This window comes from Rhopalosiphum maidis, chromosome 1 (assembly GCF_003676215.2).
Source record: "Rhopalosiphum maidis isolate BTI-1 chromosome 1, ASM367621v3, whole genome shotgun sequence".
Classification (NCBI taxonomy): domain Eukaryota; kingdom Metazoa; phylum Arthropoda; class Insecta; order Hemiptera; family Aphididae; genus Rhopalosiphum; species Rhopalosiphum maidis.
The window spans coordinates 40,895,132-41,003,483 of NC_040877.1; the positions used below are offsets into that span (position 1 = coordinate 40,895,132).

Sequence of the window (108,352 nt, forward strand, 5' to 3'; positions counted from 1 at the left end):
AGAATTATTTTATTTATCAGATATTTCGTGGGGAGGTTATAATCCTTCGCGGTGAATAGAGCGACAGCGAAACGGTTGTGGCAAATTGAATTGAAACCTACCGGTTATTCCATATCATAATACACGTAACAACTAATTAACATCGTGAAGTCGTGAACGTGTTGATTAATATTGAATACAAAATCAAAGATGTCAAGATCTCTGATACAAGATATTTATCGATCTTTATATAAATATTATTACTTTTTATTATATTAAATATTTAATATAATGAGATTATGTATTTACTAAGAGATTATTATTTATTTTATTTATTTCATATACATATAACTATATAAGTATTTTGCTGAGAGGGCTTAAGCACTGAAAGGCCTCGGGTGGGGACTCGGATAAACCTACAAAAGTCTACAAATGAGAAATGTTTAGACAAACAATTTAGAGTTATTACGATTTGCAAGTAATAAATAATAATAATTTACAACGTGTTAAATAAATTAAATTGGGAAGTAAAAGCAATGATTTTGGTAATTTGATCTTCGTGGAGTGCTTTTTGCATGCTGCGATTATTATTGTTATTATCCATTATAATTTTGTAAATTTTATGCTTGTAATTTTACATTCACATTTTTCGTACAAAAAATAGCTGGTGACGTGTCTGTACTGCGTAGTAGCATTGGTTTTATAGTAGACAACGGTAGTAGGAACTTGAATATACAGGCATACTGTATAAAGTATTAAACCATATATCAACCATATATTTTTGAACAACAAATGACAGCTATCTAATATTATTATTTATTATTAGTTTATCAACTGTCTAATTACGGGCATCAACGTAGGGGAGATACATACATATGGTTATATATGAGGGCAATAACCAGTATTTAAATACCTAAAGCCATTTCGTTATATCGTGTGTCTACCGAATCCATTCACATTCGCAACGTTGTGAAGTAGGTAGGCACATGGTGCTCACGTTGTTAAGAGAGATTCTGCACGGGTACCAAGTAAGACAACTAATACAATAGGTACGTAGTATTATATTGTATAATAATGACGTTTTATCCAGTGTGTACTAAACCGTCTTAGCATTGCAATTAAGATTTAGTTAGTATACTTCAAAATTCTTCGTGTTTTCAAAATAATCGGGGAAAAAATGGACATTTTTATGCAAACTCGGTTTTTAGCAATATTATTGATTATTGAGTGGTTTTATTGTTGTTATTGTAATTTAAAAATAAACTATGGAGACATAAAATTCTTATTAAATATTCAACTTAGCATTTGTAATGATATGCACTCATACATTACACATTTTATACATGAAATAGTTTTTAAAATATTTTGTTTTTATTTGAGATACTTGAAATGTTCAATATCTTTAAATTGTTTTAGATGTATGTATGATAAAAATGTTTTATATAAAAAAGCTTAAAATTTTAATATAAGGTTTCTCATCAGTTTTTATAAATTTTTCATACTCAAAATAATGATTATCAAATATTTATAATCACAATTTTTTACAACACTTAAAATTAGAAAACCTAATACAACATTGGTTTATAAGTTTTTTTATTGAAAATTAAAAAAAAAAACTAATGTAAAGGCATACAATAGTAGAAATAAAATTGATATTTTCAAAAACTGATTTTACGTAAATTCCCGTTTTTTTTTATTTTTTATTTTTTTTTTACAATTATTGAGAAAAAAACTAGAAATTTTTTACTTTCTTGAAGTGTCGGGTATATTCATCGTCCATAATCCAAAATTATTTGACGAAATTTGGTATCTCTTGAATTCTCCCGTTTTTTATAATTTCATAATTTTTTTTTTTTGCTTGTCATCACAATTTGAAGCAGTAAAAATGCAATATTTTAAAATCCATATATTTTTATGTAATTCCAAATATTGCTTACAAATAACCCGTTAGCAAAAATTAGATTAATTTTTATTTATATGATACTTATAATATAGAGTATATTAATATATATTGCTATGGCGTTCTATATAGAGTTAATAAATATAGGAGAAAGCAACCTAATTTCCAAGAGTAGTCGGTAGTCAATATTCTACACTACTATCTATATAGAAACAAATAATTTCTAAAAAAACGTTGATATGTCAAATCAATTAAAAGTTTATGAAAAGGTTAGAAAAAATATTTTGCTTTAGTAATTATTATTTTAATTACCTAAATAATTTATTATAAAAACATATTAAATATTATTTATTATTCTTTTGAATTTTAAACTGAGGATTCTTCATTCTGTGAATTGAACTTTTTTTTGTTTTCACGTCATCACATTCACCATCGTTCAGTTGATTGTTCGATATATTTATGAACAAATTAATATTTATACGATAAAAAAAATATATATTTATAAAAACTCCTGATTACTTATTATTTTATAAAATAAAAACTATATTTTTAACTCAGCATTAATCAATTAATAGATAAAATAACATTTAATATAAATTTATTAATCGTCATTTATTATTATTTATTAATTATCATAATGTAAAAACGTTGTAATTAATTTTCGCTTTTTATCAAAAATAAGTTCAACACGTCACTGGTTAAACCCTGTGGCGTAATTTGTTCATGTTTTTTGTAGGGCCGGGTAAAGTGTTTTTACATACATATTGTATTTATCATAATTCATAAGTATCTTCTTTCAGTGCAATAAATGTATGTTTGTAGTATACATGGCATCGAAACAAATAATTAAAACATATTCAATGATATACAATAATATTTACTGTTAAATCGGTAAATAAATGTAGTTAACCAGTCTTAAAAAAAAAAAAGGTCAGCAAGGCGATACGACACCCAAAATCTCCCTCCCGTAATTACGCCACTACAGTTTAACCTACCGTATTGCTATTATTAATAATAAAATAAATTATCATAATAACAGTATAAATATATAATAAAATATCCTTAGATATATAAGCCAACAGACCATCTCCACTCATAATCATTTTTAATCATAGTCAATATAGGGTATATATTTCATGAAACTGTATAATATACAACTTTATTATACTCTCAAAGTAAGAACTAAGAAGTAACAATGTATGCTCTTAGCAATTACTATTATAATCGTCCAATCAGGGATAGGATGTCATAGTGCTTTAAAAATTACACATATGTAATAGAAATTACAAAATATCTATAAAAAGCCTGACTGTTATCGAATTTAACCAAAGATGTGGATATGTGGCATCAGTTTTAAACGAAAATTGTCGTTTGTGGTTAGTGATTCATATCCATCATATTTCATAATGAAATTATAACATATTAAAATATGTGTATACGCGTATTCATTGGAGCACAAACCGTATAGATAACGGATTATCAATAGCCGGCTTAATCTTTTGTCAAATTTAATTTAATTATACCCACTATTATTTTAATCAATGAAATATTATATAGCTGCTGTTATTAATTATTAAAGTGACTGAAGGCTATTGTAGCTTATACATTTGTAAGAATATGGACAATTGTAAAAATCATACTGTCATAATTCTATTAAATTTGTTTAACTTAGTTTATAGATAAAATATTATTTTTTTAACACATTTGTTTTTATGATACTTTATAATTTTTAAATCTAGAAGCATGTTTATTACAACTAAAATATTATAATATTACATTGAATTACTGATTACATTCACGACGTAATATGATCGCTTCCATTTGTGTATGATACAACTTAATGAGCTGTGAGTGTTGCGAGTAAGTAAAAATGTTATACGTTTTAAAGACGTATTATTTATGGACTTATGATAATAATTATAAAATGTAGGCACTTTTTTTTATTAGAAGAATATAAGCAATTACAATCTGTATTTAATATGATACAATAAGTAAAATTTGTTAATGTTATATATATAAGGTGCGATGATATGATAAAAGGAGGCATCCATTGATACTACTTCAAATACATTTTTTTGAATTAATGAATATGACGATATAAGTAAATCACGAAGCCAGTTTCGTTTAAGACGTCAAAGGGGGTTGTCGGGAATAGTGATAATGATAGAAGACAAATTAGAAATTAAGGGATTAGGGTAGCTGTAAGTGTGAGCATAGAAGTTTGAATAGTAGATTAGTAGATGTGGGCAAGAGTTGGTAGGATATAGATTGTAGTTGTTAAAGTCGTTGTGTAAGGTATAGTTGAAAATATAGGTACTTACGCGTGAATATGTAACAGTAAAAAATAGCATATATCTAAACTATTTAAGGTAATAAATTTGTCACAATTTACAAGTGAGTTATATATTTGTGTAAAGATAAATGTGTTATATCGAAAAATAACCGAATGAAATGGGAAATGTTGATTATTATTTATAAAATAGATTTTTAACGATCAATGATAATTCGGCCGCTGAACTAATTGCGGTACTTCTGGGTAAACTAATAAAAATTTATCGGCACAAATAAGGCATACCTACATATTATATGATAGTTGCCTAACATTGATGAAAGTTAGATTTAAATCATACCTAACAAAAAATTATATAGTTGATTATACCTTACCTTAGTAAGTGTACAACAGTGTCGTCGTATGTATCAATTTTAAATGATTATTGACAATTCTCCGTACAAGTTTTAACAAAAAATTGAAAATATCCTTTTAAACAAACGAGATGATGATAAACCTTTTTTGTCTATTAATGATTATAGTGATCTTATCGAACAAGTTAGAACATCAAAAATATGATTAAAATTAGCTAGTGATAGTTCTGTTGCGGGCCTAGAGGGTACCAGCGCTGTCATTTCAAGACTGGTTGCAACAATAAACGTTGTGCCTGTCGCAGAATCTAAAAGTTATGTAACAGTAAATGTTAAAATATCACGACTTTACAACTTTTAAAATTAAATAAATAATAATAATGCATTATTTCTTTTTTATTTTAATACCTACATCGTTTTATAAATTATAGAATTTGAATTTCTCGTGCATATTTGGTCCTAAATAATAATTTTACCCGCATATTTGGTCATTATAACGTTAATAACCGGCAAATTTCCATTTCATATGTTATATTTTATTTGTAAAAGTCAGTTGTTAGTAATTGATACATAAATCATTACTCCAAATTGTAGATAATTAAATCAGATCGATGTACAAATACATGTCTACTTAAATTTAGAACACAGTTGATGTAAGGAATTAACTGCAAACTTTACCCTACGGTTGAAACGGTTATAAGTTCTAACTCCTTGTTTTTTGTACATATTCAGTATAAAGACTAAAAAGTTAGTTTTTTTTTTAATAATTGTTCTTGAAAGTTCGCAATTTATTATTTTTAAGACTACAGTAATATAAATATTTAAAAATTGAATTATTTTATTTTTAAATAGTTTTAAATACATTTATTTTTATATAGATACCTATTGTAATACTGATTAATGCCTATGTAATTTGACTGTTTATAGAAATTTTTATGTTATTTTGATATTCTAGAAGTATCGAGTAAAGGAGATTAAAACCTGACCTACAAAAGTAGTTAGCAGTCACTAGTCAATATTGTATATTACTATCTAACGGAACAAATAGTTTCTAAAAAGGCAATATGATGTCAAGTCAATCAAAACCTTATGAAAAGGTTAGTAAAAATATTATTTTTTTGGTAGTTATTACTTTGATTAACTGAATTATTTGTTAGAATAATAACATATTAAATAGCTATTTATTGAAGTTCTCCAATCGGAAAATTCATGAATCATGTATTTTTTTTTGTTTTCGCGTTATCACTCATCACATTCACTTGTTATTGATATATTTATGAACATATTGTACAATAAAACATGTAAATTAACTACTTATAAAAACTCCTAATTACCTACTTATTTTATGATAAGATCCATTGCTTTCTATAACGTTTTGTTCAAGAAAATAAAATCTATATTTCTAACTCAGCATTAGTCAATTAATAGGTCAAATAGAATTTATTAACGATTTATTAATTAACATTTATGATTATTTATCGATTAAATTTTAGAGAAAAACGTTTTACGTTTTTAATTATTTGTTATTATTAAGAATTAGTTAATTGCCTGGCCCCGGGGCCAGATTAGTCTTAATCCGGGCATACAGGGCTTGCAGTAACACACGAAATGAAATTGTTATAGGTTTAGTTTACGTAATACGTACCCACTATTGTAATATTGATTTTACTAATATAAAGTATAATTTATAGAAACTAATAAACTGCTATAAATTATAAGCTGATAAAAATCCTTTGGCTCCCATAATATAACATTATAGTTTCATCATCATCACAATCATGATTGAGATTATAAAAAACATTATAAGCATCATAATTATTTTGTTTGATATATTAATATAATAAAAAACAACTTACCTGGATCGGTGTTCTACCTTTAGGTAGGTATATTATTTACATTTGATGAAATGTTCACGTGAATAAAAATGTATGCAACGTGATGTATGTATATAAAGATATGTATGTGTACAGGTCACGCCTTTCATCCACATATATGACCTCCGAAATTTGACGAAACATGGGTAAACGTGATATCAATAATATTGCGGTTTCTTTTATATACTGACTATTGTTTTTTTTTTCATTTTTGTTTATATATTAGTCATATTTTCTGTACTCACAATAAAATAATGATAATTTTTTTCAACTTTTTGGGATCAAACTCCTTATTCCCACCTGTTCTCATATAATATATTAACTTAATATTATTAAGCATATGTACGACCTGCGAAAAAGGTCTAGACACGCCTATAGATATATGATAACGAACACGTTTTTCGTTGTATATTCTTATAAATAAACAAGTTAACACAATACCTGACGCATTTTATGGTTTTAACTGAAAATAAAACGTACTGTACCACGAAATTGTAATTGTAATAATAATCAGAAAAAAACATGTACTCGTTCAAGACTTTAAAGCTTGTGCCGTCTGATAATAATTTGCAGAAAAGTGAAGTGATCGATTTGAGAAGCGACACAGTAACGAAACCAGATGTCCATATGCGCCAAGCAATGTTCGATGCCGAAGTCGGTGATGACGGTTATGGCGAGGATCCCACCATAAATCGTAAGTATCTTGTATGATAATATAGTAAAGTTGATTTATTTATAACTATTATCATTATTTTTTAATAAATTTCGTTAGTTAAATAGGCACATTAATTTGAATTATATTTCACAAATTAAATCTTCAAAATTACTTGATGACGTTAAAAATTTCTATACTTATAAAATAATCAAATAATCACTTTAAACGTTTTTCAAAATGAATAGCGAAATTGCTAAATATATATACCTACCTAAAAGAGTATTTTTAATTATTTTAGTTTTGGAAGAAAAATCTTCAAAATTATTTGAAAAGGAAGCGGCAATATTTTTACCAAGTGGACTCATGGGAAATTTGATTGCAAGTAAGAAAAAGAAATATATTTTTAAATTTAATTTTGTAGTATTCGATAATTTAAAAATCATAGTTGGATTACTTTTAGATTTAAAAATAATTTTATCAAGTGATGTATTTTACTTATCACTTAGTTTTTTTTAAGCGTACTAAATATTTAGATTTTAAAATAATTTAACAGTAGATTCACTATTATGCACATGTCAAAATTAATTAATTAAAAATATAGTTTATCTATATTTATATATTAATAAACAATGGTACTAACTACTGTATTTTTGTGGCTATATGCAATAGTGTATTAGAGCTTTGGAGGGCATTTACGAGTAAATATATATCCGAGTTCTTATTTTAATTACTCTAAGTTACAAAATGTGTATAATATGCTAATTAAAAATGAGTATACGTTGATTAAAGATCTTCAATCACAAAAAGTATGAACAATTTAAATCGTAAAAATATTTTAAAATACCTAAGCATATATTATTTCAAGAGAAACTCTAATTTCAATTTAACACGAAAATATCGTTCACCTTTTATATAATTTGCAGAACAGGCATTATTATTAAATTAAATTATTAAAGCCTCGTTGTTTTTTACAAACATTTAAATACAAATTATTTAATTATCTATATAGGTACGTTTGAACCTTTTATTATTTTTTTAATCGAATTAGTTTTTTAATTAGCTAATTAATCATTAATCAATATTAACTATAATATATAGGTAGCCTTATAATATTTATACTATATTATAAATTTTTCAATATGTATATCTATCATTAATATTTATTATGTAACGATTATATCAACTATTTTAAATCGTTAGTTATTTAAATTTATTACAACTATTAAACATTATTCTTCAGTATACATTATATTAATTCAAATTATTTAAATTTAAAAAGTAGCTTAATTTAATCTTATCTTTTAAATTCGAATTAATGAATTTTTATGCGTAATACTAAAATAAATATTCACTAATTTTGAAATTTCTGAGTAAATCGGAAGGGTTTATGAAATTTAATATTAAAATTGGATAAATGGAAGTTATCTATTTTTTTTCAATTTCTGAAGAAAATAGCTTAAAGTATTTATACTACTTTATAGTTTATTATTTGATTCATAATATTAAAATTAATATTAATTCCAATGTATTTTAAAATTCATGATCCAATTTTCAGTGATGATTCATTCAAAACAACGAGGAGGTGAAGTAATAGTCGGTCATAAAAGTCATATTTTGCTGTGGGAACAAGGTGGAGCTTCACAGGTTATAATAGTTTAATTAAAAAATATACCATATATACTATAGTCTACGAGTATATTATATTATAATAATAAAAAATATTATAAACCTATTAAAATAATAAATTGACAGGCATGAACATTTAATTGAAAAAACAATCTATTAGTGGTATTTATTAAGATGTTGGGAAGATATTGAGTATACCTATATCTATATATTATATATAATGTATATATTAAAGGCGGTCACAGTTTTATTTTCTACTCCCCTTTTAACTTTGGTGGGCATTCGTTAAAAAGGGTTGCAGTTAGTCATTTGTCTAGATGACGGAGAGTTGGGGATAAGTCCTAAATATATCTGACTGTTATAAATAAGAAAATTATATATTTATACATTTGGACATTAAGTAATGTAACAGTGTTTTAACGTGATGTTAAGAAGAATATATCCGAAACCTTTACAGCAAGTAAATTAATTGGAAAATCAGTTTAGCTATAATTCAAAAAATAATGCAGATATTCTAGTGCAGTTTTTTACTATAATAGCTTACCTTTTAAAACGATCAAAAATAAAAAAAAAACCACTTAAATTTTTTTTTGAAAATTGAAAACAGCCATTTTGTAGTTATTTATTTGTAATATAAAGCAAAAAACAATTTTTAAATCGATTGAATTTTGAATGAACGAAAGGATCTTCTATTTTAAAATCTAGCATATTATTATGGTCAAATTGTATGGATTTTACATTTTGATAACTAATTTGCTAATTCAATAGATTATAAAGAAAACACAACTTGTTGATATTTCATGTAAGATTTATTTATTTATTTTTATAATAAATAAATACCATTTCTGCGTACTCGAGAATAGTAACTTTATTTGATTAAATATGCACCTGCATTATGTACTCATAGAATTTTAACCTAATATAAGTAACATTAATGACACATATCACTATATCAATAACCTCACCAGAGTATAATTAATATTATTATTTAAGTACTTTTAAAAAGATTATTGTAAAAGGTAGGCTATTAGTCACATTGAAAAAAAACTGCACTCGAATATCTGAGTTATTTTTCGAATTATAGCTGCTGACTTTTCAATTAATTTACATACTAGTATTATACAGAGTCATATAATATAACTCTATCAAAGACTTAAGATAAATAAAAAAATCCTAGATGCTGAGGTGTAGTATCATTTTATTTTTGAAAATGACATCAACAGTTTTACGAACTAAGTAAATTGAGCTATAATTTAAAAAAAAAAAAAATTTAAATTGTAAGCTATAAAAAAATTTGTGATATTTACATTTGATATATTTTAGAATTAATTTTTCGCGTAATTTTGAGAAAAAGTTAACCTAGCATTAAGGCGCTATATTTAATATGTTTCTAGACCAAAAAAAAAATAAAAAAAAATATATTTAAATAGTTAATTTTAACAGATTGCTGGGCTGCAAATGCGTGAAGTTAAAAATTTGGACGATGGTACACTGGATATGACAGAGTTACTTGGAAAAATACGACCGGAGTTCCCAGACCCTCACGAACCATATACTACATTAGTGTGCATTGAAAACACTCACAACTATTGTGGTGGTACTGTATTGCCTATCGAATGGATTGATCAGGTAACAAATATTATATAATACAATCATAATTGATAGATATATGCTATGCCACATTATATATGTATATTTTACATATTCCTTCTTACTAACTTTTAAACTAAAATTATTTTTAGTAATTCAATTGTTTGACCCTACTATAAATATATTTTTTTTATATCGCTTAACTTAAATAGGTACCGATAATTTTGGTATAAATTACGTGTAAATTAAATGTTAACTATCATAATTATTAGTGTGTCAATATAATTATGATTATGATTTTCATTAATCTTCGTTATGTGCTTATAACTGATAATTACATAATTTATTGTTTATACAGCCTCTTAATATTTATTAAATAATAATTATAATGATAGCTAAAGAATATATAGTTTTGAAATAATGAAATAATTACATTTTCATAATTCCATGGTTAATGGTGTTTCATAATTAAGAAATAAAAACAAATCTTAAAAAGATTTAAAACAATACATTTTCTTATTTTTGTTATATTTACTTACAGGAAATTCTAATTCGTTATACCTTTACATTTATATACAGCTATATACAAATTACAATAGCTACGTCAACATATCGTATCTAAGTGCCTAAAGATTAATTATTTTCAATGCATTTCATAAGTATGTTCAAATTTAATAGCTACAGTTACATTTCTTTCTTTTAATATAAATACTGTACGCAATCTCGTAAGACAATTATATTCAGTTTGCTATATCATATTTTATTTATTGAAGAACATTGATAGCCGGATAAGTCCCCTACAATCATCAATATATATGAATAAAATATACCATAGTAATATATTATGCAAAATACCATAGAGTTAGATTGCAATAATGTAAAATTTAATACGTGTATAATTATTAAACTTTAAGTTGGGAAAACTCACCAAAGAACGAAATATACCTTTGCATATGGATGGAGCTAGAGTGTTTAACGCAGCTGTGAGTCTAGGAGTTCCAGTAAGCCGAATAGTGAAGCATTGCGATTCCGTGACATTTTGCTTGAGCAAAGGTCTCGGTGCACCAGTCGGTTCCATCTTAATTGGTGACAAATTGTTTATTGAAAAGTAATTATGTACAACACTTCTAATAAATATAATACTTAACTAATACACAGGTATACAAATAGTATACAAATAGACATATAGCAACATGAAATAAAAATTAAAATGGGTTTTCTACATCATGTTAAAAAAAATAACATATAAAGATATTCTACAGCTAAGGAAAAAAAATTTGATTTTTAGCAAAAGTTTAATTTTATTACTATAGTAGTAATAAGATACTTAACAAATTTAAATCTAAAGAAATGGAGATCTTATAGGCATATACTTTAGTAAATAACTTATGCATTCATAAAATTTTAACATGTAAGGTATAGGTACTTACCAAAGGTGAAATGGTAATGATAACAACTTCTAACATATTAATTTCGGCTTACAGGGCTAGAAGATTGAGGAAGGTTTTGGGCGGTGCTATGCGACAAGCCGGGATCGTGGCTGCGGCGGGACTATACGCGTTGGAAAATTGCGTGGAAAGGCTGGCCGACGATCATCAAAACGCAAAGAAAATTGCTTACGGTATTATATATTATATTATGATAATATGATAAAATCATAAATCACATCGATTAAAATGTCATAATATGTTACATATATTATAGGTATATACTTGATGGTAGAAATCAGGGGAATGTAGTTTTATATTATAATATGTATCCGGTCCAGCAAAAGAATACGCTACAGCTCGGCGATAATCGGTTCTTCTGCGTATACCCACGCGACACCCTGTCACCAAAGACGGATTTATTATGATGGCGGGATGTCGCGTGGAGATGCGCTGAATTGCCGTGGCCCATGTACTCTCGCTGAACAGAAAATAGAATATAGGCTGCGTGAGAGATGAAAACAAGTATTTAAATTAGTGTGTGTGAGAGAGTTGTGTAAAAGAAAAGGAATATTGTATTATTAAGATGACTGAGTAATTTGATAAAAACGTGGTTGTGAGCGTAGCAATCTGCAGTTTTTTTGAAGCTAACTATTTAAGCCGATCAAAACTTTTGTCCGCCTCTATTAAAAACTGAAATCACGCCACTGCAGTCGTGATTTATTGTGAATTATGATTATTCTATTGATGATTTATTTATTGTTTTATTATGCAGCAATTCAAAGGATGGCAAGTCCATACGTGACCGTCAACCCAGATGCACTCGACTCAAACATACTTTTGGTGAATATCAACTCAACTGTAGTTGACGCTAAATACTTCGTTTCCGAGCTCATAAAGGTAGTGAAATCAGTTTGTTTTTAAAAGTATCACCGCCGCAGCCTTTTACGATATATATTTATGCATGTATGTGTTAAGTACAACTTCACTCACGGTTCACAAATCAAGTACACTATATTGAACACAATTAAATAATTCAAATTATAAAATAATAAAAACGAAAACGAAAAAGTGTTGTCGGCTAAGTCATACATCTAACTCAAAATTAAAACTAAGGGTAAAAAATACTCTCTCCCTGTCGCTATAGTCTAGTCAATCTGAACATAATATATGGTATGTATATATGTATGCATCGCAGACTGAGGTATATATATAACTTGCCATCTTGGTTCGTGGTATATGCACGTAGAACGATATGAATATGATTAATGATTATGATATAACAATACTTAGCATAAATTAATTTAAATATTTTAAATGTTTTGAAAATATCGTTATTGCAGTAAAGTATAAAAATATAATAATTATAAATAATTATATAATTATATGAAACGTAAAAGTTTCAAGTCGTGAAAATTATTTTTGAATTATAACAAAATAATTAGAATGTTTATTCACTTATTCTACAATTAAATATTCAATTTGCTTATTCATTTTTAAGATTTTTGTGTTCGAGTAAAAACTAGGTACTTGTGGAAATTTTTACATTAAATTTTCAAGCCTATACAAATTGAATATTTTATAAATTTCAACAATAAAATAATTTGTATATTTTCGTGGTTTTAACAAATTTTCATTAACAATTGAACTTGAAATATCTATTAAAAAAAAATCGAGCCATCGTATTTTTATTATATTTAATTCCTATAAGAACCACTTATACACGTGGATTCTTGTATTAGATCAGCTACAGAAAAATTACTATTATGAAAATTATAAACATTTTTAATATGATAAAAGGAAAGATGACTGTACCCTCAGTCAGTAGTGGATCTAGGATTTTTTTATGGTGGGTGCTATTTTGTCAATAATAATAGTCGTAAAGTACTTATAATGTACAATTTGGTGAAAAAATTAATAATTTGATACTTAAACATAATTAAGCAATATAAAAATTGGAAACAATTTAACATATATTACTTTTTTTAAATTGGCGATTTATTAGTAATTTTTAATAAAAATACGCGGAATGGAGGGTGCTTCTGCTCCCAAGCACCCCCCTCCCTAAATCCGCCACTACCCTCAGTCACACTCTTAAAGACACTCCTGTCACAATGCCCAAAGGTCTAAAGCTATGAAGCGGCCGATCGTTAGTTAAAAGTCGATCTACCTATCTTAGAATTTATAAGTTATGACCATATAATAAATTAAATAAATAGTTCTTCAAAGCTCCCCTTAATCACAGTGACCGCTATCGACAACAGTTGAAAAACATGCGTATTAAACTAATATGGCTAATCTAAAGAAAATATAAAGTGACATACTAACACTACATAACATGTGTTACACAGATAGACCCTGATGAAAACGACAGTAAGTCGAACAACAAGATACGATCGACGGCAGTGAGGATAGCACAGATAAACGATGCAAGAGTGAGAATCGTGACACATAAGAACATCACCGACGAAGACGTGGACATGGCTATTGAAAAGATTAAGTACGTCATTGAAAAAATCAACACGTGCTGTTACTGATAATTCGTCCTCGATTATTAAAATGTATTTTGTATATACTTTTTTTTTTTATAAATAAATATATATATATATTTTAATACCCTAGACACTGCAGTGTGATGTCGATACTCAATTGTATAATCAACTAAACAAAAAACCTTAAGATGCCACAGTGGCGGCGCCAGGGACGGGCAAGGTAGGGCCATAGCCCTACTTGAAAATGCCTGCCCCTACCACTGGCTTAACCTTAGACATTATAATATACTCATTTTTAATTTTTTGTGACCCTACCTTATAATTGTTAGTCTCATTGGCACCACCAAGAAAAAAATCCTGGCGTCACCACTGAGACACCACACACCCACATGAGTTGCCTCCTTACAAAAGTACAACACAACACCGTTTTACGTGATAAACACCCAATAGGGCTAGGCTGTAGTGCAAGTTAAACAATCCAATTTTAACAGTTTCACACCATAAAAAGGAAAATATTGGCTGTGCAACATCATTTTTAATATCACTATTACGAGAAAAGTTCTTATTGTTTCAAAATCCATTATTTTTAATATTTTTGTGCTTTTCAAACTTGAATAATTTTTTTTTATAGTTCTGATATCAAAAAAATAAAAATAATGTTGCACAACCCAAAATTTTTTCTTGTGCAAAATGTTGGTTGCTTATTGCGTAATTTGGACTACAACCTAAGTGATTCCAATGATCCTTGGCAAGAATCCCTTGCTCGCGTAAAACGGTTTTTACTATATTGTATTACGTTTGTAACACTGAGACAACGTATGCAGGTAAAGCGTCCTCTTTAACAATACTTTTCAACAAAATTAGAATAAGACTGATAGTATAATAAAAAAAATCTGGGAAGTCGAAGTGCGATTAAGTGATTTTAAGCATACCACGCAATTGCATGTTCTTGTAAATTTTAATAGACGTGTTAAATTTGAATTCAATGATTGCGATAAATCATTGCAGCATACGAAAAATAATTATTTACTGGTGTGTCAGCGTCATTTCCAAAGATATTTTTCTATAACCTATATAGTAATACAGTATATTGAACTAATTTTAAAATTTATTAGTGTACGTTGTACAGTTTGCATAAAATAAAAATATCTAAAAATTGACAAAATATAAATTTAAGTCAATGGTAATTTTGTGAAAAACTTCAAGTTCTTACAATCAATATTTTTTAAATTACGACAAAATAACAAAAATTATTTGAGAATTTATTAAAATTTCTGTTAGAATACTCAATTTCGTTAAAATTTAATGATTACTTACCTATAACACTAAAAAACTTAAAAAGAAAAGTATATTAATTTTACTAGCCGTAAGTATTAAAATGAAATATGTTATACATTTTTATCTAGAATACAATTTTCAAATTTTATGAAATTAAAAAAACACTTACAAAAAAAAATGTGACTATAAAATTGAAAATGTTATATCTAGAACTCAAGACTACAGAATGGTAGAATATTTTATGAAGACTTCAAAAGACGTAATAAAAACTGGTTTTGCGTAAAAATCCCATTTTAACTAAATTGTTTTTAAAATTAATGGGTATTTTTACTTTTGTCCCTCAAATTACTAATTAGAATTAACTTATTACCTGAAAATTACACCAACACTCTTCAGTCTAAACAGAATCTTAAAATATTATGGTATTCCAGTACATCCAACACAATACAAGCCTTAATTTTTAAAAGTTATGAGCATATTATACAATATGATAATTTTTAAATTAAAAAAAATGCTTTTCAAAAGTTATAATAGTTTACATTGGGACTGGGAAAACTAGATACTTACTTGGTAATTTTAAAATTACATATCTATAAAGATACTATCTACATATCAAAAGATTTTTTTACAGAGTTATTTCTTTTTAATCTTTTAACTCAAATTTTGTCATACTAATGATACATTTAATTAATTAATATTCTTTAATTATGAGTGATTTTTAATTTAATATTTTAATTAAAAAAAAAATCAATAATTGAATAAATGTTTAACTATTGTTGAATGTAATATAAATCATAATTTAGCAATATATAAACATAATAAATATTGAATATGTTTGCAAATTAATATATTATTATTTAAACTAAAAAGAATATAAAACTGTATCTTAAATTTTTAATGAAATTAAAAAAAAAAATAATCAAATTTCAAATTTCTTTTAAGGATTTGGTGGAAGAAGTTCAGCTGGTATCGTAGATTTTTCACCTAAAATAAAAAACAAAATATATTTTAGTAAAATTTAAATATTTAACAATAAAATTATGTATTAAATATTTTGAATAAAATCATAAGATAAAAAAAATCATCAGTTTTTAGATTTTTTTTTATTAAGAGAGTGTAAAAGTAATGATATATATTTGTAAAATCAAGTCTTGATATTTATAGTTATTAAATTGAATAATGAAATATATAGCTTTATAAAGATTAGTAGTATTCTCAAACAGATCAAAAAAAAAAAAATATGGTCATTAATAATAAATGCAATCTATTCTTAATGTTCTAAGTTGAATAATTTATTATTCGACATCAGATTACAGCTTTCTATTTCTAAAAAATAATATTTATTTATACTAATAAACTGTTTAAGAACTATAATATCATTATAAAGATTAATGTTATTTGGTTTATAATTAATATAAAAACTTTACTCCACCATAATCACTAACATAAAATATAGAAAGGGATTCCAAATAATGTATTAAATTAAATTAATTGAATTACAATATATTTTTTAATTTAAAATCTTACTATATTTACAAGATAAATATATAAATATTATATTGTTTTTTGTTTATAAACATTTAATAAATATCTATTGTAGTATATTAATTAATTAAATATTAAATTACAATTATAAATTTAAAAAAAAACTATTCTTACCACTTTCTTCATCTTCATTTTCGTCATTGTCTGAATCAAAAGTGTTATCAGGAATATCATACAAACGAATGAGTGGCTGTTAATGAAACAATAATTATGAAATAATTAGTAATTACATTACAAGAGATTTAATATTAAACTTAAGAGTACAAACCTTGTTTGGGTCTTTCATAATGAGATATTTGCCATCCTTTTGCTTCATACACAAATCTATGATGCATCGTAGTATTCCCCATGCATTATCCATGTTCAGATTTATTTGAGTTGCAAATTCAGTAGGTTTGTATTGTTGTGTGCCTAATATAACATGTTTTGACGAATCACGCACTTGTACACGACTAACATATCCAAACTTTATGTAATCTGAACCAGCAAGCAAAGCTTGTACCGTCCATTTGGCTAATTTACAAGCGTTGTTACGCAATTCAGTAGCCAAAACTCCTCCACGTTGTACATCTAATTTATGACGCCAATCTACTCCACCAGATAACTATTTTAACAAATATAAAAACATATTATATAGTTATTTATTATTAAAAAAAAGTTACTATTATCTTACTTTTGAGTCCCATTCATTAAGTGCTTTAATAGTCAAAAATTGCAAATCTCCGTTTGGTACTTGTAGCACTGAGTCATGCTCACATCTAGCAACCAATACAATTCCATTATCCAAATCCCACTTACGGTATCGATAAGCAACAGATGCTACTTCTCCGTCAGTTTCATCATCTGACACAAATGGATTGGCTTCTTCAAACTTGTATCTTGCTTCTCCCTAAAATATTAAATAATTATATAAAAATATTTCTTCTCCAACTATATAAGTACCAAAGACAGTTTAAAACTTACAGTTTTCAATACTTGTTGTGAAAAGTTATGGTTGATAAATGTAGCTTCTAATGCCAAGTTTCTTGGCGAATTCAAGCTATTTGCTTCTTCTGATGGTGGTTCTACTGCTGTTTCATTGACAGTAAGTAAATCTAAGATACCAAGTAAATAATTATATTAAAACATCAGAAACACAATTGAGTATATTCAATATATTCATAAGAAGAATAAAAGTCTTACCAAATTCAGTATTATCTCTCTTGTCAAAGAACAATTTATCACCAACTTTTTCAATAACTATGTCCCAACTGTAGTTAGAACGAGTACAACACATTAGGCATGCTAATATAGCATCTGTAGCATAAACATTACCCACGGTTTTCACCAACTAAAAAAATAATTTTTATAACTATTAGTTTTAAATTTTGATACAAAAATACAAGTATGGTAATAGAATAAAATATTTTCTTATTTTAAAAGTATTTCTACACTGTAATTAAATTACAGTGTATACTGAACTACTATAATATTTAAAGAATATAAAACTAAATTTGTTAATGGTAATATGATAAAATACTTAAATTATTGATGCAGTAAAATAGTAATAAAATATTTAAATTTAATAAACATTGAACATTTTAGGAAGAAGAAATTACAGTTTATATAGACAGGCAAATGATACAGCAATGGACCTGAATGGACTCAGAAATCGATAAAAGAATATATTATGAATGATATACAAAAATATAATACAAAAGATATTATACTGACAAGCATTCAACAAACAAACTCATGAGATATATTAATGTATCTACTTACTTTTCTTATAATTGGATCATCAGTAGTAGTAACAGTATGGAAAAGTCTATCAACACGTTGTAATGGCTTTTCGTTTTTAACATTTATTCGGTCATATGATTTATCATAGTATTCCAAGGATCCACAACATACACTAAAATTCAGTTATAAAAATAATAATTTTGGAAATGATCAAATTTTGTTTTTAAATATGAAACTTACAGATCTTCTGGATCTTTAACAGTAGGCAAAGATAACTTTGAAAATCTAACAAAGTCCATCTCTTCAATAGTATTCCAATCAGCTCTTACAGTAACTGAAGCATCTCGACTCTTCATTTGCATATTATTTTTATTGGATCGACCACCTTGCTTATTATTCCAACCTCTACGTGCATTTGGATTTTTTCGATCTCTGAAAAACAATTTTTATTAATGAAAAAATGGATTGTAATTTATCATAGGTACAATTATTAAAATTATAAATTTAGAAAAATGTAAAAAATGTAAAAATTATTTTTTAATATTAAACTAATCTTAATGTAGTAGTTAATATCATATTATTTATATTCGTTATATGAATATACATTTTTTTAATATATAAAAAAATTATACTTTAATTGTATTAAATTTAGATTATTTGTTTACTTAAATTTGACATATCCAGCATAAAAATAGGTTACATCCTCTTTATAATATGAATGAAATTAAACTATTTTAATTTTTATAATATTGTAAGTGCTGCATAAGATACTAAACAATAATAATGCCTTATAGTGGTACTATTGAATCTTTTATCAAGTAACTAGATTTACATTTAATATATTTATACCTATTATTGTGTAATAAATTTATAATACCTTTGAAGTTTGTTCAATTTTCCAAGAGATTGGAATTGATTGGAACCACCAGGTAAACGTGAAATACCACCACGGCCGCCTTGACCGCGCATCATACGACCGCCTTGACGGAAATGACGACCCCGCTGGTAAGGGGGTTTTTGTACACGAGTCGTGTCCACCAAGTGGAATGTATTTTCATCTTCTTCGTGATAGTATGCATACTGAGTACCACCACCAAATTGAGACTGATATTTGTCTGAAAAATGATACAATAAATGGTTTTTAGTATGAAATAATACAGCACCTACTGTGGTATAAAACACAAATCTTTACTTACTCAAATATTTTTTGTCCTGTGACAAACCAGTCCAGTCAGAAATCTAGAATGAAAATTGGTATAGGTATTAATCACACAGATACACGCAGTAATTAAGACCATCAAACATCTTACTTTTCCAATACGATCTCCTTTTGAGAACGGCTGATATGGCATGTCCTTAAACTGGTCGGGCATTTCGCACGGTCCCCATCCGAACGGATTATTTTGTATTTCTGGGGGTATAAAATGAGGTACTTCTTCCGGCATCGCAAAAAGCTGTACTGAAAACACTAGTATGAAATATGAATGCAGACAACTGGTAAATATTTCCGACCACGAAAGCAGAAAACCGACAGAATAAACAACGAAAGTGTCGTGAGTAGATGATGATGATAATAGGCGTTAACCTACAATTCACCATCACGCTATATCCAGGGAGATTCGTTCGAACCGCGTTATGATTTTACACTAGCGTATATGGAATTGGGTAACAAATTGATAACGGCTATTTTGATAAATAATGCCGGGTTTTTTTTAAAATTGTAAACCTATACTAATTAGATTTATTAAAACACACGCATATATATTATACTATGTATGTGTAATTATAATAAATAATAGTATAATAATAATAATTTACATACATACATTTGTTTTCAAGACAATGGCTAGGTACCAATAATAACGTTTAACTGGTCATTAACCTGAAACGTTAAGCCTAAGTTTTCTTCTTTACATTTCGTATCATTAATTATTTGTATTCTATAGTCTATACTAAATAATAATAAGCAGTACAATTGTATATCATTCAAAATATATTATTTGAGATGCGTTATAAATGCAATAGTTCATGTTAGTTAATGTTTCAACATTTGAATAATAATTGGAATTTGAATACGTTCACCTGATTTTTTAATAATATAACATTAGCAGCTCGTATAGCAGCCTCATCACAAGTGAGTATCCTAGGTCAAAGATACAAGTTGCTCTCTCTGAGTCTCTCAGAGAAACTTTAGTATGTAGTCAAGACAAGTAGTCGCAAGTTTAGTTTTGTGAAAACGAGTTTTTCGACGTTGGTATCACTGATTTGGTAGCTCAATGGTTTGGCGTCTTCTTGAATACTTAAAAACTTATGAGAGCCCAGTTTGAATGTTTAGCAGTCTGTCGTCAACCGGTGTAAATCCGAAATCGATACCCAACAATGCAATATTTATAATATTTTTGTAAAATATAATTTTAGCCGTTTTAGGTAAGAATTATATACAAGAAAATTAATTCCAACTGAGAGAAGACAAATAATAAACATTACCTAATTTTGAGTTTAACGTGATATAATTTTTCACATAAACGTACATATTAAAATATTAAATGAAACGTTTATCTATTTCAAAAACCTAATATTTCGTTGAAATCAATATCAATTAAAAAATAAAATTGTTATAGATTAAATATTTGTTAAAATAAAATTTATTAAACACATTTATAAAAAATAACTGAACACCTATCACCTACGTATATTATTATTTAAATTTTAATTATATACTTCTAAATCATATTTATACTAATATAATACTTATATATTAAGTAATTGTTTTTAAATGCTTTTTAAATATTGATGATAAGTTCTATATAGAACAGATAGTAATAAATAATAAGAACAATTAATAAGTTTAAAGCAATTGAAAACTTTCGTCCCTTAAAACAAGCATAAGGAAAAAATATTAAAAATAAAAATCGCCTGCAAATTAGTCATATAGGTAACTCAACAGGCATTGTTTATAATTTATATCAATGACAACGATTTGTCCTACACTCTTATCTAATAACATATAAAAATAAAACAATATAATTATTATGTTCTATGACTCTATGTTAACATAAGCGTAACTAGTGCTTTAAGTTAAGGGAATTCCTAAAAATGTTTGATAGCAAATTTTTATTAATTTGATTATTATTTATTGTGTTTATCGGTGTTTACAACTGACTTGAATGATCATTCGTTTAAATGAAACATTATATTTTTTTTTATATTGTAGATAAAAATAAAGTTAATTAAATTATGTCTATAAGCACATACGTTGGTTATTTACCCAAAAATTCCAGTTAGAAGCCCACCCAAGCCCCCCTCCCAGTTACGCCTATGGTTAACAACAGTACATATCATTTTGAATTCAATCTGCCTGTTAAAAAATCGGATCACTGCATAATTTTATTTCATTTTACGATGGCAATAAACAAGAATCGTACATATTATAATAAATAATAATGTTCTATACTCTATAGTTTCAAAAATGATTTCCAAACCGATCGTATAAATTTGTGATGATGCGCACGTTATAAATTTGAAATATATAGTATGTAGCTTAATTTATAAAAAGACGCCGGCAGTCGCAAAATGCCAAATGTGAAATGAACCAATAATCCACAATGTTAGGATACCAGTATACATGGCTGTATAGTATAATATATATATATATTATTATGAGATAACTGAGATAAATAAATATTTTTTATTATAATATACTATTGATATAATATTGATATTTTTAAAAACATGCATTTCTTAAAATATCAATATTAGAATTAATAATGAAAATCAATAAATCAATTCTATCGAATAAAATAATTCTTAATATTATCAAGATTATAATGAAAAAGAAAATATGAAGTGTATTAATAATTGCCGCCTTTTCATTAGAATAATATTTTTTAAATATAAAATCGAATAACATTATTTTATAGATATTTCAACATCATCAGTACACAAGATTATTGTTTAAATGTGATTCTAATGAAATGATACGATGTGCATAATCAAATTTACTTGATTCTCAAAATCTTTAATCGTTATTTTTTGTATGACTTTAATGTAGTTTATAATATTATATAGAATTATTCCTATTGTTATTGATTAACCTAATAATCATTTTTATATGATGTACTGGTAATCTGTGTGTTCATTAAACTCACTCCATCTGATTAGTTTTAAATGTTTTAATCAATTGTTAAAGTCTGGGAAGTTTAAAACATTGTCAAACGCATTATACTTGGAACAGGGTTAGGCTATTGTAAAATGTAGCACAAACATAGATATTAATTGTGAACAATTTCTATCATACACCCGTTTTGTCATCTGTCCGTAAAATTATCACCTTGCATCACGATAATGATTTTGATTATGATTATTGTTAATAATAAATACGTGCAAGCAACTTCAAAGCAAAATTATGTTTGAAAAATTGACATTTTTTGTAAAAACCCTAGATTTCACATAAAATAGGTTATTTAGTGTGATTATTTTTATATACCTAATTTTAAATTTAAGAACATGTTAACCAATTAGACTTATACCTATTACATATACTTAGGGGGGTGTTTTGGGTGTTCAAACACCCCCCGAAATATTTGGTTTTTATATGGTTATTTACTTATTTTATTTTAATGTTAATTGTCATAATTATTATTATACTTTGATACACAGGTATGATACTACAGGGGCTAGGTAAATTGAGTCCGAAATATCGTTTTTTGTGGTAAACCGAGTCCCTGGTAATAATAGGTTTAGTTTCCAAAACAGCACATTTTCTTTCTCACTTTTACAGGTTTAATACTATCTGTTATATTAAAAATGTGCTTTTTTGCTTTTAATACCTAATAGCTAATATTATTTACAACGTTGTACATAAAAATCACAATTAATTTTATATATAACTGGCGAGATTAAAAATGAGCATTTTTTTGTTTTTAATATCTAATATTATTCACTACGTTATACATACAATCACAATTAATTAAATATATAATACACAAATTCAAGTCAATTTTTTTTTATTTATTACTATTTATTGTTATTATGTACCTGGTAAAAATTTATTTGATATGTTCTTAACGAATTCAAATCTTGAAATATTTTTATTTTCATATTTCAACATATCTTGTCACAAAAAAAAGTTCTACTTTTCTATAACTGATTTGTTTGATTTTCAAAAACACCTCTCAAAACTTTTTTTTAAATTTTCTTTTGTTTTACAATATCACGTCTTGGATGTATGAACAGTAAAATTGTTTAAGAAAAATAAATGTTTAAGAACATATGAATAATTAAAATGATTTCGGAATATTTTAGGAAAATATTGATAAAGGTAATATTGAGGAATCTTAATTTTTACGACAGGTAATTTGTCTAAATGTCTTCGTATAATTAAAAACAATTAAACTGATAATTTTACAGACAACTGTATAATATTCATTTATGTTATTAAATATTAATTACTATGATAACTGATAATTAATTTAAAATAATTGAATACTGAAAAAATGATTATAAAACAAAAACAAAATATGTTTGAAAATAAATAAATTACAAATTCAATATTTTTTAGTTAAATAAATGGGATTTGTATAGATAAACAAAAATTAAAGCCTCCACGAAAATATTGTTAATTGTGTTAATTATTTATACCGATTGAAAACATATTTTGAATTACATAATTAAAATAATATATTAGTTGTGGTATGCACGTCGCAATATGGTCACGACTTAAAATTATTGTGTAAACTAAAATGAAATGGTTATATGTATACAACATGTATTTATAATAAATATATGTAGATTTAGTAGGTTAGGTTAGGTTAGTAATACAAGTAGGTGGTAGAAATTAATTTGTATTGCGTTTGATTTTTAAGTAACATCCCAAGACTTCAACTATTAAGAGGTAACTGGCACATTTTGAAACTGTACATTTAAAAATGATCATAACTTACTTAAAAATAATAATATCAATAAGACGCTATGTGGGACCCTGGATGAATAGTATAATAATAAGTATAAATATATTATAAATCAATTGTTAAGTTAATTAAGTAAATATTAATAAAAATAAATCATAGATATCGAATAATACTTTATGAGTAACCTACAAATTACAATATAGATATTTCAATAAACATTCTTTCGTACATCCCCATGTTATATCGCCCCACCCCCAATAAAAAATATTATTCGCCATCTTAAGATATAAGACGATGTTTAAAATTCTATGCACCATAATGGAAAAGCAATTTATTTAAAATAATGTACAAACTATTCCAGATTGACATCATGTATTACACCGTCATTATACTTTTATAAAAGTATGGAAGACAGTACTAGAATTTATTATTCTTATTTTTTTTTTAAGAAATAACGAGCATTGCATATATTATATTTTTAGTATTTTAAATTCTCAAAGAAGCAAAGAAAGTTATATTACAATACAGGTTAACTATGGTGACGATGTTTATTTTTTCATAATATAATTATTAGGAGTGGAAAAATTCTACGAATGTATCTATACTAGCCCCTATAATCTTTATTGTTTGTTAATTTAATAATTCAGGAACAGGTGGAACTTTAAGTTTATTTAAGTTTCAAGTCTCAACGCTTTTTAAGAAATCTACGAATAACAAAAAAAAAACAATGCGATCTTCAGTAAAGTTATTAAAATACAGTTTGAAGTACCTAAAACTTACCGTTCCAAAAATAATCATTAATTTTTTATTTTTAATAAATCGATTTTCCATAAAAAAGAAACATTTGTATAATTATATACAGAAGTCATATGAAATAAAATATACTTTTATTTTAAGATTTATTGATTAAGTAAATATTTGATTACTTTAAATAATAAATTGTTATTACAAGGTATTTCAGCTTGTGAAGTCAGTGAAGAATTCGTATTTGAATATATTTTGAATTAATATCAATAGTCAATACAATATTACAATATAATATTAATATATATATATACTTAATAGAGTAGCGATTTCAATGGTATTATAAGTATTTTTTTGTTTTTTGTCTGTTTATTGACAAAATCTTCTAATTTACCTACAGCTTCAAATAAAATAGAATATAGAAGTATCCATGCCTTCGACAGATTCAATAAATTGCCTAACAGTTTGTAATGATGACATTGTTTGATTCACCGTAATCATGTTTAAAGTTCTTTGAGGCTTATCATTTTTATCATTTTCGTAATCACTATTGGATAATATATTTATACTTATGGTGGCATGGTTACGTTATTAGTTAACAGTCCACCGACTATAACATTAACATCGATTGTAGCATATAATTGAAATATAGTCTGTTGATTGATATTAAGTTTATCTTCTGCAATTTTCCAATCATATCCTCATAGGCAGAAATCGGAGGGAGGGGCTTAAGGGGACTAAGCCCCCCCCAGAAGTTAACATGTAGATATCTTCAATAATAAAACAAGATAATACATAATTTAGATAGTCTTAAGTACAATTTACTAAAAACTAAAAAGTAGGTACCTGAATTGTTTAATAATATATTTTTTTACTTTACACGTAATCAGTAATCACTTAAAAACAACCAAATTCTTATAAATTCATAAGCCATGAACATAATGTATTGTATGGAGATTAAATTAAATTTTCATTATAATACCACAATGGTACCTATTATAATTATTAAATTATATAATACGTATAAGTTAATACTTAATACTATAGGATAAGACGGATAAGTATTAACTTGTTTACAACGTTTATTTTATGTTCGAACAATATTAAAAAAATGTGATATATTATATTATTATGATGTATGGCAAATGGCAATAGCCAATAGATTATAGAAATAGTACGTACTCACATGATTACTTACGCGTTAGAAGATGTGATATTTTTTTTAACAGTGTTAGGACGGGAATTGGGGAGGAGTCTTAAGTGGACTAAGTCCCCTAAAACGTATAATATTAATATTATATTTATATTATAAAAAAATTGCCCTACTAAATACTAAAATATACTAAGTAGTAAATGATCATGTGTTCACTACTATAAATAATAAATATATGTATTATACTATTATGTATATAATAATTTTCAATTAGGACTTACGAGATCGTTGCAGGATTGCAAATAAAAAAGAAAAACATTTTTGAGTTTAAATCTCGGTTAAATTAATTAATGTCGTTTAAATTGCTTTGATAACTAATAAAACTTTAATCTACCTATATTATGTCTCACTTATCTCTTTAAAGTAATAGTTCACAAATGCTAATATAATATACATATATGTATGCATATTGCATATACTCATATAGTCATATAATTTGCGTATGATGTAGAACATCTAAGATAAATTATAATTAGACTTTACATGGTGTTTAAGGTAAGATGATTTTCGCAAGCGCAGAATTCAGCTTAAATATCAACCCCAAATTAGAAAACCCTCAAATATTAAGAATATGGGTAGATATAGAATATAGTATTTTTAAAACTAAATTTAAAAAATAAAATAATTATTCAACAAAAATGGAGATATAAATTTAATAAATGTTATTTTAATTATTCTCTCTCCTAAACAAAATGTAACCATTTTTAGTAAAATAAAGGTCAAAGATCGAAATTGTCATAAAAAATATTAATAATTAATAATTCGATACGGAAAATTTTATTAGCGTGACATAAAAAAAAAATTAAATGATTAGTTTTAATTACAGCTATAAGCCTAATGGCCATAGGTATGTATAAGTATTATCTTAAGCAAAAAGCATCAAATATTCAGTTTCGTTTAACTGGCAAACCCCAATGTCGGGTAGTAACGTAACGAAAGTAACGCGTTACGTAATTTCGTTAGAATTATTTTCATATAATGCGTTACTATTTTGACTTATTTTTAAAGAATTACGACAAAATAAGAAAATCGATTTTGTTTAAAACTGTTTTTGTTTCTTATAAATTCCTTTTCTGTTTTCCTATTATTTTAAAAAGTACATACTAGGAATTTTAAAAAATATCAAATAAATCCAAATTATTGGAAATAGCTCTCGAAGTTAAAGATCAAAGCATTTTTTCTACTATAAAACGATCACTAATACATGTTTTCTATTATAAGCCACATATACACAAAAAAAAAAACACATACCTATCATTGTAAAATCAATACATTCATCACTCAACTCTGAAATTTAAAAATCTGAGAAAATATTTTATTTTAATTAAACGAAGACTTGAAAGTTTATTTTTAAGTTTATAAATTATAATGTATGTGTTTTTAAAACATTTATAAACAGTAAAAAAATTATTATTATTATTTTGCTAGTTTCTAGTATCGAACTCTTTCCAACATCAATATTTAAAAATTTAATTTTTGTGTTTAGTGATCCTTCACCTCCTTAATCCTTAAAACCTTAGAGACACCTAATTTTACTCTACGTCAGTGTATCATAGTTTATTAAAGTTCACCACAATCAAATTATACAGTACAGTAAGTATAATTAATATAACACGATATAAAATGAGATTTTCAGACTTTTTTTCTCTGTATCTTCCTAACCGTTTTATTCTTGCAAGCTTATGCTTTCTATAAAACATTAGGATAAATTATTAGTTAATCGCCTAGTGCCTACATATTATTATATTATTATACCCTTCGAATATTTTGATATGACACGTCGGAATGCGACAACAGCGACCGCGGTATCAGCTGGTGTATGTACAAATAAGCGTAACACTGTAACAGCACAACACTTATAAAGTTATAATATAATATAATATATTAATTAATACAGTAGGTAGTCAAAAATCGTAGTGTATAAAATAAATGTGTAGTACCCGATTGGCCAATTCGGCAGTTTAGCACATGTACACGGTAGGTACAACTTTTGAAACGCGCAACAGGAAATCGCTAGTACGGTGAATAATTTATACGAACAAATAATACGCATAAACAATAAATATGTTATTCGAAAAAAAAAAATTATAAATCATTCAACTGTATACAGAATACAGCCATCAGGTATGAGTATTATTATACATTTATACGTGATAGGTACATCGAATAGGTGCGCCGCTTATTTATAACTTTTCCACACACACACACACACACACTGAAATAACATTGTGCGTAAATTATTAATTATAAGCCGAAGTGATTTAGTGGCACGTAAAGAGTGGTACGTAATTGACTTACCGGCTAAACCACCAAATTTACGCAATATTGCGTGTAAAATATTCAGACGTATGTTCGCGTATATGTGGTTTTAAATTTTAATATATCTTATAAAACCACACGTTAATAAATAAAATATTATAAATTGACGATTTCATTCTTGTTGTATAAATATAGTTTTTAAACACAACGTGACGTGTCTTCGAGGAGTGAGAAAGTGACGCTGAGACGCAGAAAAAAAAAAATCTTAAAGAACACGATACACACTCATATTAATTGTGCGTCGTACGCGGCTCGGTCGGACGGAGTTGGGCGCCGCGAATCGCGGCCGTTTATAGGCAGCAATACGAGAACGGCAGAACGGTGAAGGACTGTTGGCATCGTGACGCGCGCGTTGACAACTTAATTATAATATAAAACTTTAAGCGCGATGAAAAATATCGAATGGTAATAACAATAATTATTATTATCATCGCGTATGCCAGTCACCGCGCAATAACAATATTTTAATAATTATTTGGAAAACTATTAATATAACCGTCACAACATCGGTATATATTTTATAATTATTACGATTTACCAACAGCATAAAATACAATATGGCATAACGGTCATCGTATTATTATTACGGCCGCGGATGATATTATTATGCATTGATATTTCATTTATATCGTATCGAAACGTGGGCGGGTTATACGCTGCTCTTTCTGTATTCACTATAATATAGTTTTGATTACACATTATTACCAAGACATTTTAATCGAACTCTGCAGTGTGTGCGTGTAATATGTTTATTATAAAATGATGATGGCGATGATGATGTGTGAACGGATATCTAAGAAGAAGCCGAATTCACGGAAACCGTACGCATTATTATAATATAATTATCATCACTGGTGCCAAATATGTGTTTAGATAAGAAAATAACATTAATTACAAGCACACAGGCCCAATCGCATATCGGGTGTTTGACAACAAGCATTATAAACTCGTGTATTATGTACATTATGTATATTAGCCTCCTCACGCCGTATAATGATATCATCGTATTATTATAATAATTGTAATATCGTCATAATAATAATAATAATAATAATAATAATAATAATCATATAATTATAATCATTTATTAGACTCGTTAATTTTCACGAGCTCCGTTCGGTCGTGTAAATTAATACCTCTATTATATCGTCGATAAAGCCGTTTTCGTGGAAAGGAATTTTCTTTTTGCCATTTATATTATACGTGTGTGCGTGTGTTATCGTTTGTGTATGGAATATATTATGCACTAAATATAAAGCTTGGCATGAAATTATCATTAATTTTGTTTTCTATTATTACGACAGTAAGGAATTTGCTTTCTGAAAAATCCTGCACCTCGTAAAAATTTGAATTACAAATATTACGCGTAGCTAATTCGGGGAAAAAATAATCGACATAGTTTGATTGTCGGTCGAAGTATGCGCGTTTAAAAAATTGTTTTTGACCGGCCACAGACAAATTCCATCTGGTTTAATATTGTTATTGTATTCAAAACCCGAACCCGTCCCAGTTGTTACTGTAATAAATCGCAGTCGATTGCGTGCAGCAATATACCATTGCTGGAATAACGGCCGAAATGACAGCGCCCTTGGCTCTTACAATCTCGCCGTTATCGATCCTTTGAACAATGGTGTTTAAAACAAAATTCCCGTAGTAGGTCATGTATACACTATACTATACTATATACAGGGTGTCCCGCCGACGAGTTCGCCCCCGTCAATAACTTACTTTCTTCAAGTCGTTCTCTCATTTCCATATCTCACGAACCTGGCTTTTCAACAAATTCCGAAGCATATTTTTATTTCATAGAAGTTAAGAGTTTAAATTATTTGTTCCCGTTAAGTTATATAAGTTTTCGAATCGTAAACAACTTTATACCAGACATTTGCGGCGAAAAATACTTTTTTGCGACTTACTTTCTAAGGGAATAAGCTATGTTGGAGTACAAACGAATTACTATACTTATAAAAAAGAGAACACCTCCATGTAAAATAATAAATTATGTTATCTTAAAGCGTTCAATGATTTAGTTACTGTGGCTTGACTGCCTTATATTGTTAACAACTCTTATTTAGAAGGTAAATTTATAATTACTTGAAAAATATAGATAGCTATTTTTATTTTTTATTTTTGAAATAAACATTTTATAGAAAAAAAAATGCATAAATAATATATAATATAATATAAAAAATAATAATATACGTTTACACGAAAAGGGTTTGTTTAAGTCAAATATTGTGAACACATAACTTAATTAGGTAAATACATTTTTTTATCAAACATTTATTTATTTAAAACTTTAAATTGATCTATTGTATGATCGTTACGAGAATACCCATACTCGTAATAATTGTCATCTCATGTAGAAAATTTGAATCTGTTTCATACCGACTACTAATAACTTTAATGAAAATAAATGATTAACCTTAAAAATAAAAATGAACTATAATTATTATTAATTATATAATTAATTTAAAAATGTGATTACTGGCGGTGATGACCATCTCAAAAACGGTGGAACACTCTGTCGAAGTGACCTCAGATACTTGCACTACACTGTAATAAAATTTCTGAGAACGCTGATCGGTCTCACATTGGATTGAGGAGCTTGAGTCGAAGGTGAATGAAGTGAACATCAGTGTTTGTAGTAATAATTAATTGTTTATTATCATTAAATATAAAATATTTTTAAAATATTCATAAAATTTGTGGACCGAGTGAAACAACTCCGCCCGAGTAATTAGTAATATTACGACTGGGTTCTGGACTCAAATAGCAAACGGCGATGTTAGGGAGCAGTCCAACGACTCAATAAGTCCAGTGATTTGGGATTTTTGACTAATTCTAATCGTACAGCGTATCGAGACCCGTAGAATATATACTAAGTCTCGGCTGGATAAATGGCTCCGTAACGATTTTAGGCGGTGGATCAAAGAAATCGAAAATATATCGATGTATAGGAAATCCTCCCGTTCTTGTATTGCTTGTGAATTATAGTAAAACTATTACATATGTGATCTAGGTAATAAATCATCTAGTGGTATAAAACGTTTAAAAACATTATGTCGACATCTAGTTCGCCAACAACGCGCTTATGTAAAATCCATAATGAATGGTAATATTAAAATATAATAGTAAAGCGGCGGCATGAGTTTACTACACTGTATAGTGTATACAATACGAATACAGTATTAGTTATTAGTGATTAGTTTATTACATTTATTAAAAATAAAGATAACGTAGTAACGTACCTAATAGGCTCTTTCATTCCGCGGATATGTTTGTACTGTATGCGTGTATACCGGATAATTATTATAATCATTTGAGTGAAAATGAGTGAATAATTATAATTTTTCATCGTTTCTTTGACAACTTGTTATTTTAATGGCGATGTTACATATAAACCGGATACTTGTATTATAATTACCTAAAAATCGTATCAATCAAGTCTATATTTGAATTTTAAAGTACATTAACCTGAACACTTTTTCACGTGATCCATACAACACATTTCATACATACAGTTAGCCATTTTTTTTAATTCTATGTATTTTAATTTATAGACATTCATTTAGTTAAAATTAAGTTCATATATTATGTCTAATGTAATATTTTGATGTTTTTATACATTATATACTTAATAGAATAATGTTCTACTTACAAATCAATCATAATAAAAAAAAGTAAATACGGGATAGAATTAAAAAATGTATATACGTCATACGAATTAATATATATTTATGTATAAGCATATACTGTACCTACGTGTTATTTTTATCGTTATGATGTACAATGAATATTGTACATAATATGTTATTTTAATATAAAATACAACTTTTTTTTGGCATGCACTATTTATGTTTAAAAAGGTATTTAACTCAACTTTGTGATATGTTATACAATAGTATATACTTTGAACATAATACAGTTGTTTTTTAGCTTTTTTATTAAAATTGGATTTTATAAACATAATTAGAATTGGAATACCGCATTAAAAACTCATTTTCATTCAACATTTGATTGTATCGTTTTGTGTATTTTTGAAACAGAAATATTATTACAAATTAAAATTAACTAATAAATGTGGTATTACAAACAACAACACGATATAATAATAATTTACTATAAAAAAGATAACATATAAATTAAATATGCATTTAAAAAATATTTACATTAAGAAAATGCGTGCAAAATAAATAAAAAAAAAAATTATCGTTTGATAGCGAATTATTTCCTTTTTTTTTTATCTTGCGTAATAATTTAGTCATATTATATTATTATATCTGTATAACTATATAAAAAGTAACTCACCTACTTAAACATTTCATTATGCCATTAACACATAAATTGTACGGTAAGTGGTTTTACCTATATCATGGTTAAAACCCGAACCTATTGAAATACATTGTTTAATATTTATTACACGCATAATGCTCTATAGAACAAAAAAAAAAAATTCACGATGACAGTAAAAGTAAAATAATATATAATTATTTCTGTTTGTAAAAATAGTAGGCATGTGTATAGTAATGTATATATTATGGTATATCATCTATACATATATATATATATCTTTACCTATAGTACATACATCACAATATTTTTTTTCCTAGTTTCTATAATGTATATAATATCATAATACACATCTATATAAATACGTAATTATAATTTGTACACGATCGCGAGCTAACAACTAAAATATCGTAAACCTAAGAATAATAAATCAAGAATGACAGTAAAAATAATAATTAAAGTAATAATAGTAAAAATGTAACGTAGACACGACGTGGAAAATAATTATATCATATTATAATATTATAATCACAGGCTATACGGATATTGTAGTAAATATTCGATCAGTTCGTTTGGCAGAGACGTGGGAGTGATGGTGATGAGACGCTTGTGCCGGTTGATGACCAGCCGGGCCATGTGCTTCAGCGACGGGAACCCGGTGTCGGTGGTCTTGACCATCGGCCGGCGAAGGTTCATCCACGAGAAGAACTGGCCACACTGGTCGATCCACACGGGGTACACGAGCATCTGGCGGACGGCCCCGATCCGGGACAGCCGGACGTAGTAGTCGATCAGTTCGATCGGACACCGGAACTTCGGGACGCGGAGGGCGTCGGCGCGCCGCGGCATCGAGTCCAGCCCGAACACGCCGTCCGCGTACGTGAACCGGACGCTCATCAGCCGGGACTCGCCGGCGCGACCGGTCTGCACGTCCATCGTGAACAGGTGTTCCGAGTGTCTGGAATCGCGAACGCAAAACCGGCCGGCGGGCATGCAGACCAGCGCTTCCGCGGCCCGCGCTTGTGCCTCGGCGCCCTCGTAGTACCAACCGGACGCCCGGAGTCGGTCGACAGCCGTAGACAGCACGCGGAGGTCACGGGCGCCCGAGGCGTCCGACGCGGTGGGCGACGCGACCGAAGCGGCGGCGGTGACGTCGTCGTAGTCGTCGACGTCATTCGACAAACCGATGCACCTGCTGGCGAGATGCACCGCGGTGGACCCGACGGCGGTCGTACACGGCTGCAGCGTCGTCGCGGTCGTGCCACAACACAGGGAATCCGACGGTTCCGCCTGCTGCTGCTGCTGCTTAATACGCTTGCACGATACCACCCGGCCGCCGGCCAGCGTTAGCTTGGACCGTTCTCGAGACAGCGCGTGATTGATGTGCATCTGGTACAGAACCACGTTTCGTTGTTCGCACGCCCACCTGTCCCACAACCGGATCCAGCAGGCCTGCAATCGCATTGACTTGTCCGCGTCCTGGAGCACGGCCGCGGGCGATGCAACAACTGCAGCGCCGCCATTGTTCCCGTTATCCGGCCGGCCCGTTTTCCAGCACGGAGTGTTTAACATCTTCTGCCCATGGCCCATACACCGAACTGCGGCCGACGACAATGACTCGCGCACGGAAGTAGTGCCTGTACGATTGCCGCCACTGAAACAATATCGATAACAACCGTATAAATAATGATAGGTATAGGCAATAATGAATTATATAGATAAATGCCGAATTACGACACACACTACTAAATATTATATTGGTTCAAGGGTAGATACGGTGGTCCTAAACGGGGGAGGGGCAATTTGTTAGTTATCAACTAAAAAAATGTTATCTATTTAAAAAAAAAACTTTGTTGGAATGTACGAGTATGATACTTTTTTTTATGAAAGGGGGGAAGCAATTGTCCCCATTTCCCTCCCTTGTATCCACCCTTATTAATACGATTCGCGGCTCCAGTCGACAATATACGATAAGATGGTGTTATGTGCGATAAAATTTTAATAATAACGATAAAACGATCGTTATTTCCGTCGAGTCAAACTCGAATAATAACAATCACGAGCGCCGAGTAAAAACTATGAAACAACCAGAGGAAGTATCGTGCATTGTTTGTACCGAGAACGAAGCCCTTAAAATTTGGAAGCCTTATCACGTGCGGTCTACGGGCCCGGGTATTGATTTTGGCACGACACCGCAAAAGTCGCATGACACGCTCGGGTAATTATTATATGCGCATAGCAGCATTGACCAACAATTAAAATATTAAATACATGGTATATGAATTAGATTCATTCAGTTCCTATTATATTCATGTTTCGATTTTCTAAACGTATTACATTATAAAATATGAAATCCTTTTATTATATATATATAAAAGCAGAACAGGCGTTTTTTATTCTAATTTTGTGGCGACAGTACTTGACTTTTTCCAATTTTTTTTCACACATATGTTCCAAATACCCTCATCCCGAGTGTCACCACGTCGTCCGATTTTTATTTTTATTTTGTTTAAAGATTACGTGTTTTTAGCGTGTCATTTAAATTAAACGATTTTTTTCACAAAGTTGTTTCAATAAATACTCCTACGAGTAAAACACTCTTATTATTTACAATTTAATTTAACTTGTCATATCAGTTATAAATATCATAAATTAAGTTAAATTATAAAAAATATTATGTATTATATGGCTAGGCTTTAAATAGTTTAATTATAATAAAAAACCAATATTTATTACGAATCGATTATTTAACACACGAGCGAAGCCGGGTTATTCAGTTAATGTACGCATAATAACGACTATATATTAATACATAAAGTATACGGATTGCATTTTTAGTGACGGAAGTGCGTAGATAACGTAATTTATAAATAATTATTGACTATAGGTTACAACCATCACGAATCACGATAGACGTTTTTTTTTGTTTATTAATAAACAAAGTCACTGAAATTCACACGGTCACACGTACATTTTATTTTGTTAATTATCAATTATCATATCATAATATGTATTATGCACCTACCTATATGTATGAACTATAAGTTGTGTAACAGTTATTATTATTTATTATATATTTTTACGTAGGTATCGCAACATATTTAATAGTAAGTATTTGATTTGGATTGTGCTGTTAGTATCAGTTTTGCAGACAGCGCCGGAATAATATATTTTCGAACATTCTGTTCAGATTTCCGGTAAAACGTGGGTTTAACGTGATTACGCCGCCGCCGACGCGGAATATAATTTTTCATTTGAAGTGGAAAAGCACAAAAACAAATATTTGTATATATACGCGAGGATTTTATACATAGTAACACAATAATAATATATCTAAATATATAAATATGTAACACAACATGATTCCACCACACACGCTCGCCTCCTTTTTTTTTTTTATTTCAGTTATTCAAAATCTGATTTTTGGCATATTTAAATATACTTTGAAACCATATTTTCAGTTTTGAGATTTTTTGTAAAGTATAAGTAGGTAATATAGATTTACAAACTTTTGTTTTTCAAATGAAAACCCTTTTTTTCTACTGTAAATTAATTAGTGAATATTTTTTCTGAAAAATGTTATGTATCAAAAGCAAAATTCAAACGATTAACTTTTGAGTTATTTAGCTTTGTGTCTGCGGATAATAGGTCTACGATAATAGAGTTGGAAGATGAGAGCTATAGTGACTTGCATATTTTAATAATTATCTAATACTAATTTATCAACATTTATAATTTGTAAAATTGATTCAAGTATAATAACACTAGATCCAACCATCCAACATTACATCCGATTTATATTTTTGTAAAACCATTTATTAATTATTTTATTTATAGACTTTTTTTTTTGTATAAATATTTTAATAACTCTAAAATTAAGTACTCATTTGAGTTTTGATTTAGGTAAATCAAATTTTTTAGAAAAATCATCGACTAAACAATTCACAGTAAAAATTATTTTGTTTATTAAAACAAATTATCTTATTTGAAAACAGAAGTTTGTACCACCGTCCGCCACAGGACATTTTTTAAGTAGAAAACAAAACTTAAGAATTCATAAGAATATCGTAATTATAAGTACCTATTTTATACTGTATAGACAGTAATAAAATCAGAATTTTTAATAAATTCGTTATTAAAGGAAAAAAGGGGTAAGTATACTTGGTGAATCATTCTGTATATATACCAAATACCTATACTCTACACAATACGTATTATGTATAATTTAATGGAATACGTATACATACATACGCTTCCTTCCACCTTCGTATTATGCGTTATGTAAATTGAATATAGGCACATCAAATATTCACATGTGTACGGACGCGGAGACTTTCGCGTCTCCTCACGACGATATACGATGAATACAAAGAAAATCTGATAGACGTCAGACGTGTAATATATATGGTAGTACATCACGCGATTGGATTTAAAGCGACGACGTGCATGCGTATACGGAACATAATTTGTTGAAAAATCGTTTTCAGAACATTTCATCTGATATTTTTTATGTGCATCTACGCTGCACTATGCGTATTATCGCCGAGTATATTTTAGATAATGTGGATAGTGTATAGACAACCATCCAAACATTTTGCCAATATTATGATTCGTTATTATTAATTAGTTCACCGGAACTGTCAATAGACTATAGACGTTGTCGTGAATCATGCGATGAAAATAAATATAAAAAAAAAAAAATTATAAATATATTAAACAATTATAATTATGTTTGATTATGAAGTAGACACTTCTATCCTACGTAATTTACATTTTGTCACCATAGTATAATTATGCATTGCAATACAACGTTACCAAATTTAGTTATAAACTTATAAATGAATAAATGAACATTTTGCCATTTGTTCCAAAATTAAATGAAATTAAAATAATTTATATTCTGATTTATGGGTAGCGGTTGTGGCCTCCCAACGCTCACGTTGCGTGACGCATGCATTACCAATACAACGTTGTCTAATTTGGTCAAAAATAAACGTTGCCAAATGCAACCAAATTTTATAAAACTAAAATAATTTATTTTCTGATTTGTGATTAGCGCCGGCTGTCTGTAATTATTCTGATACATTGCGAGACAACTAATGGATGTCAGGAATTTAGTTGAGACAGGTATGGAGGTCTATGGAGGTTAATGGGTGCAGGGGTGGAGCCACAGCTTCTCAGACCTGAAAATTTTCCTACAATAAAGAAGAAGACGTGTTTTTTTTTGTAAGATGTTGACAAATGTCCCCTTCCTCTAAAAATAAAAAATATATTAAAGGACTACCCCTGTATTAATTAACAATGAGATTTTCTTTGTATTTTAATTTAATTTAATTTAGATCATGCTATATTGAATAATAAGGAATTTTTTATTTTTAACAGTTAAAATATGTATTTAAATATACTGTCAAATTATCTTTAATATAAATCTACCAACATTTTCTATTAATAAAATCTGTGAATCTAAAATATTATAATTCTTTTCTAATGTTTTTAACTTTTTAAGGGAGTCTAGGGACGAGCAACTAGGACACCCCATCCTGCACGATTTCCGTTAAGGAAGCCGTCTTTTACACTACAATTATTATTAGGTAGTATAATTATAAACTTTACTCAGTATACTATATTGTAACTATATTCTGTGTATAAAGTATTAGGATTTGATGGTTTAAAAGTAAAAAATTCCACGTATTATTTTTAATAAAAAAACTAAGAAAAAAAACCGAGAAACGGTTATGCAAAAAAAAAACGAATGACCGTAAATACTTTAATTGTTCACCTAATATTTATTTATTTTGAAATAATTCTTACAATATTTTTAAGCTATGTCTAGACATTAAAAGAAATCTTCGACTTCTTTTAGTTTTTTTTTTAAATTTTATTTACGTAACTTTAAATTAAAAAATATTAATTGTTCAAATTTTGAAACATACTATTTTTATTTATTATCATTGTAATTTATATACAATATAAAAAGTTCAAATTATTTAGAATTTCAACTAATTTATAATCGTTTAAAATGTTTTGACTAGTTTATTTCAATTTATGTCAATACATTTTTTGTTTCTTGACCAAAAAAAAATAAAAAAAATCGAAAACTTAATATGTTGAATTCTTCATGGATTTTCTTAAAAAATGTCGACAACAAAAAATATTCCTAAAATGAAATATAACGATTTTTTCCAGAGACAATTATTATATAGGCTACTAGCAATATTCTAATTTATTTAATTTTTTCCTATTTATGCTTGATAAGATTTTTAATTCTAGATATTAAGGTCTGAAAATGTAATATACATGGTTTCTTATAAGTAAAAATTATCGAAAATGTATAGTCATAATGGTACCTACATTTACGTAGTACTACATATTATGTTTACGTTAAAACAACGATGGTCGACGGGAGATTAATATTCTGCAAAATCGGGCGGATATTCATATGAATACAGATATATAAGGTATACATAAAATATGTAATATGCGCACGGGACGGGTGAATTATTATTATCATCAATACGAGACACCTATAGAAGCGCGTATTTCACCGAGATATCTGTAATCGCGTTTCAGCATACTGTAATCACGCATACTGTCCGCGTTTGTATCACAAACTAACTTGTATAATAATAAATAGTACATACATAATTCACACTATAATTCATTTTTGATCATACCTATAGACTAATGTACGTTGATATACACACTACGAACATAGTGCACAAATCATTAAACCGAATGATCCATTCAATATAAGACGCTCAGTATTTCAAAAACTATTAACGTTTCAATATGAAAATATTTTTTTCATAATTTTAAATGGTTTAAAAAAAATATATTTTTACTATTTTTGATAACTATCGTTTCTTAAGTTTTTACGTTTTTTAAAGACCACAAATTATATATTTTAATTTCTATTTACAAATCATATACATAAAAATTAAATTTTAGACAAATTTTATAGATCGAATTACTTCATATAATATTCTGCTTCGAGATAAGAAATTAAAAATGCATCATTCAAAAGGGAAAAAAACTTAAATTAATAACGATAAAAAATAGTAAAAATATAATTTTTTCCAAAAAGAGTTTGTCTTGGAACGACTTATAATTATCTAAAAGAAATATTTCCAAATACATTAGTGTTTTCTGGAATGAGTACATTATGTTAAATTGATCACTCTGTACAGTGCGTCACGCAGGTATGTTACATATATGTTCTGACCGGATTTTTTCAAATCTATATATTTTATGCTTGTCGGACTCGGTGAAATAATATATGATTTTATATACAACGACGTTTGACGTTTAACGACTCGAGGATTTCCAACGGCCAATATATTATTACTGTTAAGCAAATCTTATATTTTATTATACATAGTATTATATTAGTATTCATAATTGTACTCGATGAAGTGATATTTTTTCTTTAATGTATATTATATATATGCATATTTTTTATATTATAATACATACCCTGAAATGCAACGATGAAGACAACGATACGAATAAGATATGTTGTGTTGTTATTATTCTATAATTTATATCACTGCTTTATGAATAGGTACGCACATTGTATGATATAATATGCTTGTGTATTGGTATGAAGTATGGACACTGACTAAGTATAAATAATATGAGTGCGTTCGGATATCGAGAGGAAATTAACTATGAAGTCATTATTACGCCAGACGGGATTTAAAATGTCGAGAGACTTAACGGCGGCGTCATCAACACTGAACTGTGTAATGTAGAACACAAATTATGACACTATAACAACATAAATAAAATCTACTTAAACCACGCGTCGTCGATAATGAATCCCGAGTATTCCTCCTCCTCCTATTCTATTTTACTCAACTCTTTTGTCGCGTCCGCATACAAATATAATTATATCAAGTGGTAATCGTTCATACATACAAAAATCACTAATATTATTTGCGGTGTTATTTACTTATTTTAACAAGATTGATTGTATTTGACAACTATTTGAATAATGTCCTATTCGAAACTATTTGGTTCTACGGGTGATGGCAACTTTGGGTAATGCCAAAAAATAAAATGGAAATAAGATTCAAACTTTCTTGAATTTAGAATTGTACTAAATTTCTAAATAGACTTTCCTACACGTACTCTCCATTCTAATCTTAAAATAACGCCACAGCCGCCATGCGTTGTCTTCATCTTACATACGTATAACATAACAAATGTTCGTTAAGTAGAACGAATTTTGTGTGTAGCTAAAATATTAGAGTGAAATGATCTAAAATTAAACTTAAAGGTAAGAATATTAGGTATATCTATGTTTTCTAGTCAGTTTTTTACAATATTTAAATTCTTGAGTAAATTATGAATATTTTTAAATATTAATTAATATTTGTTTTTACAGACAACACATGCGGGTCAAACTTAAAAACCACACACAAAAAAATAAATATATTACAAAATGTTTCACAACAAACTAGCTTCCCATCTTGACAATCCCAGGAAACCTTAATTAAAATTTACTTAAGCGGAACAGATATGGTGATCTATTAAATTAGCCAAAACATAAAATATTAATAAAAAGAACTACATAACATAAAAAATTGTTCTCGGAATGACTTATAATTCAAAATTGTTCATATTTTTTCTTTGTGCTATCATTATAATATTGTGTTAAAATTTGATTGTGCAATGATGTACACATTTTATAATATTTTCTAATTAAAAAATTTTTAAAATATTCAATGCTTGTGGTTGCAAATTCGAGTGACCATTTCCGGTAAACAGCAATAACATTTAAGTTTAAAAGAACACGTCATATTAATACCTTTAATAAATTACTACTGCGGTGAGTAACTACTGTAATCATACAATATTCAGTGATTGCGTCTTTCAGCATTAGAAATACACATAGAGGTGTGCCGAATTACGCACGCACATTCATTGTTTATAAATAATAATAATTTAATATTAAGTATACTGTGGAAATTCACGAACCTTTTTATTTAACAGAAATAACTAATAAGTACATACTAATATATTATAGCTTATGATAGCTATTAATTGTTAAATATAATATTATTGTCTCGACCCTCGGGCGCAACAACGACCCGGAACAATACATGAATTATTTCGTTATCGAATCGTATTAAATTATATCGAAATGGTTGTTTTACAATTTACTGATGTGCGATTCGTAGAACATTATGTAGAAAATAACGTTATATTTACGTATGCGGTATGATATACATTGCAATGCATTCATATGTTGCGCAGGAATTTGTTTATCGTTATGCTTTTTTTTTTTTTACTTATCCGCGTGATAATCGACGTTAAATTGGCCTAATTACTAATTAGTAATTCTCGAGAGTCATTCTTGATTATTAATTATTATTATAGTTTATATATTTTTATAATCTATTCGTGGGAAACAGATATATACAATCAAGCTGTAAGAATAATAATGATAAGTTTCATTCATAATTCAACGCCGTTACGACAATTTTTCTCCTCAGTGAAAGTTTAATGTAATAATAATTAATGACTATAATACGACAGCCAAACGACGAACGCATATAATATACGCGGGAGAAAGCAATTTCGTAGAACTCTTAATGGAAATTAATGACTTGACTTTTGCTAGTGTAAAATTGCAAGTGCGCCTGCCTCAAATGATGCTTCTAATGCATTATAAAATTGTGATTACAATTTTAAGCACGTTTCGGCAAACAAGAAAAATATAATATTGAAAACATGCGAATACAGTTTTGAAAAGGAAAAAATAAATTAACATTGAAAGTAAAATTACCGTAACCAGGTGTTGTTTCCAGTGCATCGAATGTTGAAGACAAATTAATACAACATAATAATATTATCCATCAACTTAAATGTAACAATGGTATACGCGTGGGAAGTGGACTCGTATATATATACCTAAATACTGGTGGCGGACTTTTCATACATTATTCTTCGAACTCAGAAACCCTCGAGATTTGTGTCTGTCGTCCTGATGATTATATGTACGATTATAATGAAAAAAGTAATTTCAACTGCACTGAAAAATCACGACCTATAATATTTATTTAGAGAAAACACTTTTATATGCTATAATTTTATATTTTATAATCATACCACCACAGCCCACAGTCAGTTAAATAGACTATACAGTTATGATGTTCTTTTTAAATCCACGTACTTATAATACTTGATATAATTCAGATTTAGTTATATATTGTACAGGCGTTTTATAAGATAAATACCTTATAGTAAAGTTAAATAAAATATTTAATCACGGTTTAGAGCATTTATTTTTTTAGCTGACAAATTTTTTTAACCAAAACAAATTTGTATAGTTAATAACTCGTTAACAACTAATATTTATACACAACTATTTTGAATAATGATAGCCAAGATGATAAGATTTTTGATAGGTTAACTGCTAATAACCTATTAAGGTAAACAAATATAAGGTTTTTCAATAATTTTTTTTCCTTAATAGTATAATGTTTTAGATTTTTATAAATGTATTTGTTTTTACATTTTATGGATTCATTAACTATAGGTTTAGCTAACGATTTAAAAAACTGTGTTGTTTTTTAAACATTGAAAATAACTTGAAATAAACCAAACAATACATTTTATCGCAAAGCATTTTGTTTTTTAAAAAACCAAAATTAAATGTATGTAAGAGTGCCTAATTTTGTTTTTAACTTTGTTATAAATAGTTATTTTGAGAAAAGTAAAACCTAGAATTATTTTATACAAATTATTACATTTTAAGTGCATAAATAGTGTATTATATTGTAATTTTTTAATATTATAAATTATAATAACTTGGAAGCTTTTTAAAATTATAGAATTTGAAGATAAAAATACAATTTAATTAGAATAGTCTATTTGAGGATTAATTATAAGTTATGAAAAATCCATTGTCCGATATAAAAACATATAGATATAAATTATGTATAGATACATAATAAATTGTATTTTAATTTAAATTATAATATTCATGTTTAATTAGAAGTAGCATTAACAATGTTAAAGATAAAGCACAAATACACGTTCTGGGAATCACGATTCCGGAGGTATTAAAAAGAACGTGAACGTAATATATTATTCATATTAAGTAAACATACTAATATATATATATATATATATATATACTATGAAATATTTATAAGCCTATTCAGAGGTTAAAATGTAAATAAGAAGTTGTTTAAATAATTTTCTATCAGCATAAAATAGTTGTAATAACAACACTAGACTGCACCTGTTTTAAGGGAATCGTGATTCCGAGAATGTGTATTTAAGTTTTATCTTGAACACGTTAAGGCTACTTCAATTTAAACATAAATAATATAATTAAAATACAATAAATGTAACCATACCTAATCTATATCTGTATATTTATATATTGAACAATACATTTTTCACTGTTAAGGTTTCTTACAAAATAAACATAAGTAAAATAATTTAAATTTAAATTCATTAAATATTATATGTATATACACATCCTAATCTTTATTCTTTACATTTATAAAGTACCTACAACGTTTTATAACTTAAAATTAAGCATACTAATTAAATTAATTTTTGTCTACAAATTCTACGATTCCTACAAGTTATATTAAGTCACTATCAATTAATTTTATACTAGTATTTACAAATTACAATATAGTGTATTTTAAATTTAAACGTTATTGACTTTTTTCGAAAAATCTTACTTACATACAACTAAATCTACTGTTTTAGCCCGTGATAAAAAAAAATGAAAAAGTGTCATTTGTCTTGTCGTTTTGTATCTGTAATAGTTTCTACACTCTAACCATATACGAGGGAGATAGAGAGTTACACCATATTGTGGATACCTTGGGTTCATATTTCTCGGGAATTTTAATCAATATAATATTATACATAGTAGAGAAAAGTTAGGGTAAAACGATTCTGTGTAAAATAAACAGGTACAGGCGAGGACAATATTAGGGGCATTCACATTTCATTTACGTCATACATAAGTACGTCAACTGAAATTTCAATAATTAAAAATTTGAAAAACAAAGATGAGTTGTGGCAATTAAAAGTAAGGTTCTGAGACCTGTAAAGTAGAACACGGTGAACTATATTGTTTTTAGCATTTATAATATATTTTTTTTTAATTCGTTTATTTTAATGAAAATTTACAATCTATACAAGATTGTAGGCCCAGGTGAGTTTTTTGTCGGAACAGTAGACCGAGATATTTAACTTAATTTGCGTGTGGAATGGTTGCGTTCACGAATTTTATGTGAGGACAGTCACCAAGACAGAGGCAGAAAGTAACGTAAGATAATTTGGAGTCGTTAATCTATAGATTTTCAAATATTTGAAACAGTGGGGTTAAGGTGTTTAGATAATTTTGGAGTAGGTCACTCGCTTTAAAGGGGTCTTGACTGGATGAAAGGACTGCGGTACCGTCAGCATGTGTCCCGATTTAGGTGTTTTCAGTTGTAGGAATGTCAACTGCATATGTGATGTCGCTTCCTTAAGAGACACCGACTAAAAGGTTGGTTATATATTCTGGATAAAGAAGTTTTTAATTTTACTCTGAATGTTATATTATTTAGGTTGAATTTGACAAGTAGAAAATACAGTACTGGGCAAATTTTTTAAGCTTGAATAATAAGTCGTCATGCCAGACGGTGTCAAATGCTTGAACAACGTCAAGGAAAGCCCTAAGCAATATTTTTAGTATATTCTGTGATATTATTACTATTAACGTAATTTATGTATTATAATATAATATATTTATAATTTATTAGAAAGTAAAGTGTGATGCACTTATTTTCGAAAAACGGATACATTTGGGTATTTTGTCCGATTACCAGTATTAGCATGTTAACATTAGCAATGTGGACCACACATAGTGGAGTTTGTGGAAAGTAGCATGTTTGGCTTGAAAACTTAATTGGAAATTGGGAAGGGTTGTTAAAGTGCAATAACTACGAGTCTCTTGAGAAGACATTTTTCAAAATTTTTTCCAAACGCGGGCAGAAGACTGATTGGTCAGTAAGATTCAGGCACATCAGGTTGTTTTCCTGATTTGAGTATAGTTATATAAGTGCTGACTTCCAAGTGGTTGGGAAATAAGATAAACGAAATATGGCATTAAAGATGTAGGTGAGAAGAATGATAGGTTTTGATGGAAGTTTTTAACTGTTTTGTTGGTTATGAGATCTTGATCAAATGATTTATTATTTTTGAGTTTTTAAACAATTCTTAAAACTTCATCAGAAGTGGTGGATTTTCAATGTTTACATCTGAAAACTGAAGTTTTGATTTCGTATGACCTGTTTTAAACTACGTTCTTTAATATACTGATGTCATTTCTACAATAATAAAATTGTCAGTTTACAGCACTATTAATGTTTACTCTTATACTTCCTATATATTTATTTTTTAAATTGACAATTGTGATTAATAAATATGTTTTTGACAACGTGATTTGTATAACAACAATTTAATTTAAAATAAATAAAAATAATACTATGATATAATTAGTCCCAGCAATATAAAAAATCTCAAAAGTCCGAAACATATATTAAAATATATCAACTGAGACAATTATAATACATTCATTTCAAAGAATTAGAATAACTTTCGCAGTATTTAAAATTTAAAGGAACAACTATAAAAGTTTTCTCGATCTAATCATACGTTTTTGGAAAATAACGTAAGCCCGTGAAATATGAGTAAAACACCAAACAATGCCGGGAAGCGGCAACGTATTTTATAGTAAAATATCGCATAAAATTAAAAATTTATTACATGTAAAAAGTATAATATATAATAAATATTAGAAGTCATATAAAATACTTCAATTTTATGAGTACATTTTAGGTCGTGTAATTTAAATTTAATTCTATCAATAATTATAATAGAACAATTTTTAAAAATATTTATTTTGATTTTGTAATTAAAATAAAATATTTTTTTTTCACCTAATTTAACAAACATCAAAATGATATGTGAACAATAAATTATGCTTATTTAAATGGCAGTTTTAATAATTCTCTCATTATATTAAAATATAATTATTTATATTATTACGAGAACGTCTTACCCGCATGTGTTTTTCCGTTTTACTAATGCATACCATAACAAAATAAACGTTTAGTAGTTCCAATTTTGCGAGTTTAGCTTAAATATGAAAGTTAAATTAACTATTATCAAACTTAAAGATATGAATACCATTTATGTTATCTCGTCAGTTTATTACAATATTTTATTTTATATTTAAGTTATAAGCATTTTTAAATATTAATAAAATTACATACTCATAACTCGTTTAAAAATTAAAATATAATTTAAAAAAACTAACGAAAGAACACAGATAATATTCTTGCCTAAAAGTTTGATAATCGGTCAATTCACTCTAATATCAAAACTAAAAACATACTATTGAAACTGGTGAACGAAAATTTACTATGTCGTACGTGTGTAAGACGAAAACAACACGTGTGGGTGCAACATCTTCTTAAAGGGATTAGAAGCGGTGATTTTCTGTTTTGTCTAACTAACACGCAATATAGGATTATAGACGTGTTGTATACGTATTTCCAACGTACCGATTGAAAATAAATAATGAAGCGATAAGAATTCTGGAAACAGATTTGAATTTATCATCAAGTCTTCGTGAGATCGCTTTTCCACATTTTTGGTTTTAACTTCTGCAAAAATTGAAATATGTTAATTTTTCAATATTTTTTTTTTTTAATATACGTTTTGAGAATTGTGGGGGATAATATCAAAAATATGGGAAAAGCAATGTTAAGTAGACTTGATGACAAATCTGTTTTCAAAATTCTTATCGCTTCATTCTAACAATCGGTCAGTTGGAAATAGAAGACGTCAATTGCACATATGTTAAAAACAGAATATCACCGCTTATAATTCCCTTAATAAATACCGGAATAAATACCAAGATAGTTCGAGATAGTAATGCGGAAAATCATTTAATTTATTTCTGTAAGAATGTACTGCGATTAGCTAGTATTAATATTTGTTTTATTGAATATTGTTTTAAATACTTGAAATATTTCAGGTTTCAGTAATAACAACATAACCAACTTGGTAATATCTAACTTAACTAAGCTACGCCTATAATAATAATAATTAAATAAAATATAATTATTATTAAATGTTAGTCTTTTATACACGTTAGAAGTTGACTAAAATCTATAATATAATATTATATTATAGCCTATATGGTATATGGTATATGTATAAAATATAGGAAGTTTTTTTAAACAAAAATGTTAATGTATGTAGCCATGTAGGTTAAATAATTGTGAATTAAGACCTGATTTTCCTAAAATATTACATATTACAATAATTTTAAAGGATCATTATGGTTTTTTCGACAACTTTTATATTTTTCTCAAATTCTATCAATATTATAATATCTACCCTTACAACTTGCGGTTGCGTCATGTTTTGTGTACATTGTTTCTAGAACGGAAACGACGACTCAATGAGCAATTTTTAAATATTTTGACGATTTTTTTTTTATGCCAAGAATTATTTGTATAGTGTATATTATCATGATATATTAGTATTATATTAAAAACTACACTTCCACGAATGATACTGCAGTAAATAAATCAAAATAGTTGATTTGCATTCTTACTCGTTTTTCAAAACGATAAACGGACACTTTGAAAAATGAAAATAATTTGGTAATAACTGGTCGCCGATACTTTTGTACGGAAAAAAATAAACAGAAATATATTTTACAAGATGAGTAAGATTAAATTGTTCAGAAGCTAATCCTAAAAGAAATTCACAAATCCTAAACACAGCACGAAAATAAAGTAATAATAAAATTCATTAAAATTTATAAGTTAAGTCACAATTTATATACAAATTTTCATTTTTAAAAACCAATAATTGTAAGTATTTATAATATGTATATTTTACCTTATGATATTAAATATTAATGACTAATTATTTATTTATTTCTGTTAGAAATCTAAAATAAAACTATAGGATTACACAGATAAACTACCTATTTATTGTGTAATAATAAATCATGTAAAATGTATATATTTTATTGCCATTTGAAATACTACAAACTATCCGCCATATCAACTGTTGTTGTTACTATCTATAATAATATAAACTACAGTTTCGCGGTTTTTATTTTTTTGATATGACTGTACAGTAGTGTTCTACAACCATCCAAAACTAGTAAGACAGTCTTCCGCTGATTACAAAGATAAGGTTGCTCAATGAATCAAAAACATTTACTTCAAAACCTCATAAAATCATAATTAATATCCAGTTGTCACTATATAAAAATCCGATTCTAGTTAAACAAAATAGTAATATTATTTATTCCGTGTCAAATTTCATATACACTTACATATAGCTAGGAATATTATAAAAAGTTGCATAAGACCTACTCATCTGCAATCAAAATTTCTTTTATACTTAACTACATTTTTATAAAACATCATATTTTAAAGATATTTTTGATATTTTTGATACACTATAAAAATCATTCTACTGTTTTACAAATACCTTCATTATTTTTCTATCTTCTATGTACATAGTATTTATTTCCTTACTATTTTATCTTACACAAATTTGTCATTTGTATCAAAATGTATAAAATAAATAACAAAGTAACTGAAATAATGAATGATAACCGTAAAACGTAATTTTAAATTGTATAAACATTTCAAAAAAATTTTAAATATTGTATAATATGAATTTATCGATACTACTATGTGATAGACAAAATGTCGATAAAATAACGTACAAAAATGTTTAAAAAAAAATGAATTTAATTTGACCGACCTAAATCGTATACATTATGTTCATGTTCTATTTGATTTAAGTGAGTGATGTTTATAAAAAATGAATTAATACTGATACGTGATAAATGATAATAATAATATGGCTATCAACTATGTATTTTATTTATACATTTTTTAACCAAAATAATTTTGTCATAAATAAATAGTATTCTGTTCTATAATAGGTAGGTAAATCTACATAATTTATATAAAAATTAAAAGCCGTGTACAATTTTAAATTGCTGTGTAAAATGTAGATACTTAACTACCTAAGGTAGTAAGGTATTTGTATCAAAAAAGTAGACTATCAATAAATATTATATTATTGTAATAATGTACTCATTCAAAAATCATAATTAATCATACTAAAAAAACGGTAAGTACGATGAATCATGTTACATTTTATGTATATATTATATTTAACATCATATTAAAGCTTAATATTTAATATTGTAACACCAAATAATCTTGGATATTATATTATTTTGAACTTAAGCCTCCCTCTAAATCCACGATGGTGCACAAGGCACAACAGAATCTTAAAATAATATTTGTTTTTTAATAATCTTATAGTAAAATCACTCATAAATGATAATAAAATATAAAACCAAACCAATATCACAAGCCCTCTAACATTTTTATAACTATTTTACTCTAACATGACTTAAAAATCATGAAACGACATTACATGAATGCGTTTTATCAATGTTACGTGTGAGTCATGAGAGAACTCGGAGAACAAATTACACTAAATACTGACATCCTCTTAATGTATATAAAAAAAAAGTCATAATAGGTAATTTATGATATCTTCTATAAAATACGATACATATACAGAGAAACCTCTTAATATCGGACTCTCAGTCGCTGAAATCCTGTCCGCTATTCAGAAGATTTAATTTGTAAAAAGTTTTTAGTTAGTTTCTAAAAAAACCTCGAAAAAAACGTTCGCTATTTAGAGGTGTCTGTTAGGGAAGGTTTTACAGTATTTAATAATATTATAAATTATTAGGTTATTACTTAATTAAGTAATATAATATTTAAAATACTTAATTTGTTTATAAAATAAATATTTTTTTTTTTTTTGACCAGTTATCTAACCTAACCATAATTTTAGAAGTCTTACAGGTATATAGTACCTATAATACTATCTATATAGTATATAGATGCGTACGCATATACAATTAATAAGAATTAAGTAATAAAACAATTTTTAAATTTTCCTTCCTTGAATGGACGTAATTTCGGAATCTTTTTTGTGTATCAATGATAATAAAATATTATGCATAGTGAATAGTGGTTCTTAATAATTAGATAAGTCATGAGACGTGATAACACTTTTATTTATTATAATGTTGTCTTATTTACTTTGAACGCCTTGAACAGTATAATATTATAAATAACCTAAAGACCTGAGATTTAAAGCAAATATATACGTTATGTTTTTCTTAGAATTCTTAACTAGTGTTATTATGACGTTAAGATGGCTTAGTTGCACATTTCAATAATTACTCCACTTGATACATGCATTACCCAATGTAACTATTAGTTTTGTAACAAGTTAGTGGAAAACTGAAAAACATATTGCCTAATCTTATGCCATTAAAATGTAAAACAAACATCTTAATTCAAAATACTGACAAATCCAAGGCATGCTGAACAAAAACGATAAAATAAACAACGTAAGCCGTAACTAATGTTTGTTAAAGTGTATTTAGATTAAGCACCATAAATTGACACTTATTGAACTTCATGGTCATTTGACTCATATTATCTTCAATTGGGTACCATCAAGTTATTTTTTATTTTAGTTACACGAATTAAACGTGATTTATTAACGATATCTATGTTAATTATTAATACAATAGTTTCGTTATGACTATATAATATGATACAATTGTAACATTCAGGCATTCCGTATTAACTATTGTAACATTATGTAGACACAAATCACAAGTTTTAATCATAGTGGATGAATTCAGCAGGTGATGGTTAAAAATCATATAGGTGTATAGAATTATCAGCTATCCATTTATAATGTAGTAAATAAGATTTGATTTCTAACTGTATAGTAAAAAATAAATAATTGGCGAATATTAACAGGACCCTTAGTAATAAATGTATTTTTCGATTAAAACATGTAAAATATGTCGTGCAGTGCGATAACTGTGATATCGATATAATGAAAAAAAAATAACAACGAATAAAATCTTAATACCTGTAATGGGTGTTTGTAGTCCGTAAAAAAAAAAACACCGATAGATTTATAAGTCGTTGTCGAACCGAAGAGTGTGAAAAGATAAAAGAAGTGTATTCTTCGGCAGTATTATCGGATTAAGTCGAGTGCGCATCGAGTAGGCTACATTGTTAGACGGAAAAACGAAAAAAAAAAAAAAAATACTCAAAACGATTTAATAAATTTCAATTGATAACCGCCGTACTATTGTTATAATTTAAACAATAACAATAATAATTATTATTATTAAACATTTTTCACATAACACACAATGCAAACGCGTGGGCGGAAACGGAAACGTGCGCCGGCACAATGACGAAATGTATACGAAATAACATAATATTATTTTCGACGGACGGGCCGGTTCGAATAAACCACGCCGAGACGGTTCGCGTGCCGGTCCAGTACTGACTACAATATTATATAGTGGAGGTTCTTTACCACCGGCGTGGCGGTGTCTCCGCGATGTCGTCCGTCCGTCGACCGACCCGACAATCGCTCCTCCGCACGCACACGCGTCGTACGTACGACAAACGGCCGTCGCCGCAGCAGCTGCCTCGGGAACTGCGGCGGTGGTGGTAAACGAAGACGACACGGGCCGTAACTAAAATTATAGAAATACCGAGACTCGAGAGTGGTAAAATGGGACGGGTGTTTCGAACGCGACGGCGAAGCATGCGAACCACGAGGAGTCCACCGCGTCGTTGTCTGGTGGCCGAGGAATGTAAGGCAACACGGGCCGCGCGTACATAATATTGCCACCCCCTGACCACGCCGGGTGTGTGGGCGTCGCGACGGGGCGCACGAGTGTGTCGGCGCGGGTGGAGGAGCGGTCGCAGGCGGGGGCGAAGGGGGCAGAGAATTCGGCGCGTTTTAGTGGCTGGTTTTTATGGCTGGCGATGATGTTGTCGGTCCGTGAGGAAATAAACACAATATAATATAGTATAACGTTATATCGATACCTATATAATACGCATTATACGTCACCCCATACACCAATACAGAAATATGTTTTTGAAAATGTATAATGTAATACACTATAGTATATTATTAGTACGGAATTTGATTTTTTTCAGTCTATATTTTTCATGCTCGTTTTGTTCGGACACACGTTGCATTTTTTTTTTTTTGTGTGTGTGTGTTGAGCACTCCGTACAATTTGTAACCAAATGTTGTTAATGTAGTAAATACATTTTTCTTCTGCTCCTTCGAATAAAAAAACGAATTAGAACATAATTTTTTTTTTTTATTTAAGGAACAAATGTAAGCGTACAATACGTCCTTGGTTGTATTTAAAAACGTTAGTCCTTAATTTAGGCCCGACGTCAACGTGGTTATAGGTATTTGTGTTTACAGGTATTTAATAGTTGCCACCAGATTCGAAATAATATTATAATAACACGGTTGTTTATCTACAATCGTGGTGGTTACACAATGAATTGTGATATGGAGATGTCCAACCACGGATTTGATATAGTGATTTTTTAATTGCGGGTACAACATTACTGATAAAAAGTTAAAATTTTTAATTCTGAACTTCAGAAAGTATCTTTAAATTTCCAATAAACAAATCTTAAAATAGAAAATGTAATTGCATCGATTCACTAGCAAAGAAATAAAAACTTTTACTTTTATGGTAATGGGTACTGGTTAGACATTCTAGATAAATCTAATGACTAACGAGTTAAAAATAAGAGTACCTATACCAAATTTGAGAATAAAAAAAATTCCAAAGAAATTTATTTAAACTAGTAATCGACACTTATTTCCATCAGTTAAAGATAATTGTGTGTAGTAAATTAGCGAATCGTGCAAAAGTTCTTAGCAGTTTTATAAAAAAAAAAATTAATTATAAATATATGAAAAAGAAAAAAACACTCAAACTGGCTAATAAATAATAACAATGATTCGTAGATTACTATAATATTCTATGGCGCACTGCAGTTAAATGTTAAAAGCACATTATGCAGCTAAGTGTTAAACAAAAATACCAAATCAACCGTTAATTTTTTTAAATGTAAAAGAAGTTTTATCGCTGCACTACACAATTTCAATTTACATAATCATACAATATTTTTTTTAAACATATTACTTTAAATATTATGAGATATTGATTATTAAATGATATTATAAAGTATAGACCTTAAACGGCTTAAACATACAGCCAGATTTTGGCAGCCGGTTCTTGTGTCTAGTATATCTTTAAATATAGTAAATATTACTCTATTATATGATACGAGACAATAATAATTGTAATATCTAGACACACGTAGTATATGAGTCTATATAATTCCTGTGTGTGTGTGTGTGTGTGGTGGGATCCGAGAGGAGTGCATTTTCACTCTTCCAGATAAAATGTTTTCATATTTTATTGTTCTCTAGTACTTAAGTAATAATTATTATATTTTGATTAAGCTACCAAGTCTCTTGCAAATGTTTAATAAACGAAATAGCTTGAATCTTTCATGACATGACTAAGTTAATAACTGCTCCTGTTCACTCCTTACAGTAATTAAAAACTAAAATTCATAACAATCAGTAAATCAGTAAATACTACATTATAGTCTGCAACATTAACTATTAAAATATTTTATTTACCTACCATTTGTAACCCTCGCTGTGACACCAGTATAGTTTACATATACAAATACTTCACGCAGAGTCATTACTTGGTAATAACCTAACCCATTTGAATGGCACTGAATTAATATTATAAATTATAATGAGTAATAGTCGTTTTATTTTGGAATGGGAAAACGATGATGCGATAAATTAAATACAAAAACTACGTTAAATCACTTGGGAAATAGAGGAACTTTTAAACGGAGAACAACACCATTGATAATAGATGTATTACCCTGGTACCCCAATCTATTTTGACTTTACATCTGTTTTGCAATTTTCACCATCACTTGTCCTTAAATATTGCATACCTTTCCTTACAAGTCGTGTTCTTTGTCCCATTATGGGTTTATGTCCTGTTATATCATACAATGTTTGATAGATATGCGTGATGATCCTCACGTATTATCCGAGTATTCAGAGTACTCAAAAACACCAAGGAACTAGCTACTACTGTATAGCAGGTTTTAAGTGTACCACCGTTATTGAGTAAATCACTGTAGTCGATTATGAATGATATATTATGTTCAATACTTCAATTTGAAAAATCGATTCTGTACGAAGAAGACGGGTGAATTACTACAGTTTACCTACATTTCTAAAGATAATTAGATAATCTTATAATATTATACTTTATATTATTAAATGTGTTTTCCTAGTTCGGTATGTAGGTTAAACTAATTTTTACAGCACAAAAGAATACCAACGTACCGTAGTATAGTGAGTATAGTGAGATTAGCTAAGTTGTGATTTTGTGAATAGGAACCTTGTGTTAAAAATGTTAACTTTAGTACCATAAACTACAATTGTTACCAAGCATATACACTATACAGTGTACTCTCGATTATCCGCGGCGTTTTGTGGAACAAACATGTACATACATAAAAATAATGAGATAATATTTTGATGAAAAAATTTCAATCGTATGTTAAAAAGAAGTGTTTCCAAACAAAAAAAAAAAACTTGTTACTGATTTTTTTGTCAACAAGAAATACATAATATAAAATATTATACGTAAATATTTTACATTAAAATAAAAGATGTTCTCATTTAATTTTCTTTGAATTCTATACAACATTATACAAGATTTAATAATAATTTTTCAATAATATAATTATTGAATTTTTAATTCAATTTAAATTTAGCGGATTTTCCGCGGAATTCGTTTATCCGTAGATGCCACGCCATCCTATTACGCGGATAATCGAGAGTTTACTGTAAAATGAAAAAACAAACTATTACTATACTCGAATATTTAAATAACTTATATAAATACTAAATAGCTTACAAATAATGTAAAGGTTTTAAAGATTTCATCATGTATTGAAAATAATAATAATACATATTAAATAATATATTACTACTTTTTAAACTTTCAAGTCTGTATTATTAATATATTTTGAATAAACTACAATAAAATAACAACAATTGTTATGTTAAGTTTTAATATCCAATTTTATCAAAATTTGAACTTTAAATTCTTATAAAAAATGTACCATATAAACATATACTGTTTATTTAAATTGTTTTTTGATAGCTTTAAGAAAAAAATAATAATTTTTAAAGATTTTTGACTTAATAACTTAAATTTTATCTATTATACTTAATATAATCGCTACATAAATCTGAAGTAAACTAAAAAATAATCAAATATTTCAAGTATATTAATTGCTCAAATGTATCAAAATAATTAGAAAATTACGTTGTCATATTTATAAAACACTAATCTAAATATTCAGTGAAAATTACAAGTGTTTACAGTTATTCCCTTTTGAATTCCATTATTATTTTATATAGGTGATCACTGATTATATATTATAATAAATATCAATGACTAGCTGGTTTTGATAATTTGATATTTTGCTATTTAACAAAATCATAATAACTTTTGAGTCGTCAAAAATGAAATACCGATTATAAAATTCGATAAAGTTACACCCATCTACAAATGATGGTGGAATATTATAACCATTTTATTGTTTTTACTGTGGTTATCAAATTATAAACTTTCATTTTCGAATACAACACAATTATTATGATTTATAATTATAATTATATCTATTTTTTTTTTAATTGATTATACTTTATTTAATGTTTCAATACATTTCAATTTTAGCTTAAAATATAGTTACCTAAAAAATTATTTTATTATTATTATTATTAATTAGTCGTTTAAAATACAATAATGAAACGGTGGTGTCGCACAGTATCTTTTAGATTATCCGGAAGTTTTGGAAAACTAAGTTTTTTGATTTTGAATGGTTATTTTTATTAATAACTTTTCTTTGGGAAGTTCTTCAAAAATATTTTTTAAATGACCCGTTACAGCTTCTGGAAATTACTGTGCAGTCGTAGATTTAGATAATTTAGCTTGTGTTTTAATTTGAATTTTGATTTTTGCAGCAAGAATTTCATTTTAACACGGAAGGTGATTATGACGATTAATTTAAATTATTTGTTGTTCGTCCAATGAAGTTTTTAAAATACATGGACATTTGTAGGTATTTTTATTTTATAGTATTTCCATCGTATGAAATTTATACACATTTTATGTACAACATACATGTGCGACGTGCCCTTCAAAGTATAGCTTTTCTTTGGATTTTTGGCTTTCAAAAGTATTCATACTAATCATTAATCACTATTCAGACTGAAACGATACAAAGAAACGAATACGTCTCCACGAAAACACACCACTACTATTATAATACTGTAGAATACAGCACATAACAGAACAAGACAAATTCTACAAATTACCAATTCTATAATAATATTATCATAACATAAAGTTATAGAGGTACCTTTCTAATAATCCGTTATGTCTGTAGTTATTAATTACGTGGACTCCGTCTTACATACTCATAATATAGCAAATTGAACGTCGTATGTAACATTTATTTAGGTATTTATAAGTTTTTTTAAATTTCAATTTTAAATAAAGTTATGAGCATTTTAAAATGAACAAATGTTTTGAATTTTGACTGCATGCAGGTGTAGCGTACTCTTAAAAATAATGAATATATTATGTACGCTACTGGTAAAATCAGGTCATAAAACAATTTATTGTTCTTTATTTTTTTTTAAATATTTAATATTTTAATTTTTTTTTTTTTTTTGCGGTACCCGACAGACAACGCAGATCGCTCCAGTGAACCCAGATTTAATTACCACCGACCATTGGCGGAGTTCGTGGTGGGGGGCGCTGTCATCTCGTTTATCGCGGTTCGCGCACTCTTGCATATAGTCGAGTTCAGTCGCCCACTTTTCGTATAATTACATTACGTGTGTCCTGAAATGCGAATAAGGCGAATGCACTGAATGCAGGATGCGAAAATCAGAGGACAGAGCACTACGGCGGTGGCTAGGAAGGTGCGTGTGTACGTGCGTGAGTAAGTGCATGTGTGCTCGTCCGGAGCGCTTGCGCATTTGCGCGTGTGCCAGTATATTTTTACAACGCGACGCGCTTCTCGGAACTCCTACGCACGCTCAGGAGACCTTCAGCATCTATTCTCGGAACTCCCGACCGCCACTGCCGACGACGCCGCCTGTTATAATATAATAATATTATACTCTACGTCATATATATATATAAACATTCATGTAAATATATATATATATATATATTTATAAATATATTGTGTTAGCATGCGTTTGTGTACACAGCGCGTTCGCCTACGATTTTCTCGGCACTCAGTTCCCCCCCGGCCCCTTCCAGTGACACCGTTTCCCACTTACACCGCCGCCACCAACACTGGCCCAGGTCAACTGGCGTAGATGATTTTTTCGTTCGAGCCCAACCGACCGCAGCGACGGCAATGTGGAAAAATACAACAACTATTTTTTTTTCTCGAAAACGAGTCACGATTTCACGAGTATGTGTTTGTCATATAATAGTGACTATAGCGGACACTGAATAACCGAGTAAACAGGTACAGCACCTATCTACTTAAAATATGAATATCTCGTGTACGAGGAGCGCTAAGTAAACAGTAATAAATGGCGGGACGCATTCGTACCCATCACCTATGACACACCGTTTACACACACTGTAGAATAAAAAGGGAGAAAAGAAACCGTTCGCCTGTGACCGCGGTATCCCCCAGTCCACGGGTCAGTCCAAGTGCTGTAGCTCGCAGCCGCAAGGGCCAGTGACCACCGTGACCCCCGTTCCGCCACTCGCGCATTTCACAGTCTGCGACGGCGACAACTGTGCCCAGACGATGTTGCGAACGAATAATATTATTATCATATTAATGTATAATAGAATGTTAGTGTGTAACGGGGTGCTGCCTATACGGGGAAACGCGCTCATCGGACGTGTAATAATAATAATTATCATTACAATAGGTATGCCAGGCCGCACGACGGTGGTAACCGTAAACATCGGAGCATATAATTAAATATAAGATAATATTTACTTTTATTAATAAACAAATGAAAATAATTTAAAAGCGTATAATGAAAACTGCAAACCATGATGGAGTGTAATAAAACGCGGTCTATGAATGAGTACAACTGTTTTTTATATTTATGTTGAACAATTGTATTATTAAGAGGACATTATACCCGCATGTGTTGTCTCTGTTCTACAAATGTAGATCATAGCTAATCTGCGTTCAGCGGAACACATTTTGTGATGTTATGAATATTTTAAAGTTGTAATATTTTACACAGCTATAACTCACTTTAAAATCATACTACCAACAAAAGCATATGACATTTTCTAAATAATATGCTTACCTTTAAATTTGATAATTGGTAAATTTACTGTAATATTAAAGCTAACATCACAAAATGTGTTCTGCTGAGCGCAAATTTGCTATGATCTACATTAGTAAGACAGAGAAAACACATGCGGGTATACCGTCCTCTTAATTATAGGCTATACCACTTTTCCTATTAAATATTAACAACACGCATTTTTTAACAAAAAATCCTGGTTAGCCGCAAATAGGTCTTGAATGTACCTCGTCATTAAGTAAAGGTCACTGTAATAAATGAGCTAAATTTGAATTCAATGTCAAAATAAATCATAGCATACGAAAAATAATTCTGAGCAAAGACTATTTTAGTCTATATTACCAAGTCCATTTTTTTATAAATTTATTTTACTATTAATATAACGGTCGGAATTAGTTTAGCATAGACGGCATGTCATCCTCTATTTGACTATTTCTAACTTTCTAAGGATATTTTAAAATTATAATTTTTTTAAGTAATTTATTTTCCTATTAAGACACAGACTATAGTAAGTTGAACTAAATTGACGGTGGAAATAGGTTCATAGCATAATTAATAGATGGAAATTACTATTATAAGATTAAAGATAATATAATAATACATATGCCTATGTAGTTGAAGAAATTTATAACAAAAACCTTTGGAGGAAATATTATTTCCCGTTTAAATGACAAACTCTGTCAAACTTTTAACTTTAAATGTTTTATAAAAAAATTAATTTACAAATTATATGTATTTTCTATATTTTTAGATTTCTTTTTCAAGCTTGAACTACGAGAAAATTGAACATATTAACAACTAAATAATTTATTAACTTTTTGATGAATTCAGTGATAATATGAACTTAAAACGTTCATAAAAAATAAATATAACTTAAAATTTATAATTAAAATAAGTGCATTAATACATATTAATATATTATTATTAAATTAAATATAAATTTGTTGAAATTGTTTATAAATGTATATTGTATTCCTATAATACAATAATAATTTGATTGTATTTTTTGCTTTATTTTATTATAATATTCTCGAAGAAACCACAGTGAAATGTTAACAACAGCTGCAGTAAGTTATCGGTACGTGTAATAATTTACTAATAAGTACATTATTTAGATAATTAGAATTACTAATCACAATCATTATCATTTCGGACATTAGAAATTTAAGACGTAGTACAAATAACTGTATACTGTACAAAATTAACAATATAACTTTTAAGAAATGTCCTATAAATATACGCACACATATGCACATATGGTATTATGGTCACCATGGTGATCATGTAGACTTATAGCTTATAACTTATGAGTTACAACATTACCATAATATATTACTGTGGACCCGACGACGGCGCACCGGTACAATAACAGGCTCACGCCTTGCGTATAATATATTATTATAAATTATAATACTATATGAAACAACTCATAAATTACACGACAAGATCGTAAAGAACAAAAACGGGTTAAGATTTACGATTCGATGAATGTTATATTATGCTCCAAGACCTCTCGACGAAATGATCCAAATAAGTACTCGCTGATAGTATTTTATTTCCGTATGTTCGCAGAATATAATGATGTATATAAATACGGTTAATCGTTAATATTTATATCGATGAGTTTTTCACCGTCCTTTTATTATTATTAATAATAACCTAGCCTGGTTTACTCCGAAACACTTATTTGTTTCGACTAGGAGTCAGGACGTCTTTGCAGATATGCAGCTGCAGCGGAAGCCAGTCAATAGCAGTATTAAGTATTAACGGGACAAAAACCCCAGTAAAATAGAATAAATTGCACATTCAAATACCACGATACGATACTTTTAAAGTAGCTTCACAACTTTTTAAAGATAATTATTAGTCATTATAATTTGTAGTGTTGTATTTATATTAAATATTTAATTATTGGCTATTGGTGGAGTACCTAGGTATTTAATGTTTTCAACTTTTTTTAAATAAATTTGGTTCTAATTAAAATAGATTATTTTAATTGACACGAACATAATATTGGTATTAGCTGTAACACTATACAGTATACATCATTCGATTTAGGTGTACACTTTTTTCATGGAAGAATATTTTCCAATTTAATTATCCAAAAGGTCAAAACGAATTTGAACATTTATCCTTTTCCCAAAATCCGCAAAAATGTTTATATTTTTACTCGATTTTCGACCAAAAGCCAAAAAAAAATATATATACCTTTTTTGAACCCGTAACTAAATTATTTTAACTCCTTCTGACTCTCTGGAATTATCCGAACAAAGCGCAGCGGGAGATTGACCCAACCCATTCTCAAAGTGTAGAAGTGTAGAACATAATAATATTGTGTATTTGTGTGTACATTGTGAAAATGCAGATGTGACAACGTTGTACAAGATATCACGCTCAGCGATTCAAATGTAATGCATTCCAATAAACTTGTGGGCAGCTATATAGGCTACGCTAGTATGCTAATGCACTTAAAAGCACATTTGTGATTCATCCGATACCCAACAGACAACAATAAATTATGATTAAAGCAACACTTCAATTTTGTTTTCGAGACGATATTGTGATATACTCGTATCATATATACTACAGCCGTGAGCTCGTGACTTTGGACATTTAAATTTGTCAAGTTAAATAAAATGTGTATAACGGATGGGGAAACTATATACGACTATTATCGCATAGAGCCATACAATATATTACCTAAACGTTGTTTGAATACTTCACCATCTGTTGAGTGGTTATAAAACTCAACATCTTTTTATGTACGACGAATTACGAGATGATTGAACATTAAATTTGTAATCGCATAATAAATATTGAATAATAACATTTAAATATCAAACTAATGTTTTAATTACTTAATCGTTTTATTTTTATTACAGTTATTAATTATTTCGAGGAAAGTCAAAAGTTGACCCTAGCCTTGTTAATAGGACATTATTATTAATTCTGTCGTTTATTAGTCGTATATTTAATTACTTTACGGCTGTATAATATGTAATGATAGGTAAAGCTAACTTCAATGATATTAACTTCGTGGTTTTAGAATATTGTGAAATTATATATTAGTGTTATTACCTATTACACTTATTACGACTTATAACGAGTTTTATGAGCTATAATACCTAACACCTATAACACTTCGAATAAATTCTTTTAGATAATAAATGTACTGCGATAAATAAATATTTTTATATTTTATCATTGTTGTAAATAATACTTTTAAAAATTAATCAAACATTCTTTTTAAAAGTTGTTTAAGATAGGAACTACTTAAATATCTTTTTAGCTAATGTATATTTTGAGTATAATATACTACTTATATTTCAGCATTAAGTGTAATACCTACTAAAATACTTTTAAAAAATATGAACAATTAAATAAATATAGGTACATAAAAAAAACCTAACATTTCAGGAGTGCAAGATATTATATTACTCTACATAGATTATAGATCATGGGAATTATTGGTACAGCTAGTGCAAAATAGTATAGGTTTACCTATTTTATTACTAATAGAATTGTATCAAGCGAAATAATAAGCCAGTACTTGTTGTACTAAATTTTAAGTTGAGTAGTTGAGTTTGGTTACATGTAATAAAGTGTGAATTAATATGTATCTATATGTATATGACAAGGTATAAGACAATCACATTTCTCATAAAATCAATTAATGATTAAACATTTTGAACACTTATTAAATATGTAAGTACAATATTATATAAGTGTACTTAAATATCAACTTTTTAAGGTATATGAGGGTAAATAACAGGGATTTTTTTTATACCTTATTTACTATATAATTCAAACCACGTACTTCGTTGTATAACTAATTAAATATTTTGTGTTTAAAATTACCTAATAATTATAATATGTTGTACATTTTAACTGTAATAGTTTCTATGTGGGTCATGAAGACAAATACAAAGTTGTATCAGCATTTAAATAAATTAAATTATTTGAACGTAATGGATGTAAACGTATACCTAATGTATATTATAATATAATAAATAAACAAACAAATGTTTTACTTGTATTTTACGATATGTTAATATGTTTTTAAAATATAATACATTTAGAATATTATTGTGAAATATTCAAAGCTTATTATTTTGATATATTTTTTATAGATCTATTCGTAATTCGTTATGAGTTAAGTTATAATATGTCTTTTAATTAGACAATAAATTATTTATAAAATATTACATTCGACCATATTTTAGATAATTTGTCACTTGTCTGTAAGGTTTGTCGTTAGCAGTAGTTTAGGAGTAATCTCAGGCTACAGGTATACATTTATTTATGCTATACGTGTAATATATTCCAATGCTAAAATAGTAGTCATTAGTAGGTAACTACTATATATTATATATAGGAGACCTTGGGTTAGTTATAACATTATAAGCTATTATATTATTATTAAAATCAATTATTTAACTAACAAGAAAGTTAATAAGGACAACAAATTAACGCTTTATATATTTTTAAAGAATATAATAATGAAAAGTAATTTTGTTACAAACAATATCATATCCAAATTCAAAGAACCGTTTATAAATGTATACTCGGTATAATACATCATACTTAATAATATAACACTATTTAAAAAATTGTATTTAACCACTTTAAAAGTATTACGTAATCTTTAAAATAATTGAAGTATAACAATTGTACCAAAATGAACATGACAATAATATAATGTTTGGAATAAAATTCTTATAAATAATATGTCTTATAACAAATTATTTTTTTTATGTAGGGTATTATCATTATTGATATTATATTGTCTATTCAATTATGTTTATCTAATAATAGATTAACACTATGAGGTATACTTGTGTACAATATACATATAGGTAAGTACATGTCTTATTATTATTACTAATTAATAATATCTAATTAATTATTAAATAACAAAACTTAATGAGAGCATTTAATTTACACGAGTTGTCTATTTAATATAGGTACTATAAGAATGTTGAATATTACAATATTATATTTATAAGAACGCTTGACACCTTTTGTCTGGCCAACTAAAATTATTGGAACAACCTGGCTTATTGCTTTTTATTAATAACTTCACAAGTATAATATTGTGGTAGAATGAGGAGAGGGTTGTATTGATGGTAGCAAAACGCAGTGGTTTATTTGCACACTGGAAATTTAATTTCTGATAATTTCTTTACACTAGTGTCTTATAATAAAAACACCTTATGTTTATTGATAGTTTTATTTTAAATAAAATCTATAACCGAAATAATAATCTTTTTGAATAACAGTATAATATAATTTATAGTAAGTTGCGTCACGCATTTAACGCATATCATAAGCTTGAGTTTCATTATGTATTATTAATTATTATTTATTGAATCATACGCGCCCGACAAATGTGGATTTCAAATTTTCAATCGTAGGGTAACGGTGTGATACGTATGAACTACAACATTGGCTTAAAATTATTATAATATTGTATTTTTTTTTTAATAACTTTTAACATAATTAGTTAAAAAATAACTTAATTAATTACTAAGTTATTTCTTTTTAGTTTTTATAAATAATTTAATTATTTTCTAAAAATTAAAATGATTTACATATTTCTTGCATAAACGACCGACAACTTTATATGTTTTTTACATTTATTTTTTGACAAAAATTACGTATTTTTATATGAATATCAAAATTCCCAGTGACAGCCCATGATATAGGTACCAACACGAATTTTGTATGATCTATCAACGATAAACTATCATTCATAAATATAGTTTATTACATTTCCAGAGAATGATATTAGTTAAATATACACACAGACAAACCTTGACCCGAATATATTTCTTAACTTACTGAACAAAGTATAGTGCGTACGACTGCGGATTCTTGTCCAGGCTTGTCCATACGATATTAACAGAATATAATACCTAATAAATTATTAGTAATAACGTAAACGACAATAACTCAATAATAGATGAATGTTTGTTATAGGAATTTGCTTTCTCGTAAATCGTAATACTATATTATAATGTATATATGATAGCATACAATGCTGAAATCCACGATATCTTAAGACGACAATAATTGTACTAATATTTATATTTTCTATAATGGTTATTGCCTTATTGGAATTAAAATTAAAATTATGAATAAACTTTAAGTACTTGTACTTTCTCCGAAATAATAATGCTTCATGTTAAGCCTGATTTACACTGGTCCAACACGGCACAATAAAATATTATATTAGGAGTTTACATGAGACGGTAGCTGGTGTAACTTGATTCCGGTGTTTACAAGACGCCTGAAAAATTACATCACCGGAAAACTAAGTCGGGAAGTAAGTAAGAAGTGGTGTTAGGAGAAATTCACATACAGGGAAAATTCCTTGCCCAATGCTTTTTTTTGTTTGTAAAAAAGATAGGGCAAAATTGATTATAGTGCTTTGAGTGTCTAGTAGTCAGTCATCAAATCTTTGTCCCTGTCGAATGAAAAAATAATAATAAATACTAAAAATGATAATAATTGAGTGTCTATCAGTAATCACCCTATGACCGGTGGCTGGATAATATTATTACTTATTAGTTTAAAATGTTAAAATGAGATAATTCATAATATTAATGATGTGTACGACACCGCACCGTTGCGTTATATTACGGACCGGACAAACCAACATCATCTGAAATAATGTTATGTGGTCTGGTTCGTGTAAAAAAATATTAAAACAAATTATTATGATTTATTTAAATATTTTAATAATGTTTTTTATTGTTTTAATGATAACTAGATTTATATTCCTATTAGAAAATATATTGGAGTAGAAGATTGGACATAAAAACCACATCACTAAAATAAATAATTTAGGTCTGCTCAGAATCCCAAACAGTTAAATGCAGGTAACAAATAAACAAAAACAGAAACAATTTTTCAACTTTGTAAATGTAATTAAATAAAAATAACAATAAAAACAATTTTTTTCTTCTTCATCTAATAAAATTGCTATAATAGTCATACAGAGAAATTATGAAACACATAACAATTTTTTTTCTCAAACGGTTTCTGGTAAAAAGAATATGAAATTGAAAATTTTTCATAACTATGAATAGCTTAAAATCAGTCGAAATATTTTTAAAAATGTTATGATTGAAAAATGATAGTATACCTAAACATTTGGGGAACATTTCAAGTATTAATTAATTTTTCATAAAAAAAATTGGATTTACGTAAAAATTTCTCTCAAACATATATTTTTTATACTTTATAAGCATCATTTTATCATTTATTAACTTAATATCTGTTGAGCTTTGGTAATTTATTTAACATTTTTATAGCTTTGTATTGATAATAGTTTTAATAAGCTATAATATAAAATGTATATAGGAACCCTAAGACAATTCTCCCTTCTGCCTTTAGGGTTAATACTTAAACTCCCATTATCCCGGATAATTTGTGTATATACACAAATCAAAATGTAGTTGGATTAATGAAGAGTATACTCAACAATACAATAATGATGAGTTAACAGTTAAAACTGTTTGCAATATATTTACAATAAAATTAATTGGTTTTTTGAATTTAATATAGCTAATATAGGTAGTAGTTACATAAAATATAAATATATTGCAGGATCTACCAAAATATTCTCAACTACTCGTACCTACCTATATAATATAGATACTGTACCAAAATATTAGATTTCCGTGTACAAATGTATAACTTGGACAATTATATATCTAAGGATATATTCAGGAAGGTATTATATAGATACTAGTGATATTACTATATACTAATACTATATACTTGTAATAAGTTCTAAAATTATAGTATTATTAAGTACATATATTTTACTAAATTTCAGTAAGCAATCATTTTAGCGCAAAGATTTCACTTTTTAAAATTGTATCAATACATTATGAGCACATAGCGTTATGATAATTAATAGAAAATAAAGTATGTACAATATTAAATTATTATTTTACTTTTTTCTAGACCAGCAAGTTGAATGTGTCACCATTTTATGACGATTTTACTGTTTGTAATGTTTATTAGATTTATAAATTATATTTATCCATTAAAATACTAACTAACAACAACAATATAATATTTGAACGAGTTTTAAGGAAAATCATACTTTAAGAGCATGATTAAATTATCTATATGTTTTTAAGGTGGTTACCTATAGTATCTATTTGCATGCGCAATTTATGAGTAAAATAAAATATAACCATTAGGTAATAAAATTAATATTGTCTAATCAAGTTAATATTATGGTTAAATTTACACAACTAAAACAATCAACACATCTAAACGAAGAATGATAAATAATTACTGAAATACTGAGGTATATAAAACAAATAACATATAAGTAGTAAATTTATGAAATTAGATTAAATTTATTTAATATTAATGTTAATAAAATAATATAAAACTATGATATAGACAATGATACCCCTATATATATATTATATTATTATGTTGGAATTCATCTAGGTCAAATTAATTATCTATTTATTATTTAAATAAAAAAATTAAAAATTCAGAAAATAAACAAAGTTCACCTTAATATACTTCAAAAAAATTTCATTCAAATTTCCGTCAACATTAACTTAATTAAGTGATTCATAATTTTCTGCTATATCCTGGTTTTTAAATTTTTTTTAAGCTTATAAAATATATTTTTGAACATTTTTCTAATTTACTATTTTTATTTTATATTGTTGAAAATTCATTTAATTTTAAATTTTAACACAATAGACGTATAATTATAATAGTTTACCGTCATAATTATATAGTTGATTTATTTTGACTATTTTAAAATAATATAATATATTATATTATTTAATAAAAATTTTTGAAAATATATTTTATACATCATTTTTTTGTTTTAAATACATTATACTTTGTTTGTTTATTTACATAATCTGTTTATAATTTATATTTTTTTAAATGTGTGATAATGTAATGTAATATAATCAAATGTATATCATAGAATAATTATATAACTATAATCTGATCTGATGTGATAAATAGTCCGAAATATATAATTAATGCTATTAAAATTTGGGATGCAACTATATAGTTTAAAAAGATACTCCTGGATGCAAATAAGCTATGACCATTTTTAGTTAGACGCAACTCACCTAGTAATAATAATATCGGATACAAGTAATATGCACCAAAATAAAGTAATTATGCTAACGGATAAAAAAAAACACAATTATAATATGTAATGCAAAACCATAATATTATTCTCTGTTCACATTATAATATATACATAGATAATATAGGTAAATTATAAGTTAGATTAATTATTGGTGAACTAGTTCCCTTACATTCAGAATATTGTTGTTTATATGTTACTTTAAAACAAATCATAGATATTCTCTTTGGAAAATGCCTTCGTGTAAAAGACATTAAACTTTGTAAAATTTTAATAAAAGAGCACTACGAGTTAAATATTAAATTATTTAACACCCATATCAAACCCAAATTTTATCATATGATACACTATCCTTTTATTATGGAACAATGTGGACTATCATCACTTTGGTTTATACGTTTTGAATCAAAACATAAATAGGCAATAGCTTAAGGAAACTGCTAAATCAATTACATCTTGTAAGAATTCTCCTTATACTTTAGCATTGAAACACCAACTCAGTTTGGCATATAGAGTTTTGTCATCAAGTAATAATATTATTGATATGCAATTTGGTCGTCAAATAACTCTTTCGGAAACTTCGGGGCCCTGACTATAATATAGTATATTTAAATTCAGAAAGTAACAAAATACATAGACATTAATTTCCCCTAATTTGTCTTTTTTGTTGTTGTAAGTTTGGAGTTTTTAAAAAAATATTTAATACAATACAAAAGGTTCATTTGGTAAAAAACTTATTTCATCCATTTATTTCATAGTGTATCTCATAAACAAATTATATTAATATTATTATGTATCCATCATTATTGATTCACCATAAATTCCATTTTTTATCAGCTAACTTAAATTTGATAGTAAAAAAAAAAATAAGAGAATAAGTATAGTACACAGAAAAAGATTTGCAAATCCTTCAAATCTAAAACTAAAAAAAAATATTTAAAAAATGTAAGAAATTTGGTTTATTGAATTTATGAGCTTTCCAGAGAATTTTTTTACAATTATTCATCAAGTTTTGTTTAATCCACTACAATATTTTAGACGTTCTGGTTTAAAAAAAATTTTTTCTAATTTTTTTGAATATTATTAAATAAGTTTAAATTATTAAATTGTATTTCTTTTATTTTTATTTATGTACTAAACTCTATCTAATTCTTAATATCAATCATATTAATTTTTTTTAAATTGTGTGTACCAATTACAAGTGCATTATACATCACGGGCATAAAAATTAATGAATTAAACAATTGATAGCCAATTATTATGTAATATTTTATATGTGTTAAATAATTGTAATACTTTCTAAGTAATTTATAATGAAACCTATACACGATATAATGATATGTTTATATAAACTACGAATATTATCATTAGAAAATTTTGAAATTTGTTTATGTTGAGTTTAAAATAATGCTCAATTATGTGTTTATGGCTTAGATATATAATTTTACTAAAGCTATTATAGACAAAAATAACTATAAATAAAGTTGGTAAATAAGTTCTTGTATAATTTATTAGTATGTATAAAAAAAGTAGACATTAATTAATAATTTCAACTTTCCAGTGAGTTACTTAATAATAAATTTGAACTTTTATCAGATATGATATCAAATAATCGAGCATTTAAACGTGATGATTGACAATAATTTAAAACAGAAGCCAACAGAAAACGGTGGTTTAATAGCATCGTACGGTGCAAGACTACCAATAAAATATTAACATCTATATTCTATAGAGTATAGCTACTAACAGAATACATAATTCATATCAAACCGTCAGTAAAGAAAAACACTCAACATCTCTACCAACCTTTTTGAATTTAAATTCCCCTCGAATAATAGATGACCTGGATGACCTGATCAACTTCTTTAAAGCTACCGCGGATTAGTCAATCATAAATGACCATAATATTCAAATTTAATTCCACTATCAAATATTTGTGTTTATATTATGTTAATAATTTTTATGTTATGTGTATATTATATATGCATATAGCGTCATGAGTCGTGACCCATGTAGTTTCTTAAGTTCTGTAAAATGAATGAATAAAGTTGAGAAGCAAAATACGTTATCATTTAATTATTTAATTGTAACATTATGTATACAATAAAATCTCTTAATAACTAACACTCTCGAACACTACAATTTTTTCCGTACAATTTTTAAATTCATAAAAGGAAAAAAATGCGATAGGTTAAATTAAATAATAATAACATTATTTGATGTTTTAATACTATATATTTAAATAAATATAAAAGAATATTAAAAGAGGGAATACCTACTTAAAACAATAAAATTTAATTTGATGTGAAAAAGTTGAGTTTTGAACGAGTTGTAGTAAAACAATAACTGTTATACTAGTATAAGCTGATTTTACTGTTGTCGTTTTATCGTTATTTTTAAATTAAGATTAAAATAGGTGTCCGCTACTCGAAGGTTTTCTCATTAAAAAGTAATGAAAATATCTCTGTTCCTAAAAAAATGAAAGGTGTCGATTAGAGGAGATTTCACTATATTCATATAATTTAATTGTTTATTTCTTAGCCTAATAATATATCCTACCATTATATTTTTTCTGTACAAACATATTAAAAAATATAACTGAATACAAATCACAAAACAGCAAGTACAATTATGAAAAGTATATAGTATATGCAGTATTTTTATTTTCTCCAGAATACTTGTTGCTCTGGAAAGCACATACAAATTTGGAACTTGATATTTAAAATATTAATCTTATTTTCCAAATTTTGACGAATTTCAATGAAACCACGTCTTTGATTTTGAATATTGATGAACTATTCTATTATACTAATGTACAGTTTTGTATGATATACATTGCAATTATCAGAAATATAATTACCTATTTCTTAGAAAATCGTTGTAGACGGTTCAAAGTTACAAAATGATAAATAAATGCGTTGAAGATAAAAATCCGTCAAATAAACGATTGCCTAATATTTGTGTTCGGTTAATGTTTTTAAAATGGCATATATTATATTATAATATAAATATAACACCATAAAATAACAAATTTAAAAGTCAGCATTGTATCATCGTTTTTTATTATTATAATTAATATTACTCATAAAGTTTATTTTATTCCTCATATTTTTATTAAATACACATAATAAAATAAACACATTATTTTAATTGCCTATGCGAATAACTGCGAGGATGCAAAAATTCAAATAAAATACATTATCATTGATATTACTACCTACGTTTAAAAATTTAAGCTACATTTAAATAAAATTTATACATTAAATAATACATAATAAGTATAGTTTATATTATACATTTCTACACATAATACCTGTTGAGATGTATATAAATATTATATAATATTAATATAACTATATTTTACTATTATAGAATAATAGTATGTAATAAATTAAAAATTTTACTATTTAAGTTAATTAATAGTTATTTTAGCACTTAGGACTCGGTTAGAAGTTATTTAAAAATATATACACATTTATTTAGTGTATGCATTATAATTAATATAATTAATTTAATTTAGCATACTTTATGAAGTGTCTCGAGGTATTTGTTTTGTTCCCATGTATAATTTTCTTCTAATCCATATTTTTTAAAATTAATGCTGCATCAAGAGTCACATTTATTAAGATTTAAAATATGTCGTAATTTAAATAAGGATTAAAAGTTATTTTTTTTATTTTTTTTTTACACTAACTATACTTAGATAGGTAGAATAAATATATTGATTTCATGTCCAATTAAATAATCTATATATTTAATGTTTATCTAGAATAAGATTACTTTTTACTATAAAATGCCATGTTGAGTTTTTAATACGTTTCTAGATATATCGACATTTATAAAGTATTGAACGATCCAGTGACTTGTTCGTTGCACTTAAAAATAACGAAGTTTCAAAGATAACATTTGTTACATTATATATCTTGCATTATAGATAAATCGGTTTCCGCATCTCTATAGTATTGCATAGCATAATTTTTGTGAAATTATTAAAATTGATTATAAGAAAATCTGATGTCTATAAATAAAGGTATCTTTTTTATGTTATTTTGGTCCAAATTATTTGGTTTTACCAATACATTTTAGTCCAAATTACTCGTTTGTTCGATTTAAATAGTCCAATTAATATCTTACTAGAAAGTTTTAAAAAATAAATATATTATCAAAACATATTTCATTAAAAGTTTTAGTCTAATGCCGGATTGTATGAAAAATCGATTAAATTGGTTCAATTAAATTTAATGGAACAATCACGGGGTAACAAGTCATGTTTAAGGGAACATTAGCTCACTATTGGTTCATTAAATATTTAGTGATTATTCATGCAACCCTGAATGTGTATTTAATCTATTTAGATTGTAGGACTAAAAATGATAAAAAAAAAAACATTATTCGCGGAAACTTAAAACTTTTATGTTCATTATATAATTATGGATTTTACTTTGCGTAATGACGTTTTTGATTTATTTTAAGATAATGTATATTTATATTATGAATCTATTTTTGTTGTTTTACAGTATTTACCAAAAAATAAGATTAAATTTCGAATTATATATACATTTTAATAACATAATGGTATAGATTATATTATTATAATATAATTAAATGTTACATTATTCAAGAAAAAATTATATCAACTATCTATTACCGTAATACTAAAATAAAAATAAATAGCTTTAAAAAATATATACAAAAAAAAAATCATATTACAAAATATACTTATATCTATAGTGATGTTATAAGCTGACAGATCGTTTCTACTAAAAATCGTTTTTCATATAAAACGATTTATCATTGAATTCAAATTAAACACACCCATCATAATAGTGACTCAACGCCTAATATAAATAGCAGAACGGTACTCACTTATCTACTCTTTAATTTTAAACTTCAAATTGTTTTGAACTTTGTTGAAATCTATTTTGTAAAATTTGTATCCGTGTATTTGAATTGATAGATACATTAGTTTATAACATTATTATTTTAATCATTAAGCATTGTCATTTTTTTTCATGTTTAAATTGTTCTGTTTTCATAATTAATTTGTTTTCAAATTTTATTTGGTTTTTTTTTACATAAAGATCTTTATATTACACTTCTTTTTGAAAAATTGTAGGAAAAGCGTAGCAAAACACAATTTTTTTTTAAATAAGTGTAATATAAAGTCCTTTATACAAGTAAAAAAAAAAAACCGAATAAAATTCAGAGCAATGTAATATTTTGTGTTACCTTTATCGTCGAACACACTATCTAGTCATCTAAAGGGTCTGAATTACTATACTACACAATATATTAACCAAAATCAACCAGTATCGCCGAATTATATCAAAAACCCACAAGAACATTGTATAAAGAATATTTTAGTCAAGTTTGAAATTAGGTAGGTATAAAGTAAATCCAATTTCTCAATTTTTCTCTGAGGATAAGTGATATATCTATCTGATAATTATTACGGTATATATTCGGTATAAACTTCATCAGTACATAATCAGACAAGCTTAGATTAGACTATGACCATCATAGTATTAGACTTGAATCTTGAACTGACATAATAATGTTTCCTTAATTTTATTCCATTGCTACAGTAGGAGTGTGTTTTAAACAAGTGGTTTTGTTTAAAATGCTTTATACATAAACATTTTAAAAAAAAATAACAAAAAATTGTATCGTAATTTTTTAATGGAATATACATTTTGTTTGTAGATCACGGTGTATACAACCACGGTGAAGATATTGTAAAAATGTTATTAATTTATATTACACCTCAAACAAAGCATTGTTAAAATTAAAAAAATACATTTTATAAATTGCTTAAAACATAACAAAAAAAAAAACAATTACAATTTTTTACCGTTTTAAATGAATAAATCATTTGCTTATATAATTATTTTTTCATCCCTAAGCCTATACATGCCTAGAGCTGTTGAATTTCTAAAATCAGTAAAATCATTTTATTAAAACTAGTTGCAAACTTTTATTTGCTTTTTTCTAATTTCATTTACAAAAAAAAAAAAAAAACAAACAAATAAATTATATATTAGTCTTAATGATTATTTCATATGATGCTATGATTAATATACGTGTTGTGTCTTTCTGTCTAAATTTTTAATGTTAATAATTTTATAAACGGTAATTGCATATTATTATTTTTTATTAATTTTTAGAATATGACTAATTGTATTGTATTGTCTTAACCTTAAGTAGTTATATATTGTGTACAGTTGTTTTTCTTTCTAACCTCGTTCTATAATTATTGTTATACATTCTTCGTACGAATATGACGTTATAATATAGTTTATATTAGATGACATTCAGAGTACTTGGAATATAGGATTAATGCTAATTTTATTTCCGTAGACTACTGTCTATTGCCTAAACACTAAAGCCTATTAAAATATGTGTGAATGTGTAATCTATGTTGCGTTATAATATAATGTGTATTATCATCACAGCATTCTGTAATAAGCAATATGTTATTTCATCGAAAAATTCTCTGAATTCCTAATATGGCCCACCAAAAATATCAATATAGATGTAGCGTATATTTAATTTAAACCAATATCCAGGATATCTACTTAAAGTGCTACGTTTTATAATTATTTTTTTATGAATTTAAATACCTATGATGAAATTTTTCTAAAATAAAAAAAATTAAATTATGTTACTATGACATTAATATATTCATTTTTGAAATCAAAGTATACGAATTATGTATGTAAAATAAATATTCAATATTCATACATGAAAATTATTAATAGCATATATATATATATATATAAATATTTCAGTTAAAAATATATAGGTAGTCAGATACATATTTTCAAATGATAATACGTATCTTATACTTTTATACATATGCATAAATATTATGATTAATTATTATCATTATCTTTCTACGACATCATAATATCATCATTTTGTAGTACCTATCCAAACAACGTGGGCATTTTAACCCCATTTAAATTGTTATTATCATTGCTATCTATAGAAATTAATTATTATATTCTGTGTATCGTCCTCCACTTAGACGAATGTCGAAAAACGCATCAGGTAGCTTATTCTATAAACGGTAATTACTTTTTTTTAAAGTATTACCTATTAAAAAATTAGTGTAAATGTTACAAAACATAAATAATATAATCTCACCAATCACCATATCTATTAAGTTTCACTAAGATATATGAAACATATATGTCAAACAAATTATCTATTATGGATCTTTTACTTAGTTAAAAAATAATTAGTACAGTGAAATTAGAATCATTTTTTAAAATTTTTTTCACAACTAAATGTTATACATTTTAGACGATTAAAAAATATTATCGGATCGGAACTTGCAAGTTATTGTTGGGTCAAAGCTGATTTTATAATATACATATTATGATATTACGCTAAACGCAATTGATATTACGTATCAATTTGGTATAGTTGATTTTAAACTCTTGCACGTGCCTCCATGTTCTATACTTATACTCTGATACAAATGGTCTAAACGAATTATAGTTATAAGGTGAATGGACTGTGTTAACCAGATCGTTACTTTGCGGTTCTGCGAACTAAAGTCCCGCATCCGCGAGGTGTACGCGAATGCCTCATGAATAACATTTATTAACGCTAATGAATCCTATTTAATCCTTCACGTCATTCATTGTTATTCGTGTACACCCGTCAAGCCTTCATTTACATATAAAAGCGCGGGCTGTATTTGGACAATTTGGCTCAAAATCACGTTCAGTGAACTCCTTATAAACAGATTTCAAGGCTGATAACGTACGAGTATCATTGATGTTGCGAGTGATAAAAATTGTATTTATACATGAAATCATTTCTTTTTCGTCGTTCCTTTTAAGAGGACGTTATACCCGCATGTGTTGTCTCTGTCTTACTAATGTAGATCATAGCAAATTTCCGTTCAGCAGAACACATTTTGTGATGTTAGCTTTAAGCAAAGGCCGGGGCTATACACGGCGTATTCCGCCGCGTATTTCGTATTAATATTAGAGTAAATTTACCTATTAACAAATTTAAAGGTAAAAATATTATCTAGAAAATTGCATATGATTTTATTGATATTATCATTTTAGAGTGAGTTATGAACACTTTAAAGTTGTAGTATATTACAAACTTGCTTTAAAATAATAATATAAATAAAAGCATCTATCATTTTCTAGTTAATATTCTTTTCTTTAAATTTCATAATACTATAATAGGAAAATTTACTCTATATTAAAGCTAACATCACGAAATATGTTTTGCTGATCGCAAATTTGTTATGATGTACGTCAGTAAGACAGAAACAACACATGCGGGTATTGTATACTCTTAATTTAACCTACCATTAACCATTATAATTTATGCAAATCTGAAGTTTCTGCAATAAATAAAATTTTGAAGTACCTCGATTATATTATGAAAGCTGTTGTACAACTCATTAAAAATCAAAAAATGTCTTGCACAACATGCTTTAAATAATTGCTGCAAATCTGCAGTATTGCACTAATAAATTTAACTATACATAATGTAGAGAAATAATAAATTAAATTAAATGTCCATAATTAATGTTAATTGTTGAAATAGACCCAAAAATAATTAATAATATTGACATTTGTAGTTTAAAAATTATAAAAATCAAGGCCGCATAAAGCATTGTTGAAAAATTCACATTTTTAAATTTACAAAAGATCATAACAAAGATCATTTTTTTTTTAACATACTGTAATAAATGTTTTAAATAATTTGAATTCTATCATAAATTATTATACGAAAAACGATTTTAAGCAAAAATGGTGTGTCAACTTTATTTCTAAAGATATATTATAATTTATTAATTTATCTTTCTAATAAATACGGTATAGGTAAAACTATTTTTTTTATAAAAATATGAATATCGCATAATATTATACTATATATATATATATTAATTGATAATCATTATTGTAATATATTATATTATTTGTTATTATTTGTATTTTATATTAATTTATAACTTTTACGCCCCAATATATACTGACGTACCGTTGAAGGAACGGGTTCATTGTAAGTACTTGTAGATTAAAATAATCTAAATATTTTGAAAATTATGTTACGTATAGAAAATTATAACATAAATATTCAGTGAAAATTTAAATTTTTAAATTTTAATGGTTATTTATTTTTAAATACCAATACAAAATCGATTTTTTTTTTATGTAACGATTGTATCAATATTTCCATTTTTCGTGATTTTTTCTAGTTTATCTCTTTGAAAATTGTTTAATTTTTTTCACCTCTCCCGCCACAATAGCATTAATTGAAGGTTTAATTTTTGCGACCAAAAACCACCTTAAGCTAAAAATGAAAGTACTTTTTTATTACTGCTACCTATAAAGATAACGTCAGTTGCATACACAAAAAAAAAAACACAATGTTAAACCAATATATTCGTCGAATCTAAAATGATAAATTTTATTTTATGAATTAAAGGGCGATAATATTGATATCATAATAATTGACATTAGTAAGTGTATCAATGATTTTTATTGTATTATTGTGCTTTGTAGTTAGTGTAGTGTTGTGTAAATAAGCGTTTTTTCTATACACATTCGATTCAATGTTTTGTTTTTAAAATTGATTAGAGAATATTATGTGATTTGTAAGCAACCCGTTATTATTAAACAAATAAACTAACAAACTATATCCTGTTTTAATTAAAAAAAAAAAATCTTTATAAATATAAAATTTATATGAACGAATGAATCAAAATTTATTGATTGAATTTATTTGATTCATATAATTATTTACATCTGAAATTTTTTAAATATACTTATTATTTATCTAATTATTACGGAAATGTCTTATTTAAAATAAACTAATAAATATTGTAAGTTATAAACAATAAGTAATATAATAACATAACTTTAAACAATTAGATTTTAATGATATAATGAGAATAAAGAAAAAGAGAAAATACTACTTTTACATAAATAAAAAGTATTTTTTATAACGAGAACACAATAACTAATAAGGGCATTTTTTAATGCACAACATTAATTGTTGTAATTTTCTAGCTTATACAAATACGAATAATACACATTTTAATTGTAGTTTTTGTGTTCACTGAAAACGATTACGTGTTATAAAAAACCGTATTTCATTTAATTTTTTTTTCAGAAAACAATGATGTGTTACACAAATAATGAATAAGATGACATTATATTATTATTTTCGTTGGAAATTCGACATGTATGTGTATGATAACATTAGTTTTCACAATTTTTATAAATATCACTTCTTTAGTTTTTAAAAGCATAGTACAGGAAATTAATAATGCTAATAGCCATTGTTATAGAAAACTCGACAATATTACAATAACACAATATAATTATACAATATTACAAATATTGAAATGCATATACATTTGTCCCTAAACAATATAATTTCCAAGTCAAACTAGTAGATAGGTACTGAATATTAGTATATAATTTATATTAATATTTAATAGGTTAACTTACTTATAAGTCTATAATACAAAAAACATAATATCAGTAGGAACCTACCGTTAGGTTGTTTTCGTTATGTAACATTAAAAATTCAACACATTATTATAGTTACCTACCCAAAGACTTTTTACCAGATAAAAGGCATGTCAATGCTTTAAAAGTACAATGCCAAGAAAACTTAACTATTCGACACATCATCCAAGACTGCTCAGATCTTCAAAATATTCAAAACTCTCTGCCAATACCAGACAACTTAAAAGAAGCTAGACTAGAAGACAACCCCCAGGGCCGGCGTTACATTTTGCGAGGTCATGGGCAAAACTTATTTGACTAATAACCATAAGATAGCTTACAGAACACAGGTGTAAATATGTAATTAAAGGCGTGAGACCCTTGAATGAGCGAGGCCCTGGACAATTGTCCCTCTTTGCCATCCCCTAACGCCAGCTCTGGCAACCCCAATATCAATATATATATAAATATAAATGTAAAAAATTGTATCCTTTAAATTTAATTGTCTACACAATGTAGTGTGTACAATAAGGCTCATAATAACCTTAGATGTTAAAGCCTTTCTTTCTTTTGACATTTTTAAGCAAAACTAACTTTCGAAAAAATTGATTTCGTTTTGTTGTTGTTATCAATTAAAATTACATACACAAACGTATTATAATGATTTCTTTTCGAGATTTATTATTATTCAAATATACTAATCATAGAAACTTTAAATAATCCACTATTTTTAAATTATAATTTTCTAAAAACATAAAAATTTTAAAATACTTATAGAAAAAAGACTAATATCAGCTTTTAAAGGCATTTGTTATTTTTGAATTTTTTTTTAGTGTTGATAAACATTTTAGACAGCCAAACATTTTAAAAATAGATTTAAGAGTCCACATGAGCTTGCTGTTATACAATTTTAATAATAAATAAATATAATATATACTATAGGCACTTTTTTTATATGTTCAAATTTTGATTACATTCATCAAAATTACCAATTATTATAAATTATTTTGGAGTAAAAGTAGATAACATTTTCAATTTTAATAGTTAAGGTTTCAAAATTAAATCCGATATTCCTCGCAAGTTTTTTTTAATCCTAACAATCTGAAAAATTGCATATTTAAACAAAAATTATCAATTTTAGATATTTTGTTGTAATTTAAAAAGCACTTTTTAAAGGGATTTAAGTTTTGTCACTATTATGCTTATAACATTAAAAGTAATTGGATTAATCATATTCTATTTATACTATAAATCGTTCTAGTCGTAGTTATAAGTTATAACAGCGAGTGATATTATATAATTATATAATTTTATAAATATAAAATTGGTTCATCCTACTTTTTTACTATAATAGAAACAATAATTATTACTAACTAGGAATAGTAATATGAATATTGAATATATAATAAAATATCCTTAGAAATATATAGGCTGATAAACCGTAACAAGTGCAGGGTAGTCGAAACGTCTCCTCATCGTTATTTGATAATATAATTGATATATGATAATTAATTTATTCATATTTAACACAGCTATACACAATAACGACACTCGACACTGACGACATTTACTACACAGTAGAGCAAATTCACTGATTGTTATTCAAATAATAACTATAAGATTTTATTAAAAATTATGATTTGATACTTATTATAAAATTATATTGTTAAATTTCAATATCTTGTTCTTCTTTGGTGAAACTACTCTCCTAGAGTTTTTGTCACCAACACAATATCACGCCAAATGTCTTTATCGTGTGTCATATTCTTATTCCAGTTTTCAATACCCAGCCTTTCCAAGTCTTCCTCTACTTTACTCAGCCATATGTTTTTGGGTCTTCTCCATGGCCATTTCCTTTGAGGTACCCATTCAAAGGCTGCTCTAATAGGGTCGTTTCTTTTCAGCGCATAATGCGTAAAAGCCATTGTATTCTCTAAGTTAATTATCATATCCATTTCCAACATATCCCATATAATTCTCTGTTATATCTCTTTCACCATTCTTCCGTGTGAACATCAAGTATTTATTATATATATATATATATACTTATAGATTCACAAGTTTTTCTCCGGACTTTATTTTCAAAAGCCCTCAGCTTTTTTTCCGATGCGCTAGTCGTTATTTAAGCATCATACACATACGTTAAAGTTGATATTATATAGCTATTAGCTACATAATATAATCTGACTTGTTTTTTTGACACCATCTTATATTTAAGAAATTACCCTAGGTTTTATGTAATATAATTAAATACAATACAATACAATAAAAAAAATAAAAAATAAATAGTTTATTATAAAGTAAAGAAACAGAAAAAATTTCGGCATTATTCATAATCAAAATATTAGTTTTATTATTCAAAAATATCGAAAAGTAATAGAGGTCACTCAGGACTCAGATGACCTGCGGCCCGTGGGAGTAATAAAACAAATCGTAGGTATTACAGTGTAGGATTTTATTTTAAGCATTATTAACTAACGAAATAAATAATACATAAATATAATTGTACAATACTAATTTTATCCTAAAAAATTTAAATGTATTTTATCATATTCACGCTACCTATTTTTAGGCAATAATATAATACACCTATGCTTCCACTATAATATTTCCAAGGTTGAAAATTATTTTTATATTAGGACAACTATTTTATGGTGCATCGAATTATTATTATCAAACAGCGTATTGCGAAACTGCGAAAGGATAATGAAATATACAAGAGGAGGTCGGCTGGGTTTGACTGCGGCGACTACGGTGTGGCGGCGGTACCAGGAATAGCGGCTGCGGTTCGCACAGCGCAATTGTATTTTAACCACGGTCGTTGTCCGACGGCGGCGTTAGTGGCAGCAGCAGGAGCCGTAATAGTGAAGTTAACGCATTATTCTGAGAAAATCTATTTTAATTGAATAATTGAATCTCCCATCTTCCGCCCCGTGACAAAAAATCGAAACGAGAGTCTGAGAGCTTAATATAATATAGTCAAAAGAATTAATCGTTATATAGTTTATTAATATATACATTACACTCTAAATAATATATAAATTACGGACAAAATCCAATAAATCACACTGATACCGCCCTTACGCGAATATAGCTGGTATTTTATTGTAGCGTCCTCGTCAGAAAAGGTTGACAGTTTTTAAAACTTAAATCAAAAACGTTCACCGGGTTTTTATGTAAAACCAATTCAGATATTTTACAGGATAAAAACAAATTATATTTAATATTTAGGACAAATTATACAAAAGAACTGTATTTACATCACTACAATATAATAATTTTCGCATAATAATATTAAATGTTGTTCACAAATATTTTTATAACGCTTAGAGACTACGTATGTTTCAAAAAAAAAAAAAAAAAACTGAGTGTTCCTACACTAGATGTATACAGTAACAGTATACCTAATTTTAAAAGTAATTTTATACATTTATTTATTGTAATATATAAAATGTGTATAAAACCCTTTGATATTTCTAACATAATGCCTAATACATATATCTGCTTATAAAATTTACCTCTATTAGATAATTTTTTTTTTTTAATTTAATAATATATAGAATAGAATATTCACTTATCTTGTATCCAATAGTTACCTATTTATGTTAGCGCACTAATTACAACTCAGAGCTATGCATGTGAAATATGCATGTTAATAATATTGTAGCAATGATGTTGTGAATAGTGACATGTAATTGAAAATGGTCGAATGTATAAATTGCAGGTGCATTGGTAGTCACGCAATTGATTCGTGTTACGAAATTATAATGAACTGACCTCTAGAATAACGTGTTGTACTGCCTTGTGCGTCACAATTGTCATTTACGTTGTCCTGGTTGACAAATTAAATTACTTAGTAGGTACCGTATATACAAAAAAAAAAAAATGCGTCGGTGGATTTTTAAATTCAATATTTTTTACTACGGACATTTTAATTATTATTTTTTTTTTTTGCAAAATAATTATACGATTTACATAGAATATATTTGAAATTAACATGAGGGGAGGATGAATTAGGGATATAGCCCTCATTTTTTTGGAGTATGTCCAATTACGTTTATATTACATATAAATATTTTATAAATACTTAATATACTTATTAACTACAATTATTTTTTTGTTTTGAAACAATTAAAGATAATAAATAACAATTATAAAAAAAGTTAGATATTTTTATTTGAGTATTAATTGTATATTAGGTATACAAATATTGCAATAAATCAAATTAATTGAACTTAGAATTGAAATAATATCAAATACTTCTCACGATATTTTAAAACAATAAAAAATAAACCTAAAAACTTGTATAAAAGTGCACGTATAGACCAAAAATAATAAACACTTCTTTGAAAATATTGTATAACGTATATACAATAACTAAAATGCAATATTCTTTAATATTCAGTCTAAGTAACATTGGCCTTTTAAATATTTATTTATTTTTAAATGCAAAAAACTTTCGAAAATGGCAAATGTATAGTAATAAAAAACATACATTACATTAATTAATTGTAAAACGTAAATTAGTAATATTGTGAACAGTAGTTATTCTCCTGTTAAACTGTTCATTTATTTATTTTTTAAGAAGATAATAATGTACTCCACAATTCATATGAAAGAGCATAAATTCCCAATTTGCAATGAAATATTTAAAATATTATATAATGGTAACTATGAATTGTAAGAACTAAATAAATTAAAATAATTTTTTTTCATTGATTAAATAATATAATATTAAGCTAATAAAACTAAAAAATGAAATTATCACAATTATTAATACTACATTATATTAATTGATTGATCTACTGACAAAAATGTATGTATTCATATCATGATTTTATAGTTTATCCTAAATTCTTAACGATTGTATTGGTTACAATCAGTATGTATCTATTGTTTACACATTATTTTTTCTTTACACATACCTAAATACAATTTGTAATTTTAAAATGTATTAATACAAACTTACTCGCAAATCGCTACACTCGTTTAGTAATTAAATTGAAAAAAATAAAAATGTTTATGTGTACAAAATAAAAATCAATGTAAGTACTTATAATTTATTTTTAATTTTGAATACTTATTTACTATTCACTTATTATAATATAGTTTAATTAATAAACATTTATTTTTCGTATTTATTGTATTATTTTATAAAGATATTACAATTATAGTACATAACGACCAATTGATGTTATTGTTAATAATTAGTAAACTCCACTTGTCATTATTCATATTTATTTAAAAATCAATAATTTTAAGCTCTAAGAAATAGGTAGTAATTAGGTACCTATGACTTACCTTTATACATAAAATATGTGACTCATAAATCTGAACGCAATACATTTCATGAGAACATATGTGCATAATATATATATATATATATATATATACATTTATCTAATTTGAATGATCCATATGCTTATATTAAGAAGTAATAATAGAAGTATGAATAGTATGATACAACAATAGGTACCAAAAATACAAACAATCGGAGAAATCGCTCTGTAATACTATATAGTTGTAGGCTTCAACTTTTAAGTATACTTCTTCATGGAGTAAGTCACTGAAATGGATGATGAGTTAAACTTAAATTCAACTATAAATCAATGTATATGAAAGTGTGTCAGAATCTATTTCTAAGAATATTTTATAATATATGCATATTACTACAAATAATAATTTATTTTTCTATTTAAATAATAGGGTAGAATTTTTAACGAAAACAAAATACGTAATTATAAATATAATATACCTTTGTTATTAATTTATAACTTAGTAGTTAGTACTATTACAGATTTATTGTAGTGTACCATTATAAAATGGTATATGAATAAGTTCGTGATAAAATTAATTTCAAAATTGAAATTAGTTTAAATATTTTGAAAACATTTGTATGTGTAAAAAACGTTACAAAGTATAGTTATTTACGTAATGGAAAAAAGTTTTAAGTCTACGTTTATGGTTAAAATTTTTTGAATAACAACAAAATATCTGAAATCATTTTTTTTAATCTGTTTTTTAATAAAAGAAAAAATATTGTGATCTTCAACTTCAAAGGCGGTTTCTAGTTATTAGATCTTGTTGGAAACTTGGAACTAGAAAGTTCTCAATGCTTTACTTAATGAACAACTTAATGAACCAAAAAAAAAATTATGACAAAATTAATTATGTTGTTTTTGTTGTAATCCAAAAATAAATAACTATAATAGATTGAAATTTTCACCAAATATGCATACTAGCATTCACATAGATATAACATAATTTTTAAATTATTTCGACTCTTTTGTACTATTTATAGTTATTTAAAATGTTCGACCTTTTTTCGGTTTTTTTTTTTATAAATTGAGTATGATACAATTATTGTTCATAATTAAAAACCTAAACATTTTAATACAAGGTTTTTAGTAATTTTTACTTCCTTGTATAGCAAATAAAAAATATCAATAATAATAGCGCTAACATAATTAACGATTTTTGTTTTTAGAAATACCTATTCAAAATTCAAATTTTTACAAAATTCATGAAATTACGAATATTTGAAAATTATTTTATAGAACTATTAAATAAAATTCGAATTTTTAATATCGATAATATATAAATATATTTTTACAAGTAGATAATATATATATGAATAAATATTTCTATTAAAACTATTGTATAAAGTATAAGCTGACCGAAAAAAATGTAGACTACATATTAAAGTACTTATTAAAAAAATATATAACTGACTTAAAAAAAGCCTGGATGGCAGCAAGATAATAAAATAAATAAGGACCAGCTGTGTTCTTTACCACGTAATATACATAATGTAATATTGTATAGCCTGTATAGGTATCCGGTAGTGATATATTCGTGGAAGGTATCCCCGGCAATGCGTACTTACAACACGTACAAACGTCATAAATGATAATCTATCTGATTCTGTCATACTGTGCTTAACTGTTTCTTCCCAGAAAATGAAACGTCTTGTACCAAGTATCAACCATGATGGTATGACATTCTAATGGAGTAAGTTAGATTACCTACTTCCTTTCTATTTTCATTTTACTGATACTTTTTGACATCTATAAACATTCTAAACTGACCAAATTTATAAATATTAATGATAAATTATAAATAGATAACTAGATAAGTAACTGAATTGATTAACTTACATGAATTAAACAATATATCAAAGAAAAAAAACATAGACATTGTTAATGTTGACATCGAATTATTTTATATTTTGAACGATGCGATGAATGTATTGATATTACAATGATGTGTCATATATTGTGTGCTATTTTTTTTATGGTATAAGTAGTAGAAAAGGAACTAAAATTTCAAATTTGGGGGCGGATTTTGTATTTAAGATTTAAAAATATTAGTAAAAATTCTGCATCATGTTTTTTTTCCTTTAAAAAAAAATAATTTACCGAAGAGTTGTATTATTTTTTATGAGTGTTTGATGTTCAAATTTTTACGACATTGAATATTTACTTGTAAAATAACCATTTATCCTCAAACGGTTTTTGATATTTAATTTGTATAGTTAATACATTTTTTCATGATTATTGCCATGCCCAATAAAATTTTTATAACATTTTGACTCTTTTTGAATTATTCATATTAACATTTTCAATTTTAATTGTTTTTAAATTTAATCAATATCTACATAATTTTTTTATTTTATTAAAAATCTTAATAAATTAATACAAGATACCGTATAAGTTGTTGTTATAGCTATATGAAAATATTTAAAATACACAATTAAAATTTATTTTTGGAAGTATTGAAAATTTAATTTTGATGAAAATCGTGAAAATCTATAAAAAAGTGTAATTTGTATTGCTAAAGCATAACAATTTAATACCTACAAAATTCCTCGTAATTATTTCATACTGTAACTAAAAATATATGTTAGCATACATTTTTTTTATAATCATTTTAAAGATTAAATTTTATTATACATTTATAAAATAATATTTTTTAAATAATAATAATACAATAATTCAAGTCGTTATTTTTCTTTTAAATACAAATATATCTAATCACTTTAACTTAGATAAAAATTTAAATTTAAAATACTCATAAAAATATAATTTGTGTTTACGCTTAGACATTGTTTTTAATTATTATAAGTAAAACTTAAATTTTATTTTCAAATCTTGGATGGTTATTCGTGTTGTTTTAACTTCCAATGTTTTTTTTCGACGCCGCTATTATAAATTACTTCAGATTATTGATCTATTACACATCTTTTCAAATCTGGCCAAAGGAAATAAACACAGTACACTTCTGAAAATTTTTCATATTTTTTTTTTAGAATTTTCACGTATTATAATAGTTATTCATAATATAGCTCTAAAACAAAAAATAACTATTTTATATAAACACCAGTGGCGTAGACAGGAATTTTCATTGGTGGGAGGGGATATATATATATATACTCATAAAACCAAGTAATTTTCGTAAAAAAAATTGATAACATAAACTATAAAGTATATTTTTATAAAAAAAAAATGGTCATTGGGGGTCTATCCCCCGTATCTACGCACTACGCCCATTATAAGCACTGATAATTAGTTTAAAATATGTCAATGAACGTGTAATTATATTATAAATTATAATATGCTAATAGAACAATAATAATAACTAATAAATTTAACATAACCCCATTTAGATATATATTTTTAGTGTTAACAAAAATTTGGTTTTCCTATGAATTATTTGGTGGTGATCTAAGAATATTATATTATAATAATGCATAAGGGTGTGATTGAAGTTACCCACAAGTGTTCACTTCGGAGGAAGTAAGGTTCTCAATTGGTATTTGTAAAGATGACCTTTCTTGATTTTTCCCATTATTGAAAAAAGCATTGAGCATTTATTTATCAGTTTCTTGTTAAATGGTCTTAAATTTCTAGTAAGTAATAATTCAAATGGATATTGCTTAATTCAGTATATGTTTTAATATATAAAATTCTATTACAAAATCTAAGCATATATTATATTATTTTCCAAGTAGGTACATTGCATGGCGTTTTTATTTCCACCTATGCATTTGCCACTTATTAATTCTAATATGAAAAGTAACTGCAATACTGAATATTCTATTGCCTATGCATATCTTAAAAGGAGTTGTAATAAACATGTTTATTTTTTCAATTATAATTCAAAATGGATAAATAATAATATTATTATTGAGAATTGAGATTATACTATTAAATATTAAAACAAGATATTAAATTATCAAATAAGTATCTATTATGCATACTCGTATAATGTACCTCTGTAATGTCAAAAATAGTTATTAAGTAATAAGTATTGCAGGAGTGACCAAATTTCGGCTCTCGTCATAGACGGTATATGGACAAATAGGACCCGGGTTAGATCCAAACCAAACATGGCAACAATATGAATCTATTGGTCATGCCTTAATCAAAATGTCTCACTGGTTAATTGGTATCAGGTTAGGACGGTTAGGTAAGTACAATTATCATATCACAATATGACATACCTACTAATATCTCAGACTGATTAGACTAATGTAGTAAAAAAAACTTTTAAATTTATTTGAATCGTTCGAATTTGATGGATATTGTATAAATTTATGTATTTTATACAGATCATTAAACTTCAATTTATTCATAAATTACCTATAAGACCAATGATATGGGTTTAAAATGCCTACACGTGTATTCCGAAAAGTTAGATAAAAACTATTTAGCGGACGAGTGTGTAGGTGCAGTAAAAACGAAAATTATACTCCACTCGGGTCAGACGAATATACGAATATACGACACCATGTAGTAAACTATTATATCTTGGCTTTAACACATATTATATAACAGACCGTGCGTGAAGAAAAAATTGTATCTTAGCTCTTAGGTACCCATACATATAGGAGTACAATATTTGTCAAAACACTTAATATGAGTACTCCGTTATTTTGATTTTAAGTCGTTATTCCCGTATACCTATATTATATAAACGCATCATTTGAGTTGACATTTTTGCTTCTTAGCGCTTTCACGTAGTCAAACCTTACCCACCGTGGCTATCGTAGTTCAGTATCTACGAACGGTGGACATGTATTACTGGATTAGGTACATCGTACGTGGAAGCCTTTTCGAGGAATCTTCGAGAGTAGAGTCTTCTGGCGAAATGTTTCCATAGAGTTACATTGAATGAAGTATAATATTAAAATTAAAAAATACCAGAGTATCGGGCGTGCTGTGGCGCTGTCCGCTTACCCTTTTTCGTCCTGCTAAATACCGCCGGCCTAGTCTCGACACCGGTCACCACCGCGCGCCGGTTCCGTAGTCCCAACAGCCAACACTATTCGCTAGGTCTGTTGCCAGAATTATCATCCACGATGTCATCGTGCAAGTATTCTACAACTTGCGATATCTTGCACAAACTACGCCATCTCGTATCCCCCTCCCCCCATTCTCGTTTATTGAGTCGTCTTGTCCGTTGTTTTTTTTTAGTTTTTCAAAAAGCTACTCTGGAAACTTTTTTTTTATTTATACACGTTTTGTTTTTTGTTATTTCTTAAACAAGGCACAAAACCACTTTGGCAACTTTTTTCTTAACTAATTTTGTTTTGGCCTATAACACATTGTAATCATTTTATTATTTTTTTGTTTTTTTAAAAACCACTAGCAAATGTTTTTCTTAACAAATTTAGATTTGTTTTTATGCTAAATTTGGCGCCACATTGAGCCACTTGATTTTTTTCATTCAATCAATATGTATTTTCCTACGTGAGTTTTGTCTAAGCCATGGTTTTTATTTGTTAAAAAGGTTAATAACATTTTTTCTGTGTTTACAAAAAATTATTTCTACTTCTTTTATATACTGTAAAGAATACAATATCGAAATAACGTTACCTAGTTAACAAAATAATTAATAAAATCGTTAATATATAATATTTATATATACTTATAACTTAACATCACTGCAGAAGATTAATTTATAAATAGAGTTACATCGTTACATGAACATGTTTATAGTAGATGTGACGTTGCATCGACTTAAATGTGCTATAAATACTAAATACGTGTTGTATTATGTTTCAAAAAAGAGTTGAAACATCATATAATTAACCACGGTGCATTACAACACCGATGGATACTGCAAACCGCAAGTATAGGTATAAAAAACCAAGTATAAGAATTGTAAATATACCATTATGTATTATATGGAACACGATGAATGTTATTAGTCGGATCCTACACAACATAATTAATAAAACAAATTCAAAATTGTATTTTACATTAGCCATATCGAAAAATGAGTATTTTTTGAAAGCATTTTGGAAGAGGTTTAAACCCCTTCAAACCCTCCTGTATACGTGCCTATACTGATATCATATTTTTACAAATTTCATGCAGTAATCTAGCCATCTAGGTACTCCATAAGAAATTATAATGTATATAACATGATTAACTACAGCAGGGACAGCAAATCCATAGCACACGTGTCCGCGGTGCCGCGGTGGGACGGACACAAAAAGACTAAGAAATTAAAATATTTTTATAAACTATCAAAAAAGCTGCAAGACATTAATTTAGGCTTTATTAGACATCGTTCATTGAATATTTTCATTTTTATATTAATTTCGTCGTTCACGGTTCACCTGATCAACTAAATTTAAATCACGATATAGAAACCATACAAAATCAATTTTTACGATTTGTATCTATTTGTAATATTTATAGAGTTCCACATTCAATGTATGTACATTATTACTTAATTATTTAAATAAATTATAAAAATTAAATTATGGGATAATATTAACATTAGAAATTAAAATTATAAAAGTATTTCATAACGTCTACAGTTTTGTTGTATTAACCATTTAATTGATTCCAATACGGACCTACCTATTTTTTTCGTGGAAATTTTTAATTTATGATTTATAGTTTACCTACTGTTTAAGATGTTTTCCAATATACTTGATAAGCGTCACTTCAATGGGTAGTGGCGTAATTAAGAATTTATTTAGTAGAAAACTGTAAATTTCCAAAAGATAAAAGCCTTAAATTATATTAAGAACACAATTATTTATAAATGGATTACTATTAAATTATACTATTGAAAAATATCAAGTAAAATAAGGCCCAGAATCCTGTAAGTTATAGTATTTTTCGTCTGCAAATTTACCTATTGTATGGGAACTACTTACTATAAATCGAATTTCTTTTCTAGAAATTCTTATATTGCCTGGTTACCAGTTTTCACACGTAGAATGTTCCAATAGTTGATAAGAAATCAATTAAACTACATTTTAAGCAAATGTTTGCATAAAGTATATCATCATTATTCATTAACATTCGCTACGGGTGAAACCGAGTTTTAAAAAAATTTAACTTTTAAGTTTTTACAAGCTGGTTTCAAAATAATATTCTAGATTAATTTACATTTACCATTTCCATATTATAAAGAAAAAAAACCAATTGTTCGTAATTTGAATCGACGATACTAACTAAAATGCTTATTTAGTACTTAACTAATAATTATAATTTATAGGTATAAGAATGTCGACTTCCATACTAATAATTTCTCATCAGTTATTCAGTTCATTAAAATATATTACAATATTTGATAGGTATAGAATCTAAACTATAGATAATAGAGGTGTACGACCAATCAATTTTCAAGAAAAAAAGAATGATATTAAATATATTAATTATTACATTATTGATTATTAAAATTTATAAAAACAAAGATAATGAATAGAATAGGAACTTTTTCAACGTAATAAATGTACTTACAAACACGCCATATAGAATTCATCAGATAAACACTATAAGTGTGTACATATTATTTATCTATACATTTAAATTGTGGTGTGATATGACGTATACGTGGTGCGTTTTAGACATCTTACATACCTACATTAGCACACAAAGATCAAAATATTTATAAAAAATAAAAATAGAATGTTATACGAATCATGATAAAAAGCATCAATATTTTGTAACAATTAGAAATAAAATATTTTTCTTGCAGTTATTTATTTATTTAATGTTATTTAATTGAAATTAAAAGAAAACTAAAAATTATATTTAGGGGGGGGGAGGGAGGGGGAAGATTTAATTGTTAAATATTTATTTTACAATTTGGATATTGAATTAAATCAGCACTATTTTAATTGTATCTTGAAATTAATAAATATTAATTATAGTTCAAAAGTCCTAATGTAAATATTAAACTCAATACAATATGATTGTTCGTTTAAGATATTATTATAGTTAAAATTATACTCATATATTTATATCATAAGTTGTTTTAAGTCTTAAAGACATAATATCTGCCATGTTTTGTTGTGGTCTAAGAAATGTAAAACATACAAAATATGTGTTCAGCAGAATTATTTTTTTGAGTTAACGTTAATATTTGAGAAAATAGCTATTATCAAACATAAAGTTAATATTAGTTCAAGAGCATTTCATAGGTTTTATTGATAAAATATTAAAACTTTAAAATGCTCATAACTCATTTTAAAATTAAAATATCAATAAAAGCCTATGAGATACCCTAGATAATAGTATTACCTTTATGTTTGATAATAGTTAATTTGACCATAATATTAACGCTAACAGCATAAATTGATTCTATTGAAAGCAAATTTGCTATGTTTTACTTCTGTAAGACGAAGACAACACATCTGGGTATAAATAGTATAATATCCTCTTAACTGTTGTAAGATAATTATCAAATAAGTATACAGAAGAAGGTAATAAATCAATTTATTTTACATAATATTATAAAAATATATATATATTCAATTGATTATAAAAATGTATGCTATTTGATGTTTGAGATAAAGATTTTATGAAACAAGTGAATAATATTGTTTCTTAATCTTCCAAGAAGAAGTATTGACCAGCTCTTTTTTGTTCCACATCCTAGAAAATAAATAAAATAATTTTATTACTATAGAAATAATTATATTGGTAAATAATATTAATATTTATCCATAGTTCAGTTATATTATTAGTATAGTTGTATACAATTTTCAATCTTAATGTAATATTGTAGAGTATAAAACACTGATTCATGTTATTGATTAGAATTTAGAAATCGTATATTTTTCTATATAAAATATATTATTTGAATATTTATATAATTAATAGCAAATGACAATAGAAATCCGTTATATACAATAAGTTTAAAAACAACAATTTTAAACACATATTTCTAAATTTTCCTAAAAATGTATGTATGTTTAATATTGTCTATGCAAATTTAAATTTTTAAAGTTAAAATAATTTTTTTTACCAAGTAAAGAGTAACTAATATCATATTTTTCTATTGAAAAAATACTTTTTTATAATTTCTAATTAAAATATTTTCTCACTCACCTTTACAGAGTTTGTTTTATTAATTCGAGGTCTGAAGTTATTAGGATCCCTTCTAAATGTGATTCCGAGCAGTTCCAAAAATCTATTCATTCCAGCTAATAATCCTTGAGGAGTATCTGCTGTGGATGTTACCGACGGTTGGCCTTCTAATACAATAACTCGATCCGCCAAATATGTTGCCATAATAAAATCGTGCTCTACCACAAATCCTGTCTTTTTAGCATGCAAAATAAATCGTTTAATAACTTTAGCAGCAACTAAACGTTGTTCTGAATCCAAATACGCAGATGGTTCATCTATTAAATATATATCCGCAGGTTTTCCTAAACATAGTGCAATAGCAACTCTCTGTAATTCTCCACCAGACAAATTTTGAACTTCTTGATCCATGATATCATCAATTTTCAATGGTTTCATGACTTCTGTTACAAACTGTGGATGTATATAAGCATCTCTAATCTTTTCATGTAAAAGTACCCGCACCAAACATTGACTTTTAGGACTGATTTTTTGAGGTTTATAGCTCACATTCAACCTTGGTAATTCAGCTGAAACATTATGTTTATCAATTATTTAAAGTATAAAAATAATAAACTTGTAAATGAAATGTAAATAAAAATGTATAATACCTTTAGCTCCATCAGCAGGCATAATACCCGCTAAAAGTTTAATGAATGTTGTTTTTCCAGTACCATTTTCACCCAACAGAACTAAAATTTCAGAATCTGTAAATTGACCTGTTTCAACTTTCAAATAAAAATTCCCCAAAGTTTTAGACATTTCTGGATATTCATAATGAGTCATGCGTTTAACTTCTTCTTCAGTAGCACTTTCTGAGACTTTAAAAATAAGACTTTCATCTCGGAAACGAAGATTTTCAGTTGGAACAAATCCATCCAAAAATATGTTTATGCCTAAAATATATTTGTTTTAAATATATAAAAATGAAATACTAAACCAAAAAAGAAATATTTCTTACCTTCTCGTACTGAAAAAGGCATAGTAACAACTCCATAGGCTCCAGGTACTCCATAAAGGACACAAATATAATCAGATAAATAATCCAACACTGATAAATCATGCTCTACTACAATAATGTATCTAAAAAATTATTTTAAGATTTAATTGTAATTTAAAGATAATTTTCAAAAAATCACTTACTTATCGGGAGCAATTAAAGATCGTATAGTTAAGGCAGCTTTTAGACGCTGTTTCACATCTAGGTAACTAGAAGGCTCGTCAAACATAAATATATCCCCATTTTGTATACAAACCATTGCACACGCAAAACGTTGCAATTCTCCACCAGAAAGTTGATCAATGGATCTATCTCGAATTTTATCCAACTCTAAATAAATAATAAATAAATAATGTATAATAAACAGTAATATTTAATTAAGATTAGTCTTTTATACATAAATAAATAATGCTAGTTAAAAAATAATTGTTCTATAAGTACTAACATACCAAGGAAATCGCATATTTCTTCAATATTATTTCGTTCGTTTTTCTTATCCAACAACTGTTGAACAGTACCTTTAACAGCTTTTGGAATTTGATCAACATATTGAGGTTTTATCATAGCTTTTAAATCATCTTCTAAAATTTTAGTAAAATAATTTTGTAGTTCTGATCCTCTAAAATGATTTAGTATTTCAGACCAATCGGGTGGATCCTATGAATATTTTAAAGATAGTAAAACTTAAGTTAAATATCTGAAAAAAAATATTGACAGGATTCCATATTAAATTTAAATCAACTCACTGAAAAACGTCCAAGATTTGGTTTTTGTTTGCCTGCAAGTATTTTTAATGCAGTAGACTTCCCAATACCATTAGTTCCAACCAAACCTAACACTTCACCTTGTCTCGGTGTAGGTAATCTATGCAATTTAAATGAATTTTTTGAATACCTATGAGTAGTATCCTTTTCCAAATTACTAGGCAAATTAATGATAGTTATTGCCTCAAATGGACATTTTTTGACACAAATACCACAACCAATACATAATTCTTCTGATATTGAAGCTATTTTATCATTGGGTGCTACTTCTATACATAATTTGCCCATCCTTACGACAGGACAAGATTTTTTGCATTCTTGACGACATCTTTTGGGTTTACATTTATCATTATTCACAATAGCTATTCGGATTTGTTTATCCGTCTCTTCAACAGCTTTGTTTCGCGGCATTTCGAAATAAATTTAATATCTAAAAAAAAATTCTTTATTATTATTCAAGAATGTGTTTGGTTCTATATTATAAGAAAGTACTCAATATTGTAATAAACTTTCACAATAAATGTAGTTAAAAGAATGTACAACTAATAAAAACAATGACGTTTCCATACCTTATGAAATCATTAACTGTATAGAAACAAGTATATAAGACTTAACTAAGAACTATAGAACTTGAAACAGAAAAGAATTCAAGAATAAATAGTAAATAGGAATTTAGAACGTTTACCTATTAAAATAGGTGGCTCTAACGCGATGTATATGTTGTTCAATTTTATACTAGATAAAAAAAAAAAAAAACACGTTGACATCGGCATTTGATAACCTCAAAATTCTAAATGTCGTTTTCCAAAGAAGATGCACTTATTATTTAAGCTTAACGGATGTCTAATGATAATAAATCTGGCTGTTATCACGAATCACGATTAAAGATACTATTACTATTTACTATTAAATATTAATTATTAAATAAGTAAAGAATTAGCAAACTATACATTTTCATTAAGTCCTATTCAATTGATTTAACATATACATTTAATTTTTACTACTGCCCGTCTACGTAATTTATTTCAAAATGACAGAAAACAAAGAAACCAAAGAAACAAAATTTAAAGGTAATTTTCAAATATTAAATAATATTTTTTACGAATAAATAAAAATCTGAATTAATTGTTGATTAATATAATATATTACACTATATTTGTAGAATTGGTATCCTACAGTGAACCAGCCCTTCGTAATAATTCATCAGTTGTTGAATACTGTCGTACTTCAATGTCTGCCTTATCTGGGTGTACTGCTGGCATTCTCGGTTTAACTGGACTATCTGGATTTGTATTCTACATATTTTCCGTTTTAGCATTATGGGTAACTCACTTTTATAAATAATTATTTTTGATATATTTTTATTATTTAAGTTATTAGTTAGAAATATTCTATTCAATTTATTAAAAAACGTTTTGTTGATTCTATGATATTTTTGTCCACTTTAATAATTATTAATAATTTAATTCACACAATAATTACATTTAAAAACATGAATACAATTTTAAACCAAATTTTAGATGTTACTCTTCAAACTATTGAATTTAATCTTTTTCAGAACATAGCAAATTATTTTATTCCTTTATTTTGATCTTTCCAATTTCTTATTAAAATGAAATAATTAAAAGATTATAACAATATACTAATTGCATTTATATCAAGTTATGAGTTATATTTGAATATAATAATAAGTCTTATTATACATTTATACAATTAAATTAAATTTTTACAAACATTTTACTTTTAAAACATATCTGAAACTAAGTTGATTAAATAATCTTAAACCTTAAAACTTTATATGTGACAATATGTTATATATAGTTTTAAAAAACCTATTGACTGTCTAACTGTTACTGAAAATACAAGTTTCTCAAATTTGAAAATGTATTTTTATAAAAAATATATTATTTATATTATTAGAACTAGTTCCTCACTCCATTAAAAGTCATAATGTATATGAATTAAATGTGGATGATCTAATATTAAATTTTACTATCAGAGAAAAATGAATATGTTTATGTATATTATACCCGATTTGAATTTAATATTGGGACGATTGAAGAAAGGGAAAAACCACACAAATAAGATTTAATTGACTAATTTTTTTTTTTTTTTTTAGGGTTTGTTATTGTTCAAAGCAGGAAACTTATGGCAAAAATATTTCCTCAATAGACATAGTCTATTAACAGGAGGGTTTTTCAGTGGACTTTTTGTATCCTTTTAATAAATTGTAGTGTTATTATTAAAATAATATATTCAGGGTTTAAATTAAAATTATCTTTAATATTATATTTGTAATTTACAAACGATGTAATAAGATAACACATTTTTTATTTCCAAAGGGTTGGGATGTATTAAATTATTGTAATAAAGACTCCAAGACCTTTAAAAAATAATATAAAATATTATAATATTTGATATAACTGAGCAAGATTTATATCATAGTGATTTGTACTATTTAAAAAAAACGTGTTTGAAATTTTAATTCAGTGTACTATACTGCCAGGTTGCATGACAAATTGATTAATACAATATTCAACAAAATTGTATGGACCAGTTATGATGTTTAAAGGACTATTAGCTTATGTTTAGTAATTGTTCTCTAAACAATACAACTTGTGAATTATTATACCCTACCTCAAAAGAGAATAATCAGTTGGCCAACCAATTGTTGTCCATTTCCGCGCATCTCCCGCCAACTATTGAGCTGTCCCCTAATTTAGTATAATGTTACTAATTAAGAATATTATTAGTAAATGTTCATACATGGGTTTTGGAAAACGTCAGCTAGAAAGGTGGGGGTATAATTTGGTTTCGCAACTGTGAGAGCGGTTTTGGTCAGTATGTGCGAAAAATAATTATTTTCTTTTGAGACAGGGTATAGTTACAAATATCTTAAACGATTACAAAATTATTTTCCTTAATTAAATGTTTTCAGACATATGTATTATTTTGGACGTATCCTTTTTGAATCAAATCATTATTGGTTTATTAGTTAAGACAATTTTAATTAGATATTTTCACAATTTATAATTTTATAATGCTAATAATATTATGTTAGTAATAAAATATAGGGTATAAGACTTTTTGAAAGTTTATATTTTATCAACTACAAGTTTCTAAGGTTGATAAAGGTCTAAGGTTCTAAAGTATTATAAAATTAAATTTTATTTTTTGTTAACCAACTCTTATAATTTAAAATTAATGTATTCATTTTGAAAAATTTATATAATTTCTAAGTTTTGCTCATAACATAATATATTTGATAATATTAAATATAAAAATAATTATTTAATATTAAATTTTGACATGTAATGTAATTTTATTTTCAGAAGAACATATCACCTGATAGCACATTAATTATAAGCTACAAAAAAATTTTTAATTAAGAGGAGGAAGTCTTAAAAATTATTTTGCTTATAATATATATGCACTGTATGAAGTAACATTTTCTGATTTGGAGATTCTTGATTTACCCCTCATAATCATACCCATAGGATAGGTAGGAGACACTTACATACGTTTGACCCAAAATTGTTTGGCTATGAAATGATTAAACACACTCTGCTTTGCATCAGTATCAGATTGTAAGTTTAATTTTTATGCTTTCAAAATAACACTTAAAATTCATTTTTTTTTATTTCAAGTTTATTTTCAAAAAATTAATAATGAAATCATTGATATAAATATCAACATAATACTTTAACCAGTGGCAGATAAACCTCGGCGCCCTGAGGCACGTTCAATGTTTACTGCCCCCTTTTTTTGGAGAATAAAAATGAAATAACATAATAAATTTGCAGCCCACTACAAAATGCCACAATAGGCTCGAGCCTAGTGGTTAATCCACCACTAACCTTAACCTCATATTAACAGATTAGGTATTGTAGTTAAACTGCAATTTAAATAAACAAGTTTCAAATAAATTTTGATTATTAAATAACTACTAATTCTACCTTGTTCTAGACATACCTATGTATTGTATAGTATAGTATTAAGGTTCCATATTACATACAAATGTATTAAGTAATTAGTATATTGAAATTAATAATTATCCTTAACTTTATATTAACAGATTTTTATATGGTATGGTACACGTTTATTAATTTATTTTTCTTATGTATTCTTATGATTTTTTTTTAAAGTCTGTAATATATTATATATCTTAGATGTATTATGCTATGAAAATAAATAATAAAAACAAATTGTTTTATAAGGTATTATAATAATCATGTTTAATAAATTGTATTGTAATAATAATAATTTAATAATATATAATAATAATAATAATAAATTATCACTAATTTAACAACATGAAAGTAATTTTTATTAAGTTAACCATAAATGGTATTTAATTTTTGGTTAGGTATGGTATATTATATAATATAATTAATGTTGTAAATAATAAAATTTAAAACAGTCAATCATTACTTAATTAGTCTAAATTCTACTTTAGAACACCAGCCTTAAAAAATCAATATTTAACAATATTTTTGAGACCTAACAGCTATGTAATAAACAATTATTTGAGGTCATATATTTCACCGAATCCAGTTTTTGTATTGTCTGTTTGGCCATCATCATTGTTCTTGACAATTTCATACTCTTGTAGTTCAGCCTCCAACTCATTTTCCCAATGTTCTTCTACAAACCGGGTCCGAAAATTTTTAATAAACACACAAGGAAAGGAAAAATATTTATAGATCTTATATAGGTATAAATTATTATTGCACATTAAGGATATAGGAAAAGCGAATAGAAGAGAAAATACGCTTTTGGGGGGAATGGAAGCGAAGCGCTTAAAGAAAGTCGTCTTGTGGTTGCAATTTGTTGACATCGTTTCAAGCTGTTAACACAATACACACACACACACACATATTTGTTTAGAAATACATTCAATCTACACACATACTTGAATGAATTTCATGTATGTTAGAAAATAAGCATATACTGAATATTAATCCTAATTCCTAGAACAATAATTAAGTTGGGGACATTACAAATATTGTCTTTAAATCATTCAGTAGTAAAATAATTTTACTTACCGATTGCATGTACCAATTAATAAAATAAGAACTTTAAGGAATTCAATATAAAATAATAATATATAAATTATATGAAGTCACCATGCAATTCAGATGGAAAATAAAATTTTAACTAATCAAATTGGATTTCAAATAAAATTAATAGTTATCATAAAAAAAAACAAGGATACATGATAAAATATAGTGCAATACCAAATTATAAACAAAAATAATATAAATAACAAATCACACATATGCATAATCCAACAAATTAATAATAATAATAAAAAAAAACATATGTGTATGTTTTAAAGTTTAATCAAAACTAATAACTATTTTTTCAATATTAAGAAAAAATAATTATATTTAAAAATAAAATTTTTTTTTATAATTCTTGTTATTTTTAAATTTTGAATCCTATGACCATGCATAATGTGATTGTTAATATAAATATTCATAATTACTGAGAATATTTCACTATGTGCATTCATATTTCATACAATAATTAATATTATTTACATTTATGATAATATAAAACTATTTTCAAAAGTACATCTAAATTAATTTCTCATATTGTTTTTTTCCTATAAAAATTTAAAAAGTAAAATAGTCTATATCAAAAAAAAAGGTAGTAATTTCTTTCAAATATTTTTTAAACACTTAATAGACTTTTTAGAGAAGTATAAATTGCATGTGTATTTCAGTCCATTACTAACATTTCAATTTAAAAATAATAATTACTTTAATACAGATACAATGTAGGATGTACCAAGATTTTGTGTATATTATGCAGAATAATAAAATAATCACAATTAGTATGTGCCTGTATTAGAATACATTTAAAATTAAGTTCAATAAAATAGTTTATAGTTTTTTGGATATAGACTTTTTCCTTTGACTTACCATTTTCTGAAGACTCAACGCCCAAACTTTCTTTCAAACTCTTCCTTATTTCATTTATTTCATTTGTATTATGTTCTGCAAATGTGTCGGATACAAACTCTGATTCTTTGATATAAGTGTCTTTTTTCATAGTGTCTATTGTTACAATAATAATTTTTAAAAGAAGCAAAATAAAGTGTATACTAATTTAAATAATAAAATGTGCAGTATATCACTAAAATTTGAAGTAAATGGCATAAAAACAAGTACATTTAGTACAAAGATAACATCATGCAACAACAAAAACATCATATTTTATGAAAAAAAACAATGATCTTATGTTTAATTTTCAATGATAATTTGTCTAATATATAGATTAAAATTGAATAATAAATATGGTTTAAAAATATTAAGATTTTAAAGTAACTATTTAATAATGTTAAGGATATTTTTAATGTTTATACCTATTTTTACATATAATATTCAATATGTAGTAAACTATTTATCCTTATTTAATTACCTGTCAAATCAGAATTGATATTTGTTGATGCTGCTTTGTAATCTGTTGTCTCTAGTGATTCCAAATTGCTTGCATTGCAAATTAAATTGACTCTGTAGAAATAGTTTTGCCAGAAACTTTCTTCATTTATTCTAAATAAAATAATTGTTGATATAAGATACTTAATACTTAAATACTTATTTATAATCATATAATGAGGATCAGTACTTACATTTTGGGAACAAGATCAAATCGCATTTTCTCTAAGTTTGGATCTTCGGCTAAAATAGCCAAAGCAACAGGATACGAAGTTTCATAATTGAAACTGAAATCTACACCTATTGGAGGACTGCGTACAAAATTACGCTTATCCTATAAATACAATAAAAATGAAATCTATAGTATATAAATAATTATAAACATATAAGTACAATAAGTGCTTGTAATATCAAATCAAAAATATTTGAGATATAAAGTGCTATGTTATTTTTTAAAAGATAAAAATCAGAATAATAACTAATCCAACAAAATGTGTACTTTAAAATTGTTTAATATAGATTTAGATTATTATTATTGAGATAAAATTGAATTGATATTTGAGTATTTGACTTCTTTAAATATTAATATATTAAGTTAAATATTTTCTGTTTATCTATTAAAAAAATATAAAAGTCAAATTCACAAAAACTACCTTAAAAAAAAAAAATTGAAATATCAATAATAATTATGGTATAAATAAATCTTATTTAAAATTATCATATTTAATTATATTTCATAATATATATATTACTGTGAACGTCCATAAATGGTGAGTACCGACAGTTATCGGTTAATGTCGTCATACATTAGTCATTGGTGAATGTTGGCATATTGATTAAATTTGTACTGTTTGTAAACATGTACAAGTGAATGTTGATATTTATATAACGATATTGGTGAATGTTGGTAATGCCAATATTATTTAATCTGATTTTATTTAATATTCTAGTACCTACCTCTACACAACGTAATTGCAAAACAAAGTGCACCACAAAAAAAGTGTAGTTGTAGAAATGTAGGCATTTTAAGCAGTTCAAAATGTCATGACAGTTTGTCATGTTGCAATAAGTTTTTTGCCGTTTTTTAAAATAATAATTTTTGTAAGGAAAAATAATCATAATTTAAATTAATAATACAGATATAATATTGTTCAATAATAATAATCATGATTAATAAAAGTAATTATTAATATTTATAACTAAACATATCATTTCTATTTTATATTGTTGTCTGTAGTACTATACTACAATATTATTATGTGTGAATACGTAACCTATGTTAACATTAACCAAAACAGTGTTGTGTATGTTAACATTGACCAAAATCCTAATGTAAATGTCAACATCCACAATTACATGTCAATATTATTTTAATTTTTCAACATTCACCAATTTAGAAGGTGTATGTCAACATTCACTAAGTGATTGTCAGCACTCATCAATTGCAGATATTCACAGAAATAAATATATATATTATAAATAGCATACATAGCTTTACATAATAAAGATAAAAATAAAAATATTAAATAATGAAATTACTGACGGTATGAAGTATTAAAGAAATAATAATTTGGTGATGTGTATGCAAGGGACTAGAGGATGGAAAATAGTGAGGATCTTGGTTTTGAGAAGAAAAGACGATCAACAGATAAGTAGTTTTAGTATATGATATAAATTTCCCAAGATGGAAATACTTTCAATTAAAATATTATAGTTTATACTAACTGTAGATAATGCAAGACATTCAGCTTTAACAGCTTCTTCGTTAGGATGACCAATCCAAGGTGGAACAGCAGCAACATCACTATCTTTTTTATCCTTTAAAAATGACTCTTGTTCTTTGTTTAATTCCCCAAGTATACCCTATATAATTATAAAATCATTACTAAAATAAATTATTTATGTATAACAATCAAAGCAGAGTATAATATTCACAATTTCAATGTGCTATAAAGAGTATGCACTCTAATTTAAATAAAATACTTAATCATATCAAAATATGGAACATAAATAGGTAATAGGTAATACCCATGTACTGGTACCTATAATTCTTTAAGCTATTTAACAACTTTACAATTAGGTAGCATCTGATTCCGCACAATTCACATTTTTGTTTACACCACTCCACAAATTGTCAACATGTATACAAAATGCTATTATTATTATTATTTAATATGCATAGTTGATAATTATTTTTTTTATATATGCATATACTAGAAGACTTACACACTAGATATTTTACCAATCTAAAATACTTTGTGTATATATAAAGAGTAGTTGGTTATGATGGTTATATACTTAAATGTATTACGCAGAATAAAATAATTTTAAAAATGTTATAAATTTAAAGTGTTAATTTACAATTTTATTTATGAAGATTTCTTTGAATCGATTTGTTGTATTTATTTTTAATAAAAGAAAAACATTATTAAATCGAGTTCCTAAAATTTATCCTATTTTGAGGATAGTATGCTCATAGAATAAATATACAATATATTTGTTTATTAAGAAGATATGCATATGAATTAGGTTCTCAAGGTAATAGTTTGTAAGTATTGTTTAACCCTATCTAAATAATAAACATAAATAATGTTCATCAAAAAATCAGGTAATTACTAATTTAATATTCTAATTATATATCTATTTAGGAAAAAGTGCATAACTGTTTTAATAAATAAACCAATAAAACTTTAATAAATTGTAATGTTGAATAATGAGTAATAACTAATAGACAATTATAAATATTTATTTTTACTTTTAATCATGACAAATTTTAAAATGATGTAACAATATTTTGTAACTCAAAAATATATATAACTTAATTCAAACAATATAATCAATACTAACTAATATTATTTGCATACTGATTACTATTATTTACACATTAATCAATTCAATTAAATTAATATTAATATTTTGTATTTTTATATTTTAATATTATATTAATATTTCTATATTTATTATATATTATTTTTGTATTAGGTCAAGGTTGGGAGTAGTTGCTTAAAGCCGTACAATGAGTAGGGCTGGGAAATGCAAGGGGATAGGATGGATCAATAAACTGCTACTGCTATTAAACAGCATCCCTCCCTTTAAGCACTTCCGTTATATTTATATGTTACAAGAGGGTGGTATAAATGAGCAAATGATACATTTTTAAATATAATGTATTCATGTTCTAATAAAAGTTAACTTATTTATTTCATAAATTTAATTTAAGATTACTATTTAGACACTATTTATTTTAAGCTTAAAAGAACAATGTTTATTATTTAAACTATTAATGTAACTAAATTTAATAAAATTATATCTTTTTGTTAATAAGGAATTTAAAAAAAGGAAATAAAAAGTGTGTGTGTACATAATATAATGACAATCAAGTTTTTTTTTATGTTTTAATAAAATACAAACAAAATAGAATTGTTTAACTTTTAACAATTTAATTTAAATTGTATAATAACAAATATGATAAATAAATAAATGTTCTTTTAAATAGATCTCAAATTAAATTATAAATTTAAAATTATAGTTATTAATGTTTCAAACAAATATTTAATTTTTTTAATAACTTTGTATGGATAATTAAACGTGATCTCTATTTAACTTATATAAATGGTATATACTTAATAATGAATACAGATTTTTCATTGTTTTTATCATAATTTATTGTTTTTTACCAAATTTATATTGGTAAAATTTGTAAATTTTAAATATACATTCAGTGAAAACCTATTTATTTTATAAGTATCATAGTACTCACGTTTTCTCCAACAGTTTTCTTGATTTTAGCTCCTGCTTCACTGACCGTTTTTCCTGCTTTATTTACAGCACTATATAAGAAGCTCCCTATCGATTTTGCTCCCTGAAGAGCTTTAGTTGATACTAAAAATAGAAAAAACAATAATGGTATATTAATTACAAAAGCATAAAAACAACAACAAGTTAAAAAAAATATTATGAAAAAATGTTATTGAAATAACTTTAAGTATATAATAAATATTTAAATAGTTGTATAAGATATTAATTATATTACACTTGACAAAAATGTCTAAACAAATAAAACAATACTATAATATACTTATTACTTGTAAGTTGTATTACTATAGATAATAGCATCTAAATAAAACTATTTGATTAATATTATCAGTTATGAAAAACTAACCATTTCCTCCTTGAGTATTGCCCAAATCATCCTCTCCTTCTGAAATAGGAGTATCTGGATCTCCAGTAGCACTAACACATAATAAATTAAAATAAATATTATACCTTCCTTAAAGAAACAATGTATTTTTAATTCACCTGGAGTTATCATCATCTTTTTCTTTAAAACTCTCTTTTGTAGCTTCTTGTAAAAGTTCTGCTGGGGGGTCTGGGACAACTTCGCTATCACTTTTACGCAAACCAGATATACCACTTCCTAACCAACTGGACATTTGATTTTTCACATTACCCAACAGCTCTAGTTTACTAGGCGGTTTTGTTGGACTAAAAACATAAAATTATCAGTTGAACAAAAATCGGCTACACAAAAATCTTAATATTTAAATTTTGAATTACCGACCTTAAATCTTCTTTTTTTTCAATATACTCCTCAGGCTGTTCAGTCTTTGGTGATGGTACAGTTTCTTCTACATCTTCTTGCTTTTTACCAATCCAGCTACTCATCTGACTAGTGATTCCGTTAAACATTTTAATAATATTTTTTTTTACAATAACACAAAACTAATATGTAAATGTTTATGACTTAGTCGTTTAAATATTGCTTAACAAAAACGGTAATTATTGCTCTTGATGTAAAATACGGTATGAACACACATATGAATAAATGCAATTATAGCTACGGCACTGATGGTATAATTTTTTGAAATATCGAAAATGAAAAGAATTCAATTGAAAAACAACGACTAACGCCCGACCAGCAGTGCGCCAGAAACTTGACTGTCAAGTCAACATACACACAGTAGTAACGTAGTACAGACGAACGGTACGCACGAGCAGCACAAGCACAACAGTACGCGGTAATCGATTGAAATTTAGAAAAAAGGATTCGGTGCGGTGGTATAGCTCTGTGATATGGGTTTATAGTTTTTACGTCATTTTGTCAGTTATCAGTACGAGCTATGAGTTGTGATAAACAATATGTTTATTAAGTTAATTTATTTATTAAACATTTTAAACTTTCCAATTTTCATTATTGATTCGATGAAATCATTGAACGATTATTATTATTCATTATTTTAAATTTGAAGTGTTTCATATATATGAACATTGTTCTAAATAATTATAATATGAGTAAATTACTAATAATTAGTAATTAGTTTTAGATATCACTACATTAGTCCATACTACTGTATATTTATACAATATTGCCACTTACTACTTAGTTAATATTCAGTACAGTAATACAGTACTATTACTATTTAATATAGTAGTATGGTTACCTATTGAGTATTGACAATTAAGTTGGAATGTAGGTTTTAACCAAACATTTAGGTACCCAATAACCCAATTAGGTACATTGATTAAATATGTTAAAGGATAAAATATCTCAATTTTCGTACCTACAGCGCAATTTCAATGAGACTGCATTAAATAATAAATATATTTTTTAAGTTTTTATCAATTAAAATATATCTATAATTTGATTAATTTTTTTCAACGAAATCTAAATTCTTACATTACTGCGTTAAAAAAATGGGCTTTAACGCTTTAAGTAGTTTAAGTAATTTATTAGTTAATATTTTCAAATTAAACAGAATGTACTTGGACGGTTTTCCCCTCTCAATTCAATCAAGACATTTACATTATTATTATTATTATATTATCCAATTTACTTATTGTGCTTTTCTGTATACATACCTACTATATATTGTAAATATAGCTTTTTACAAATAAAATAAAGTTAATATTTTCGCCATATTAAAACTTATTAAACTTTAAAGTATAATTTTATAGTAAATCGTTTATTAACTTAAAACTTACCTAACGTTTATAAAATTTATGTATCTTGACTAGATCAAGTTGATAATTTTTATTAACGTGCCCAAACTTTGGCTGTATTAATAGATTATTTAGGTCATTTTTTTATATCACTTCAAAATGTCAATCAAAATATATCGAATCTAATGTATGTATAGAAATAACATATCATTTGTGTAACTGTATTATAAATTAAATATTTTTAATGAGTCAGTATCTATAGGAAAAAAATATTGAAATTTTTAATGCAGAATAAATTATTCTGTTTTAAAAGTATCGAATATACCTACCAACTGTATTACTGTCATCATTTGAAACTGTGGACATTGGATACAAAGATAACTATTAACATAGGCGTAAACTGCAGGGGGCATTGCCCCCTAGAATAAAATATAAATTAGGAATAAGTAATATAATAATAATCAATAATATATTGATATGTATCTATATATTTCCCCCCTAATAAATTTATAATTTACTCTCATGACTATAACAACGAAAAACATTATTTAATTTCAAAAACGATATAATGCAT

General features: G+C 26.5%; 6 protein-coding genes across 13 annotated transcripts; 2 read left to right on the plus strand and 4 right to left on the minus strand.

Annotated features, from left to right (window-relative positions):
- The first annotated feature begins 912 nt into the window (after nucleotides 1–912).
- LOC113561203 (probable low-specificity L-threonine aldolase 2) lies at nucleotides 913–14,312 on the plus strand. 3 transcript variants are annotated; one of them, XM_026967495.1, is made up of 10 exons: nucleotides 913–1,028; nucleotides 5,475–5,616; nucleotides 6,967–7,087; nucleotides 7,347–7,430; nucleotides 8,604–8,692; nucleotides 10,118–10,303; nucleotides 11,179–11,372; nucleotides 11,749–11,885; nucleotides 12,467–12,591; nucleotides 14,043–14,312. In XM_026967495.1, the coding sequence occupies exons 2-10, from the start codon at nucleotides 5,584–5,586 to the stop codon at nucleotides 14,226–14,228; spliced, it is 1,155 nt and encodes a 384-aa protein (XP_026823296.1). In that variant the 5' UTR covers nucleotides 913–1,028; nucleotides 5,475–5,583; the 3' UTR covers nucleotides 14,229–14,312. The 3 variants fall into 3 exon arrangements, with proteins under 3 accessions (XP_026823296.1, XP_026823297.1, XP_026823295.1); XM_026967496.1 differs by lacking the exon at nucleotides 913–1,028 and adding an exon at nucleotides 3,622–3,739; XM_026967494.1 differs by lacking the exons at nucleotides 913–1,028; nucleotides 5,475–5,616 and having other exon boundaries at nucleotides 6,825–7,087.
- A 1,974-nt stretch (nucleotides 14,313–16,286) lies between these two features.
- LOC113560314 (eukaryotic translation initiation factor 3 subunit D) lies at nucleotides 16,287–20,301 on the minus strand. Its single transcript, XM_026966098.1, has 11 exons — nucleotides 20,039–20,301; nucleotides 19,925–19,967; nucleotides 19,606–19,843; nucleotides 18,969–19,160; nucleotides 18,768–18,900; nucleotides 18,189–18,336; nucleotides 17,970–18,100; nucleotides 17,680–17,895; nucleotides 17,275–17,610; nucleotides 17,121–17,196; nucleotides 16,287–16,445 (listed from the first exon to the last, which is right to left on the minus strand). Exons 1-11 carry the CDS (start codon nucleotides 20,171–20,173, stop codon nucleotides 16,399–16,401), a joined length of 1,695 nt encoding a protein of 564 aa, XP_026821899.1. The 5' UTR covers nucleotides 20,174–20,301; the 3' UTR covers nucleotides 16,287–16,398.
- A 13,312-nt stretch (nucleotides 20,302–33,613) lies between these two features.
- On the minus strand, nucleotides 33,614–52,765 carry LOC113547830 (cytokine-inducible SH2-containing protein-like). 3 transcript variants are annotated; one of them, XM_026948356.1, is made up of 3 exons: nucleotides 52,242–52,765; nucleotides 47,792–47,893; nucleotides 33,614–34,860 (listed from the first exon to the last, which is right to left on the minus strand). In XM_026948356.1, exon 3 carries the CDS (start codon nucleotides 34,794–34,796, stop codon nucleotides 33,735–33,737), a length of 1,062 nt encoding a protein of 353 aa, XP_026804157.1. In that variant the 5' UTR covers nucleotides 34,797–34,860; nucleotides 47,792–47,893; nucleotides 52,242–52,765; the 3' UTR covers nucleotides 33,614–33,734. The 3 variants fall into 3 exon arrangements, with proteins under 3 accessions (XP_026804157.1, XP_026804156.1, XP_026804155.1); XM_026948355.1 differs by lacking the exon at nucleotides 47,792–47,893; XM_026948354.1 differs by lacking the exons at nucleotides 47,792–47,893; nucleotides 52,242–52,765 and adding an exon at nucleotides 40,680–40,949.
- Nucleotides 52,766–93,008: 40,243 nt separating this feature from the next.
- On the minus strand, nucleotides 93,009–96,124 carry LOC113560398 (ATP-binding cassette sub-family E member 1). Its single transcript, XM_026966253.1, has 8 exons — nucleotides 95,965–96,124; nucleotides 95,378–95,825; nucleotides 95,081–95,288; nucleotides 94,775–94,961; nucleotides 94,593–94,714; nucleotides 94,243–94,527; nucleotides 93,614–94,161; nucleotides 93,009–93,157 (listed from the first exon to the last, which is right to left on the minus strand). The coding sequence occupies exons 2-8, from the start codon at nucleotides 95,804–95,806 to the stop codon at nucleotides 93,110–93,112; spliced, it is 1,827 nt and encodes a 608-aa protein (XP_026822054.1). The 5' UTR covers nucleotides 95,807–95,825; nucleotides 95,965–96,124; the 3' UTR covers nucleotides 93,009–93,109.
- Nucleotides 96,125–96,303: 179 nt separating this feature from the next.
- On the plus strand, nucleotides 96,304–99,510 carry LOC113548476 (ER membrane protein complex subunit 6). Its single transcript, XM_026949369.1, has 5 exons — nucleotides 96,304–96,465; nucleotides 96,558–96,718; nucleotides 97,515–97,607; nucleotides 98,334–98,353; nucleotides 99,471–99,510. Exons 1-5 carry the CDS (start codon nucleotides 96,426–96,428, stop codon nucleotides 99,499–99,501), a joined length of 345 nt encoding a protein of 114 aa, XP_026805170.1. The 5' UTR covers nucleotides 96,304–96,425; the 3' UTR covers nucleotides 99,502–99,510.
- A 211-nt stretch (nucleotides 99,511–99,721) lies between these two features.
- On the minus strand, nucleotides 99,722–106,795 carry LOC113560862 (synapse-associated protein of 47 kDa-like). 4 transcript variants are annotated; one of them, XM_026966972.1, is made up of 9 exons: nucleotides 106,400–106,795; nucleotides 106,138–106,323; nucleotides 106,001–106,071; nucleotides 105,599–105,720; nucleotides 103,564–103,701; nucleotides 102,033–102,172; nucleotides 101,822–101,952; nucleotides 101,323–101,457; nucleotides 99,722–100,241 (listed from the first exon to the last, which is right to left on the minus strand). In XM_026966972.1, the coding sequence occupies exons 1-9, from the start codon at nucleotides 106,525–106,527 to the stop codon at nucleotides 100,237–100,239; spliced, it is 1,056 nt and encodes a 351-aa protein (XP_026822773.1). In that variant the 5' UTR covers nucleotides 106,528–106,795; the 3' UTR covers nucleotides 99,722–100,236. The 4 variants fall into 4 exon arrangements, with proteins under 4 accessions (XP_026822773.1, XP_026822775.1, XP_026822772.1 ...); XM_026966971.1 differs by having other exon boundaries at nucleotides 99,724–100,039; XM_026966974.1 differs by lacking the exon at nucleotides 101,323–101,457 and having other exon boundaries at nucleotides 99,723–100,241.
- Between the last annotated feature and the right edge of the window lie 1,557 nt (nucleotides 106,796–108,352).

Bases quoted from the DNA above. Each gene is read 5' to 3' on its own strand.
- LOC113547830 (XM_026948355.1), bottom strand. From the start codon at position 34,796: ATGGGCCATGGGCAGAAGATGTTAAACACTCCGTGCTGGAAAACGGGC.
- LOC113560862 (XM_026966971.1), bottom strand. From the start codon at position 106,527: ATGTTTAACGGAATCACTAGTCAGATGAGTAGCTGGATTGGTAAAAAG. The intron at 106,324-106,399 runs GTCGGTAATTCA...TTATGTTTTTAG, and splicing joins GAAAAAAAAGAAGATTTAAG to TCCAACAAAACCGCCTAGTA. The intron at 106,072-106,137 runs GTGAATTAAAAA...ATTATGTGTTAG, and splicing joins AAAGATGATGATAACTCCAG to TGCTACTGGAGATCCAGATA.
- LOC113561203 (XM_026967494.1), top strand. From the start codon at position 6,916: ATGTACTCGTTCAAGACTTTAAAGCTTGTGCCGTCTGATAATAATTTG. The intron at 10,304-11,178 runs GTAACAAATATT...TTAAACTTTAAG, and splicing joins CTATCGAATGGATTGATCAG to TTGGGAAAACTCACCAAAGA. The intron at 12,592-14,042 runs GTAGTGAAATCA...TGTGTTACACAG, and splicing joins TCGTTTCCGAGCTCATAAAG to ATAGACCCTGATGAAAACGA.
- LOC113560398 (XM_026966253.1), bottom strand. From the start codon at position 95,806: ATGCCGCGAAACAAAGCTGTTGAAGAGACGGATAAACAAATCCGAATA. The intron at 95,289-95,377 runs GTGAGTTGATTT...AAATATTCATAG, and splicing joins CAAATCTTGGACGTTTTTCA to GATCCACCCGATTGGTCTGA. The intron at 94,528-94,592 runs GTAAGAAATATT...AATATATTTTAG, and splicing joins GCCTTTTTCAGTACGAGAAG to GCATAAACATATTTTTGGAT.
- LOC113548476 (XM_026949369.1), top strand. From the start codon at position 96,426: ATGACAGAAAACAAAGAAACCAAAGAAACAAAATTTAAAG. The intron at 96,466-96,557 runs GTAATTTTCAAA...CTATATTTGTAG, and splicing joins CAAAGAAACAAAATTTAAAG to AATTGGTATCCTACAGTGAA. The intron at 97,608-98,333 runs GTATCCTTTTAA...AAATGTTTTCAG, and splicing joins GGTTTTTCAGTGGACTTTTT to ACATATGTATTATTTTGGAC.
- LOC113560314 (XM_026966098.1), bottom strand. From the start codon at position 20,173: ATGCCGGAAGAAGTACCTCATTTTATACCCCCAGAAATACAAAATAAT. The intron at 18,101-18,188 runs GTAAGACTTTTA...TTGGTATCTTAG, and splicing joins GAGAGATAATACTGAATTTG to ATTTACTTACTGTCAATGAA. The intron at 17,197-17,274 runs GTTTGTACTCTT...TTTCATTAACAG, and splicing joins TTATGAAAGACCCAAACAAG to CCACTCATTCGTTTGTATGA.